The sequence below is a fragment of the Piliocolobus tephrosceles genome, chromosome 13 (assembly GCF_002776525.5).
Source record: "Piliocolobus tephrosceles isolate RC106 chromosome 13, ASM277652v3, whole genome shotgun sequence".
In the NCBI taxonomy this organism is placed as follows: Eukaryota; Metazoa; Chordata; class Mammalia; order Primates; family Cercopithecidae; genus Piliocolobus; species Piliocolobus tephrosceles.
The window spans coordinates 11,416,044-11,539,784 of NC_045446.1; the positions used below are offsets into that span (position 1 = coordinate 11,416,044).

General features: G+C 45.3%; 2 protein-coding genes and 1 pseudogene across 2 annotated transcripts; 1 reads left to right on the top strand and 2 right to left on the bottom strand.

Annotated features, from left to right (window-relative positions):
* Positions 1–23,628: 23,628 nt before the first annotated feature.
* Positions 23,629–57,440, bottom strand: ASRGL1 (asparaginase and isoaspartyl peptidase 1). Its single transcript, XM_026446520.1, has 7 exons — positions 57,296–57,440; positions 56,704–56,904; positions 42,003–42,145; positions 41,328–41,485; positions 28,054–28,172; positions 25,365–25,475; positions 23,629–24,925 (listed from the first exon to the last, which is right to left on the bottom strand). Exons 2-7 carry the CDS (start codon positions 56,891–56,893, stop codon positions 24,720–24,722), a joined length of 927 nt encoding a protein of 308 aa, XP_026302305.1. The 5' UTR covers positions 56,894–56,904; positions 57,296–57,440; the 3' UTR covers positions 23,629–24,719.
* A 6,486-nt stretch (positions 57,441–63,926) lies between these two features.
* On the bottom strand, positions 63,927–64,797 carry LOC111524352 (annotated as a pseudogene).
* Positions 64,798–98,909: 34,112 nt separating this feature from the next.
* LOC111524313 (secretoglobin family 1D member 4) lies at positions 98,910–101,623 on the top strand. Its single transcript, XM_023189470.2, has 3 exons — positions 98,910–99,022; positions 100,249–100,436; positions 101,483–101,623. Exons 1-3 carry the CDS (start codon positions 98,968–98,970, stop codon positions 101,510–101,512), a joined length of 273 nt encoding a protein of 90 aa, XP_023045238.1. The 5' UTR covers positions 98,910–98,967; the 3' UTR covers positions 101,513–101,623.
* The last annotated feature ends 22,118 nt before the right edge of the window (positions 101,624–123,741 follow it).

Sequence of the window (123,741 nt, forward strand, 5' to 3'; positions counted from 1 at the left end):
ATATGCATTTGCTTGTATTTGCATAAAAAAGTATCTCAGAAGTGCCTTCTTTCTTTTAGGTTTTCCTCTGTGTCCTATCATCTGGGCTCTTGAATCTAGCCTATCTTGAGGACTTCAGGGTCTGCATCCCTCCCCTCTTGGGGACTGTTGAACGGTGTAGCCTGCCTGCAATCCCAGCACTTTGGGAGGCCAAGGAGGGCAGATCACCTGAGGTTGGGAGTTCGAGACCAGCCTGGCCAACATGGTGAAAACCCCTCTCTACTAAAAATACAAAAATTAGCCGGGTGTGGTGGCAGAAACTTGTAATCCCAGCTATTCAGGAGGCTGAGGCAGGAGAATTGCTTGAGCCGGGGAGGCGGAGGTTGTAGTGAGCCAAGATTGTGCCATTGCACTCCAGCCTGGACAACAAGAGAGAAAATAAATGATTTCCATCTCGAAAATAAATAAATAAATAAAAGGTGTGGCCGATGGAGCTGAAATGGGCAAGGAAGGTGAGCTGGACCAGTGTGTACACCTAAAGCCCATCCAATGCCGCCACTAGTGGATCGCTCTGTGGGCAGTGGCTGGTCTGGCCGGGGCAGCAGTGATGGCCACAGGGGTCTTAGGCAGGAGTCACATCACCCATAACCTCAGATTCTGTTCTCTACTTTCCACCTTCATGGTGCAAGGTCCTGGGGACAGGATAGCTGGCTCCTGGGTCTTTGAGGAGGTTCACAGCTAGAAGGAGAGACAGAGATGGGTGTAACTGATGGGAATGCTCTGTGGGGAGACAGAGGAAGTCAGAGAAGGAAGCGGTGCTCCGGGAATTGAAAGAGGGCTGCCCCCAGGCCGGGCAGGGGGTCTCACGCCTGTAATCCCAGCACTTTGGGAGGCCGAGGCGGGCGCATCACTTGAGGTTGGGAGTTGGAGACCAGCCTGACCAACATGGAGAAACCCCGTCACTACTAAAAATACAAAATTAGCTGGGCCTGGGGTGGCACATGCCTGTAATCCCAGCTACTCGGGAAGCTGAGGCAGGAGAATCACTTGAACCTGGGAGGTGGAGGTTGCAGTGAGCCGAGATCGTGCCACTGCACTCCAGCCTGGGCAACAAGAGCGAAACTCCATCTCAAAAAACAAACAAACAAACAAACAAAAAGAAAGCGGCTACCCCAAGAAAGGTAGCTGGGCAGAGGAGAGAAGGCACGTGGATGGCTGGCATTTGAGCTGGCCTCTGGTGGATGGGTGATGCTGGTGGTTGGGGTGAAGTGGGGGATGTGCCAGGAGGAGGAAGCCACAGGAAGGGGGGCCCAGGCTCAGGAGGGGACCTGGCCATGGTCCGACTTGCATGGGACAGATGAGTGCACAAGTACAGTGGGAGTCTGGGGGTACTGGGGGAAGTGGCCTTTCAGGTGCGGGGCTGGTGGTTTGCTCTGATTCTGGAAGGTACCTTGACTGCCACCACCAAGTGTCCCAGATAGGCTCTGCCATTTGGCCCTTGGGAGAGCCCTGCTTGGTGGTGGTGGGTGTTTCTCTCCCCTGCCTCAGGAGCCTGCAAAGCTCCTGCTTCTCTGACCCTCTACTTGAGATAGTGAAGTAAAAAGTGTGTTAGTCAAGGCCTGGAACTCAGAGCTTTTTTTTTTTTTTTTTTTTTTCTTTCTGGAGACGGAGTTTCGCTCTTGTTGCCCAGGCTGGAGTGCAACCGCACGATCTCGGCGGCTCACTGCAACCTCTGCCTTCCGGGTTCAGACAATTCTCCTGCCTCAGCCTCCCAAATAGCTGGGATTGCAGGCGTGCGCCATCATGCCCAGTTAATTTTTGTGCTATTAATAGAGATGGGGTTTCACCACGTTGGCCAGGCTGGTCTCAAACTTCTGACCTCAGGTGATCCTCCTGCCTTGGCCTCCCCAAGTGCTGGGATTATAGGCTGAGCCTCTACACCTGGCCAGAACTCAGACCTTCTTAAAGTTCTTGGCCTCCCCGAGTGCTGGGATTATAGGCTGAGCCTCTACACCTGGCCAGAACTCAGAACTTCTTAAACTCTAACACCTGCTCCTCAAATCCTTCAACTCTATACACTGTGAGTTCCAGGCCAGAACCCTCAAGCCTGACTTCGCATGTGGAGACGGCTGGGACCTGCTGTTTCTGGCCACATGTGGTGAGTTACCTACCTGGTCACTGTGCAAAGACAAACTGTTCCGAGGGAAGACAAGTCATGTGGCTATTAGCACCATGAGGATGGCAGTGAATCGGAACAGCTCCTGCCAAATCTTGCCACCCAAACCCTGTGTTGGCTGTGCCTAGCTCTGGGGGAGCCCTGGTCCTTGGGTGGCGGAACCTTCCAGCTGGGGCAGTGACTGGGGAGCCTGCTCCGAGCTCACCCCTTGCCCAGGCTCCTGCTGGAATGGCGTGAGCACCTTGGGCCTGGTTCTGGCCTTTGAGAATGGAGCAGGGGAAAGCGCCTCTCCAGAGCCAGAGGGCGGGAGGGTGCTAAGGGGCCTGGAAGCCTCTCCTGGGTATTTGGACTACAAGGCCCTGGATCTGCTGGCCCCTCCTCCATGTACGGGGTATCTTGGGTGCACGTGTGGGTGCCAGGTTGTTCAGCCACGTTCAGGGCTCCTCGGGGAGCCCTGCCCATGTCCCCATCTAGAGGTCTGGTGGCAATGGCCGCTGGGAGGGGTTGGGCCAGCAGCAGCCCCAGCCCATACTGCCAGAAGGCATTGGCTGAGGCTAGGTGCTCGCCCCTGGGTTCAGTGCTCGGTGTATTGCAATGAGCAGGAAGCTGGGGTGCAGTGTGCTGGCAGCTGGCTGGCTGCAAGTCCCAGCGTGGCCCAGAAGACAGATTGGCAGCCTGGGCAGGCTGTTCTGAGCCTATCCATCCGGCTGGGCTGCTGGGGGAGGACTAGTCGGGCCATGGGCTGGGGTCAGCTCCTGGGGTAAGCTGTGGAGGTCAGCCTCCTCTCTCCACCCTGAGCATCTGGCTCTTCTAGTATTCAGGAAAGAACTCTTGGCCAGAGCAGGTTTTCCCTTAGGCGTTTGGTTCATTCTCTTCGGCCTTGGCAGCTCCTGGGGCTGAGCCCTGCATTGATTGACCCAGGGACCTCCTAGGAGGAGGAGTCTGGCAACCTCTGGATATTCCAGCCTTTCTTTCTTTCTTTTTTTTTTTTTTTGAGACAGAGTCTTGCTCTGTCGTCCAGGCTGGAGTGCAGTGACGCTATCTCGGCTCTCTGCAAGCTCCCCTTCCCGCTCCGCTTCCCGGGTTCGTGCCATTCTCCTGCCTCAGCCTCCTGAGTAGCTGGGACTACAGGCGCCCGCCGCCACGCCTGGCTAATTTTTTGTATTTTTAGTAGAGATGGGGTTTCACCGTGTTAGTCAGGATGGTCTCGATCTCCCTACCTCGTATCCACCCGCCTTGGCCTCCCAAAGTGCTGGGATTACAGGTGTGAGCCACTGCGCCCAGCCAACGTTCCAGCCTTTCTGTCCACCAGTCACAATGCCTAGGGCCTGTGAGCCTTTAGAGGGCCTCCAAAATGGTCATGTATCTGCTGGCTCCAAAATACAAAAAGAAAATCTCAAAATTGTAATTAGTGGATATCGATCACATAATTCCAACGAGTAAATTGCATTTTAGCTCCACTATTATGTAGTTGTATGCAAATGTAATAAAGTTTAAATCGTACGTACCAAATGCATAATTCATTTTTAGGGTCAAAATTATTATTATTATTATTATTATTAGTTTTTTAGACAGTCTTGCTCTGTTGCCCAGGCTGGAGTGCAGTGGCATGATCTCGGCTCACTGCAACCTCTGCCTCCCAGGTTCAAGTGATTGTCCTCCCTCACCCTCCCAAGTAGCTGAGACTACAGGCAGGTGCTGCCATGCTTGGCTAATTTTTTGTATTTTTAGTAGAGATGGAGTTTCACCATGTCGGCCAGGCTGGTCTTGAACTCCTGACCTCAGGTGATCCACTCACCTTAGCCTCCCAAAATGCTGGGATTACAGGCGTGAGCCACCGCACCTGGCCACCTTTGATTTTTTTCATGCTGTGGGATGTCCTTTTTCATGGCTGTAATATCATCTTTGCAGGGATATAATATAATTTAATTTTCTAGTGCCTTATTGATGGACGTTTGCTTTTTTTATTTTTTTCATTTTTCTGCTGTTACAAACCACACAGCAACGCGTGTGCCTCCTCCCGCCCTGGGGACTCTTTCTGTGGGAGAGGTGCCTAGATTTAGAGGAACGACCACTCTCCATTTGTAACGACTCTCCCTAGCCTGGAAGTCCTTCAGCTCCCACTCCAGAGTGGTTGGTGGTGGTAATACGCCAGGCCTGGGGAAGCAGGAGTGGCAAGGTGGGGGAGTGTGGTTGTCAACTGTTCTGATTTTCCACCGGAATCTTGGTCACTTTCCCAGTTGTCACTCGGCCCACAAACTAGGATGTGAGCAGCATATTGAGAATCTGCAGAGATGTTCATGTCTGCCCAGCATATGGATGTCCTTCTGGGCTGCGAAGTGGCATCCTGTGGGCAACTCCCACCCCCCGACAACCAGTTGCAAGCTGTGCCCAGGCACAGAGGGACCTGGCCTTCCCTGTTTCTGCAAATGGAGCCCAGGGTTTCAGGGAGGGAGGGGGCAGGTTGGGACCTGTTGGGGATCTGGGCACTTTCTCATGCTCCTTGAGCTTCAAGTCATAGAAGGAGTGGGGTGGGAGCTGAGAATGTATCTTCCTAAGGCCACCGGCAGAACCAGCAGGCCCTTTGCTCTGGGATGAGCTCCCTCTGAGGGGTGGGGACGGTAAAGCGGACAGGAGTCCCTGCTCTGCAGGATGGAAACTGGCTCCCCTCCATTGTACAGGCCGACTCTGGGGATTTGGGCAGCAGATTTGGGGTTGACAGCAGAATGACATGATCACTGGTTGACCTTGGCCGGGATGCCAGCTCACTTTCTCGCTTACTTCTGCAGGTTCTTTGTTCTGAGGGTGAGTCACCCAGGTCCTGCCCTCCGTGCCTGTCTGCCCTCTCCCACTCTCCCTGCCCTGAGCTTGTTCCCACTTGTAGATTTGGCAGGTCACTGCCAAGGCCCCTCTGCCCCCAACATGGCCAGTGCCCTAAGGGTGGGTTGTACAGAGAGGAGCTGGTGTGGTCAGTAGACTTGAATCAGGGACAGCTCGGCTGTTGAAGGCTGAGGGGACCTTGCAGGGCCTTGTGCACACAGGGAGGGGGTAGAGAAGGCAACCGGGGGCTCCTTCAGGCCTTAATGGTCTGTGGCCCAGTGATGCTGTGCCCAGGGGAGCCTGGCGAGGCCCTGGTCTGCTCCCCCGGCCAATGGCCTGATGCTGTTCCATCTGGGCACCCTGTCACTTTTCATCCATCAGGGAGGTCCAGGTGACTCAGGGTCTCAAATGCAGGTGTTCACACAAGGTGAAATAGAACTTCCCTTTATCCCTGTGCTTTTTATTTTTATAACAAATATACAGTTATATTTTATTTTTATATGTATGTATTTTATATATATGTTACATCTACTACATGATAGAAAATACTTATGGTCGGGCGCGGTGGCTCACGCCTGTAGTGCCAGCACTTTGGGAAGCTGAGGCGGGCAGATCACCTGAGGTCGGGAGTTGGAGACCAGCATGACCAACACGTAGAAACCCCGTCTCTACTAAATACAAAATTAGCTGGGCGTGGTGATGCATGCCTGTAATCCCAGCTACTCAGGAGGCTAAGGCAGGAGAATCGCTTGAACCGGGGAGGCGGAGGTTGTGGTGAGCCGAGATTGCGCCATTGCACTCCAGCCTGGGCAATAAGAGATAAACTCCGTCTCAAAAAAAGAAAAAAGAAAAGAAAAGAAAATATTTATAATGTAACTAATATAACTAAAATAAAATGTAATTTCAATCTCAAGCCATTCTGCTAAGGGGACAGGAGCTTAACCTTGGTCATCTTGGGGTCTCCCTCCCTGGGGCTGTGCCTGACTTCCAGGGGGCTTGGCGTCGGCAGGATTTCTGGTGCTTGCGGTCACCTGTCAGCCTGTCTCTTGTCATTGGCTATCTGCCGTGCAGTCTGCTCCTGTGTGTCCTTGGCACTGTTTGCATGTCTCCAGCTTGCTGGCTTTTTCTGCCACCTTAGAGCCACTCCTGGGTGCACAGGAGTCTTACTGCTCCCACGCTGTGCTGGGGCCTGGGAAGACTGCTGTGGCCCGCCTGCCTCCGTGTAGCACACACACCATTTCTGCTGCTGCTGCTGCTTTTTTTTTTGAGATGGGGACTCACTCTGTCACCTAGGCTGGAGTGCAGTGGTGCCATCTCAGCTCACCGCAACCTCCGCCTCCAGCGTTCAAGCAATTCTCCTGCCTCAGTCTCCCGAGTAGCTGGGATTACAGACGTACACCACCATGCCTGGCTAATTTTCGTATTTTTAGTAGAGATGGGGTTTCACCATGTTGGCCAGGCTGGTCTCGAACTCCTGACCTCAAGTGATCCACCTGCCTCAGCCTCCCAAAGTTCTGGGATTACAGGCGTGACCCACTATGCACAGCCTGTTCTTGGAGGGCTCTTCTCTCTGTTCTCAGACTCTTCAAACCCACTCGGGGACTCTGCCACCTCACTAAGGCTTGGTCTCTCTGGTAGCTTACCTGGAGAATTGGATACCTGGAGAGGATCATTTTTTAACAGTCCCTTACTCTAGAAAACTAGGATTATTCTCAGTAATAATAGTGAAATGAAATGAGTAAGAATAAAGGCCATAAAATAAATGCAGACAGTGCAGTCAGTCATCATTTTTGTTTTTCTTTTCTTTTTCTTTTTTTTTTTTTTTTTGAGACGGAGTTTTGCTGTTGTCACCCAGGCTGGAGTGCAGTGGCGCAATCTTGGCTCACTGCAACCTCTGCCTCCTGGGTTCAAGTGATTCTCCTGCCTCAGCCTCCCAAGAAGCTGGGATTACAGGCGCCTGCCACCACGCCACGCTATCTTTTTGTATTTTTAGTAGAAACGGGGTTTCACCATGTTAGCCAGGGTGGTCTTGAACTCCTGACCTCAGGTGATCCGCCCCCCGCTTGGCCACCCAAAGTGCTGCGATTAGGCGTGAGCCACCGTGCCTGGCCCAGTCATCATTTTCATTTAGTTATTTGTTCACTGAGATCATTTCTTTTATTGAAATATATAATTATATAGTTACATAGTTATAATTCTATGTAGCCTTATAGTACTATATAGTTCTATAGTTTTACCATTCTATAGTGATAGTTCTATAGTTATAGTTCAGACTGAATGTCTGTGTCTCCCTTAAATTCCTGCGTTGAAATCTTCATCCACAATGTGATGGTATTAGGAGGTGGGGCCCTTGGGAGGTGATTAGGCCATGAGGGTGGAGCCCTCAAAAATGGGATTAGTGCCCTTCTAAAAGGGATCCCAGAGAGCTCCCTCACTCCTCTTCTGCCATGTGAGGACACAATAAGAAGACAGACTTCTATGAATATCAGGCCCTCAGCAGATGCAGAATTGGCTGACACCTTGATCTTAGACTCTCTAGCCTCAACTGCAAGTATTAAATGTTCATTGTTTAAGGCAATCAGTCTATGGTATTTTTGTTATGGCAGCCCAAATGAACTAAGACACACACACACATACGCTGTGTATGGATGTATGTTTGTATATGGACAAAACCATGCCAATAAAAAATAAATATTAGAGGGCACACAAACACTCACATATGAAAACACAACGGTTTATCCAACAGTTTCTTTTTTGTGTGTGGAGGAAGGATGGGGTCTCCACTGCCCAGGCTGGAGCGCAGTGGCATGATCATGGCTCACTGCAGCCTTGACCTCCTGGGCTGAAGCAATCCTCCCACCTTCAGCCTCCTGAGTAGCTGGGACCACAGGCAAGTACCACCATGCCCGGCTTTTTAAAAAAATGTTTCAGCCTGAACAACACGGTGAAACTCCATCTCTACTAAAAATACAAAACTTAGCCGGGCGTGGTGTCAGGTGCCTGTGATCCCAGCTACTCAGGAGGCTGAGGCAGGAGAATTGCTTGAACCTGGGAGGTGGAGGTTGCAGTGAGCTGAGATTGCACCACTGCACTCCAGCCTGGGTGACGGAGCGAGACTCCGTCTCAAAAAAAAAAAAAAAAAAAAAAAAAAAAAAAAAAAAAAAAAAAAAAATTACAGGCTTGAACCACTGTGCCCCCCCAGTCTTATTTTCCTTCTCTTAGTGCTTCCCCTGATTCTGGAAACCAAGGCAATTCTCCTGCCTCAGTCTCCCGAGTAGCTGGGATTACAGACGTGCACCACCACGCCTGACTTATTTTTGTGTTTTTAGTAGAGATGGGGTTTCACCATGTTGGCCAGGCTGGTCTTGAACTCCTCCTCCTTGGCCTCCCAAGGTGCTGGGATTACAGTCATGAGCACTGTGCCTGGCTGATTTATCCATTTTATATTTACCTAACTAGATTTTGATATTTTGGTTATCATCTGATATGGTAATATATTATGTAAATAATTGTTCAGTAACGCTGGGTGTGGTGATTCACTCCTGTAATGCCAGCACTTTGGGAAGTTGAGGCGGGCGGATAACCTGAGGTTGGGAGTTCGAGACCAGCCTGACCAATATGGAGAAACCCTGTCTCTACTAAAATACAAAATTAGCCGGACATGGTGGCATGTGCCTGTAATCCCAGCTACTCGGGAAGCTGAGGCAGCAGAATCACTTGAATCCGGGAGGCGGAGGTTGCAGTGAGCCGAGATCATGCCATTGCACTCCAGCCTGGGCAGTAAGAGTGAGACTCTGTCTCAAAAACAAAAACAAAAACAAACAAAAATTATCGAGTAATCAATAAGTAAATTTTTTTCAAACCAAAATATCTATAAAATCTATAAAAGGTAAAATGTAGGCAACTACTATATGGTACCACTGATGTTTTATTTTTTTGAGTTGTTCTTTAGTTCTAAAATAACATTGGGAAGGAATACATTTCAACTCTAAAGATATTAAAATTCAGTAAAATATTTCCTGTATGAACTAAAATGTTCGCTTAACAAATACAAATATTATATCATACACTCTATCATTATTTTGAATGTTAAGCCCAAATGGATACTCTAAGCGTTCTCATAGAAGAACAGAATTGGAGTCCAGGTGCAGTGGCTCACGCCTGTAATCCCAGCACTTTCGGAGGCTGAGGCAGATGGATCACTTGAGGTCAGGAGTTCGAGACCAGCCTGACCAACATGGCGAAACCCCATCTCTACTAAAAATACAAAAATTAGCTGGTTGTGGTGGTGCACGCCTGTAGTCCCAGTTTTTTGGGAGGCTGAGGTAGGAGAATTGCTTGAACCTGGGAGGCAGAGGTTGCAGTGAGCTGAGATCATGTTACTAAACTCCAGCCTGGGTGACAGAGGGAGACTCCGTCTCAAAGAAAAAAAAAAAGGACAGAATTGAAGCAACTCAAGTTCTACTTCTTGGTCTTTGCAGTCACTGTGCTTTTCCTGCTTGTGTTGAATCTGTTTACACACAGGCAGGGGTAGCACCCAGGAGGAGTTGAGATGAGAACCAACTCTGAAGCCACCTCCAAGGATTCTAGACCTTCATGAATTTACTCATGAAATGAGTTAGCGGGGCGAAAAAATGAATAGGCAAAATGATGGCATTGTACCCTACACATATATAGAATTATTACTTGTCAAATAAATAAATACATAAATACGTATTTTTAAAGGACAAATGAACCTGCTGGGGATCACCTGTATAACTGGGAGTTCTGAGAAATAATTTCCACATCGAATATAATGTCTACTTAAGTAATAAACATGTTAACTTCTATCTTGCATATATTATTATTTTGAGACAGGGTCTTCTTGTCGCCTAGGTTGGAGTGTAGTGGTGTGATCACAGCTCACTGCAGCCTCAACCTCCGGGGCTCAAGTGATCCTCCCACCTCAGCCTCCCTAGTTGCTGGGACTATGGACATGTGCCATCATGCCTGCTTTTTTTTTTTTTTTCTTTGGTAGAGACAGAGTTTTACCATGTTGCCCAGGCTGGTCTCAAACTCCAGGCTGGTTTCAGCCTCCCAAAGTGCTGGGATTACAGGTGTGAGCCACCGCTCCTAGCCTTATCATTGTTTTAAAAGTCTTTTACAGAAAGTCACTGGTCTCAGCAGGGACCAACTCCTAGTAACTCTTGCTCTTTACCTCCTGGCCACCCTGAGAATCCTTTTCTTGTCTGGGGGTGTGGTGGGGGTTCTGGAAGCCTGGCTCTTACACAAAAGCAGCACCTGCAGGTCTTGCCATTCCTCCAAAGCACTGGGCTTCTGAACTGTACAGCCGGGGAAGGACTCCCCCTTCCTCTGTCACAGCCTTTCCCTGGGGCTGCCGTGGCTTCCAGAATCAGGGGAAGCCCTAAGAGAAGAAAGGAAAACAATGCCGGGCACGGTGACTCACGCCTGTAATAACAGCACTTTGGGAGGGCAAGGCGGGCGGATCACCTGAGGTCAGGAGTACAAGACCAGCCTGGTCAACATAGTGAAATCCCGTCTCTATCAAAAATACACAAAAAATTAGCCAGGCATGGTGATGGGCGCCTGTAATCCCAGCTACTCGGGAGGCTGAGGCAGGAGAATCACTTGAACCCGGGAGGCAGAGTTTGCAGTGAGCTGAGATTGTGCCCCTGCACTCCAACCTGGGCAACAAGAGTGAGATTCCATCTCAGGAAAAAAAAAAAAAAAAAAAAAAAAAAAAAAAAGAAAATAAGAGGAAAGATAGTGTGGGTTAATGTTTCCAAAATTTCCCAGTGCAAGAGGACGGCTTGGATGGTCTCGGCAGCTGCCTCTGGCTTGCCCCAAATCTGAACTCCTGGGAATTCTATTCTCCGGTCACTGCCCTGGAGGGAAGTAGGGAAGAGCTACTCCACCCTCTGCTCTGGAGAAAAGATCTCAGACCTAGAGAGGAGCTGTAACTGATGGGAGGTTGCATAGAGAGTTAGGGGCAGAGCCAGGACTGGTACCAGGTCGTAGGGTGCTCAGTCTAGGAGTCTTCCTGTTCTGAGCTGCAGAGCATAGCTCTGTCCCTGCCGTTTATTGCTCAGCTGTAAATGCACGCAACATCCTACCAGCAAACACAGTTCAATGCATTTATGCTCTGAATTTGATGCGGCTGTGGGGCTTATAAAAGCTGAATGACAAGCACTGCTGGCTGCTATTTGCTTTCCTCTAAAATCACTTGTGGGTCTTTCCTGGGTGGATTCATAATGCCAGAAAATCTGATAACTGGAGAACATGCATCCCCCAGCCCCAAGGGCTGGAAGTAGAGATGCCCTGGTCAGGCAAGGGAAAAGTGTAAGCAACCTGTTCCCCAGGGGCCCGGGAGAGGCCAGGGCCTGGGTGAGGGGCTACCTCTGGCTCAGCAGGGGGGGGATTCATGTCCAAGGTGGAGGTTGCCATCCACAATGCCCCCATGAAGTCTGTTCTCCCGTAGCAACCACAGTGAGCTTTTTTTTTTTTTTTTGAGTCTTGCTCTGTCACCCAGGCTGGAGTGCAGTGGCGTGATCTCAGCTCACTGCAAGCTCCGCCTCCTGGGTTCACGCCATTCTCCTGCCTTAGCCTCCTGAGTAGCTGAGGGTACAGGCGCCCACCACCACGCCCGGCTAATTTTTTGTATTTTTAGTAGAGATGGGGTTTTACCGTGTTGGCAAGGATGGTCTTGATCTCCTGACCTCGTGATCTGCCCGCCTCGGCCTCCCAAAGTGCTGGGATTACAGGCGTGAGCCACCGAGCCCCGCCAGTGATCTTTTAAAAATGTAAATCAGGTCATGTCCCTTCTCTGTGTAAACTCTTCTTAGCTCCCCATAACATTTAGAATAAAACTCCAGACCTTATGTGATCTGTTCCCACCTGTCTCTCCAGCCTCATCCTGTGTCACTACCGCCGTATCCCTCTAGCACCCTGTGGCCGCACTGGCCTCCTTACCTCCTGGGTACGTGGAACACCCTTGGAGCACCTCTGGTCTTCACTCTGGTTTCCCCTCTGCACGCCCTCCTCCAGGTTATCTCCTGACTGCACCTTCTTCTCATCATAGGTAAACCTCTGATCACTGTGAGGCACCCTCCCCAACCCCTCAGGACCCCAGGGTCTGACTTTCTTCCCTTCATCACCTTTGTCACCGTCCGAAATGACTTCTGTGTTTCCTTGTGTAATTATCTCTCTCTCCCTCTAGAATGTAAGCTGCATGCTCACCTTCGATTCTCCCGGGCCCAGCTACCTAGTAGGTGCTTGTGAAATATTTATTGAATGGAGCCTTTCACCCTACAGCTGCATTTCCAGGTGTTCTGGGAGAGTCAGTGGGGAGGACGTGCCCAGTGCTGAGAGCAGTGTGTGGCACGTACCAAATACTCAGTGTCCCACCGTGACAACAGCGATAACCAGCATCTGTATTCTGCCAGCCCTGTACTAAATGCAGTATCTCATTTAACCTTCACAATGATCCTCTGAGGTAGGCACTGCTCCTGTCCCCATTTTAAAGATGGAGAAACTGAGCCTCAGGAAGCTGCCCAAGGCCCTATAGTCAGCAAGGAGAGGAGCTAGGATTTAAACACCAGGAGGCTGCCCAAACCCACTGTCTATACCTGCCTGCTGAGTCCACTGTCCAAACCCACTGTCTACACCTGCCCTGATGAGTCCACCATCCTCCAGCCCCACCTCACCTCTCCCTTCGCTTGTAGCACCGGTCCCTGCTGGATGCCTTCCATTAAGTGTCCTCATCTTGAGGCTGAGTCCTCCTCGCTGTTCCTAGAACCTCTGTACACCCTGAGTCTCAACAACAGTTGCTGGGTGAAGTGGAATTTAATTCTGGCCCTTCTTCCCCCCAAATGAAGCCTCTTCTGGTTTGGTCCCCTTCTTTTCTTTCTTTCTTGAGACAGGATCTCCCTATGATGCCCAGGCTGGAGTGCAGTGGCACAATCTCAGCTCACTGCAGCCTCTGCCTCCTGGGCTCAAGTGATCCTCCTGCCTCAGCCTCCTGAGTAGCTGGGACTACAGGCATGCACCACTATGCCCAGCTAGTTTTTGTAATTTTTTTGGTAGAGACGGGGTTTTACCATATTGCCCAGGTTGGTCTTGAACATTTGAGCTCAAGCAATCCACCCATCTCGGCCCCCTAAAGTGCTGGGACTAACAGGCATAAGCCATCGTGCCTGGCCTCTTTTTTTTTTTTTTCTTTAAGAGACAGGGTCTGGCTCTGTCGCCCAGGCTGGGGTGCAGTGGCTTGATCATAGCTCACTCACTCCTGAGCTCAAGTGATCCCACCCACTTCAGCCTTCTGAGTAGCTGGCACTGCCGCAGCACCCCACCACTCCCAGCTGATTTTTTACTTTTTATAGAGACAGGGTCTTACTATGTTGCCCATGCTGGTCTTAAGTAATCCTTCTGAGTCCCTCAAAGTGCTGGGGTTACAGGCTTGAGCCACCACCCCAGCCTTGGTCCTCTTTCTGAGGCGGTGATGGAGTTGACGGGGTGGTGACTGATGGGGCGCTAACATCATCCTTTGTTATATTATTCTTGCCAATAAAAATTGACTTCACAGAATCAGATATGAAAGTTTTGAAGGAAAAGATCATACCATGGGAGGGGCTGATAGAACTCTGACCAACAGAAAGCAGTTGCCGTAAATGTTATCTGAGAATTTTCATGAAATCACAGACTTCTCTGCGGTCTAAGCTGCTAAGGAGTAAGTTTTAAAATACAATCCTGATGAAAGTAACGAAGTCCTCTTTGTCTGTCTGTCTTCTGAAGGGTGGGACCCTCATGTGAAACGTTCAGGCCCTAAGGCGGGCTCTTCTGGACTCCATCCCACAAGAGTCTACACAGTGCCAAGTATGTGGACGTTTGAAAGCTGAACTTTCCACTTTTTTTCTCTAAGCCTCGGAGGTCTTATCTGTAAATTGGGGCTGGTGGAGGCCACCAGCCTCTACATCAGAGGGGCTGTCACAGCTTGTTAAGTGATGGGAAGAATCAAAGCTCCCGGAGGGCGTGGGCTGGTGTGGCCGAGGGGCTGGCGTGGAAAGACACTGTTGTGGTTTGGGCCCAGGGACTTGGTACCGCCTCAGGGGTCTCACAGTTGAACGGGGAGACAGAAGGACAAATCTGACCATAGTTCATGGGAAGTCCTCTAAGAATTGCTCAGAGGAAAAAAACACAACTTCTGGGTGGGTGCAGAAGGCTTCCTGGAGGAGGTGTCTTTGGGCCGGGTCTGGTGGGGGCTGGGATAGACCTCATGGGAGGAAGCAAGGTCAGAGCCGTGAGAGGCCAGGAGCCTCTGTTCGCGGCTCTTTCATCCGACACACAAAAGAAGGCCACGCCTGGTGCTAGCACTGGGCCACTGTCTAGTGGGGGAGACAGATGCTCATTGCAATGGCGACAGTTTCCAGGAAGGAGAGATTCAGGGGTGATGGAGGGATCACCGGGTGAGGGGGTCGGAGGAGGTGGCCCTGAGTGAGCTCTGTTGGTGTCTGAAGCGGGGAGGAAGAGCGCTGTGGGCAGAGGGAAGAGGGTGGAGCTCGGTGGTGGGAGGAAGTGGAGCACGAGGCACACAGGCGCTGAGCGCTCACAAGGCTGGGACCCCAGGGCAGGGCCAGACCATAGCTGTGAGTGCCAAAGAGGCGCTGAGGTTCCACTTGGGAGTCCATTGGACACTACAAAAGGCATGAAAGTGGGGTCAAAGGAGGTGGGGCTGGGGTGGTGAGGGCAGCGGTCATGGGAGGAGGAAGTGCCCCCAGGGACTGGAGAATGGGGTTTGTTGGGGGGTCGGAGGGAGGTGGGCACAGCCAGGCACCGGGGCCACAGTTCAGTTCAGGGTCTTTTTGAGATCTGTGTGCAGAGCTCTCCCGGCCAGCAGCGGGCGGGTTGGGATTGGGGTGGAGTTTGGTTTCATTGTTATTTCTGCTTTGTGGCCATGGCTGTTGTTATGTTTGTTAAATGAATGTGAATGATCCCTCTGCCTGGGCTCATGGACTTGGATCCCACCCCACAACCACCCACGCAGGCCTGAGCCCTGCCAGGGCCTCCCCTTGTTCCACACAGCCTGGCTCTGCCCTCAGTCCCACGGGCCTTCCTGTAGGCAACAGTACCTTGTGCACAGGGCCAGTGACTTTGGGGCGCTCAGGTGTGTACTCCTGTATCCCCCTGTTCTGTTCTCAGCTTCTTACCACCCCTACATTTGTTCCCTCCACCCCGACTCTCATTCTCATGGAGCCCTGCCCTCTCTTCCTGCAGGCCCTGACCTGCAGGGGACCCTCCTGTGAGAGCTTCACCGGTGACTGGGAGCTGAGCTCTTGTCCTCAAAGGCAAGGGAGGGAGTGAGGGCAAAGGGACCCCAACCCTGTGAAGTGACTGGTGTGGATAGGGTTGCCCTGTAGGCTGTGGGGTTAGGAGGGGTGGTGGGCACGGCTGGCTGTGTTTCCCAGGCCTCAGGGTGGGCTTGCCTCAACCAGGCACCTTCGCAGCGGGGGCAGAAGCAGCTGTAATCCCGCCTTCTTCAGGATGAGTGAAGGACGCACCTGGGGATTCATTCTTTCTTCATTCATTCATTCTTTTCACAGATATTTATTGCTCACGGTGCCGGAGAATGGCTATGAGCAAGGCAGGGTGGTCTCTGTCCTCAAGGCAGCCACAGAGGGACAGCTGCTCTCCCAACCCCCAACTATGAGCTTCCCAGAACTGGCAGGAAGGTGCAGCTGCAAGGATATGGGCTCACATCCTGGCATCCTCATTTGCTAGCGTGAAAATCGCATTTCTCCAAACCTTGGTTTTCTCCTCTGAAAAACAGGCACAGCACCTGGTTTGCAGGACCGGGAAAGTTACAGAGGGTTAATGGCCATGCGGCTGGCCTTGGGCACTCCTTGTTCTGACCTCTGGAGTTCGGCTGCCCTGCGGTCTGGCCCTGGCTCTGCAGAGAGGCTTTCCCAGGCCGAGGGGCTCACCAGGCCTTCCCTAGTGAGGAGCTCTTTCTGCCAGAGCTGAGCTCATGGGCAGGGCGGGCCGCAGAGGCCACATATCAGCCAGCTGTCCTCCCTTTCCTGGGAGCTGGTCCAGAGACGAGGGGCAGGGCGTCTGGCTTTCACTGTGCAGCCGTCTCTAATTCCTCTGGCATCTGAGCTGCTTTTCAGAAGAAGGGAGATGCACTTAACTGGTTGTGACCCAGTTCGGTGCTGAGGAAGAAGCCCTGGGCTTGGGATCAAGCAGAGCTGGCCTCGAAGCCTGCCTCAGCCACTTAGCTGCCGTGTGACGTGGGTAAGGCACTCCACAGCCCTGAGCGTCAGGGGCCCCGACTGGAAAATGGCAATGATGATTTCTGCCCTGGCTACTCCACAAAGTAGAAATAGGTGCAAACGGGTGTCAGGCTGGGGGACGATCAGGTCTTTTCCTTCCCATGAGGCCTTTCCTTCCACATGAGGAGAAACCTTGGACAATACCTAGCTTTCCTAGGCAGAGGTCTCTGGGTAGTTGAGATTAAGAGAATGGTGATGACTTTTCACAAGCATACTGCCTTTAGGCACTTGTTTAACAAAGCACACCCTGCACAGCCCAAAATCCGTTAAACCTTGAGTCACCACAGCACATGTCTCTTGCAAGGACAAGGTTGGGGGTAGGGTCACAGATGAACAGCATCTCAAATACATAACAAAATGGAGTCTCTTATGTCTGCTTCTTTCTACATAGACACAGTAACAGGCTGATCTTTCTTTTCGCCATAGGATGGCGCTTCTGGGAGTGGCGTGGGTGGAGAGTTCACGGAAGGGGTGGGATTTCCTCACTCTTGGGTCTTCATCCTTGAGCACAGGCCCAGCTGCCACTCTAGTGGCCGCCACGGGCAGCCTTGATGCTGAGATGGGCTCGAAAGCCAGGCTGTGTGGTATGTGGTCTCAGAGCCCAGGCAGGGCCAAGGTGGCAGCCAAATGGCCTGCAACCTGGTCCTGGTGCTGCTTGTGTCCTAGCCCTCACAGTAGCTCTCCAGGGGCCACTGCACCCCATCCTGGCAGCTGACCCCAAGCAGGTCAGGGCAGTGCTGCCCGCTAGGTCCCAGAGGTGACTGGAGCATCTTGCTCACACCAGCAGGACACTCATGCCTTCCCCAACGGAGCCTGCTGCAGGCAGAGCCTGGCCAGGGGCTGGCCGAGTTGGGGAGGAGGCAGGAGGGCCGTAGCCATGGTGGTCAGAGACAGGAGCAGCGTTGGTACCCTTTCTCTCAAATAAAATGAAGCCCCCTGCCAGCGAGGCCACTGCAGAGCTGGCACGATGGAGGCGTCCTGTCTGAGGGAGCTGGTGCAGACACACTGGCGGGGCACTCGGCAGAACAGCAGCAGCGGCTCTGCAACCACACGAACTGGCTGCCTGTTCTCTACAGAGTCCAAGTGCGAACTCTGGGCTGGGAATGCTAAGGAGGCGAGTGTGGGGAGAATTCTCAGTTCTGCAGGGTGCCTTGCCCTGAGTCCTGACCCTTTGTGCTTGAGAGCAGTGGACAAATATGTTGGAAGTTCTTTTACTTTTTATTTATTGGTTTTTTTTGAGATGGAGTTTTGTTCTTGTCGTCCAGGCTGGAGTGCAGTGGCGTGATCCCGGCTCACTTCAACCTCTGCCTTCCGGGTTCAAGCAATTCTCCTGCCTCAGCCTCCTGAGTAGCTGGGACTACAGGCATGTGCCACCACGCCCAGTTAATTTTGGACTTTCAGTAGACATGGGGTTTCACACCACCACATCCAGCTAATTCTGTATTTTTAGTAGACACGGGGTTTCACCATGTTGGCCAGGTTGGTCTTGAACCCCTGACCTCAGGTCATCTGCCTGCCTTGGCCTCCCAAAGTACTGAGATTACAGGTGTGAGTCACTGCGTTCGGCCATATATTGGAATTTCTAGGGAAGACAGGGAAAGGGCTTGGGGAAAGTGACGGACTTTTAGTCATGAGGCATCCAGGGTGTGTGATATTTGTGCCAGAGTCAGAGATAAGACAACAAAGATGGCCCGAAGATTGTGAGGCCTGACAGAGAAAGGCCAGATCCGGGGTGAGGTCACCGGGGAGGCATGCGGGCCTGCAGTGAGCCGCCGCTAGGGTGGAGTGGGCCCAGGGGAGGGGTGGGGAGCAGATGGGAGGAGGAAGGGAACTGGCCTTGGTGTTTCTCACTTTTAAAAAAGATGAAATACTTGGTGTCTCAATAGAAAGTTGGGAGAATTTGGGAGTTCAAGCCCCCGTGATCTTCACTGGGTAGCCAGGGTTCTCAAAGACAGGGGAACCATGGGATCCTGAGCTCAAGGTAAATGTTCCTGGATTTGGTGTGAGTGGCCTCCACCTGAGCTAATTTGTAAACACTCTGGAAAGTGGCCCTTTGGCCAACACGTACGTGCGGTAGCTCCGGCTCCTCTCTGTGTGGGAAAGGCTGAGGTGAGGGGAGCTGGGAAGGGAGCACAGACGCTTTTTGTATGAGGGAAACTGACCTGGGAAGAGGCAGCTGAGGAAGGGTGGGGGCAGATCCTTTCCTGGTGGTGGTGCAGGGTGGACTCGCTCCCCACCTGCTCTTCTCACTCTGTCACCCTTTGCCAAACTTCTGGGTGGGGCCTTGTGCTTTGGCACAACCCCTATCTCCCTTTCCAAACCCTCCCCAGCCCACAGGCCAGCGCTGCATGGCTCCTGCGGCGGCAGGGTGTCCACGTTTCTGTTTGAAATGGTCGGCCTGGCCCCCAAGTGCCTGTGGCCGTGTTCAGCCAGGTGCTTCCCTCACTCAACGAGGGGCAGCTTGACCAAGCGGAAGATGTGACACTGAGGGGCCCGGGGCGCTAACTACCCAGCAAGCAGTGCCAGTAAGAAAGGTGCAGGATTTGAATTCTGCTAAAAAGACAGTTTTTGAGAAAACTGGGGAAATTTGAATATTGACCAAATATTAGGTATGGTGAACATTTCTTGGCAAGGAAAGGTGGAGAGTGTTAACTGAAACATGTATGGTCTCACTTTTGAAAAAATAATTATGCATATACACACCCAGAAAAAGATCTGGAAGAATATACAGTAAGATCTTCATGGTGATATTCACTGGCTGATAGGAAATTTTTTCCCTTTTTTTTTTTTTTTTTAGATGGAGTTTCATTCTTGTTGTCCAGGCTGGAGGAGTGCAATGGTGCAATCTTGGCTCACCACAACCTCCACCTCCCGGGTTCAAGTGATTCTCCTGCCTCAGCCTCCCCAGTAGCTGGGATTACAGGCATGCGCCACCATGCCCGGTTAATTTTATATTTTTAGTAGAGACGGCGTTTCTACATGTTGGTCAGGCTGGTCTCGAACTCCTGACCTCTGGAGATCTGCCCGCTTCAGCCTCCCAAAGTGCTGGGATTACAGGCATGAGCTACCATGCCCAGCATCCCCTGTTTTTTGTTGTTGTTTCCTCACACGTGCTTTAAATTTTTCATTATTCTTATCCGGGCGTGGGGCTCACGCCTGAAATCCCAGCACTCTGGGAGGCTTAGGTGGGTGGATCACAAGGTCAAGAAATCGAGACTAACCTGACCAACATGGTGAAACCCCATCTCTACTAAAAATACAAAAATTAGCAGGGCGTGGTGGCGCGTGCCTGTGATCCCAGCTACTTGGGAGGCTGAGGCAGGAGAATCGCTTGAACCCAGGAGACGGAGGTTGCAGTGAGCCAAGATCTCGCCACTGCACTCCAGCCTGGGCGACAGAGCGAGACTCCGTCTCAGAAAAAACAAAAGTTTAATAACAAACTGCCGCCCTGCAAGGTGACAATCCAGGGCCAAGGGGGGCAGGCATGAGGTGGTGGCCGCTGAGAGGAGCAGGCCAGGGTCTTACAGGGACAGGACAGGGGGGACAGGACAGGGAGACCCAACCTCTTTTCTCCTTGGCTCCCTGCTGTGGATAAGAACTCTAACCCTTATCTGAGTTCTGCACATGATCCAGAAAGTGCTGATAACTGCATAGCAAAAAAGGCAACTCTTGAGATGATCAGTGATTAAAAAAAAAAAAAAAAAAAATCACCCCAGGTTGGTTCCCCTATCAGCAGAGTCCATGGCTGGCCCCTACCTCCTTCACTGAAAATCCAACTTCATTGAGATAGTGGTTTGTAAAAACCCCAGAATTTGAAAGCTAGAGCTGTCCATGTGTGCTGGTCTTTCCTGCTTTCGCCTGGGGCCTTTTTCGGGCTGCCCCTGGATCTAGAAGCAGCAGCTTAGCAGTGAGAGCCAGAGGATTTGGAAATAGGGGAGGCTGAGTGGAACTTCACATTCACCTGAGAGGGAAGGGAGCCCGGGGAGACTGATTTTCTTTCTTTTTTTTTTTTTTTTTTGAGGCAGAGTCTTGCTCTGTCGCCCGGACTGGAGTGCAGTGGCCGATCTGCTCACCGCAAGCTCCGCCTCCCGGGTTTACGCCATTCTCCTGCCTCAGCCTCCCGAGTAGCTGAGACTACAGGCGCCCGCCACCTCGCCCAGCTAGTTTTTGTATTTTTAGTAGAGACGGGGTTTCACCGTGTTAGCCAGGATGGTCTCGATCTCCTGACCTCATGATCCGCCCGTCTCGGCCTCCCAAAGTGCTGGGATTACAGGCTTGAGCCACCGCGCCCGGCCGAGACTCTGATTTTTCTAGGCCTTGTTTTCTCATCTTCCAAAAGGGTAGAATAATCCCTATGCCTCCCCCTGCGTATCTTTAACTTCTCAGAAGAGACGTACTACGGACGGCTGTGGCTCACCGACTTGTGGGGGTGTGGACGTGGGTTGGGGTGAGGTGGAAAGGCTGGTTTTCTGTTTAATGGCATTTACACTCTGGATGCAGTCACTAATGGGCACCCCCACCACCTCCCCCAACCTCCACTGTGTTGCAGGCCCATACTTCCACTCCCATTCCTAGGCCTGGTTCTGCCTCTGTCCTTCTGCCTATCCCCATTCCTCCCTGGGTCACGCCTACACCTATGCAAAAGGGAGAGGACACCTGCATTTTTCTTAGCCAGACAAGGTTGATGGGGCCACTTCCTTGTTCCCATGAAACAGCTACAAAGGCTGGGTGCGGTGGCGCTGTAATCCCAGCACTTTGGGAGGCTGAGGCGGGCAGATCACTTGTGGTCAGGAGTTCCAGACCAGCCTGTCCAACACGATGAAACCCCGTCTCTACTAAAAGTACAAAAAATTAGCCAGACATGGTGGCAGGTGCCTGTAATCCCAGCTACTTGGGAGGCTGAGGCAGGAGAATTGCTTGAATCTGGGAGGTGGAGCTTGCAGTGAGCCGAGATCATGCCACTGCACTCCAGCCTGGGCGACAGAGCAAGACTCCATCTCAAAACAAAACAAAAAAAGCTACAAAATCCAAATGCAGTGATGGTTTTGTGCAAAGATGAAGGCTGATGGGAGGACTTCAGAGGAGCAGGTGGGGGCAGGAAGAATGAGCGTCCCTTCCCAGCCTTCCCCACACACCATCACCTCTGACAACAGGACACTGAAGGGGACTAACATGCGCCCCACTCCTTCCTTTGCTCTCTGAGTTTACAATCCCTCAAGCTAGAGAGGAAGAAGTCTAGGAATATTATTTGAGAAAAATGTGTATTATGCAACAGCTACAAGGTCAAGGCCCTTCGTTACCCAGGATTCTTCTCTGCAGCCCAGCAGTGGGCCCGAGTCCTGACTGCAGCATCTCTTCCTTGGGGACACTTGCCCTTGGCTCGGGGCCCATCTTGTGCTCCTTATTATCCTACCATTTTGGTGGGTGCAGTCACATGACGATGTATCTGTCTTCCCGGCTGGAAGGAGCAAGTGGGGGCAGGGCCTGGCTGCCAGAGCTTGCTCACCGTGGGATCTGGCATCCGGCATCTGGCAGCGCCCAGGGCAGAGCGAGCTTCCACTGTTGATCTGGATGGGTTCTTTGGGCCATTTGCTAGCGTTTGTGTTTTGGACAGTTCTGCTCTAAAATAAATGGTAGTATTTGGACGAAGATGAAGGTCAGGAAGAAGAATGTTCTTTTGGTTCCAAATTTTCTAAGTAGACTGCTCTGATCCGGATAAGGGTTCCTTCCTTTTAGGCGGCTGAAGCCATGGATTGTTTACAGTTTGCTGCCCTCTTGTGGCACAGAAGTGATAACAAGATTGTCTTCCCCTTTCAGATGCTATCAGGCTCATTTCTCTGACAATGAGCAGTCCATGGACAAGCTGTGGGGCAAAAGCAAGAACCGTACGTGGTCTCCACTTACAGAACTCCCAGGCTGCTGGAGGTGGCTTTTGGTACAACTCAGGTCTGAGGGCAAAAATATACACTTTGGCTTTGCACAAAGGGGCTGACGACCCCATACGTACCCCAGTACCTGGGCTGCCCAGCCAAAGAGGCCAAGTGGCCACACGCTGAGCCTATAGTAGTCTTTAGTAACTAGAGTCAATTTCCTTGTGAACTGGAGAATTGATGAGACAAGCTCAAAACCAGATCTTTCAACTGGCCTCCCTATCCCCCAGCTCCCTCCTTCCTTGTTTCTTTCTTCCTTTTTTTTTTTTTTTTTTTTTTTTTTTTTTTTTGAGACGGAGTCTCACCCTGTCACCCAGGCTGGAGTGCAGTGGTGGGATCTCGGCTCACTGCAAACTCTGCCCCCTGGTTCACGCCATTCTCCTGCCTCAGCCTCCTGAGTAGCTGGGACTACGGGCGCCCGCCACCACGCCTGGCTAATTTTTTGTATTTTTAGTAGAGACGGGATTTCACCGTGTTAGCCAGGATGGTCTCGATCTCCTGACCTCATGATCCACCTGCCTCAGCCTCCCAAAGTGCTGGGATTACAGGCGTGAGCCACTACGCCCGGCCCCTCCTTCCTTTTTTCTATCTACTTTGCAATTGTCTTCTCCAAAGGGTCTCCCCTTTCCAAACCCCAACATGATTCTGTTTTGCCTCCTGTTATGGGCTGAATTCTGTCCTCTCCCAAATTCACATGCTGGAAGCCCTGACCCCCAGCACCTCAGCATGTGAGTGTACTTGGAGACAGAGCCTTTAAAGAGGTAATGAAGGTTAAATGAGGTCATTAGGGTGGACCTTAATCTAACATGACGGGTGTCCTCATGGCAAGAGGGGATTAGGACATACAGAGACAGATGGCAGGGCTGTGCATGCCAAGGGAAGACCAGCGAGAAGGGGACACAGCGAGAAGATGGCCAGCTGTCATACAAGCCACAGAGAGAGGCCTCGGGAGAAACCAACGCGGCTGACACCTTGATCTTGGACTTTCAGCCTCCAGAGCTGAGAAAATACATTTCTGTTGGCGAAGCCACTTAGTCTGTGGAATCGTGTTGTGGCAATCCTCAACTAATGCATCTCCTAATGAAATACTTGTTTCTAAAGGGGGAGTTGTTGCATGTGGAGGTTTCTACTGTGCACCTCCCCCTGGGATGATGGATGCTGGTAAACTGCAGGAAAACTGAGCCGTAAACCCTATCATGGTTTGACTTCTTCCTTGACCCACTCAGAAAAAGTTCAGTTCTTCTGGAAAACTCACAAGTACTCCACAAGGTGGCACATGTCACCCCCCACACCATCCTCGTCTCCAGGTCTCTGTGGTACACCTGTTGGAACTGAGACCAAGGGGAGAGCTCGTGTACATTCTGGTCTTTGTCAACAGTGACTCCCAACCACGCTCCTGTTCTTTCAAAATAGATTTTATTAGCGGCCCATGGAATGTCAAGTTAAGCAAATTCTTTCCAGCGAGGTGAGCCCTGACAGACTAAAACATTGAGCACGGATGATACAGCAGAAGTAACATTTCCAGTGTAATGAGAGACAAAGGAGAATATTGTCCACCAAAGAAATGACTTTCTTCACCACGCTGACCACACTGCACAGCGCCCGATCCAGCTGGTGGGGATGGGGAGGTGGGAAGAATCTCAAAGCACAGGACAGGGTGAGGACTCAGGAAGTCACGGGGTCAGCTCTACAGCAGTCAGCTCCTCTCTGTTGTTGGAGAGGCCGTGAGCCCCACTACTCACTATACGAGGACCAGAATGTCTTTGGCAGGTGGAGGCTGGTTCGCGGGAGAACACCAAGTGAGGGGGCTTCTCTGTGAACCCAAGAAACTTCAAGAAATCCCACAGCAGCTCCATTACGACCTCCCATCTCCAGGTTAGGGAGCTATGGGTTCCCACAGGGTCCTTTGGAAGTATCTAGAAATGTCCAGGTAAGTCAGAGAAGAGCTGAACCTTCTCAGAAAAATCCCTTTACTCTCGTACATGAAGAACATTTCCCTTAAAGGATTCTGGTTCTTCCCCCTGATGCTCTTGTGCAACATTCTGAGGGTCACCTGGACTTGGTCCACCAGCGCTTCTGCTGCTGCTGTCTCACTTTCAAACGCCCCCATCCCTTCCCACCTTTCAGCCCAGTGTCTGCATGCTGTGGGTCTCCCACATCTGTGGTGTGAGGATCATGATGCTGCTTTCTTTTTTTCCTTTTTTTTGATACAGGGTCTCGCTCTGTTACCCAGGCTGGAGTGCAGTGGAGTAATCATGGCTCACCTCAGCTTTGACCTCCCAGGCTCAAGCAATCCTCCTAAAATGGGCATTTCTCTCATTGCTTCAGAACCCGCCCCTCAACCAAACATTCAGATGCTTATTAAGGCAACAAAACAAGTGACAGACGGGACAATGTTTCCAATTCTAGATCTAATTGATTAGGCTACGTCTCATGAGGAGACTGTACGTGACCTCTCAGCTAGCATCTGGGATACAACCTTCCAGGGGCTTAGGGCAGGTCCGTGACAGCAGTATCGTCAGGATCGATTCCGAAGTGCAGCTTGCCGTCCTTGGCGGCTGCCCAGGGCATGGAGGTGGAGGTCCACTTTGCCACCCAGTCTCCTGTTTTGCTAACCACAATGAGGCCACCTAAACCTTTAACCCTTGACTTCATATAACCCAACGATAGGTCCGCAGCCTCTTCTACCGTCTTTCCTGAAAACAAGGAAGGGTTGAGAAACAACACACGTTACTGAAAGGAATCTCACGGGAAAATCACTTGCCATTTGAAATGCCCAAGTGAGCTGGCAAGGATTTTTGGTAAATGAACACCTGAACGCTTAAAAGGAGGGTCCTCACCTCCTTGCCCTGAGACAGAGCCCTGGCATTAGCCCAAGCGGAGGCGTCTTCCCTCCCACTCCCAGGCTCAGTGTCTCCCTACTGCCCCCTTCTCCTGAGCTGGGGAAGGTGACAGTACTCGACGCTCTCCCACTCCAGACCTAAGGGAAGGCGGAAAGTCAAAACAAGGTGTTAAGGACCTGAAAGCAACACTGTAGCCAACAGGAAAGGGTTTCCTACACTTCTCCATACTTATCAAATACCTTCTATGCACTTATCTTCACAAATTATGTTACTTGTCCTGTGGTCTGTGTACCTTGTTCTATGTGGAACAGGGTGAGTCTGGCCAGGTTCACCTTCAGGATGCTTTCCCCATGCCCTGTGGTTGAGATGGCTCCGATGTCATTGTCAGCATAACCTCCAGCTCCTGCTCAAAAAGGGTGATTGTTCTGAGCAGTAACAGTCAAGAAATTCAAATCCTTATTAGAAGTCGGACACTACATAAAAGTTAAATCGCGAAGGGTGCTCAAGTACAGACAAAGGTCAGGTTAGTAGCCATGATCCGCGGATGCAAAGGTGGACTAGAAAGCATCATGTAGATGCCCCAGAATTTAGGAGGATAAAGGAAGCCTCAGAGGGGCAGGCCTGACCTTTCACAGAGCAGCTATAGCAGGACAGCGTCTCCTTGGCCCCAAAGCACAGCCATTCCTTTTTGCTCAATGACGCCACCCTCTCCCTGTCTCCTCCTCAGGCCCCACCTACTATGCAGGAAGAAACAGCATGGCTGCATTATATGGATCTCTAGCAAGGCCATCACGTTCCAGAGATTTGGGGAAAACGTGTACCCCCAACCTAACATCCATGCACACTGTCCGATGGGTGGCAGTTGTATTTGTTGAGGGTGGGGAGAACTGGACCTGAAGAACTATTCTGGGCTATCTCCTTAAGTGGCAGTCTGGAGTGAAAGCTACTTTGATTTCTTCCTTACTTTGGTCTTGGATTAAAAAACCTTACAGCCTTCTCTAAGTCATTCTTGTATCTCTTCACACACAGCTACCAGCCTGCGAGTCCTTTAGCCTTGGAAGGGTTTGCCTTTACTCTCCCGCAGTGATACAGAAGCATAGATGACTGACATGTGCCTTGCTTACTGATGCTGGACAGGGGGCAAGGACTCAGGAGTTGAGATGTTGCACTGGACTGTCACAAGGCCCCACAGATTCTCAAAGGCAGAGAATCCCTGGCTCTGGTTCTGGAGGGAGCTGACACTGGGCAGCAACTGAACTGCTGCAGTGGGAGGAGGCGCCTTTACTTTTTCTTATAAGCTTCTGCTGGGGAATTAACTGACCAGGTCCCATGGTGTCAATGTCCCCTAATATTTGGAAGCAGCCAAGTCTTTGCTTGCTTTTCAGTTACTCTAGAACCACAGAAGGCCACGTGTCTCCAAGGGTGATCCTGGCACAGGCATTGGGTAAGTGAAGGTGTCCTCCCTGCCACATGCACTTCTCAGGACAAGTGCATTGCCTGAGGTGACCACTGATGTGCCTAGCCCCATCCTTCCTGACTGTCCAGGCGTGGGCCTGGCCAGTGGCAGTGCTCCTTGGAGCGGCTCCTCAGAAGGCCAGGCAGAGTATACCTGGTGCTCACAGCTGGACAAAGACTTCTGAGAATTTAGCTTATGCCATTTCTTGTCAAGATTTACCACTGTAACTCAATTTGAAATGAACTTCTAGGCCGGGCGCGGTGGCTCAAGCCTGTAATCCCAGCACTTTGGGAGGCTGAGACGGGCGGATCACGAGGTCAGGAGATCGAGACCATCCTGGCTAACACGGTGAAACCCTGTCTCTACTAAAAAATACAAAAAACTAGCCAGGTGACGTGGCGGGCGCCTGTAGTCCCAGTGGCTTGGGAGGCTGAGGCAGGAGAATGGCGTAAACCCAGGAGGCGGAGCTTGCAGTGAGCTGAGATCCGGCCACTGCACTCCAGCCTGGGCGACAGAGCAAGACTCCATCACAAAAAAAAAAAAAAAAAAAAAAAAGAAATTAACTTCTAGGATCTAACCTGCAGTGGCCCCGTGGCCCGGTCTGAACCCAGCTGAAGCAAGCTGCACTACTGACCAGGCATAGTTTGGTGGGATTTTTGCCAAGGAGAAAGAAAGGCAGACTACTTCACGTCTCTTGGGTGATACACCAAGGAGTAGAGGAGTTACCAAGCCCCTACTCTTTAAGGACACTTCCAGTGTCTCTGAGTTCATGATGGAAAAAGGGTGTCAAGAATTGTCAAGAGTGTAGATTATTACTGAAGACTAGAGCAACACATTAAAAAGGGAAGGTAAGGCTAATTTTCCCCTAAAAGAATAAGCTGCTCTTTAGGGCAGATGGAACAACTTAGCTGCTTCTCAAAACTTCAGTCACCTGCAGGGGTTCATGAGGATTCCTGCATGAAGTGTGAAAGTCTGCACGGAGTGAAACATACAGCCCCCCGGCCCTGCCTCTCGCCCACTCCCGGGAATGAGATGACGCGCTTTACCGTTAATGTAAACGACATCTCAATCTGTCACGTATCTGTAGAAGTATGTCACTTTCAGGCTGCTCAAATCTAATAACTGCAGTCTCAGATTTCTCAGATTGCTATTTAAAGCCCACGTCTTGGGAGTAAGTCTTACTCAAGTCAGTCTGCAGATCCTGAAACTGTGGCTACAGAGAAGACAGAATCACTACAGGGTAGACTGGGGGCAACGTTAGCATCCTGTCTCCACTTCTCTCCCCAAGTTGTTCCAAAAAGGCATGCAATCGAGGAAAAACCGTGGCGCCAGACACAAACACCCTCTCAAGGCAGCACCCCGAATAACCCCTTCCAACCCCATTGTCACTCCCAGACATCCTGGAGCCGCACCAAGAGCAGAAAGGCAGCGCATCAAGAAAGGGAGAGGGCCAGGGAAGAGAGAATGAGGAGAGCCTGAGGGTGGCAGAAAAGGAGAAGGGGCAGGAGCCATCCCTCGGTCCTACCTACACACGGTGTGTCCCCAACGCGGCCGACCATTTTATTAACGATACCCCCTGTGGAGGTTGCGTAGGCCACATTCCCTTTGGAGTCCAAGGCAACGGCACCCACGGTTCCCAAGTTTCTGCCGAAAATAAACAGGAAAAAAGCGACAGGTTGAAAATGAGAATGAACCCCTTAACCAACAATGTAGCTTAAAACCACTTAAAGTCTCATGTTGGATGTTAATGGCAGATGGGGCACCCATTCTAACACTTTAGAGAGAACCTGCTTGCTTCTCATTCTACGTGTAAGTTACAGGAGGATTGCTGGGCACTCCTCTACCACTCAGCTTTAAGAGTACATCCAATCCCAACACCACCGTTTTCTAGCTGTGACCTTAAGTTTTAATTTGTGTCTCACTGTCCCCATCATAAAATGGGGATAAAAGTAAGAGTGCATCTCAAACTTTAGTATGTATAAGAATCCCTTGGATCCTTGGGCCCACAGATTCTGAAGCTGCCACCAAGAGGAGAAAGGAAAGGAAAAAGTGAGTTGGTAGATACTGGGTGGACCCAAAATCCTGCAGGTTTTTTTTGTGTGTGAGATGAAGACTCACTCTGTCGTTCAGGCTGTAGTGCAGTGGCACAATCTTGGCTCACTGCAACCTCCGCCTCCCGGGTTTAAGTGATTTTCCTGCCTCAGCCTCCCAAGTAGCTCCGACTACAAGCATGTACCACCACACCTGGCTAATTTTTATATTTTTAGTAGAGACGGGGTTTCCATCTCTACTAAAAATACCAAAAAAAAAAAAAAAAAAAAATTAGCTGAGTGTGGTGGCACATGCCTGTAATCCCAGCTATTCGGGAGGCTGAGGCAGGAGAATCTCTTGAACCCAGGAGGCAGAGATTGCAGTGAACTGAGATTGTGCCATAGAATTCCAGCCTGGGTGACAAGAGTGAGACTCCATCTCAGAAGAAGAAAAAAAAAAAATCATTCTTTCCCCTCTACCTGCCCTCCAGTAGAATGGCTAAAATTAAGAGGCACATCAAACCTGGCAAGGATGTGCAGGAACCGGAACTCTCATTCAGTACTGCTGTTAGTGTCGACTGTACCAACATCTTTGGAAAACCATTGCACAGTGTCTACTGGAACTGATCATATGCACATCCCATGACTCAGCAAATTATACACCTGTGTATCTGTCCATCAAAATGTGGACAGGTGTTCACCAAAAAAGCATACACAAGGTGTTCACAGCAGCAGTAGATGTAATACAGTAGTTCCCTCTTATTTGCAGGGGATACGTTCCAAGACCCTCAGTGGATGCCTGAAAGCTCAGCTAGCACTGACCTCTATAAACACTATGTTTTCCCCTATACTGTATGTACACACCTATGACGAAGTTTAATTAATAAATTAGGCACAGGAAGAGATTAAGAATAATACAATAATACAATTATAACGATATACTGTAGTAAAGGTTATGTGAATGTGGTCTCTTTCTCAAAACATCACACCACGGTTGAGTGTGGGTAACTGCAAGCACGGAAAGTGAAACCACAGATAAGGGGGAGATACTGTAATCCTAAACTGGTTGCAGTCTCAAACTCCTGACTTCAAGTAATCCACCTGCGCCCCCCCCAATTAAAATATTTTATGATTTTATTTTTATTTATTTTTGAGACGGAGTCTCGCTCTGTTGCCCAGGCTGGAGTGCAGTGGCACAATCGCGGCTCACCGCAACCTCTCCCTCCCGGGTTTAAGCGATTATCCTGCCTCAGCCTCCCGAGTAGGTGGGATTACAGGCGTGTGCCACATGCCCAGCTAAGTTTTGTATTTTTAGTAGAGACGGGGTTTCACTATGTTGGCCAGGCTGGCCTCGAACTCCTGACCTTGTGATCAAGGCCTCCCAAAGTGCTGGAATTACAGGCATGAGCCACCACACCCAGCCTATTTTATTTCATTTTTGAGACGGAGTTTTGCTCTTTTTGCCCAGGTTGGAGTGCGATGGCTTGATCTCAGCTCATTGCAATCTCCAACTCCTGGGCGCAAGTGATTCTCCTGCCTCAGCCTCCCGAGTAGCTGGGATTACAAGTGCCCGCTACCACACCTGACTAATTTTATAGTTTTAGTAGAGATGGGGGTTTCACCATGTTGGTCAGGTTGGTCTCAAACTTCTGACCTCAAGTAATCTACCCACCTCAGCCTCCCAAACTGCTGGGATTACAGGAGTGAGCCACCACGCCTGGCCCTAAAATCTTTTATATGGCAAAAATACCATAGCAAAAGCAAAATAAAAACAGCAGATTTGGGATTTATTTTATTTTATTTACAGCAGAGCATAACCTTAAGGCTGATAAGAAAGAGTCAGGTACAGTGGCTTGTGCCTGTAGTTCCTGCTACTCAAGAGGATGAGGTAGGAGGACCACTTGAGCCCAGGAGTTCAAGGCCAGCCTGAGTGACATACAGAAGTCCCATCTATCTATGAAGAATGTTAAAAAAAAAAAATAAAATGAGACTGATAAGAAAGGGAAAAAAGAATTCAAAGGAAAAAAATGAGTGTAGGACAAAAGTAGGCAAATTCGTAAAAAGGAAAAACCCATAAACAAATGTAAAATGCTCAAACTCATTAACTGTCAGGGAAAAGCAAATTAAAGTAACAGTGTTACCCTTTACCTGTTAGATAAGGAAGGAGGGTTCTCCCAGTCCCTGCTGGCGGCAGGCCCACCTCTAACATTTGCAAGGGACCACAGCAAGAATACAAATACAACTGGAGGCCCACACACCATATATTTAATATGTAGAAGTTATAAGTATGTTCTATCCTGTTACTGTGGTTGAAAAAACGGTATTTTTCTTGTATATATGTTTACATACAAGATTTAAGGTGAACTTTTTTTTGAGACAGTCTTGCTCTCTGGCCCAGGTTGGAGTGCAGTGGTGTGATCTCGGCTCACTGCAACTTCCCTCTCCCAGGTTCAAGTGATTCTCCTGCCTCAGGCTCCTGAGTAGCTGGGATTACAGGCATGCACCACCACGCCCGGCTAATTTTTTGTATTTCAGTCGAGATGGGGTTTCACCATGTTGGCCCCAGGGTGGTCTCGAACTCCTGAGCTCAGGCAAACTGCCTGTCTTGGCCTCCCCAAGTTCTAGGATTACAGGCATAAGCCGCTGCACCCAGCCATGAACGTTTTGATATACATAGTGAAATTATGATTACAGTCAACCAAATCAACACACCTATCATCTCACAGTTACATTTTTTTGTGGTAAGAGTACCTAAAATCTACTTTTCTTTTTGAGACAGAGTCTTGCTCTGTCATCCAAGCTGGAGTACAGTGGCATGATCTCAGCTCACAGCAACCTCCGCCTCCTGGGTTTAAGGAATTCTCTACTTCAGCCTCCAAATAGCTGAGATTACAGGCGCGTGCTACCATGCCCAGCTAATTTTTTCTGTATTTTTAGTACAGATGAAGGTTCACCATCTTGGCCAGGCTGGTCTTGAACTCCTGACCTCGTGATCCACCCGCCTCGGCCTCCCAAAGTGCTGGGATTACAGGCATGAGTCACTGCGCCTGGCCTTTTTTTTTCTTTTTTTTTTTTGGGACGGAGTCTCGCTCTTTCGCCCAGGCTGGAGTGCAGTGGCCGGATCTCAGCTCACTGCAAGCTCCGCCTCCCAGGTTTACGCCATTCTCCTGCCTCAGCCTCCCGAGTAGCTGGGACTACAGGTGCCCGCCACCTTGCCCGGCTAGTTTTTTGTATTTTTTGGTAGAGATGGGGTTTCATCGTGTTAGTCAGGATGGTCTCGATCTCCTGACCTCGTGATCCGCCCGTCTCGGCCTCCCAAAGTGCTGGGATTACAGGCTTGAGCCACCGCGCCCGGCCACCTTTTTTTTTTCTTTTTGAGACAGTCTTGCACTGTTGCCCAGGCTGGAGTGCAGAGGTGTGATCTTGGCTCACTGCAGCCTCTGCCTCCTGGGTTCAAGCAATTCCCCTGCCTCAGCCTCCCAAGTAGCTGAGATTACAGGCGCCCATCACCATGCCCAGCTAATTTTTGTATATTTAGTAGAGATGGGGTTTCACCATGTTGGCCAGGCTGGTTTCAAACTCCTGATCTCAGGTGATCTGCCCACCTTGGCCTCCCAAAGTGCTGGGATTACAGGCATCAGCCACTGTGCCCGGCCTCTAAAGTCTACTCTTAGCAAATTTCCAGTACATATTATTAGCTATAGTCCTAATATTATACATCTCCAGACCTACACATGCTAAGTAACAGTAATTTTATACCCTCTGGCTTACACCTTCCCATTTCTCGCACTGCTGGTAACTCCCAACCCATTCTTTGTTTCTATGTATTCAATGTTTCTTTCTTTTTTTTTTGAGATGGAGTTTCGCTTGTCACCGAGGCTGGAGTACAATGGTGTGGTCTCGGCTCACTGCAACCTCTGCCTCCTAGGTTCAAGCGATTCTACTGCCTCTCAGCCTCCCAAATAGCTGATATTACAGGCGCCTGCTACCATACACAGCTCATTTTTTTTTTTTTTTTTTTTTTTTGAGACAGAGTCTCGCTCTGTGACCCAGGTTGGAGTGCAGTGGTGCAATCCTGGCTCACTGCAAGCTCCGCCCCCGGGGTTCACGCCATTCTCCTGCCTCAGCCTCTCGAGTAGCTGGGACTACAGGCACCCGCCACCACACCCGGCTAATTTTTTTTTTTTGTATTTTTAGTAGAGACGGGGTTTCACCATGTTAGCCAGGATGGTCTTGATCTCCTGACCTCGTGATCCGCCTGCCTCAGCCTCCCAAAGTGCTGGGATTACAGGCTTGAGCCACCACGCCCGGCCATACCCAGCTAATTTTTATATTTTTAGTAGATATGGGGTTTCACCATGCTGGCTAGGCTGGTCTCGAACTCCTGACCTCAGGTGATCTGCCTGCCTTGGCCTCCCAAAGTGCTGAGATTACAGGAGTCAGCCACCACCACTCCCCGCCTCAATGTTTCTTTTTTTTTTTGGATTCCATATTTAAGCAAGATCATGTAGTATATTTTTGTGCTAGCTTATTTCACTTAGTATCATGTTGTAAATGGCAGGATCTCCTCCTTTTCTTACCGTGGAATTATATTCCGCTGTATATATACATTATACTTTATCCATTCTTTATTGATGGACAGACAATGTAGTTGTTTCAACATCCTGGCTATTTTGAATAAGGCTGCAATGAACATGGTGATGTCATTTCCTCTGGGTATATGCCCGGAAGTGGGACTGCTGGGTTATAAGGTAGTTCTATTTTTAATTTCTTTAGGAACCTCCATACTATTTTATCTGGAAAAATATTGAAAAGCTGTGGTTTTCACATGACCGAAAGTTGACAAAATACCAATGATGACTTAACTTAGTTATTATTGTGCATACCAGGGTCATTTGTTAGTTGGCTGGTGATGGCAGATGAATGACAAACACACACACGCATACATGCACACACACACACACGCACACAGACACATTTAATAAATTATGCATTTATTCCATAAAAATATTTTTTCTTGGCTTCATTCCAGGGAGTACTGATGATGTTTTTTTTTTTTTTTTTGAGATGGAGTCTTGCCCTGTCACCCAGGCTGGAGTACAGTAGTGTGATTTCGGCTCACTGCAACCTCCGCCTCCTGGGTTCTAGCAACTCTTCTGCCTCAGCCTCCCGAGAAGCTGGGACTACAGGCGCATGTTGCCAGGCCTGGCTAATTTTTTGTATTTTTTAGTACAGATGGGGTTTCACCGTGTTGCTCAGGCTGGTTGCGAACTCCCGAGCTCAGGCAATCCACCTGCCTCGGCCTCCCAAAGTGCTGGGATTACAGGCGTGAGTCAGCAAGCCCGGCCTGATGATGTTCTTATACTTAACATGAATTCTACTGACAAAATGGCAAAAAAAAAGATCACTTTTTTTGAGTCAACATAGTTTTTAGCAAGTTTTTAATTAATTTTAATTTGGAGAAGCTTCCTTCTGCTGAAGCAGCATCAACTGGAATTGCCAACAAAATTCTCAAAGCAGTACTTAGATTTAGAAATGAATCCTGATTTTCACATTATCACACTCAAATATTGTATGGATTTATATATAAATTGTGATTGCAGAGAGTATTAAAATTTTTAACTTGATCACATAAATCACAATCACAGTTGTTTTTATAATCTTTCAAACAGTATCTAGGTCTATGCAGATAAATTCTTTTAAGTTTTGATGCTGGTATATTCATATTGAAGAAAATCAAAAACGGGAATGTTATTCAATTTTGTTCAAATCTCTCTTCAGATACTATGCTCTGATTTATAATGAATTGAAAAAAAGTCTCTATAGAAACTGGTTTAGGGATTATCTATGAATTTTCTTCAAGCTCGATAAATACTTTTGTTCCCTTGTTTCAATTTCCTTGGATTTTGTTGTATATCTCACATGCAGTTTTGGTTTTGTTTCTATAAACTTAAAAAAAACTTAAATCCTAGCCAGGCGCGGTGGCTCACGCCTGTAATCCCAGCACTTTGGGAGGCTGAGGTGGGCAGATCACGAGGTCAGGAGATGGAGACCATCCTGGCTAACACGGTGAAACCCCGTCTCTACTAAAAATACAAAAAATTAGCCGGGCGCAGTGGCGGGCGCCTGTAGTCCCAGCTACTTGGAGGCTGAGGCAGGAGAATGGCGTGAACCCAAGAGGCGGAGCTTGCAGTGAGCCGAGATGGTGCCACTGCACTCCAGCCTGGGCGACAAAGCGAGACTCTGCGTCTCACAAAAAAAAAAAAAAAAAAAACACAAAAAACTAAATCCTTTAAAGGGGAAGTAGCCATATATGTATATGTGCGTGTGTGTGTGTGTGTGTGTATGTCAGATAAGGAAGGAGGTACTCCCCAAAAAATATATACATATATATATATAGAGAGAGAAGTTATGGTTTTGTTAAATTTATTAATAGAAATCAGATTTATACTAAATACTACAAGTTCAAAATTAATTTTGCTTTTTGCTAAAGTCCATGATTTGCTCTTTGAAGACTTTTTATGGTTTTGCTGAATTCTTCTTATCTAAATTCAATTTAATTACTTCAAAAGCATTTCGCTGGTATTCTCATGGTGCTCCTGAGACTTGTTATAGGGTGCAATGTAAGTTTAATCAAGATATTCCACCTTTGGGCACATCTAGAAAACCTTGCACATATTCCCTCTATTGTCCCAAAGCATCACCACTAGTGGCACAGTGGAGGTCATGCATCCTAGAAACAAATTTCAAACGATGGGCTGTATGTGTCACATAGTTTGCTTCTGGATTCTTAGCCAAGCTTCTTGCTTGTACATCTCTCATTTACCAACCACATTTGCTCCATTATCACAGGCTTGCCTTCAACAGTCCTTGAAATTAATGTCTAAAATGGAACGTTTTCTTTCAATTATTCACGTAATTCAAAAATCACACTTTAAGGAAGAGATATAAAGCCAATGAAACATGGAATGATTTAGACTTTTCTTCAAGCAGTAATGGTACACTCATGGTACTATGAGTACCATGGTACACTCTAGTTGAACTGAGTAACTATTTTATTAAAAAATTTTAGGCTGGGCATGGTGCCTCACGCCTGTAATCCCAGCACTTTAGGGGGCCGAGGCGGGTGGATCACGAAGTCAGGAGTTCAAGACCAGAATGGCCAATATGGTGAAACCCCGTCTCTACTAAAAATACAAAAATTAGCTGGGGGTGGTGGCATGTGCCTGTAATCCCAGCTATTCGGGAGGCTGAGGCAGAAGAATCTCTTGAACTCGGGAGGCGGAGGTTGCAGTGAGCCGGGATCGCGTCACTGCACTCCAGCCTGGGTGACAGAGCAAGATTCTCTCTCAAAAAAAAATTTGGCCAGGTTTGGTGGCTCACCAAAGCACTTTGGAAGGCCAAGCAGGAAGGAGGATCCTTTGAGCTCAGGAGCTTAAGACGAGTGTGGGCAACATGGCACCACCCTGTCTCTACTAAAAATAAAATTAGCTAGGCATGGTGCATGCCTGCAGTCCCACCTACTTGGGAGGCTGAGATGGGAGGATCACTTGAGCCTGGGAGACTGAGGCTGCAGTGAGCTATGACTGTAAGACGGCACTCGAGCCTGGGTGACAAAGTAAGACCTTGTCTCAAAAAACAAACAAAAAAACCCCACAAAACCAAAAAATTTATTGACAAAAAAATTTTTATATATGACTTCCCGTCTCACTTTATTCTCTATTAAACTCATTATCTGTTGGAATTCTCCATCCTAGGTAATGATCATTACTTTCATTATTTTTGTCTTAATTACATGTTTGGCATTTTACCAAATTTTGAAATCTCTTTTACTAAACCTAGAAAATTTCCATTGTTTTTCGCACACACTGTACTAATGGTGTCATGAAAAGAATGATTAGGCTTGGCTAAATATTAGACACACTGTATTATTCTTTCGAGAACATTACATCAGTATTTTACATTGTTTTCTGTTTCCGGTAAAATCTATTGTCTGTTTATTTGGCCTCTTTCCCTCAATTCCTGTAACTGGATGTGTGGTTTTTTGTGTGTGATTCTTTGAGATTAGCAATTAAATCTTCCTTTAGTAAAGCAGATAAAGTTGCAAGGATTTCATCTGACTTGTTCAAACTGGGATTTGGTGAGAATAATTTTCTTACTGATTTTCATTGTTTTGATTAATAAGTAAATCTTCATTTAACAAAACCTTTGTAAGGTCTTGTTAGTGAATTTTATGTGGGTCATCCTGGAAGAAGACGGCTTACTTTTATTGCTTCCGGTGTTGGAAAATGCAAGCAGCCTGCTTCTTTGAAGATTTTTACTTCCTTTTTCATTTTTCTTTTGTGAGCTCCACTTTAGCATTCTTATTCTACCTAAATCTTGATTTATACTCATTTTCAATAATCTAAGGGATTAAAAGTAAAATGTAATTATATCCAAAGTATAAAAAATGAGAATGTATTTTCATCAAAAAAATAGAGAGCTAATCTAAAAAAAAGAAAAAAAAAGTTGGCCAGGCATGGTGGCTCATACCTGTAATCCTAGCACCTTGGGAGGCCAAGGTGGGCAGATCATGAGGTCAGGAGATTGAGACCATCCTAGTTAACACGGTGAAACCCCGTCTCTACTAAATATACAAAAAATTAGCCAGGCATGGTGGTGGGAGGTCAAGACCAGCCTGGCCAACATGGTGAAACCCTGTGTCTACTAAAAATACAAAAATTACCCAGGCGTGGTGGTGCACACTTGTAATCCCAGCTACTCAGGAAGCTGAGGCAGGAGAATTGCTAGAACCTGGGAGGCAGAGGTTGCAGTGAGCCGAGATCGTGCCACTGCACTCCAGCCTGGGCAACAGAGTGTGACTCTGTCTCAAAGAAAAAAAAAAAAAGAAAAAAAAACAGTAATTTGCAGATATAATTTCCAAAAAGTTATAAAAGTAATTATAAAATATACAAAATTTCTATTAACATTAAAACATGAATTATAATTAGTAAATACAATACATAAAAGCTAAACATTTTAACACTATATTTTTTAAATTAACTACATCTTTTAAATATTTCATCAAAATAAAACCATTCATAATTCTAATAGTTAATGTCCATGTAGTTGCTAACATGGAGAATTAGCAAACAGGTGCTTTTTGTTTTTCTCTGTTATCAGTTTTTCTCACACAGGTTCTGTCTAGACCTGTGCTGTGCACTTACAGAAGCTACATCTACATGTGGCTACTGAGTGGCTGCTAGTTAAATGTGGCTGTTGTCAGTGAGACGTACTGTAAGTGTAAAACACATCAAATTTTGAAGATTTAGTATAAAAAAAGAGCAAGACATTTCATAATTTCTTATATTCATTACATGTTGAAATGATATGTTGGATACATTTGGTTAAATAAAATATATTATTAATTTCACTTTTCTTCTTTGTGAGACAAAGTTTTGCTCTTGTTGCCCAGGCTGAAGTGCAATAGCGCGATCTCGGCTCACTGCAACCTCTGCCTCCTGGGTTCAAGTGATTCTCCTGCCTCAGTCTTCTGAGTAGCTGGGATTACAGGTACCCGCCACCACACCCAGCTAATTTTTGTATTTTAAGTAGAGACAGGGTTCACCCTGTTGGTCAGGCTGGTCTTGAACTCCTGACTTCAGATGTGATCCACCCTCCTTGGCCTCCCAAAGTGCTGGGATTACAGGTGTGAACCACTGTGGATGTGGCCACGAGAAAATGTTAAACTACATTTGTGGCTCTCACAGTATTTCTATTGGACAGTGCTGTTCTAGACCTACCCATACACGAACTGAAGAGTAACAGTCCCCATGTGCAACTTCTGTAGACACTATACGAACTCATGAAAATCTTCAGAGTCTAGAGTGCTAACCATTACACCACAGAACCCTTCCTGTGAAAATCTTCAGAACCACACATTCCAACACGTAGAGAGGCAAGAAAATGGATACCTGGCACTACAGGGAAATAATACTTTGTGATGCAAGAATCTATTTCACCAGTTAATTAGTTTGTCTTTTTCTCTTACCTAAGTCCTTCTGCTGTTTAATCTTTCCCACACTCCAAAGCAATGTCCATTTCTGAGGTCAACAGTGGCACTACCCACAAACTTTGAACTCAGGTGCCTTTTGCTTCCAAGACACAGAGCAAGGGATGTGGAGATTTCCTCGGTGGCTGAATGGTGTTAGTCACAAGAGCAATGATGAGGGTTATGGGTCAAGCTGTGCCAATGTTGAGTGACAAAGGGGTCCTATGTGTTCTGGAATAAGTCAATTGTTTTGTGTGTTTATGATATGAAGGTCCTTAAAGTGCGGGGCCCACGGCAGGAGCCCCTCTTGCTTACGTGGAAAAGCAGCAGGGGCTGCTGGAGAGGTGTTACTGAATTTCTGGAAAGCAATGTGGTGACATCTTTCAAAATGAATGTAAATCATGAATAAGGCAACCCCACTCCTATGACTCTATGACTCTAGCCCACAGACACAAAAGCACACTCAGTCAGGTCGTCAACAGCTGCCAACATAAAGTCGATCTTTTTTTTTTTTTTTTTTCTGAGACAGAGTCTCGCCTTGTCGCCCCGGCTGGAGTGCAATGGTGGGATCTCGGCTCACTGCAACCTCCGCCTCCCGGGTTCAAGCGATTCTCCTGCCTCAGCCTCCTGAGTAGCTGGGATTACAGGCATGTGCCACCATGCCTGGCTACTTTTTTGTATCTTTAGTAGAGACGGGGTCTCACCGTGTTGCCTAGGCTGGTCTTGAAGTCCTGAGCTCAGGCAATCTGCCCGCCTCGGCCTCCCAAAGTGCTGGGATTACAGGTGTGCGCCACCGCACCCGGCCTAGGCCAATCTTTTAAAACAGAGTCTGAACCTGAGGAACACATCAGAATTACCTGGGAACACTTTTTATAACATACCTGTCTGGCCTCTCCACCTCAGATCTATTTACACCTGATTCTTCTGGCGGGGTGGCCTAAACATGTATATTTTGAAAAAGCTCCTAGGTGATTCAAGGTATACCTCTGGTTAAATATTATTACTCTAAAAAGTATGCAGAGTCAATAGATTAAATTCCATTATAAACTCCCAGGCCATATTCACATTTTACTTTCAAATTTTGCTTTAAATAAGTGGTCTTTTGTTTGGGATTTCGAAATCTGTAACAGCAAACCGTAATTCAGAACATGACTAATTTGAATTTCTAAGAGTTGTGCTGATTTCTCTAAACTATGAAAGAGTACTTAAGTTTATAAGGTACACTAGATCACAGATAATCTGTTTAGTCTATTTAAGATAAACTGATCAAGAAGAATCCAGATAACTGATACATCAATACACAAAATTCTTCTACTAAATCATGTCAGAGGCTGGGGGCGGTGGCTCACGCCTGTAATCCCAGCACTTTAGGAGGCCAAGGCAGGCAGATCACCTGAGGTCAGGAGTTTGAGACCAGCCTGGCCAACGTGGCGAAACCCCATCTCTACCAAAAATACCAAAAAAAAAAAAAAGAAATAAAAATTAGCCGGGTGCAGTGGTGTGCGCCTGTAGTCCCAGCTACTCAGGAAGCTGAGGTAGGAGAATCGCTTGAGCCTGGGAGGCAGAGGTTGCAGTGAGCCGAGATCAGGTCACTGTACTCCAGTCTGGGCAACAGATGGAGACTCAGTCTCAAACAAACAAAAAAACATAACATAACAAAAGAATTGTAGATAACCAGGTATTTGCCAAACTTTCATATTTTACTAACTCCCAAATAATGTGAGCCACAGGTAAGACTGACTGTTGTGGGCAGTCAGGGACCCTGAATGGAGGGACCGGCTGAAGCCATGGCAGAATAACATCAATTGTGAAGATTTCACGGACATTTATCACTTCCTCAATCAGTACTCTTATAATTTCCTATGCCTGTCTTTAATCTCTTAATCCCATCGTCTTCGTAAACTGAGGATGTATGTTGCCTCAGGACCTGTGATGATTGCGTTAACTGCACAAATTGTTCGTAAAGCATGTGTGTTTGAACAATATGAGATCTGGGCACCTTAAGAACAGGATAACAGTGATTTTCAGGGGACAAGGGAGATAACCTTAAAGTCTGGCTGCCTGTGGGCCGGCCGGTCAGGACAGAGCCATATTTCTCTTATTACTGAAAATGGGTAAGATAAATATCGCTGAATTCTTTCCCCAGTAAGGAATATTAATAATTAACAGCCCTGGGAAAAGAATGCATTCCCGGGGCGGGGGCCTCTAAAATGGCCACTCTGGGGGTGTCTGCCTTATGCAGTTACAGATAAGAGATGAAACATGCCCTGGCCTCCTGCAGCACCCCCAGGCTTGCTAGGATTAGGAAATTCCAGCCTGGCGAATTCTAGTCAGACCGGTTCTCTGCTCTTGAACCCTGTTAAGATGTTTATCGATGACAACGTGTGCACAGCAGGACACGGAAGTTCATGAGTAATTCTAGTTTTGCCCTGACCTTGTGATCTCGCCCTGACCTTCTGCCTTGTGATCTTTTGTTGCCCTTGAAGCATGTGATCTCTGTGACCCACACCCTATTTGTACACTCCCTCCCCTTTGAAAATTGCTAATAAAAACTTGCTGGTTTTATGGCTCAGCGGGCATCACGGAACCTGCTGACATGTGATGTCTCTCCCAGACACCCAGCTTTAAAATTTCTCTCTTTTGTACTCTTTCCCTTTATTTATCAGACCGGCCGACACTTAGGGAAATAGAAAAGAAACTATGTTGAATTATTGGGGGTGGGTTCCCCTGATAACTTACTTTTGACAATCTGTTTTCTGAGCATCTTTTTCGTGCTTCTCTTTTTCCAGGCGCTTTTTGTTTTTCTCTGTTACCAGTTTTTCTCCAGGAATCTCTGGAACCCCCATAGCTGCTGCAAACTGTGCTGCACCTTGGTCAGTGAGAAAGCAATGAGGTGTCTGAGGCCAGAAAGAAAAGAGAAAATGATTCTTTTTTGAAAATTTTAAATCTTTTTAACTGTTCCAATTGTGTTGAAATAATTACTTCTCTCTGGGTGCAAAGGATCAAAAATACAAATTCCAGTGGTTTGCTTTTCTGTATGCTGAAAAAAGCCTGAGTTTTTGCATTAAAAAAGAAAAGACCCCGACTGATGGAACATTACTAGAGATGCGATTTACATATTACGTTAAATTTAGATAATTCAATCCATCTTTAACACATGCTATTAAATAGCTGGTCTGGTCAGTTTGTATGTGGTATGAAGACAATACAGGAAGATAAAGTAATCACTCACTGGTCAAGTGATTCTTAGTCAACAATCTTGGCTGATGTGAGAAACTCAAATACACTGCTTCTCTTTTGTATATATATTTTAGGAGAACAGTGATCTCAAGTATTTCCACACAGTTGGAGCCCTTATTACTGAAGTATAGTGATAACAATTCATTAGGAAAAGGCTGCTTTAGTCACATATACCTTTTCCATGACAAGCCGAGCGAGTTTAATGGGATTTGCTATACACCGGACCGCGGACACTGCTCCTACTGACAGGTCTTTTCCATCCATGATACTAGCATCCATTTCAACCTCACCGTTTGTGTTCAAGACAGACCCACAACCTAAAACCAAAAAGAAGTTGAAAAGCAGGAATTAAGAATTTAGAAATGGCTCCAGATTTTCCTCTACTTTGCTCCCTTTAATCCATCCTCTATTCCATCGCCAGAGGAACTTTTTTTTTTTAAGAGAGAAATCTTGGCTGGGCACCGTGGCTGATGCCTGCAATCTCAGCACTCTGGGAGGCCGAGGTGGGCAGATCACGAGGTCAGGAGATCGAGACCATCCTGGCTAACACGTGAAACCCCGTCTCTACTGAAAATCCAAAAAAATTAGCTGGGCATGGTGGCCCGCACCTGTAGTCACAGCTATTCGGGAGGCTGAGGCAGGAGAATGGCTTGAACTTGGGAGGTGGAGGTTGCAGTGAGCCAAGATCACGGCACTGCACTCCAGCCTGGGCGACAGAGCAAGACTTTGTCTCAAAAAAAAAAAAAAAGAAATCTTGACTTGGAGGCTGGATGTGGTGACTCACGCCTGTAATCCCAGCACTTTGGGAGAAGGAAGTAGGCGGATTACTTGAGGTCAGGAGTTTGAAACCAGCTTGGCCAACATGGTGAAACCCTGTCTCTACTAAAAATATAAAAACTAGCCAGGCGTGGTGGTGCGTGCCTGTAATCCTAGCTACTTGGGAGGCTGAGGCAGGAGAATGACTTGAACCTGGGAGGCGGAGGTTGCCATGAGCCAAGGGTGACGAGTGAGACTCCGTTTCAAAAAAAAAGAGAAATCTGACTTGGCACTCCATGACCTACAAAATAAAAAGTACAAAGCCCTTCCTAACCGGCCTTTGAACTGCTTTTCCAGCTTCATTTTCTCTCTTTGGCTATATTTTACTGAAATATTAGCTTTCCCTGAATACAGTAGTCCCCTTATCTATAGCCTTGCTTCTGGGGTTTTAGCTATCCTCAGTCAACCATGGCCCCAAATTATTAAATGGAAAATTCCAGAAATAAACACTTCTCGCACCATCCTACTCTGTCCTTCAGAGGGATGTGATTCCTCCCCTTGTCCAGCATATCCACACTGTATAGGTTACCTGCCTGTTAGTCACTTAGCAGTTGTCTTGAATATTAAGCAGATCAACTGCAGTAGCACCTGTCAGTGCTTGTGTTCAAGAAACCCTTATTTTACTTAATAATGATCTCAAAGCACAAGAGTAGTGATGCTGGTATACTGTTATAATTGTTCTATTTTATTATCAGTTGTTATTAATCTCTTACTGTGGCTAATTAATGCATATATGAAAAAAAAAACCAAACCAGTTGATAAAAGGGTGAGTATCACTGGTGGTTTCAGGCACCCACTGGGGGTTTGAAACACATCCCCCATAGATAAGGGAGGGCTACTACATACCAGGAGCCTGTGTGTCTCTGTGCCTTTGCACATGCTGTTGTTTTTTACCACTAGCACCCTTTCTTCATATTTCTCTGCCCAGATAATGCCTACAAATCCAGCCATGCTTCTCAATCTCTTTGTGCTTGTTTCCTCATGAGTAAAATGAGTAAGAACATCAACTCGTTTAATCCTTACAACCATCAATGAGGTAGGTATTGCATATTAAACACTTAGGATAATGTCTAGCATGTGTAGGTAAACAGTAAGTGTTTGCTGCCCTGATTACATGCCAATTTAACAGGTGGGGAAACCAAAAAGGCAACTTTCCCAATATCAAATGTCTTCTGGGTAAAGAGCAAGGAATCAAATCCAGGTGTGTGACTTAGACATCTACTTTCTTCTGCCAAAGAAACTCACATCTTTTCCATCTGGCAATAATAAGGCAGCATCCCCTTACACTGATCCGCACAGGTTAGAGAAGACCTGATAAAAGATTTAAATAAATAAGATCCAAAGTCTTAAAACATAATATGCAAAATGTCTAGAATCCAAGAGAAGATCACTCATCATACGAAGAACCAAGAACAGCTCAACCTAAGGAAAAACAATTAACAGATGACAATACCAAGATGACACAGATGTTGGAATTACCTGACAGGAATTTTAAAGCAGCCATTGGCCAGGCATGGTGGCTCATACCTGTGCTTTGTAATCCCAGCACTTTGGGAGGCTGAGGCAAAAGCATCTCTTGAGGCCAGGAATTCAAGACCAACCTGGCCAACATAGCAAGACCCCATCTTTAAAAAAAAAAAAAATTAGTTGGGCATCGTAGCACACACTCAAAGCCCTAGCTACTTGGGAGGCTGAGGCAAGAGAATCACTTGACCCAGGGGTTCGAGGTTGCAGTGAGCTGTGATTATACCACCATACTCCAGCCTGGGTGACACACTGAGAACCTGTCCCTTAAAAAAAAAAAAAGCAGCATCATAAAAATGCTTCAATGAACTTGAAATAACTAAAAACATTATTAAGTTTCAGCAAAGAAATGTAAGATGTAAAGAAAAACCAAATGGAAGTTAGAGCTGAAAAAATGTAATACTGGACTAAGAAATCACTCAGCTTGAACAGCAGAACAGGGCCTGGAAAACACAAAATGAACAAAGCCCAGCAGACGAGTGGGACCGTAACAAAACAACTAACATTCAAGTCATTAGACTGCCAGAGGGGAGGAGAAAATGGGTGGGAATGAGAAGTATTCAAAAAAATAATGGTTGAAAATCCCTTGTATTTGGCAAAAAGCATAAATCTACCAATTTAAGAAGGTGAGCAAGCCCGAAATAGGACTAAACACAAAGACATTCACACTAAGACACATCATAACCAAACCACCAGTGAACTAAAGACAAAAAAATTTCAAAGTAGCAAGAGAGAAATGACACCTTACCTATAGGGGAGAAACCAATTTTAATGCCAAAACAATTTGCCAACAGAAACCATGGAGGCCAGAAGGAAGAACAGCATTTTTAAGTGCTGAAGAAAATAACTGTCAATCCAGAATTCTATATCCAGCAAAAACATTCTTCAGGAACGAAGGAGAAATCAAGACACTCTCAGACTATATTAGGAAGGTGCCAAAAAGGGGTAGGTTTCATTCTGAGGCTGCTGCTGCTTTCTTTTTTTTTTTTTTTTGGAGACGGAGTCTCGCTCTGTCACCCAGGCTGGAGTGCAGTGGCGCAATCTCAGCTCACTGCAAGCTCCGCCTCCCAGGTTCATGCCATTCTCCTGCCTCAGTCTCCCCAGTAGCTGGGACTACAGGTGCCCACCACCACACCTGGCTAATTTTTTGTATTTTTTAGTAGAGATGGGGTTTCACCGTGTTAGCCAGGATGGTCTCGATCTCCTGACCTCGTGATCTGCCTGCCTCAGCCTCCCAAAGTGCCGGGATTACAGGCGTGAGCCACAGCACCCAGTCTTTTTTTTTTTTTTTAGACACAGTTTCACTCTGTTGCCCAGGCTGGAGTGCAGTGGTGTGATCTCGGCAAAATGTCCATACAAAAATGTCATACAAAATGCCCATACAAAATGTCATACAAAAAGGGGCAACCAGCAGCCCTCGGGGTTGCTCTACGGAGTAGCCATGCTTTATTCCTTTACTTTCCTAATGAACTTGCTTTCACTTTACAGACTCGTCCTGAAGTCTTTCTTGCGTGAGATCCAAGAACCTTCTCTTGGGGTTTGGTAACAATTCCATTTACAGAACATTCTCAAAATAATAGTGATAAGAAACAGATTAAGCGATTGCCAGTTGTTAGGGAGGATGTCATACTGTGATCTATATGGAGAAACACATACAGCTGTCCCTTGGTATCCATAGGGAATTGGATGTAGGACCCCTGGAAATACTGAAATTGCCTTTGCAAAAATTATTTCAGTGAGAAAATTATGGCAGTGAAAGAGATTTGAGCTAACACATCACCCTATCTTGCCGTTCCCGTAATTATTCCTGGGCTGCTGGGTGGAGCTAACTTTGAGACATTTAGGCTATAGTTAAAAGGATAACAGGCCTTGCCCCAAAGGCAACTGCTTTTGTAAAGTGAATGAAAGTTCATCTAGGCTAGGCGCAGTGGCTCATGCTTGTAATCCGGGCACTTTGGGAGGCTGAGGTGAGAGGATTATGAGGTCACGAGTTCGAGACCAGCCTGGCCAACATGGTGAAACTCCGTCTCTACTAAAAATACAAAAATTAGTTGGGCGTGGCGGTGCATGCCTGTAATCCCAGTTGCTCAGGAGGCTGAGACAGGAGAATCGCTTGAACCTCGGAGGTGGAGGTTGCAGTGAGCCGAGATCATGCCATTGCACTCCAGCCTGGGCAACAGAGCAAGACTCCATCTCAAAAAAATAAAAAGTTCATCAAGCTGGGGGAGGAGGGGAACCTGATTCTAATAAGGTGTAGACACAGACTGCCAGCCATTCCTTCAGATACCACCACTACTGCAGACTGGCCTTTTGCAATATCTTTTTAGGTTTTTATGCATGTCTGACATGCACGGCTCCACCTGGACCTGCCAACCCCCTCCCCTGTGGCCTCGCCCAGAAACAATTCAGCGCACAAGAGGACAGTTTTAACCCCCTTTCATTTCTCTTTTTTTTCTTTGAGAAGGAGTCTTGCTCTGCTGCCCAGGCTGGAGTGCAGTGGCGTGATCTTGGCTCACTGCAACCTCCATCTCCCGGGTTCAGGTGATTCTCCTGCCTCAGCCTCCCGAGTAGCTGGGATTACAGGTGTGAGCCACCACGCCCGGCTAATTTTTGTATTTATAGTAGAGATGGGGTTTCGCATGTTGGCCAGGCTGGCCTTGACCTCCTGACCTCAGGTGATCCACCCGCCTCAGCCTCCCAAAGTGCTGGGATTAGTCATGAGCCACCACAACTGGCCTGCAAAGGCAGGCTTACATGGATTTTTTTTCCCCAAATATTTTCAACCTGAGATTAGGTAAATCCACAGATGTGGAAGGCCTGGACACAAAGTTTGGTCTTCCTGTTTCCTGACACACAGCTCCTAAAACACTTGGAAGCTCCAAAGTGGTAAAGTATCTTTTTGTATGCCAATGAGACGACCGATGGTTAGGGGCTGGATAGCCTCAAAATGGGGAGCTGGTTGCCAGGGAACCAACCATGTGATTAGAGGGCCAGAACTTTCAGTCTCACCTCTCTACCTCCGGGGAGGGGGAGAGAGGCTAAAGGCTGATAACCAATGGCCAACAGTTTAATCAACTGTGCCTATGCCATGAAATGCCAACTAGAGAAAAAAATAATTGAGCTTTTAAAGAATTTGTTTTATTTAGAAATCTTACTGAGGACTACAGACTGATGACTACAGTATGGAGGGGTCCTTCAGAGAGGTGCTTCAAACTGCTCCCAAACCATGTCTCCGCTCACAGCTGATACACAGGTTGTGCAGAGTTAGTACAGGCTCAGAGGTTACATGAGACTTGCTCAGAAGTTACATTAAAGCAGAATCACATCAAAGTTTGGGTGCAAGAGTACATCTGGCTATAGATGACAGAGCTATGTATAATCACTAATCCTCTCAGATGTTATCCTTTTTTTTTTGAGATGGAGTCTCGCTCTGTTGCCCAGGCTGGAGTACTTGGTGTGAGACAAATTCAGCTCCATCCCGGCTCACCACAATCTCTGTCTCTTGGGTTCAAGTGATTCTCCTGCCTCAGCCTCCTGAGTAGCTGGGATTACAGGCACTCACCACTACGCCCGGCTAATTTTTGTAGTTTTAGTAGAGATGGGGTTTCACCATGTTGGTCAGGCAGGTCTCGAACTCCTGACCTCAGGCGACCTGCCTGCCTCGGCCTCCCAAAGTGCTGGGATTACAGGTGTGAGCCATCGCTCTCGGCGCAGATGTTATCTTAAGCGTAGGTAAAGGCAAGGACTAGGATCATATATCATTTTTTTGAGACCGAGTCTCATGCCCAGGCTGGAGTGCAGTGGTGTGATCTCAGCTCACTGCAACCTGTGCCACCTGGGTTCAAGCAATTCTTCTGCCTCAGCCTCCCAAGTAGCTGGGATTACAGGAGCCTGCCACCGCTTCTGGCTAATTTTTATAGTTTTAGTAGAGACGGGGGTTTCACCATCTTGGCCAGGCTGGTCTTGAACTCCTGACCTTGTGATCTACCCACCTCGGCCTCCCAAAGTGCTGGGATTACAGGCGTGAGACACTGTGCCCGGCCCATTTATCTTTTAAGACATACAGTGACTCAGGCAAGCGACATGGAGGCCGTGTGCTCTATCCAGTTTTCTTCAAATCATTCTTCCAGAGAGCGGCACATCTGCACATCATGACAGAGTCAGGGGCTTTGTGAAATGACGTTGGCATGCACAAATGAGCAAACGTGACTTTTTACATTTGTTACTCAGTCGCACAGAAGCCCTCATTAAGAACCCGTAAGGGCTGATGACGGGCGCTTTTGGATTGCTGGACATGTGAAGGTGCCAGGAGGGCGGTGTGCTGAAGACGGCAGGGCAGTTCCACACCCCTTCCCCCACACCTGGCCCTCTGCATCTCTTCATCTCTGTCTGTATCCTCCATTATATCCACTATTCATACAATAAACTGGTCAATACATTTCTCTGAGTTCTGCGAGCTGCTCTAGCAAATTAACTGAACTCGAGGAGGTAGTCATGGGAACCCTGATTTATAGCTGGTTGGTCAGAAGTAGAAGTGACAGCTACTACTCAAGATTGGCATCCGAAGTAGGACACAGTCTTACGGGACCGAGTCCTGAACCTGTGGGATTGGACTGTGACCCCAGACAGACAGCGTCAGAACTGAACTGACCTCCTCGCCCTGTGCAACTCTTCATCTGTATCCTTCATCACAGGGGTCCCCACCCCCCGGTACTGGTCCTGGTCTGTGGTCTGTCAGGAACTGGGCCCCACAGCAGGAGGCGAGTGAGCATGACTGCCCAAGCCCCGCCTCCTGTCAGATCAGCAGCAGCATCAGATTCTCATAGGAGTGTGCACCCTGTTATGAACTGTGCCTGCGAGTCTCTGTGGAAAAACTGTCTTCCACGAAACTGGTCCCTGGTGCCAAACAGGTTGGGGACCACTGCTCTATCATATTCTTTATAATAAATTGGTAAACATAAATGTTTTCCTGAGTTCTATGAGCCATCCTAGCAAATTATCAAGCCTGAGGAGGGGGTCATGGTAACCCTTGATTTGTGGCCACGTTGGACAGAAGTGTGCATAACCAGGGGACTTCCAATATGCCTTTTCAACAATCGGTGCTGCGCCAGGGGTGGTGGCTCACGTCTGTTATCCCAATACTTTGGGAGGCTGAGGCAGGTGGATCACTTGAGGTCAGGAGTTCAAGGCCAATCTGGTCAACATGGTGAAACCTTGTCTCCCCTAAAAAAACAAAAATGAGCCAGGCGTGGTGGTGGGTGCCTGTAATTCCAGCTACTTGGGAGGCTGAGGCAGGAGAACTGCTTGAACTCAGGAGGAGGAGGTTGCAGTGAGCCGAGGTCACGCCACTGCACTCCAGGAAAAAACAAAAACAAAAAACAACCCCGAGTTCCTTAAAAAACTAAAAATAGAGCTACTATATGATACAGCAATCCCAATGCTGGCTATACACCCAAGAGAAAGGAAATCAGTATATGGAGGAGTTATTTGCACTCCTTGCTTGCTGCAGCATTGTTCACAGTAGCCAAGATTTGGAAGCTAACTAGGTGTCCATCAACAGATGAATAAAGAAATGATACATATACACAATGGAGTACTACTCAGCCATAAAAAGGAATGAGATTCTGTCATTTGCAACAACATGGATGGAACTGGAGGTCATTATGATAAGTGAAATAAGTCAGGCACAAAAAGACAACCTTCCCATGTTCTCACTTATTTGTGGAAGCTAAAATTCAAAGCAATTTAACTTATGAAGACAGAGAGTAAAAAGATGGTTAGCAGAGGCTGGGAAGACAGTGGCTTTGGGGCAGAAGGGGGGATAGGCAATGGGTACAAAAAATAGGATAAGAGTTAGTATTTGATAGAACAACAGTGACTACAGTTGATAATTTAATTATACATTTTAAAATAACTAAAAGAACAGAATTGTTTATAACACAAAGGATAAATGCTTGAAGGAATGAATATCCCATTTACTCTGATTATCAAGCATTGCATGTCTGTATCACAGTATCTCATGTACTCCCACAAATAAATACACCTACTATGTAGCCACAGCAAAAAACCAACAAAAATAAAAAATGGAACCTTGATATATACCTTGCATCTTATACAAAAATTTATTCAAAGTGAATCACAGACCTAAAACTTCTAGAAGACAACATAAGAAAAATGTTTGCAGTGCTGGGTTAGGCAAATATTAAGATATAACACAAAAAGCATGACTGATTTAAAAAAAAACTGATAAACTGGACTTCTGCAAAACTGAGAACTTCTGCTTTTTGCAATAAAATATTGAGAAAGAAAAGACAAACCACAGCCTGGAAGAAAATATCTGCAGACCACACTGGCGCAACTGATAAAAGGTACATCTAGAATATATAAACAATTCTTAAAACTCAATAGTGAGCAACAACACCAACAAAAAAATCAGCAAGACTTTGATACTTCACTGAAGAAATATGAACAACAGGCCAGGCGCAGTGGCTCATGCCTGTAATCCCAGCACTTTAGGAGGCTGAGATGTGTGATCACGAGGTCAGGAGTTCAAGATCAGTTTGGCCAACATGATGAAATCCCATCTCTACTAAAAATACAAAAATTAGCTGGGTGTGGGGTCACACACCCTGTAATCCTAGCTACTCAGGAGGCAGAAGTTGCAGTGAGCTGAGATCGTAACACTGCTCTCCAGCCTCGGCAATAAGAGCGAGACTCCATCTCAAAAAGAAAAAAAAAAAAAAAGAAATGAATGACAAAAAAGCACATGACAAGATGTTAAATATCACTTCCCATTTAAGGAAACGCAAATCAACACCATAATAAGATTTCACTATATGCTTACTGGAATGGCTAAAATAAAAAATGCTGACACTAGTTAGTGCTGGTGAAGATGTGGATTAAATGGAACTTTTTTTTTTTTTGGAGACAGAGTCTCACTCTGTTGCCCAGACTGGAGTGCAGTGGTGCAATCTTGGCTCACTCCAACCTCCGCCTCCCAGGTTCAAGTGATTTTCCTGCCTCAGCCTCCCGCGTGGCTGGGACTACAGGCGTGTGCCACCATGACTGGCTAATTTTTGTATTTTTAGTAGAGACAGGGTTTCACTATGTTGTCCAGGCTGGTCTCAAACCCCTGACCTCGTGATCCGCCCATGTTGGCCTCCCAAAGTGATGCGATTACAGGCATGAGCCACCGCGCCCGGCCTCTAAGTGGAACTTTCATACATTGATATAGTGGGAATGTAAAAGTTTGGCAGTTTCTTTTCTTTTCTTTTTTTTTTGAGACAGGGTCTCACTCTGTCACCCAGGCTGGAGCGCAGTGGCGCCATCTCAGCTCACTGCAACCTCCACCTCCCAGGTTCAAGCGATTCTCCTGCCTCAGCTTCCCGAGCAGCTGGGACCACAGGCGCCCACGACTGCACTCGACTAATTTTTGTATTTTTAGCAGAGACAGGGTTTCGCCAGGCTGGTCTTGAACTTCTGACCTCAGGCGATCTGCCTGCCTCGGCCTCCCAAAGTGCTGGGATTACAGGATTGAGCCAGGGCACCTGGCTGGTAGTTTCTACTTAAGTTAAATTCTTGCCATAAGCCAGTAGTCCCACTTCCAGGTATTCACTTAAGGGAGATAAAAACTTATGTTCACATAAACACCTGTATGCACATGTGTACAGTGATTTTATTTATAATGGCCCCAAATGGAACACGTCCTTCAGCTGTTACACAGTTAAACCAACTGTGGCATATTCATACAATGGAATACTACTCAATACAAAGGGAAAAACTACTGATACCCATGTCCACACAGGTAACACTCCAATGCATTATGTTAACTGAAGAATCCAGACTAAGGCTACACATTGCATGATTCCATTTATGATTTTTTTTTTTTTTGAGTCTCCCTTTGCTGCTCAGGCAGGAGTGCAGCGGCATAATCTTGAGTCACTGCAACCTCCCCCTTCCAGGTTCAAGTGATTCTCGTGCCTCAGCCTCCTGAGTAGCTGGGATTGCAGGTGTGTCACATCATGCCTGGCTAATTTTTGTATATTTAGTAGAGACAGCATTTTGCCATATTGGACAGGCTCCTCTTGAACTCCTAGCCTCAAATGATCCATCTGCCTCGGCCTCCGAAAGTGCTGCCATTTATGTGTAAAAAGTAAAGTGGAGGTTCCTCTTCAAAGACTTTCATCCCTGTCTAATTAGGAATAAACAGCAACTTCTCTTAGAAGCAAAATTGATTCAAAGACCTGTGCTAACATTCTTAAGCATCTGCTAGCCGAAATAAACAAATCACTGTACTTTACGTTCTTAGCTCCCACAATTTAGCCTAAATATTTGCCCTGGCATGCTTATACTGGTCCAAGCAAGCACTAGGTCATAGCCTGTTCCTCTTCCTTATTTAAGGTGTTTTTACCTTTCTCAGCATTCCACAGGTCACTTCGTCCTTCCTTTGTTCTCCTCTGCCTTTGCCTCTTTTAAGAAATTCTAAGTTGCCAGCCAATCGAAACAAATACAAAACATACGGTCCCGTTCCAGCCAATAGAAACTGGACAAAGCAGTAGGGTAAACGCATCAGATTATAAATAACCCTGTCTCCTGTGTTCAGGATACTCTCGTGACGAAACTGGTGACAAGTGTACCCTTTCTACAAAAAAAAAAAAAAAAGGCCTTACTAAATAAACTTATGTTCAAGTACTATTTCTTTACGGCACCAAAAAACAAACATTTCAAACATGAGACATCCTGGAAATGACAAAACTACAGGGATAGAAAACAGATTAGTTGCTGCCAGGGGATGGGAGTGAATGGAGGCGTGGACTCAAAGGGATGTGGGAGAGTAACATAACTGTTTTATATCTTGATTGTGGTGGTAATTACATGACTATATGTATCTGTCACCACCATGGAACTGTATACTAAAAAGAGGATCTTACTGTATGCAAATTATACCAACAAACCAACACCAAACCCATTAAAATTGTATGGTATTAGGCTAGTAGATTCTAAACCTGGTTGTATCTCAGAATTGCCTGGGAATCTTCAAAACAAAGAAATGAAGAACAATTCCTAGACTCCACCACAGATTTTTACCTTATTGATTCTACATTGTAAGTCCAGAAAGAGAGTGGATAAATGAAAAAAATCCCTGTTTTCAGCCGGGCGCAGTGGCTCACCCCTGTAATCCCAGCACTTTGGGAGGCCGAGGTGGGTGGATCACGAGGTCAGGAGATCGAGACCATCCTGGCTAATACGGTGAAACGCCATCTCTACTAAAAATACAAAAAATTAGCTGGTTGTGGTGGTGGGCGCCTATAGTCCCAGCTACTCGAGAGGTTGAGGCAGGAGAATCGCTTGAACCTGAGAGGCAGAGTTTGCAGTGAGCTGAGATCGCACCGCTGTACTCCAGCCTGGGAGACAGAGTGAGACTGTCTCAAAAAAAAAACAAAAAAAACAAAAAAAACAAAAAAAACAACAAAAAAGAAAAAATCCTGTTATCTCAAAGATTCTCTAACAGCTTATAAAATTGAATTGTTGAGAGAATATCTCAAGTGCTATGTAAATATCGTTGAACTCTAGTGAAAGCAAGTGGTCATTTGGTTGCCAATCTAAGTAAGTTTTTAAAGACTATTTCTAGCATTCAAATTTAAAAGTTCAATCTTTACAGTGCTGGTATCTAAAAATCAACCACTTTTTAATAAACTATTATGAAATAAGCTTTAAACATAAAGTAAAATCCATACTGAAACAGGAGTGTAAATAAACAATGTTTTTACAAATATTCAGAGAAGTTGTGTCATGAATGCTAATTACTGCCACTGAACTCAATACCTACTGAGAGTCAGCTTTTTGTATGAAGTTCCCAAACAGTTATTTATTCTAGAGAATTACAGCAGAGGCTGCTGGGAATGTTGCCTGCCTGTACTGACCTTGGCTGGGAAAAGCCAAGGCACACAGTATGCTGTTAAAAGTCCCACCTTTCCCCCCATAATCTTTGCTTTCCTTCTTTTCAGCTCTACTCTTTTCTTCCTCAATGTGCTGAAGAGACGACATTTGAAAGATGAGAGGGCAGACATTGAGAAGGAAGGCCTCTGGATACAGAGCAAAAATAATGAGAACTAGCTGCTCCAATTCCCTAATCTGTGCTTCCCAATTCATGCAGATGACAAATGGTTAGAATTGGTCGGAAACCAGAATGATCCATTTCAAATGAAGGTCCTGTGTAAATAAGTGAGGGTTTCTCAGCCCAGGGGGCTCTGAGTGCTAAGAGGCATATGGTTTAACCACTCACCCACAGAAAGAGCTGGCTGCTCCCTCTGCTGGCAAAGTCAGTCCCTATCTGGTAAATTCTGGCTCTACAAACGGAGCCATGAAAGCACACTATTAGGTCTCATTTTAAATTCAGATGGACTTAGTTTTATTTTCAGAGACAGGGTCTCGCTCTGTCACCCAGGCAGGAGTGCAGTGGCGCAGTCTTGTCTCATTGCAGCCTTGACCTCCCGGGCTCAAGGAATCTTCCCTTCTCAACCTTCTGAGCAGCTGGGGCTATAGGCTTATACCACCATGCTCAGCTGATTTTTGTATTTTTTTTTTTTGTAGAGATGGGGTTTCGCCATGTTGCCTAGGCTGGCATTGAACTCCTGAGCTCAAGTGATCCGCCCACCTCAGCTTTCCAAATTGCTGGGATTACAGGCGTGAGCCACTGCGCCAGTCTCAGGTAGACTTACACAATTTTTCACAAGCGTTAAAGAGTGCTGTGTAAAGGGGACAGAACAAACGGTAAATATTTGATGATTAAGATTTCCTGAAATTCTCTTCCCTGACAGATGTTGGGTGGGTGGTATAATTCCAAGAAGTATTTCAATCCCTAGCCTAGATGTTAGGTTTTCCATTTTAAAACAAAGAGATGAATTCTTCCAGCAAGTTAATCTTTTTGTGACTTAGTCTGATCTGAGAAATGAGGATAATAATTATTCCTAACTTATACCTAACTCATTTAACTCAAGTGAGTTTAAGTGATTAACTCATAAGTTAATCATTTAATGTTCATTATGAGTTAACATGAGTTAGTTTAACACAAGTTAACCAACTTGAGTTCAATGATCAACTCATTTAATGTTCAGATTAAATAAATCAAGTAAATTTCTTAGACTACTTCCTGATACATGGTAGATACTCATATTAGCTATAATGTTTAGTATTCTAAAAAAGGGTGAACTGAGTGAAAGAAGCGAAACACAAAGGAATACACTCTGCATTCCAAGGTCAACCTGAAAACTTTGGAACCTTCTCGGGGGAGGTAGGACATGCCTCATTATTCCCTCCTCCCTTTTGGAATTCAAGCCCAGTTGACCAGCATTTACATTAAAACAGATCTTAAGACTGACAAAGCAGACTTTGTAGCAATAAGATACCAAATTGCAGCGGGACTCTAGTATGACATCACATGACAGTAAGCCCTGAAAGTGAAGTATTTTACCCCAAATTATGTTTCTTTGCAATATCTTGAAATAGTCCTGCAAAGTTATCTCTTGTGGGGAAAATCTACATTCTGAAGAGAATCCCCTTCCTTCTCCTGATCCTGAAAATCCCCTAGGCCTTTTTCCTGATTCAGAAGAGATCAACTCTGATAAGAAACATTTACAATCTATTCTCTCAATAGCCTGCTACCTGGAGACTTCCTTTGCGTAAGGGAAATCTTGGTCTCCCCAACCCCTTATCTTAACGCAGACCTTCTTTTCTCAGCTTTTTTTTTTTTTTTTTTTTGAGACAGAGTCTCGCTCTGTCGCCCAGGCTGCAGTGTAGTGGCATGATCTCGGCTCACTGCAACCTCTCCCTCTCAGGTTCGAGCGATTCTCCTGCCTCGGCCTCTGAGTAGCTGGGGTTACAGGCTCCTGCCACCATGCCTGGCTTTTTTTTTTTTTTTTTTTTTTGTATTTTTAGTAGAGATGGGTTTTCGCCTGTTAGCCAGGCTGGTCTCAAACTCCTGACCTCAGGTGATCCACCCGCCTTGGCCTCCCAAAGTGCTGGGATTACAGGCGCGAGCCACCGTGCTAAACCGCCTTCTATTACTTCCATCTGCAGCCTCAAGTCTTTATATAATCCAGACATTCCCTTCTGTGAATTCCAGGTCTTCAGACAAAACTTTAAACCACTGTTAATCAGAAAATCTTTGAATCTCACCTATGACCTGGAAGCCACTCCCCCTCCCCCACTAATCTCGCCTCTCCAGATGGAACCAATGTACCTCTACTATGTATTGATTGACATCTTATGTCTCTAAAAGCACATGCTCTCAGGGTTTCCCAAGAGCTGTATCACAGGCCAATGGTCACTCATATTTGGCTCAGTATACATCTCTCCAAATATTTTAGCGTTTGACTATTTTCATCACAGGTAGAAAAATTAAATATTGTTTCTTTTTTACAGAGTTTCACCCCAAGGCTCATTAGATTCCCTAACGCTTTACGTAGGTTATATTTATTCTGAAGAAGGAGCTTGACCTGACTCACATTATTTACCAGCTGAAAGGCACATTTACCTGCGTTGAACTCGGGATCGTCTTCCAGGGCGACGACAGCTCCCTCCACAGCATCCACGGCGCTCCCGCCCTCCCGGAGGATGCCGTAGCCCACGGTGGCGGCTCTGACGATGCCCTGGTGCACTCGCTCCTTCCGATCCTTGGAGATGGGACCGGCTCCGCCGCCGTGGACCACTACGATGGGATTCATGTCGGCGGATCCTAGGCAGCAGGAAGGCGAAAGTGTCGTCCAAAGCCAGCCCAAGGAAGCCGCGCGGGCACAAGGTCCTCGGGAGACCCCGTTGGGATAATGCCCAGTCTCTATTATGCGAGGCCGGGTTCGCAGCTGGGGGTGCGTACGGGCGGCTAGGTCGAGCTTGGTACGAAGAGCCCAGGGGCCCAGCGCCCTCCTGCGTTCATCTCCGCCCCCGGCCCGGACCTGCTGGGGTCTCAGTTTCCCCGGGGACGTTACCCCGCGCCCACCGCCGCCCGCCTCCAAGCCCCGGCGCCGAGGGAGGATGTCTATTTCGCCTTCGGGAAAATGTCTATGTTCGTTTATTTCGTTCGCCCTCCCGCGTCTCGGGCGGCTGCTCCGGGAGGGCCGCCGACTTACCCAGGGCACCGCGGGAGGCAGACGCCGAGGCCTCAGGCTGGGTCGAGCCGCCCCCGCAGTCGCCCAACACCGCCGCTCGCGGACGCCAGCTTGAAACCGCTCAGTCCGCAACCGCTCCGGCCACAACGGTTCTGCGCCTGCGCACGAGGGCGGGGCCGCCGCACCGCCCAATTCCCGTAAAGCCCCGAAGCCCGGGCGGCACGCACGGGTCTCACTGTTATTCTGAGTCTCGGCTCTTGGCCCACGCGAGCTTACTAGTGGCATACGGGGACCCTCCTCCTCCTGACCAGGCCAGGGGCTGGGTGGTTGGGTTGGTGGCGAGAAGCGTGAAGTGGCGTGCCACAGTTTTGTAATTGCAGATTGAAAATCTACGCTAGACTGTGCACAGTGGCTCAAGCCTTGTAATCCCAGCACTTTGAGAGGCCGAGGCGGATGGATCACCTGAGGTCGGGAGTTTGAGACCAGCCTGACCAACATGGAGAAACCCTGTCTCTACTAAAAACACAAAATTAACCGGGCGTGGTGGCGCATGCCTGTAATCCCAGTTGCTCGGGAGGTTAAGGCACGAGGATCGTTTGAACTCGGGAGGCGGAGGTTGCGGTGAGCCGAGGTCGCGCCATTGCACTCCAGCCTGGGCAACAAGAGTGAAACTCCGAATCAAAAGAAAAAAAAAATTATACTGGGACAATGGGCAGAAACAGGGACAGATCCAGGCAAACTGTGATTGATCTCCTGTGGATGGGAGAATCCCTTCCCTTCTTGTTTACCCACAACTAATAACATATTTTACCACTCTTGGGAATTCTCTTTACTCCTTTTTACCTTCGTTTCCTGCCTTAAGGCCCAGTTTAAACGAACCCCTCCTGCAAAGCCTCCCTGGCATCCCACTAAGGATCGGTCATTCCCCTTCTAGTGACCTATTGTGAGAGATGACCACAGATTTATTGGCTTCAAACAACACATATTATCTTACAGTTCTGGTGATCAGAAATTCAAACTGAGTCTGCAGGGTTGAGTCCCTTGGGGAAGCTCCAGAAGAGAATCCGTCTTTTCCTGATTCTATTTTCCTGATTCTGATTTTCCTGTATCCTTGGCTCATGGCCTCATCCTCCATTGCCAAAGCCAGCAGCCTAGCATCTTTAACTCTTTCTCCCTCTGGCCTCTGTTTCTGCTGCTACATCACTTCTCTCTCTGTCACCATAATCACGATTTTTTTCTAAGACCCTGACTGTCCTGCCTCCTTCTTCTTCTTCTTTTTTTTTTTTTGAGACGGAGTCTCGCTCTGTCGCCCAGTCTGGAGTGCAGGGGCTGGATCTCAGCTCACTGCAAGCTCTGCCTCCCGGGTTTAGGCCATTCTCCTGCCTCAGCCTCCTGAGTAGCTGGGACTACAGGCGCCCGCCACCTCGCCCGGCTAATTTTTTGTATTTTATTTTTAGTAGAGACGGGGTTTCACCGTGTTAGCCAGGATGTTCTCGATCTCCTGACCTCGTGATCCGCCCGTTTCAGCTTCCCAAAGTGCTGGGATTACAAGCTTGAGCCACCGCGCCGGGCCTCAGCCTCCTTCTTAAAGGAAGTCCCTTGGGATGACATTGGGCCCACTCAGGTAGTCCAGGATAATCCCCCTTTCTTACAATTTGTACTCTCATCTGCAAAGTCCCTTTTGCCACGTGAAGAACATTCACAGGTGGAGATGTGGATGTGACACCTTTGAGGGCCATTATTCTGTCTACCACACTCACCTCTTGGAAGAGGATTATTTTAGCACATGTCTCGTTCATGAGCCTGCTTGTGTCATCGTAACAGAGCTGACCATCATTTGGGTTCAGCTATTTATAGGAACCTGAACCCTACCCTATGCCCAGCCCTAACTCAAACCCCGTCTCTACTGTTTTTCCTGATGGATCTGGAATGTAGGAATCTGTCCGAGGCTGGGGAAAGTGGCTGGTGGCCCAAGCGGGTAGAGTGTTGGTTTCCATTTGATCCTCCCATCTCAGCCTCATGCCTATATCTACTTCTCTGATGGGCTTCATATTCCCTGTCCCAATGCAAAGTCTCTTAGATAAATTCTCTAGAAAATAAACTTCTGGTCTTTGAGGAGGAAGGAGGAAGCATCTTTTTGTCTGACTCTGTGGGATAGGAGAAGGAACCTGGCTAACTCCTCTGCAGACAATGTTCCAGCAATGACCATTTTATGGATTAAGGATTGTATTCAACTGTCCCTGACAAAATGTGACCACAGTGGTTTAACCAGATAACTGTTGATTTGAAAATAACAACAACAAAAAGAAATCTAGTGGTTGCTGCCCAGGCTGGTGCAGCAGCTCCAAGGTGACACAGATGTCCCATCTCCTTCTCTTTCCCTTCGGCAGGTGGCTTTCACACTTGTGGCACTGCTAGGTACTTTGATCACTATTGGGGCAGGAGGAATGGGGAAGGGCAGAGGGAAGAAGGCTTTTGCTTGCTCCCCTTTGCTCCTTTAATTCAGGAAAGCTCTTTAGCTTTCCTGGAAGTCCTCCAAGTGGACTTTCATTGGCCACAACTGGATTGAGGGGCTGCCTCTAGTGGCGAGAGAGTCTGGGGAGTGAGTTTTTATTTCGGCAGAGTACATCATGGCCCTGGATAAAATCAAGGTCTCTTGGCAAGAAGGAAGGGTGACAGGTTATTGGATAGACAGCTGGGAACACCTGCCACGCCTGCCTCCCCATCTTTGAAATTCCTGTGTGTCTAGGCACTGAGTCTCTCAAGCATTCTCCAGAACAAATGGATTCACCTCTGAGTAGATTATAACTTCCTTTAATCTGCCATTTGTTATTCATCTTCCAAAGTGATCTCTTTTACCTGCCATTGTCATCTCTCCCATTCTTCCTGTCTTTGTGGGTAGTATTCTTTTTAAGATTGTTTACTATCATTTTAGAGGGATTTTAAAGGGAGGGGTAACCCATTTGTGTGAGGTTGACTAGGGAGGTTGACTAGAGCCCCAAGGAGGTGCTTCTAACCACAGTGGCTCTGGATGTTCTAGGAGGAGGAGGAGGAGGCTTGCGTTAGGGAATGCCAGAGTTGGGGAGAGGAGGTGGGACCAGAAAAGGAGAACTGGGCAGGGAGGGTCTGGGTCAGCAATGAAGGAGGCATGTTAGAGAGACTGATGAAGAAGGAATGGGGGTGGGAGGGAGGGAGGAAGAGAAGACAGAAAGAAAGAAGCAAGTAACATTTCCTTCCTTTCCTTTCCTTCCTTTCCTTCCCTTTCGTTCTCTCTCTCTCTCCTTTCTTTCTTCTTTGAGACGGAGTCTCGCTCTGTTGCCCAGGCTGGAGTATAGTGGTGTGATCTTGGCTGACTATAATCTCCATCTCCCGAGGCTCAGACATGATTCTTCTGCCTCAGCCACGCGAATATCTGGGATTACAGGCATGCACCACCACATCCAGCTAATTTTTGTATTTTTAGTAGAGACAGGATTTAAGCATCTTGGCTAGGCTGGTCTCGAACTCCTGAGACCTCAAGTGATTTGCCCACCTTGGCCTCCCAAAGTGCTGGGATTACTTTGGGTGTGAGCCACTGTGGGGAAAAGAGAGGTCAGCCTGTTACTGTGTTATTAGAGATAGAAGTAAGTTTAAGAGACTCCATTTGGCTCTGTATTTGAGATGCTGTTAATGTGTGACTCTACCCCCAATCTTGTCCTTGCTAGAGACATTGCTGTGGTAATTAAGGTTTAAAGGATTTTGGGCTGTAAGGAATGTGCTTTGTTAGGCAAATGCTTAAAGCCTGCTTGTGGTTGAAGGTCAGTACCATTCTCTTAAATCTCAGTAAAAGAAAAACATCTGTCTCCTGCCCGTCCCTGGGCAAATGGAACATCTCCATGTATCTGTATGTCTTACTGCTGATTTACTCCCTTATCTTTTGAGCAATAAATACTGAGGGAACTCAGAGACCGGTGCCAGTGTGGGTCCTCTGTAAGCACAGCACTGGTCCCCTGGGCCCCGCTTTTCTTTCTCTGTACTTTGTCTCTGTGTCTTATTTCTTTTCTCAAGTCTCTCGTTCCACCTAGCGAGAAGCACCCACAGGTGTGGAGGGGCAGGCCACCCCTTCAAGCCACTACACCTGGCCACAACTAACATTTTCTGAAGGTCCACTGGGAAACTGGCAGGCTGCCTTTACTACATTCTTACTGCCTAGCAACTTCCCATCCCCGCCAGTCTCAGCTACATGAGGAAAAGGCTTTTGGCTGACCCCACTGGGGGCAGGGTGGGAATCTGTGAGGCTCCCTCCAAATTCTAGAATGTGTAAAAGTGTCTCGAGCTTGCCGCCTTCCAGGGCTTTCAAACAAGAAGTGGGACACATACCTTTCAAGTCTGAGATCCCTGAATGTATTTAGGAGATCTAGCACCCATGAATTTGTTCAGGAACGGGGCATGAGGCTGTTTTTAGGAGGCCCACATCAGCATTTTGTGCAATAGCACTTCCTTCTAACTTTCTTCTCCTCCCCTCTGACCAGAGAGTTGTAATTCAGTTAGTGATATTGGATGGGGGCAGGGAAGTGCTGGGTAGAGAAGGGCATGGTCTCTGGCGAGGGCTCCACCCCCAGCCTGTGCCCATGGACCTAGGTGAGGACAGGCACTCCTGCCTTCGGGCTCGAATGCTGCATTATCCAAGACCACTCTGGCCCACCACACCCCCATCCTGTGCGTATAAAAACCCCGAGACCCAGCCAGGTGTGGTGGCTGGTTCACGTCTGAAATCCAAGCACTTTGGGAGGCCGAGGCGGGCGGATCATGAGGTCAGGAGATCGAGACCATCCTGGCTAACACAGTGAAACCCTGTCTCTACTAAAAATACAAAAAATTAGCCAGGGGTGGTGGTGCGTGCCTGTAATCCCAGCTATTCAGGAGGCTGAGGCAGGAGGACGCTTGAACCCGGGAGGTGGAGGTTGCAGTGAGCCGAGATCATGCCAGTGCACTCCAGCCTGGGTGACAGAGTGAGACTCTGTCTCAAAAACAAAACAAAACAAACAAAACAAAACCAAAAAATACACCTCGAGACCCTAGGGGGCAGGAACACAAGTGGCTGGACGTCGAGAGGAGCACATCGGTGGACGAGCACACTGACAGTCACCAACAGATGCCAGCAGGACATGGAGCAGTGTGACAACGGTGGAGTTTGCCCAGGGCAGTTAGAGGAGAGCCTGGCCACTGGGCAGCCAAGGGGGGAACAATCACCTTTCCACCCCATCCCCCTTCTGGCCTCGCCATCTACCTCGCTGAGAGCTACTCCTCAATAAAAAACCTTGCACTCATTCTCCAAGCCCACGTGTGATCCAATTCTTCTGGTACACCAAGGCAAGAACCCCGGGATACAGAAAGCCCTCTGTCCTTGTGACAAGGCAGAAGGTCTAATAGAGCTGATTAACACAAGCTGCCTGTGGATGGCAAAACTAAAAGAGCACCCTGTAACACACGCCCACTGGGGCTTCAGGAGCTGTCAGCATTCACCCGTAGGTGCTGCCGAGGGGTTGGAGCCCCACAACCTGCCCATCTGCCCTAGAGGTTTGAGCAGTGGGGCGCTGAAGAAGCGAGCCCCTCCCCCTGTTGCATGCCCTGCGAGGGGGATAAGGAACTTTTCCCGTTTCATTAGGATGGGACATGTATGGGTGCTTGAATTTGGATTCCTATAAATATTTTGATTTATATCTGGGCTGTCTCTTTTAAACTCAAAATCCATGGCTGGGCATAGTGGTTCACACCTGTAATCCCAGCACTTTGGGAAGCAGAGGCAGGTGGATTTCCTGACCTCAGGAATTCAAGACCAGCCTGGGCAACATGGTAAAACCCCGTCTATACCAAAAATTCAAAAAAAATTAGCCGGACCTGGTGGCCTATGCCTGTAATTCCAGCTATTCAGGAGGCTGAGGTGGGAGGATTGCTTGAGACTGGGAGGTAGAGGTTGCGTGAGCTGAGATCACACCACTGGACTCCAACCTGGGTGACAGAGTTGGACCCTGTCTCAAAAACAAAACAAAACAAAAAAACCACACACGCACACAAAACTGAAGTCTGGAAGTCTCATTGGGAAGAGAGTCATGATATGAAGAGAAATACAGGAAAGAGGAAAAGCACATAATTTTATTCCATTGCATATAGTTAAAAAATGAAATGGCACAAAATAATTTAAAATGAAAGGTATAGTCTTCTTCTCTTCCCCCTCACCACTCCCCTCTCCCCCACCTCCCAACGCTGGCATTTCTACCCAGGGACAGCCACTTTACAACTTTTGGTTATATCTTTTGGGAGACTGTACCACATCTCTCTCGCTCTCTTTTTTAACTTTATTAAAATACTGAATTTTATTTCACATGTATGTTTTTGTCTCTCCACCATTTCCATGTCTGACCACAGCTACTACTATGTCCTATCATAATATTCCATACCTACTTAAAACTAAACAAAAGGTGGAGTTCCATTTTTAAAAACTAGACAGACATTTTCGACAACACATTCTTGGCGATGGAACCTGGACGACATTTATCAAACACAGTACGGAAAGTTCTCACTCTGCATTGTAAAAAGGACAGCCAGATATCTACTGTTACCAAACAGAAATAAGATGGAAAATTTTTAACAAACTGTTTAGACTATTTTCTTAAAGAGACTTCCTCCACTGCCAGAGATCTTGAATAGCCTCCTGGTCAGTCATCCAGAAGCAGTTCTTCAACATAATTGATGAACTTGGCTTCCACTTTGGGAAGAGAACCACCTTTTTCTATACTTGTTTACATGTTTGCTTTAACGTCTTCTACAGAACTAGGTCCTTTTGGTGTTTTAGGAGTTTTTTTCCTGTTTTTTGAAGGATTCTTGTCCTTTTGATCTTGGTGTTGATGATGGTTTTGAGTCTTTTCCATTTCGATTTGAATTTTGTGCATTTTTGGCTGGAGTATCTCATATAGATTCCTTCACTGGCACTTTTTCTTTAGTTTCCACACCATCAAAATCATCATCATCATCATCATCATCATCTTCATCATCATCATCTTCATCAGCAGCAAGTTTTACTTTTTTCTGTGGAACCTTGCTACCACCTCCAGGGGCCGATCGCTTTCCAGATATACTTAAGAGTTTCACATCCCCCTCCTCTTCATCTTCTCTTGCATCTTCCTCCACAGCTACTAAGTGCTGTCCACTAATATGCACTGGTCCTGAGCCACACTTCAACCAGAAGACACTGGTGGTGTTATTTCAAAGCCCCCAAGGGGAACCGTTGGCTGTAAAGACGTTTTCAAAGTTGCCAGTGTTACTTTAGTTGGACTGCCTTCGTAATTCATTGCCTGTGCTTCAACAATGTGCAATTCATCCTTCGCACCAGCCCCTAAACTGACTGTTCTTAAAGATAACTGGTGCTTATTTTCATCATTATCCACCTTAAAGTGATCATCTTTGTCAGCCTTTAGTTCACAACCAAAAAGATAATTCCGGGGTCTCAGGGGGCTCATGTCCATGTCCATGGCATCTTCCATTGGGTGGCTGCACGCACTTAGGTGGGAGAAAAGGTGGATGGCGATAAACGACCACTGCTCTAGAGAACAGCTGCGCAGGATGGAATCACACCAGGGAAAAGCTGCACCACATCTTTTACAGATAAGTGTATACACCCATAACTCCCTAATTTAACATTACTTACTGACTTCTTGCTTGGCTAGATGCAGATTTAGATCACTTGCTGCTTCTTCTTTTCTGTTTTATTATTATTTTTTGAGACGGAATCTTGCTCTGTCACCCAGGCTGGAGTGCAGTGGCACACGATCTTGGCTCACTGCAACCTCCGCCTCCTGGGTTCAAGTGATTCTTCTGCCTCAGCTTCCCTGTAGCTGCTTTGGGAGGCCTCTGCACCTCAGTGCCTATAGCTGGGATTACAGGTGCCCGTCACCATGCCCAGCTAATTTTTGTATTTTTAGTAGAGACAGGTTTCGCCATGTTGGTCAGGCTGGTCTCAAACTCCTGACCTCAGGTGATCCGCCCATCTCAGCCTCCCAAAGTACTGGGATTACAGGTGTGAGCCACTGCACCCAGCCCTCTGCTTTATTATTTTAAACTGAGTTTTGTCATTGTAAAATTATTTATTTATTTATTTATTTATTTATTTATTTATTTATTTATTTATTTTGAAACGGAGTCTCGCTCTGTCACCCGGGCTGGAGTGCAGTGGCCGGATCTCAGCTCACTGCAAGCTCTGCCTCCCGGGTTTACGCCATTCTCCTGCCTCAGCCTCCCAAGTAGCTGGGACTACAGGTGCCCACCACCTCGCCCGGCTAGATTTTTGTATTTTTTAGTAGAGACGGGGTTTCACCGTGTTAGCCAGGATGGTCTCGATCTCCTGACCTCGTGATCCGCCTGTCTCGGCCTCCCAAAGTGCTGGGATTACAGGCTTGAGCCACTGCGCCCGGCTATTTTTTTATTTTTTAAGACGGAGTTTCGCTCTGTCGCCCAGGCTCGAATGCAGTGGCACAATCTCGGCTCACTGCAACCTTTGCTTCCCGGGTTCAAGTGATTCTCCTGCCTCAGCCTCCCGAGTAGCTGGGATTACAGGCGCCCTCCCCCAAGCCCAGATAATTTTTGTATTTTTAGTAGAAATGGGGTTTCACCACGTTGGCCAGGCTGGTCTCAAACCCCTGACCTCAGGCAATCTGCCCGCCTTGGCCTCCCAAAGTAAGTGCTGGGATTACAGGCGTGAGTCACTGTGCCCGGCCCTTCTGAATGTTTTTAAGGTCACTGGGGCAGGCCTGGAGATGGAGCCACAGCGGTTCGCAAAGTTCATTTTGGCCTAGAATCTAACTTGATGTGGAGATCTTGTGATGGCTATTAGGTTGGTGCAAAAGTAATTGCGGTTTTTGCCATTACAAGTAATATTTTACTCCCAGGCATGTTTTTCACTTGATTCAAAACTCAGAAGAGATGTGATGCCTTCATACCTTCAAAGCAACAGTGTGGGCTCCGGAGGCAGAGGACCCAGGTTCAAATCCTGATCCTCACGAGGTCAGGAGATCGAGACCATCCTGGCTAACACGGTGAAACCCCGTCTCTACTAAAAAATACAAAAACTAGCTGGGCGAGGTGGCGGGCGCCTGTAGTCCCAGCTACTCGGGAGGCTGAGGCAGGAGAATGGCGTGAACCTGGGAGGCGGAGCTTGCAGTGAGCTAAGATCCGGCCACTGCCCCCCAGCCCGGGGGACAGAGGGAGGCTCTGTCTAAAAAAAAAAAAAAAAAAAAAATCCTGATCCTTTCATTCATTTACTAGCTTTTTGACCTTTGGCAAATCACCCTTTCAGAGTCTCAGTTTAGTATTCTGGAACATGGACTATTTAAATAGTAGGTAGAATGAACATAACACGTTGCCTGACACACACTAAAGACACAGTAAATGTTAGCTATTGTTGTTTGACCTGTGCTCTGAAACAGTCAAAATGGCATAGAAATGATCTGATCCTTGAAGGTTTGTGAAAATTAGTAAATCTTATCTGGGCTGGCAATCTTTAGTGAGTTAGATCAGAGGTTCACAAACCATGGCTTGTGGGCCAACTCCAGCCCTACACTTTTTTGTTTGTTTGTTTGTTTGATACATTCTGAAAGCTAAGAATGGATTTCATATTTTTAAATGGTTAAAAAAATCAAAAGAAGAACAGTACTTGGTGACACATGGAAATTATGTGAAATCAAATTTCAGGGTTCAGAAATAAAGTCTTATTGGGAAACAAACACATTCATATGAAAGGAAATCCAGGATGGAAATGGCTATGTCAGAGGCATCTAAAAAGTTGCTGGGTGGGCAGGAAGAGTTGGATCCAGGCCTATATATACCCAGACAGAATGTCACCTGTGGAACTGGGCCAAACTGTAAACATCCTGAAGAAGCAGGTACTTTTAGTTTAACCTCTTTATATTGGGCCTGATCACAAATCTCCTGGGGAGAGAGCTGTGCCAACATAAGCTGGTCATCTGCTAGAGACATTCGAAGCTGTCAATCAATCACCATTAATCATAGACCATGCTAAATTATCCCACTTGTGTAAATTTACAGTAAACCTCTATAATCTCGTGCTCAACCTCACTTGGAGGGAACGTGATTTAGCTGCTTGCTAGATTTGTGTCTCCTGCATTGCAATTCCTCTCTTGTTTGCTGCTCTGCAGGGGTTTTCTTTCTTTTTTTTGTGGGGAGGGGTGGGGGAGACGGAGTCTCGGAGTCTCGCTTTGTCGCCAGGCTGGAGTGCAGTGGTACGATCTCTGCTCACTGCAATCTCCGCCTCCTGGATTCAAGTGATTCCCCTGCCTTAGCCTCCTGAGTAGCTGGGACTACAGGCGTGCACCACCATGCCTAGCTAATTTTTTGTATTTTAGTAGAGACAGGGTTTCACCATGTTGGCCAGGATGGTCTCGATTTCCTGACCTCATGATCTACCACCTCAGCCTCCCAAAGTGCTGGGATTACAGGTGTGAGCCACCGTGTCCGGCCCTTATTTCTTATTAGTTGACACTCATTTGTTTGTTACATAATGCCTCTGGCTGCTTTCACCCTAGAGTGGCAGGGTTGAGTAGCTGGAACAGACTATGGAGGCCTACAAAACCTCACATATTTACTTCCTGGCCCATTGCAGAAAGTTTGCTGATCCTGAGTTAGGCGATTGACGCTTTTCTTTCTTCTACATTTATTAGCCTTTCCAGAAGTATATGTAATGAGAGGAGGATTCTCTCCTTTGCATGTTGGTCTAGCTAGTTGATTAGCTATTTGATCTAGCTAATGGGGTAGCTAATTAGAGATGGCAAGTAGTTAGCAAACATTTTACTAAGATTATCATTTAGACCTTTATTACTGTAGAGCTGTGCAAAGCAGTGTATTAGTTAGGGTTCTCTAGAAAGACAGAACCAATAGGAGATTATATATAACTATATATCTGTATAAGTATATGGGGGGATTTGTTAGGGGAATTGACTTATGTGAGGATGGAGGCTGAGAAGTCCCATGGCAGGCCAGCTGCAAGCTGGAGAACCAGGGAAGCCTGAAGCGTGGCTCAGAACCAGAGGAGTTGATACTGTGAAATGGAAGTCTGAGGCCGAAGGCCTGAGAAACTGGGAGGCAGCTGATGTATGTTCCGGAGTCCAAAGGCCAGAGAACCTGAAGTTCCTACAGCCTAGGGGAGGAGAAGAAGGGTGTCCCAGCTCCAGCAGAGAGACGGCAAGAGCAAATTCACCCTTCTTCTGCCTTTCTGTTCTATGTGGGCCCTCAGCTGATTGGGCCCACGCTGGGTGAGGGTGGATCTTCCCAGTGATTCAAATGCCAATCTCTTCTGAATACACCCTCACAGACACACCCAGAAACAGTGGTTTACCAGCTATCTGGGTACCCCTTAATCCAGTCAAGCTGACACCTGAAATTAACCTTACAAACAGGGAAGTCTTTTTTTTTTTTTTTTCTTTTTATTTTTTTTTTTATTATACTTTAAGTTCTAGGGTACATGTGCATAACGTGCAGGTTACATATGTATACATGTGCCATGTTGGTGTGCTGCACCCATCAACTCGTCAGCACCCATCAATTCATCATTTATATCAGGTATAACTCCCCAATGCAATCCCTCCCCCCTCCCCCCTCCCCATGATAGGCCCCAGTGTGTGATGTTCCCCTTCCCGAGTCCAAGTGAGCTCATTGTTCAGTTCCCACCTATGAGTGAGAACATGCGGTGTTTGGTTTTCTCTTCTTGTGATAATTTGCTAAGAATGATGGTTTCCAGCTGCATCCATGTCCCTACAAAGGACGCAAACTCATCCTTTTTTATGGCTGCATAGTATTCCATGGTGTATATGTGCCACATTTTCTTAATCCAGTCTGTCACTGATGGACATTTGGGTTGATTCCAAGTCTTTGCTATTGTGAATAGTGCCGCAATAAACATACGTGTGCATGTGTCTTTGTAGTAGCATAATTTATAATCCTTTGGGTATATACCCAGTAGTGGGATGGCTGGGTCATATGGTACATCTAGTTCTAGATCCTTGAGGAATCGCCATACTGTTTTCCATAATGGTTGAACTAGTTTACAATCCCACCAACAGTGTAAAAGTGTTCCTATTTCTCCGCATCCTCTCCAACACCTGTTGTTTCCTGATTTTTTAATGATTGCCATTCTAACTGGTGTGAGATGGTATCTCATTGTGGTTTTGATTTGCATTTCTCTGATGGCCAGTGATGATGAGCATTTTTTCATGTGTCTGTTGGCTGTATGAATGTCTTCTTTTGAGAAATGTCTGTTCATATCCTTTCCCCACTTTTGGATGGGGTTGTTTGTTTTTTTCTTGTATATTTGCTTGAGTTCTTTGTAGATTCTGGAAATGAGCCCTTTGTCAGATGAGTAGATTGCAAAAATTTTCTCCCATTCTGTAGGTTGCCTGTTCACTCTGATGGTAGTTTCTTTTGCTGTGCAGAAGCTCTTTAGTTTAATGAGATCCCATTTGTCAATTTTGGCTTTTGCTGCCGTTGCTTTTGGTGTTTTAGACATGAAGTCCTTGCCCATGCCTATGTCCTGAATGGTACTACCTAGATTTTCTTCTAGGGTTTTTATGGTATTAGGTCTAACATTTAAGTCTCTAATCCATCTTGAATTAATCTTCGTATAAGGAGTAAGGAAAGGATCCAGTTTCAGCTTTCTACTTATGGCTAGCCAATTTTCCCAGCACCATTTATTAAATAGGGAATCCTTTCCCCATTTCTTGTTTTTCTCAGGTTTGTCAAATATCAGATGGTTGTAGATGTGTGGCATTATTTCTGAAGGCTCCGTTCTGTTCCATTGGTCTATATCTCTGTTTTGGTACCAGTACCATGCTGTTTTGGTTACTGTAGCCTTGTAGTATAGTTTGAAGTCAGGTAGCGTGACGCCTCCGGCTTTGTCCTTTTGACTTAGGATTGTCTTGGCAATACGGGCTCTTTTTTGGTTCCATATGAACTTTAAAGCAGTTTTTTCCAATTCGGTGAAGAAACTCATTGGTAGCTTGATGGGGATGGCATTGAATCTATAAATTACCTTGGGCAGTATGGCCATTTTCACAATATTGATTCTGCCTATCCATGAGCATGGTATGTTCTTCCATTTGTTTGTGTCCTCTTTGATTTCACTGAGCAGTGGTTTGTAGTTCTCCTTGAAGAGGTCCTTTACATCCCTTGTAAGTTGGATTCCTAGGTATTTTATTCTCTTTGAAGCAATTGTGAATGGAAGTTCATTCCTGATTTGGCTCTCTGCTTGTCTGTTACTGGTGTATAAGAATGCTTGTGATTTTTGCACATTAATTTTGTATCCTGAGACTTTGCTGAAGTTGCTTATCAGCTTAAGAAGATTTTGGGCTGAGACGATGGGGTTTTCTAAATACACAATCATGTCATCTGCAAACAGGGACAATTTGACTTCCTCTTTTCCTAACTGAATACCCTTGATTTCTTTCTCTTGCCTGATTGCCCTAGCCAGAACTTCCAACACTATGTTGAATAGGAGTGGTGAGAGAGGGCATCCCTGTCTTGTGCCAGTTTTCAAAGGGAACTTTTCCAGTTTTTGCCCATTCAGTATGATATTAGCTGTGGGTTTGTCATAAATAGCTCTTATTATTTTGAGGTACGTTCCATCAATACCGAATTTGTTGAGCATTTTAGCATGAAGGGCTGTTGAATTTTGTCAAAAGCCTTTTCTGCATCTATTGAGATAATCATGTGGTTCTTGTCTTTGGTTCTGTTGATATGCTGGATTACGTTGATTGATTTGCGAATGTTGAACCAGCCTTGCATCCCAGGGATGAAGCCCACTTGATCATGGTGGATAAGCTTTTTGATGTGCTGCTGAATCCGGTTTGCCAGGATTTTATTGAGGATTTTTGCATCGATGTTCATCAGGGAGATTGGTCTAAAATTCTCTTTTTTTGTTGTGTCTCTGCCAGGCTTTGGTATCAGGATGATGCTGGCCTCATAAAATGAGTTAGGGAGGATTCCCTCTTTTTCTATTGATTGGAATAGTTTCAGAAGGAATGGTACCAGCTCCTCCTTGTACCTCTGGTAGAATTCAGCTGTGAATCCATCTGGTCCTGGGCTTTTTTTGGTGGGCAGGCTATTAATTGTTGCCTCAATTTCAGATGCTGCTATTGGTCTATTCAGGGATTCAACTTCTTCCTGGTTTAGTCTTGGAAGAGTGTACGTGTCCAGGAAATTATCCATTTCTTCTAGATTTTCTAGTTGATTTGCATAGAGGTGTTTATAGTATTCTCTGATGGTAGTTTGTATTTCTGTGGGGTCGGTGGTGATATCCCCTTTATCATTTTTTATTGCGTCTATTTGATTCCTCTCTCTTTTCTTCTTTATTAATCTTGCTAGCGGTCTGTCAATTTTGTTGATCTTTTCAAAAAACCAACTCCTGGATTCATTGATTTTTTGGAGGGTTTTTTGTGTCTCTATCTCCTTCAGTTCTGCTCTGATCTTAGTTATTTCTTGCTTTCTGCTAGCTTTTGAATGTGTTTGCTCTTGCCTCTCTAGTTCTTTTAATTGTGATGTTAGAGTGTCAATTTTAGATCTTTCCTGCTTTCTCTTGTGGGCACTTAGTGCTATAAATTTCCCTCTACATACTGCTTTAAATGTGTCCCAGAGATTCTGGTATGTTGTATCTTTGTTCTCATTGGATTCAAAGAACATCTTTATTTCTGCTTTCATTTCGTTATGTACCCAGTAGTCATTCAGGAGCAGGTTGTTCAGTTTCCATGTAGTTGAGCGGTTTTGATTGAATTTCTGAGTCCTGAGTTCTAGTTTGATTGCACTGTGGTCAGAGAGACAGTTTGTTATAATTTCTGTTCTTTTACATTTGCTGAGGAGTGCTTTACTTCCAATTATGTGGTCAATTTTGGAATAAGTGTGATGTGGTGCTGAGAAGAATGTATATTCTGTTGACTTGGGGTGGAGAGTTCTATAGATGTCTATTAGGTCCGCTTGGTGCAGAGATGAGTTCAATTCCTGGATATCCTTGTTAACTTTCTGTCTCGTTGATCTGTCTAATGTTGACAGTGGAGTGTTGAAGTCTCCCATTATTATTGTATGGGAGTCTAAGTCTCTTTGTAAGTCTCTAAGGACTTGCTTTATGAATCTGGGTGCTCCTGTATTAGGTGCATATATATTTAGGATAGTTAGCTCTTCCTGTTGGATTGATCCCTTTACCATTATGTAATGGCCTTCTTTGTCTCTTTTGATCTTTGATGGTTTAAAGTCTGTTTTATCAGAGACTAGGATTGCAACCCCTGCTTTTTTTTGTTCTCCATTTGCTTGGTAGATCTTCCTCCATCCTTTTATTTTGAGCCTATGTATGTCTCTGCATGTGAGATGGGTCTCCTGAAGACAGCAGACTGATGGGTCTTGACTCTTTATCCAGTTTGCCAGTCTGTGTCTTTTAATTGGAGCATTTAGTCCATTTACATTTAAGGTTAATATTGTTATGTGTGATCTTGATCCTGCCATTATGATATTAACTGGTTATTTTGCTCATTAGTTGATGCAGTTTCTTCCTAGGCTCGATGGTCTTTACATTTTGGCATGTTTTTGCAGTGGCTGGTACCAGTTGTTCCTTTCCATGTTTAGGGCTTCCTTCAGGGTCTCTTGTAAGGCAGGCCTGGTGGTGACAAAATCTCTAAGCATTTGCTTATCTGTAAAGAATTTTATTTCTCCTTCACTTATGAAACTTAGTTTGGCTGGATATGAAATTCTGGGTTTAAAATTCTTTTCTTTAAGAACGTTGAATATTGGCCCCCACTCTCTTCTGGCTTGTAGAGTTTCTGCCGAGAGATCTGCTGTCAGTCTGATGGGCTTCCCTTTGTGGGTAACCCGACCTTTCTCTCTGGCTGCCCTTAAGATTTTTTCCTTCATTTCAACTTTGGTGAATCTGGCAATTATGTGTCTTGGAGTTGCTCTTCTGGAGGAGTATCTTTGTGGCGTTCTCTGTATTTCCTGAATTTGAATGTTGGCCTGGCCTGCTAGGTTGGGGAAGTTCTCCTGGATGATATCCTGTAGAGTGTTTTCCAATTTGGTTCCATTTTCCCCCTCACTTTCAGGCACCCCAATCAGACGTAGATTTGGTCTTTTGACATAATCCCATACTTCTTGCAGGTTTTGTTCATTTCTTTTTCTTCTTTTTTCTTTTGGTTTCTCTTCTCGCTTCATTTCATTCATTTGATCCTCAATCGCTGATACTCTTTCTTCCAGTTGATCGAGTCGGTTACTGAAGCTTGTGCATTTGTCACGTATTTCTCGTGACATGGTTTTCATCTCTGTCATTTCGTTTATGACCTTCTCTGCATTAATTAGTCTAGCTGTCAATTCTTCCACTTTTTTTTCAAGATTTTTAGTTTCTTTGCGCTGGGTACGTAATTCCTCCTTTAGCTCTGAGAGGTTTGATGGACTGATGCCTTCTTCTCTCATCTCATCAAAATCATTCTCTGACCAGCTTTGATCCGTTGCTGGCGATGGGCTGTGCTCCTTTGCAGGAGGAGATGCGCTCTTATTTTTTGAATTTCCAGCTTTTCTGCCCTGCTTTTTCCCCATCTTTGTGGTTTTATCTGTCACTGGTCTTTGATGATGGTGACGTACTGATGGGGTTTTGATATAGGTGTCCTTCCTGTTTGATAGGTTTCCTTCTGACTGTCAGGACCCTCAGCTATAGGTCTGTTGGAGATTGCTTGAGGTCCACTCCAGACGCTGTTTGCCTGGGTATCAGCAGCAGAGGTTGCAGAAGATAGAATATTGCTGAACAGCGAGTGCACCTGTCTGATTCTTGCTTTGGAAGCTTCCTCTCAGGGGTGTACTCCACCCTGTGAGGTGTGGGGTGTCAGACTGCCCCTAGTGGGGGATGTCTCCCAGTTAGGCTACTCAGGGGTCAGTGACCCACTTGAGCAGGCAGACTGCCCCTTCTCAGATCTCAACCTCCGTGTTGGGAGATCCACTGCTCTCTTCAAAGCTGTCAGACAGAGTCGTTCGCGTTTCACAGGCTTCTACTCCTTTAGCTGAGCCCTGTCCCCAGAGGCGCAGTCTACAGAGACAGGCAGGTTTCCTTGAGCTGCTGTGAGCTCCACCCAGTTCCAGCTTCCCAGCGGCTTTAGTTACCTACTTAAGCCTCAGCGATGGCGGGCGCCCCTCCCCCAGCCTCGCTGCTGCCTTGCGGTTAGATTGCCGCAGACTGCTGTGTTAGCAAGGAGAGAGGCTCCGTGGGCGTGGGACCCTCCCGGCCAGGTGTGGGATACAATCTCCGGTGTGTCGGTGTTACAGCGCAGTATTGGGGTGGGAGTTACCCGATTTTCCAGGTGTTGTGTGTCTCAGTTCCCCTGGCTAGGAAAAGGGACTCCCTTCCCCCTCGCGCTTCCCAGGTGAGGCGATGCCTCGCCCTGCTTCAGCTCTCGCTGGTCGGGCTGCAGCAGCTGACCAGCACCGATTGTCCGGCACTCCCGAGTGAGATGACCCCAGTACCTCAGTTGAAAATGCAGAAATCGCCGGTCTTGTGTGTCGCTCGCGCTGGGAGATGGAGACTGACGCTGTTCCTATTCGGCCATCTTGCTCCGCCCCCACAGGGAAGTCTTAAGATGAAGCCTGAGTATTCTATTCCTGTGCATCTTAGGGTCAAGGGCCCACGCTAAAATTCCCATGCTGTGTGTGTGCCTTGGGTGACCCTGGCAGCCTCACTTGCTTCTTCTGAGCTGGACCAACACTGTTATCCTCCCGATGCTCAAATAAATCTAGACCATTCTCTTCCAGGAGCCACTCTAGAATATGTTCCTTCCAATGGATTAATGAGAAGAAATAATGTATGTGAAAGTACTTTATGAGATGTAGACTAGAATCATATATTGGACATGATTGTTATTTTATAAAATAGGCTTGGCTGAGTTCATTTAGTTTGCCTGACCAGCCCTGGAGCAGCCTTTCTGACTGCCAGCTGATGTCTTCCTTATCTGGGCTCCTTCTCTGCTACTGGTGTTGGGTTCTGCCCTTTGGACAAAGAAGGGTGTGCTTGCTGACCCAGAGCTGCCCTTTCTCGTTGGCATTCCTGTTGTTTTAGTTTTGTTTTTGTTTGTGTTTCTTGCTGAGACAGGGTTTCGCTCTCGTTGCCCAGGCTGGAGAGCAATGGTGCGATCTCGGCTTACTGCAACCTCCACCTCCTGAGTTCAAGTGATTATCCTGCCTCAGCCTCCCAAGGAGGTGGGATTACTGGCATGTGCCACCATGTCCAGCTAATTTTGTATTTTTAGTAGTGATGGGGTTTCACCATGTTGGTCAGGCTGGTCTCGAACTCCTGACTTCAGGTGATCCACCCGCCTTGGCCTCCCAAATGCTTTACTTTTATTAACCGAGGTCATCCTCTTTGTCTGATGGCAAACCCAGCTTTCTCCTGCCAATGTATGATGACCCAAGGAGTTGCTGTGCCTTTGGGAAAAGAGGGGAGGGGATGCAACAGAAGCTGGAGTGTCAGCGACAGAATCCCAGGCTCCTCCCTTCCTATATGCAGGTTAACTGCAGAGCCTCCAGGTGCATGTCTCAGTATCCTGGAGGAGTCATCCTGTATATCTTTTTTGGTTTTGGATTCTCTCATTACTGCTGCAGGCAATTCTGCCTGTCACTCCTTCTGCTAAATTTATCCAGGACTGATAACCACAGGTCTCTGACTTGAAAGCCAGAACCATCAGCTTTCGATGGGAGCAAAAACGGTCAGTGTTGCCTTAGCCTAAGATGAGCAGACACTCTCCTCAGAAGCACGGGTAAGTGGGAGTTTCACACTGGCCTGTTTTATATGTGGGCAGCTGAGGCTTTGTGCATAAATTCACGATTTTGCGTGATCCCTATGCCCATTGTTTTTTTGAGATCCCAAATTTATAATGACTTCATCTCACAAGGCAATGCCTTAATAGGCTCCAGAGAATCTGCCAACTGCGTTATCTTCTCTCCAAAATCCTCTTCTCTCCCTGTGTCCCCATCCCACCACCCCCACTCACTCCTCACTCCACTCCATTCCTGCCACCAGCACACTTGTCATCCAAACTCTTCCCTCCAAGGTCAACCTGTCTGCTCAAACATTACATTTAAACATTTTTTTTTTTTTTTTTTTTGAGACAGAGTCTCACTCTGTTGCCCAGGCTGGAGTGCAGTGGGGCAATCTCGGCTCACTGCAACCTTCGCCTCCCGGGTTCAAGTGATTCTCCTGCCTTAGCCTCCCAAGTAGCTGGAACTATAGGCACCCACCACTATACCTGGCTCGTTTTTGTATTTTTAGTAGAGATGGGGTTTTGCCATGTTGGCCAGGCTGATCTCGAACTCCTGACCTCAAGTGATCCATCTGCTTTGGCCTCCCAAAGTGCTGGGATTATAGGCGTGAGCCAGCGTGCCTCGCCACGTTTAAACAATTTTATAGGAAAAAAATAATAATCTGATTAAAAGTGGGCTAAAGATCTGAACAGACATTTCTTAAAAGAAGACATACAAGTGGCAAACAGGCAAATGAAAAGGTGCCCAACATCATTGCTCATCCAAGAAATACAAATCCAAACTACAACGAGATATCACCTCACCCTAGTTAAGGTGGCTTATATCGAAAAGTCGGGCAATAACAAATGCTGGTGAGGATGTGGAGAAAAGAGAACCCTTGTACACTGTTGGTGGGAATGTAAATTAGCACAACCACTATGGAGAACAGTTTGGAGCTTCCTCAAAAAACTAAAAATAGAGCTACCATATGATCCAGCAATCCCATTGGTAGGCGTATACCCAAGAGAAAGGAAATCAGGATTTTGAAGAGATATCTACACTCCAAGGTTTACTGCAGCACCATTCACAATAGCCAACACTTGTTAGCAACCTAAGTGTCTATCAAAGATGAACGGATAAAGAAAGTGAGGTGCATATAGGCAAGGAAGTACTATCCAGTCATAAAAAGAATGAGATCCTGCCATTTGCAACAATATAGATGGAACTAGAGGTCATTATGTTAAGTGAAACAAGCCAGGCACCGAAAGACAAACTTTGCATGTTCTCACTTAATTATGGAAGCTAAAAATTACAACGATTGAACTCATAAAGATAGAGAGTAGGTCGGGGTCGGCGGCTCAGGCCTGTAATCCCAGCACTTGGGAGGCCGAGGCGGGTGGATCACGAGGTCAGGAGATTGATATCATTCTGGCTAACATAGTGAAACTCTGTCTCTACTAAAAATACAAAAAATTAGCCGGGCGTGGTGGCGGACGTGTGTAGTCCCTGCTACTCGGGAGGCCGAGGTGGGAGAATGGCGAGAACCCGGGAGGCGAAGCTTCAGTGGGTTGAGATTGCCCACTGCACTCCAGCCTGGGTGACAGTGTGAGACTCTGTCTTAAAAAAAATAAAATAAAATAAATAAATAAATAAATAAATAAATAAATAAAATAAATTAGCTGGGTGGTGCGTACCTGTAATTCCAGCTACTCTGGAGGCTGAGGCAGGGGAATCACTTGACCTTGGGAGGCGGAGATTGCAGTGAGCTGAGATTGCGCCACTGCACTCTAGCCTGGCGACAGAGCGAGACTCCATCTCAAAAGCAAAAAAAAAAAAAAAAAAAAAAAACAACATAAAAAGAAAAGATAGAGAGTAGAAAGATGGTTGCAAGAGGCGAGGAAGGGTAGTGGGGGATGGTGGTGGGAGGAAGTGGGGATGGTTAATGTGTACGAAAAATAGAAAGACTGAATAAGACCTAGTATTTGCTAGCACAACAGGGTCAGTATAGTCAATAATAATTCAGTTGTACATTTAAAAATAACTAAAAGAGTATAATTGGATTGTTTATAACACAAAGGGTAAATGCTTGAGGTGATGGATACCCCATTTACCCTGATGTGATTATTATACCTTGTATGCCTGTATTAAAATATCTCATGTAACTCAAAAATAATATATATATGCCTACTGTGTACCCACAAAATTAAAAATAAAAAACTTTTAAAAGGCACTACATTTAAAATACACTTAGTAATTCTTGTCTTGCTTGGTCTCATAGTAGCATTTGCGTCTTTTTACCGCTCTGTCCTCCAAATTTCCTCTTCGTTTCTCTGTGGCCTCTGGCTCTCTTACGCCTCTCCCTCCCTCCTTCTCTGGATCTTCCTTCTCAGTTTCCATTATGAGCCCCACCTGACCTATTGGGTGTTTTTCAGGGCTCCAGCCTAGACTGGCTTTAACACAATTTTTTTTTCTTTTAACTGTAATCTTTCTCCTTAGACCCACTACTTCCCTGGCTTCAGTTGTTATCTGTACACTGACAACTCCAAGGCATTTACCTGCAGTCCGACTTTTTATCTCACTTGCAAATCCACACATATTACGCGTTCCTTAATATCTTATCCATTCATTCCATGGCTATTGAGCTTCCATTATGTTCCAGGCCATGTGTTTTGTTTTTTTTTTTTTTTTGAGACGGAGTCTTGCTCTGTCGTCCGGGCTGGAGTGCAGTGGCCGGCTCTCAGCTCACTGCAAGCTCCGCTTCCCGGGTTCCCGCCATTCTCCTGCCTCAGCCTCCCGAGTAGCTGGGACTACAGACGCCCGCTACCTCGCCCGGCTAGTTTTTTGTATTTTTTAGTAGAGACGGGGTTTCACCGTGTTAGCCAGGATGGTCTCGATCTCCTGACCTCGTGATCCGCCCGTCTCGGCCTCCCAAAGTGCTGGGATTACAGGCTTCAGCCACCGCGCCCGGCCTTCCAGGCCATGTTTTAAGTACTCACAGTACATCCTTGAACAAGACAGGGTTGTCTTGTTCAAGAATGTCCCGACCCACATGGAGCAGCTTACATTCTGGGTAAAATTAGGGTGTCGAAAGACAGACACACACGAGTGTATGGGATAATTTCAGAAAGCAAAAGGCATTTGAAGAAAATAAAATAGGGTGATAGGATATGAATACCTCTTTTAGTTAGGAAAGCTTTCTCTGATGAGAGGATATTTAGGTTTAAATGTGAATAGTAAGAAAGAATCAACTGTGCAAAATCCAGGGGTAGATGTGTCCAGGCAAGGAGGAGCAGGCTTGGCGTGCTCAAGAAAGAGAGAGAAGGTTGCTGTGGGTGGAGCATAGTAAGAGAGAGAAATATGAGATGAGGCTGTGCCAATCAGCAAGGTCCACACCCCAAAAACCTTGGTAAGAAGTGTGGCTTCATGGCTGGGCACGGTGGCTCACGCCTGTAATCCCAGCACTTTGGGAGGCTGAGATGGGTGGATTATAAGGTCAGGAGTTCGAGACCATCCTGACCAACATGGTGAAACCCTGTCTCTACTAAAAATACAAAAATTAGCCGGGCATGGTGGTATGCGCCTGTAATCCCAGCTACTCGGGAGGCTGAGGCGGGAGAATCCCTTGAACTCGGGAGGCGGTGGTTGCATTGAGACGAGACTGTACCACTGTACTCCAGCCTGGACAACAGAGCCAGACTGCCTCAAAAAAAGAAAAGAAAAAAAAGGAAAAAGTGTGGCTTCTATCCTAAGTGTGGCTTCCACTGGCAAGGCACTGGAAGGTTCCATGAAACAATTTTTTTTTTTTTTTTCTCAGATGGAGTCTTGCTCTGTCACCCAGGTTGGAGTTCAGTGATATGATCTCAGCTCACTGCAACCTCTGTCTTCCGGGTTCAAGTGATTCTCCTGCCTCAGCCTCTGAGTAGCTGGGATTACAGGCATGTGCCACCACACCTGGCTTATTTTTGTATTTTTAGTGGAGATGAGGTTTCACCATGTTGGCCAGGCTGGTTTCGAACTCCTGATCTCAGGAGATCCACCTGCCTCGGCCTCCCAAAGTGCTGGGATTATAGGCATGAGCCACCGTGCCCAGCCTCTATGGAACAATTGAAATGATCACTTTGGCTACTCTGATGTCCTCTAGGCATCTCAAACTCAGCACATCCCAAGCCGAACTTAATATCCTTCCTCCAAACCTTGTCTGTCTCCAGAATTCCCCACCTCGTGAACAGCACCATCAGTTTCCAGTTGCTAAGTCGGAATTTCTGGTTTTTCCTTACCCACCCGTGTGTCCAGTTCTTCTATCATGTTTATTTTACTTCATCTTTTATGTCTAGGTTTCTTGGAAAGGATATAGCAGTCCCTTCAGGCCAGGATAGGTCCCTGTACGATGCGTTCGTAGAACACCTATTTCTCCCTTGGAGAGTCTTTCCTAGCTGAAATTAGTAACCGTGCAGCTGGAGTCTATGATTGCTCTCCCCTTCTGCACTGTCAGCTCTGTGGCTCTCCGGCTCCCTTGTGTATCCATGGGGCCTGGCACAGGCAGGGATGGATATTGATCACCTCCCGAAGGCGCATCTATTTTGATTTTTTTTTTTTTGAGATGGAGTCTCTGTCACCCAGGCTGGAGGGCAGTGGCATGATCGCGGCTCACTGCAACCTCTGCCTCCTGGGTTCAAGCGATTCTCTTGACTCAGCCTCCCCAGTAGCTGGGATTATAGGCATGCGCTGGCACATTCAGCTAGTTTTTCATTTTTAGTAGAGATGGGGTTTCCCCATGTTGGTCAAGCTGGTCTTGAAGTCTTGACCTCAAGTGCCTGCCTCAGCCTCCCAAAGTGCTGGGATTCCAGGCATGAGCCACCGTGCCCAGCCTCATTTTGACTTTTGTTTCTGTCACTCAATATTCACTTTCTCCTGCATGTCTCCTGTGGACACTGACTTTTGTTTATATCCCATCTTCCTTTCAGTTTGGCATCTCCTCTATTCCCAGGCTGGAGGCTGCAGGGGGCGACCCCCCATGTGGCACATTATAGGCATCATGCCATGGACCTCACATGGGCCCTGTCTTTTGGGAGCTGCCTCTCTAAAAGTGACACACAGAATGTTACAAAGTGCTAATCCCTAGGTTAATGGACCACATCTTTGAAGGACACAAGTACCACCCCCTGCGCCGCCAAACACAAAAGCCATGACTGTGAACTCCAGGAGGACAGGGGCCTTATCCGTCTCCTTCACTTTTATAGCCTCAGAGTTCGGTATAGAACCTGGTCCATAGTGGACACTGTTCATTGATCGGAAAAAGGCAGTAATACTTTACATGAAAACTAAGGCAGCCATGGCTTTGACATCGTGGCAGTTCCAAGCTGTTCATTGGAAAGAATACTGAAAACGAAGGTCACACCTGTGACTTTACCTCTGTCTTGTTTTTCTTTCTGATTTATGATCTAGAGTTTTTATGATGCTCTCCAGGCTTTTCAAAAACAATTTGAGTAATTGTTTTAAATAATGTGAACACCTCCTTAACAGTAAGCAAAATCAAATTGTCTGAGGCTGCAAAAGAGGCATCCATCAAGACAATTAGGGTTTCTAATTTATAAGCAGGGAGCTATTTCTACTAAATGGATGAATGGTAGGCAGTAAACACTTTTCCATGATGCCAGATGCTTTCCGTTGATGATAGGCCACTGTTCATCCTAATTACTTTCCAGTGTGCTCCCAGCAAAAATTCATCAACAAGCATTTATCAAATATTAATAGCATGCCCAACCCTGGGATTTGTAGACATCGTGGAGGATACAAAAGGAATACGACATTTCACAAGGCACTTTCAGTCTAGTGTGGGTAGCAACTGTATGTACCCAAATGTATGAGGTTGGGCAGAATTGGCGAATACAGTGGTTCTAGATCTTTGTTCTGACTCCACAGGGTTCACATGGGCTACAGGTCCCCGTCAGGAAGATTCTGTTATGCACAGTGGTCCTCACTAAGCATCTGGAAAGAATGGGGAGAAGAGGGCTCCCTGCAGTCATAATTATAACGATAATTTACTGTTTACTAAGGGCCAGCAACTGTGATGAGGAGTTTCCAGGCACATCTCAGCTGATCCTTACAACAACTGTATGAAGTACGTATTATTTCCTCTATTTTACAAGTGAGGAGATCAAGATTAGATAGGTTGAGTAACTTGTTCATGGTGACACAGCAAAGGACTGGGATCAAGAGTCGATGGATGTCTGAGCCTGTGCTTTTCACCGCAGCCCAATAGTGCCCCCATCAACTTCTTAGCATCTCCTTAGGGGAGCAAGCTGCCTCTCCCAAAACCTTCCAGTAAAGTCTCTAGACCGGAAAATTATGGGCACTCGGCATGGAAAGATCATGTTGAAGTGTGAGTGTTTTTTGATAAGGAGGCTCCATAGATTATTCTTGAAGGGATCTGCATTTTTTTCTGGCAGAGGGAGAGGGAGATTCAAGGAGAGGGTGTGAAGAAAAGACCAAAGATCAATATGACCGAAGTCCAGCTCCTCACCCTTGGGAGCTCCATGTGCTGCCCTTACTGTGCCAAGAAGCCATCAGTGACCCCGTTAGTCGGACGTAAGCTGCAGAACCTTGCCCTCCAGGTGCATGTGAGGCCCCTGCCTCTGCAGCTTTCCAACTGCAGCGCTCGTGGTGGGGCCAGATACCAGCAACCAAGAGAATGTCAAGGGGCTCTCAACACCCTGCTGCTGGGCCAGAGTCTCCATGCGGATCTGCGAAGGTTTCTGCGGGAGGGAAAGGGCTGGGGTTGGAGAAACTTATAGTGTGTTCTCGCCTTACTTTGCAAGCCAGCCACAAAGGGCTCTGCCCTTTGCTTGGGTCAGAAACATCAAGGAAGTGGCTAAGATCTGTGGAAAAAATTCACCTGAAATATCAAATGCAGGTGTAACCAGAATATTCAAATTCTATTAAAAGAAAAATATCCATAGGTGGCCTGAGCACAGTGTCCTGTGTCTCCTTTGGTCACTGCCTTTTCCATCTGAAGCTGGTTACTCTTGATCTTTCAAGATTGAATATTCCCACCTAAAGTATTAATATATGGAGATAGCACCAGAAACACTTTGATGTATACATTTGTGTATGTGCATGTGCGTGTGTGTGTGTAGTCTGTATCTATATACTATTGAGTATACAGATATAAAACTGTAATAATATATTATCGTTTATACATAATAATTATGTATTAATTATGTAATAATTTAATTATATTTGTATGATTGATTATTATATACTTAACTAGCTATGTATATATAGTTATGTAATAACAATAATTATATATAATAAATATAATATACAACTATATGTGATTATACATAACATATTATTATACTAATAGTTATACTAATATAACTAATAATGTATATAATCTATCATACAAATATATTATTACATAATATATAATTATTTTTATGTATAAACGGTAATATATTATTACTCACATATACTCAGTATGTATACTATAGTATACATACTATTATAATATAAATAGTAGAGTGTATATGATATATAGTATAGCATATATATATAGGATATGTATAGTATCTATAGTTACATTGGCACCAGCACCCAGTTGGTCTCCCACTTCCTTACTCTTGCCGGAAGACTCTTTTCCAAGTCATGTTTCCCTTTGATTTCCTTGACAGAAATGCTCCTTAGTAAGCGTAACAAGTTGCAAAAATTTAACCTATATCACAACTTAGAAATACAGAAAAAGTATAATTAAATTTTTTTTTTCTTGTAACTTATCTGGCCTTCCTCCTAAGTCCCCTACCTACTAGTTAGAAAAAAAAAAAACAAAAACATTTCACTAAACGTCCAATCACACTGCTATAAAGAAATACCTGAGACTGGGTAATTTATAAAGAATAGAGGTTTAATTGACTCACAGTTCTGCCGGCTAATTTTTGTATTTTTAGTAGAGTGTTCACTACTTTAGTTTAGTAGAGGTGTTCACTATTTTGGCCAGGTTGGTCTCGAACTCCTGACCTCAGGTGATCTGCCCGCCTTGGCCTCCTAAAGTGCTGGGATTACAGGCGTGGGGCCTCTTGTAGTGTCCTCTCATCGTGCATTATCTGCAGGAGAGGTTCCACTTGTTCTTGACCTGAGGTGGCAGTGGAGTTCCAGCCACGGCGGGGTTGCCGAGCAGTCTCCTGACCAGCAGGTGGTGCTGTGGCGCAGCGGCAGAGAGCACCGCGGGCAGGTCCTGATGAACGTCTGCTGCTGCCTCACGTTTGTGGGTGACAGAGGCAGAGGAGCTTCAACCTGAAAGCCCTGGACTTCATTGCCACATACGGAGTGGGATGCCCATTTCCTGGAGATTAACTTTCACAGGGAAAAGGTACTGCAGCCGTATCAGGACTCGGCCAGAGACTCAGATGAGCTTCTGTGTGGTGGATGTGTAAGTCTCCAGATCAACTTCTGCTCTGCGGGCAGCCCTCACCCGCCCGGCCCAGGCAGCGCATCTGGATGGGAAATGTGCCGCTTGCTCTCCCTCCCTTTCTCCTTGTCCTTTCCCAGAACATGGACATGATGATTGGTGCTCTGGCATTCTTAGAATATGAGGCCACCTTGAGTATTGAAACCATGAACTGAGTGGGGTGAAATTCAGACAGACAAAAAGAGCCTGGAGCCTGGGAAATTGATTATTATGGAGTCAATGTACCAACTTTACACCAACTACTTCCAGATTTCTTTTATATAAAAGAAGAGAAACCGGCCGGGCACGGTGGCTCACGCCTGAAATCCCAGCACTTTGGGAGGCCGAGGCTGGTGGATCAGCTGAGGTTGGCAGTTTGAGACCAGCCTGGCCAACATGGTGAACCCCATCTCTACTAAAAATACAAAATTAGCCAGGCATGGGGGCGTGTGCCTGTAATCCCAGCTACTCTGGAGGCTGAGGCAGGAGAATGGCTTGAACCCTGGAGGTGGAGGACCATTGCACTCCAGACTGGCTAACAAGGGTGAAACTCCATCTTAAAACAAAACAAAACAAAACACCACCATCTTGTTTATGTCAGTCATTTGGGTGTTATTTGTAGCCAAATATATTTCTAACTGATACATATAGCCTGATACGGTTTGGATCTGTGTCCCAACCCAAATCTCATATTGAAATGTAATCCCCAGTGCTGAAGGTGGGGCCTGGTAGGAGGTGATTGCATCATGGGGGTGGTTTCTCATGATTTAACGTCATTTTCCCTTGGTGCTGTTGTCACAATAGTGAGTTCTTGTGAGATCTGGTTGTTTAAAATTGTGTGGCCGTTTTCATCGTGTGCAAAGTTGCTGAAGGATGACTGTTATTCCAGCCTAGATCCTTTCTTCATTTCTTTTCATATCCTATCCCCCACAAACCCTCCCCTGAGTGCCCCTCTGGTTTAGGTAATCATTTTCCATGTTCTCGTAATTTTTGGATCACAGCTCCATTCAAGCACTGAGCTCACCTAAATAGAATACTTTTGTGGGTGTTCAATTGCATTCAGTACAATAGTGACTAAGGGATACCTTTATGGGTCTGCCTCTCCCAGGAGATTGGTATCTTTGGGTGCATAAATGTGTTTTTTAAATCTTCAAATCACCAAGTCTAGCACTAGGATTGGAATAATGAGGTCTCCTTGAACTGACCATGAGTGTGAACCTCAAGGTGGTGCCATTTGTTTAAAATCTGGAATCTCCTTGAACATTTGCAAGATGCCATCAGTCACTAGGGGGAGACCTTACTCCCATACCCAGATGCAAAGCTCAAAGTGATTAAAATGAAATGACAGTTTTGCTGGGTTCTATGTGATCAAAACAACTGACCAGCTTTTCTCTTTTGGTCAAAAGAGGGTTTTTGCATTCTCCTGGCAGGTGTATCTAAGGGCTGTCTCCTTGGATTTCGCACTTATGGAGAAAGGAATAAGAAAATATGGGCAAAAGGGCACAGAAACATGAATATCCCATGTTCTCTTTTTTTTTTTTTTCCAGGTTCATAATTTATTGTACAAATTGAATTATCATATGATGAGTTGGGATTAGCTTCTCCAGGCATGGGAACTTAACAGATGAGGTTAAGAACTGTAGACAGTTTAAAATCCATTTATGTTGCTTTCACAGCTGGAGTTTTTTTGGATCTTAACTTGAAATACAAGACAATCAAAGCAATGCTTCCATATGTGGCCAGTACACACTGCCAAAGCCAAAAATTCCGCAGCTGGTGTCCTTCACCAAACGTAACCACCTCTCGCCCCGGCCGGAATATCCCATGTTCTCACTCATACATGGGAGATGGAAAAGTTGATCTTATAGAGTTAGAAAGTTGAATGAGGTGGAAAGTGTGAGGATTGAAGAGAGGTTGGTTAATGGGTGCAAGACATAGTTTGAAACAAGGAATACATTCTAATATTCAGTAGCACAGTAGGGTGACTCTAGTTAACAATAATTAATTTATATTTCAAAATAGCTAAAAGATTGAAATATTCCCAACATTAAAAATGCTAAATCTTTGAGATGTGAATGTTTTAATTATCCCAATTTGATCGTTAAACATTGTATGCATGTATCAAAATACTATTATATAGTCTGTATGACTTTTATCTAAAAAAAAAGTGTAGTCTTAATTTACCAAGGATAGAAAGATTCTACGTCCCCACCCCAAATTGACATAATCCATACTACATAGTCTACGTAGTCCGGAGTTGGAAAATTAGTTCCAGATCTCACAGCCTTGTTTTCACTGATTTGCCTCTTTTTCTCTTTCCTGTTTATCATGGGAGTATATTATGATGCTCAATTTTTGCTTTCTTACAAATAGACATATTCTAACCTGTATTTTAAGAGCCAAGCTTACTTAATGCTGGAGAACGTTTCTTTCCTGTTTCTACAACTTCTTTTCCTGAAATTATCTTCCTCTTTGTCACTACTACAAATCCACAGAGATGAGTATTTCTAAGTACAGGAGCAAATTTCAAAAGGAGATTTCGAGGGAGTTACTTTTGCTTTTAAAAATAGGTGGCTCTGACTGGGCACAGTGGCTGATGCCTGTAATCCCAGCACTTTGGGAGGCCGAGGAGGGTGGATCACCTGAGGTCAGGAGTTCGAGATCAGCCTGGTCAACACGGTGAAACCCCGTCTCTACTAAAAATACAAAATTAGCCGGGTGTGGTGGCACATGCCTGTAATCCCAGCTACTCGGGAGGCTGAGGCAGGAGAATCGCTTGAACCTGGGAGACGGAGGATGTGGTGAGCCGAGATCACACTATTGCACTCTAGCCTGGACAACAAGAGTAAATCTCCATCTCACCAAAAAAAAAAAAAAAAAAAAAAAAAAAAGGTGGCTCTTGGCCAGGTGTGGTGGCTCACTCCTGTAATCCCAGAGCTTTGGGAGGCCGTAGGCAGGCAGATCATAAGGTCAGGAGATCCAGACCATCTTGGCCAGCCTGGTAAAACCCCGTCTCTACTAAAATACACACACACACACACACACACACACACACACACACACACACACACAGATTAGCTGGGCGTGGTGGCATGTGCCTATAGTCTCAGTTACTTGGGAGGGTGAGACAGGGGAATTGCCTGAACCCAGGAGGTGGAGGTTGCAGTGAGTCGAGATAGTGCCATTGCACTCCAGCCTGGCAACAGAGCAAGACTCCGTTTCAAAAATAAATAAATAAATAAATAAATAAATAAATAAAGGTGGCTCTTGTGAGCTGGGCACATTGGCTCATGCCTATAATACAACCACTTTAGGGGGCCAAGGCTAGCAGATCACTTTGAGTTCAGGAGTTTGAGACCAACCTGGGCAACATGGCAAAACCCTATCTCTACAAAAATTACAAAAAAAAAAAAAAAAAATCAGCTGGGCATTGGCTGATCGTGCCTGTAGTCCCAGCTACTTGGGATGCTGAGGCTGGAGAATTGCTTGATCCTCGCATGTGGAGGTTGCAGTGAGCTGCAATCACACCACTGCATTCCAGCCTGGGCAACAGAGTAAGACCCTGTTTCAAAAAAAAAAATAGTAGCACTTGCCTGTAATCCCAGCTACCTGGGAAGCTCGGCCCAGGGAATGCTTGAAGCCAGGAGTTTGAGAAAAGCCTGGGCAACATAGGAAGACTCTGTCACTTAAAAAAAAATCGGATAACAAAAACAAGAACAAAGAGAAACAACATCTCTTTGCCATAGGAGTCCCACGATTGTCACAGTTATCTGTCAGTCAAAGCACATGACCACAATGGAACTCAACAAATAAAACATATCTCCTTAGAATGGACGAAGACTGCAGCCTGAGCATGTGTTCAGTCTCTGACCATTGCCCTACGAAATCTCAAAAATTAACAAATTAAAACAATAGCAGAGAACGAAGTGGTAAACTGTACAGTGTGGTAGAAGGAAAACAGTGACAACATTTGATGAGAATGTTTAAAATTTTCTGATAGAGAGCAGATAGCATGTGCTCTACAGGGAAGTAAGACTGGAGAAAACTGAAGTACAAATATATGCTGCAGAAAAAACCAACCTTTAGATAGAGGAGCTTTTTGTGGAAAAGAGGAAACAATGTTTAGGGCACAACTTGGATAATTATTGAAGCTGAACACAGGAAAGGATGAGAGTAGAAACATACAGTCAGATACAAGCAGCTATTTCATTCCAGTTCGCTCTGTCCTTCCTCAATAAGTGGTTTTTCTCAATACAAGACAGGAGAACAAAGTGGACAATTCATTTTCCATAGCTACATTAACTCCCAAGATCAGGTGATCAAGCTGAAATAATGCAGGATCGCTAAATAGTATGTAGTGCTAACTATCAAGGAAACATATATTAGCAAAAATACCATTGGTCAAGGGTGATGATCACATGTTTTTAAAGATGTGAAACCTCAGGATCATCGAGTTTGGTGACTCATTAATTCTGTTTGTAACTGGCAGGCAGTGTGACAGATAGCCTTACCCATGACAGGACTTCTCTCTTCCCTTTGTCATTCTACAAACCACACATCTCCAAGTCTATACTCATTTAAGATATTATTTTCCAGTATTTATCAGTTAGTGTCCAGTCAAGAAGTAGAAAACCTTACAGGTAAACTTAACAGAGAAAATTTCATGCAGGAGTTGGTATTAGTGGTTTTGAAGGTTGCAGAAGGAAAAAGGGGTTGTAAATGATGCCCAGTATTTAATAATGGCAGAAAGACTCTATCACCCCAGGGCTGGGAGAGAAAAAGAAAAACGGTGTTGCCCAGATCCTAAGACTGCAGGTGAAGAGGAGGCTGCTCTAGCTGAAATTGAACCACCTCAGCAGGAAAGGAAGACATCACCGTGTACCCTTCCCTGCCGGGCTGCTGGGTGCTGCAGGCTCTGCTGCCATAATCACTGCAAGAGGCAATGTCAGAAGCAGAGAAACATGACTTCTGCCTCCTCCAGGCTTCCAGTCTCCCAGCAGTGCCTTCCACTGGAGAGCCCACAGGAGCCAGCTGCCACAAGGTTCTGGGATGGGAAACACACAGACCTTGTGTTTTAGCAATGAGGAGACGCACTAGAAAAAACAAATCTGGAGCTACAAAATATGAGCCCTATCTGGCATCCCATGATCATAATCTAGAGTCTTGGTCTTAATTTTTCAGCCAGTTGGAGGCCATTTGTCTGACCTATTGAAGAGTTAATAGCTGGAAAGTTTGTTGCCTCTAAGTATCAGAGCCAATAACATTAAGAAGGCCAATAACAGATGGCACAAAAGGTTTTTAGTGTTTCTTTCAATGCAACAGACTGTTGGGGAAGAAAGGCCTTTCTAGTGAGTGAACTGTCAAGTTCACCAAAGTAAACTGTCTCTAGGAAAACAGTGAGGATCAGTCCATGACTTTCCTGGTTTATCTCACATATCCTGAGGTTATTTGCTCTGCTTCCCCACGCAGTTCTTCCAAAATTTATGAAACACGTCATTAGACCTATTGTGGGTGCCACAGGGCAACTGCTTTCCTCTCCAGAACAAGATGGAGAAAATCTACATAATTTCATCATCCTAAGTGGCACCTGTTATTGCAGGGGACTAAAACATCTCTTTTTGGTGTGGTAGCTCCAATGTGACTGTGGCTTGCTGTCCCTATGTATATTGTTCACATGTGGGGCCAACTTACTAAGACATTTAGGTACTTCAGGTATGAGCTAGCACACCTTATGGACTGTAGGGATGATCAAGAAGAGGTGTGAGGACCTGGTCCAGTTCTCTGTGAGGCAGTTCAGAGAACTTTATGTGGAAGAGGAGGTGGAAATGAGAACCACGGTGACCACCTGATAAGTGTATGTTCAAAGTCCTTGGACATTAGGATCTTAATTGATCCTCTAAATTTTTCCATCTTTTAGAAAGATGTTCACCAGTTTGAAGACCAATCCCTAGAGAATCCCTGGGTAGTAACATCAGGCAGAAGGACCCCAGACCCAAAACATCCTGATGAGGACACAAGTCCAAGGACTCTGTGTACCTTGGGGATCAATAATATTTACTCCACACCCCTCCCTTAGACATAGGTCCAGGATTTATTATTAAGGACATTAACAACAACATAATAATAGTGACTTTGATCTTACCATAAAACAATAAATTATGTTATGAAAAAGTAATAATCCTACCTGTGGGAAATCTCAATAGAACCAGAACCAGATTCTGAAGCACTCTTTGGTAGCCCTCAGGGTACATGAACATTCCTTATAGGCAGAATTGGTTAGATTCAGTTTGATATTTTAGTTGAGGAAGACTGATTGGTTAATTCATTTTCTCTGACTTATTATTTATATTTTTCTTTGGTTACAAAACTATAGGAATTGACATTTAGTTCTCAGATGCTGTGATGTGTCTTTTTCCTTATTAATTCTTTTATTTCTTATGCAAATCCTGTGATGTGGAAATTGCTTTTATCACCTGGTTTTTAAATGAAAAAAGTTATGACTGCAAGGTTAAGCCACTTGCTGGAGAACTCACAAGTGGAAAATGCCAGAGCTGAGATTGAGCAGGTAGTCTAGTCTCAAAATCAGCTTCTTACCCCTCAATTGATGGATACGTGCTAATTTTGAAAAATCCGAGCAGCACTTCAGAATTAAACAAAACGTCAGACTGCCCTAGGAAGATTCTGTTAGACAGATGCTGGCGAGGTTGCTGAGAGAGGAGAATGCTAATTCACTGTTGGTGGGAATGTAAATTAGTTTAGCCATTGTGGAAATCAGTGTGGTAATCCCTCAAAGAGCTAACAAACAGAACTACCATTTGACCTAGCAATCCCATTACTGGTATGCACCCAAAAGAAAATAAATCTTTCTATCATAAAGACACATGCACATATATGTTCACTGTGGCACTATTCACAATAGCAAAGACATGGAACCAATCTAAATGTCCATCAGTGCCAGATTGGATAAAGAAAATGTGGTACATATACACCATGGTATATTATGAAGCCATAAAAAAGAATGAGATCATGTCCTTTCCAGGAACATGGATGGAGGAGCTGGAGGCTATTATCTTTAGCAAACTAATGCAGGGGGGAAAAAACAAATACTGCCTGTTCTCACTTATAAGTGGGAGCCAAATGATGAGAACACATGGACAAATAGAGGGGAACAGACAGTGGGCCCAGCTGGGAGGATGGGTGGAGGGAGAGGACCAGAAAAAATAACACTAGGTACTAAGCTTAATACCAGAGTGAAAAAATGAACTGAACACCAAATCCCCATGATACCAGTTGACCTATGTAACAAATCTGCAAATGTACCCTGAACCTAAAATAAAAAGTAAAAAAAAAAAAAAAAAAAAAAAAATCTGTTAGAGGTGACATTGAGTTTGTAGAAGAACAGAGCATGGTTGACCTGTTTAAATTTTCTACCTTTCCTGCAGGGACCAGGTGTCCATTTCTTTAGATTTCCTTTTTGTATCGTGACTAAATTTCCATGATTTTGTTCTTAGAGGTTTGCATATCTCCACTCAGGTAGATTTCAATATATTTTTGTTGCTGCTATGTATGATCTTGTCAATTGTATCATTTTTTCCATTATGGAATGTAAGGGTGCAGCTAGCTTACAGGAAGGCTTGATGTTTATATTTTGATCTTGTATTCAGCTGACTGCATGTACTCTTCTTTTAATATGTTTTTTCAGTAGATTGTCTTAGATTTTCATCAAAGTTGATCCACAATCCATAATACTGTACAGTTCACTGATTCAGATTTTTTCAATAAGAATTTTTCTTCTTGTGTGACAGGAACACTTTTTACAAATTGTATCGTTCTTTTTTTTTTTCTGAAAGACTATGTTTTAGAGCACTTTCAAGTTTACCAAAAATTGAGTAGAAAATAGAGTCCACATCTAACCTCTGCCCCTCCACAGGCATAGCCTCCCTTGTTATTCACAGCCTAATCCAGAGTGACATACATAATTGATGAACTCACCTTGACTCATTATTTTCGTCCAAAGGGCATAGTTTATATTAAGGTTCACTCTCACTGTCCTACATTCTATAAATTCTGAGAAATGTGTAATGACTTGTATATACCGTCATAGGACACTCTATTCAACAAATGGTGCTGGGATAATTGCAGGCCACATGTAGGGAAAAGAAACTGGGTCCTCATCTCTCACCTTATACAAAAATCAACTCAAGATTAATCAAGGATTTAAACCTAAGGCCTGAAACTGTAAAAATTCTAGATGATAATGTCAGAAAAACCCTTCTAGAGATTGGCTTAGGTGAAGATTTTATGACCAAGAACCCAAAAGCAAATGCAATAAAACAAAGATAAATAGCTGGGACCTAATTAAACTGAAGAGTTTTGCATGGCAAAAGGCGCAGTCAGCAGAGTAAACAGACAACCCACAGAATGGAGAAAATCTTCACAATCTATACACCTGACAAAAGACTAACATCCAGAATTTACAAGGAACCCAAACAAATTAGCAAGAAAAAAAACCAAACAATCCCATCAAAAAGTAGGCTCAGGACATGAATCAACAATTCTCAAAAGAAGGTATACACATGGCCAACAAACATATGAAAAAATGTTCAAAATCACTACTGATCAGGGAAATGCAAATCAAAACCACAATGCGATACCACATTACTCCCGCGATAATGGCCAGAATCAAGAAATAAAAAAATAATAGATGTTGGCATAGATGCAATACAAAGGGAATGCTTCTACAGTGCTGGTGGGAATGTAAACTAGTACAACCACTATGGAAAACAGTATGGAGATTCTTTAAAGAATTAAAAGTAGAACTAACATTTAATCCCACAATCTTATTACTGGCTGTATTTACCCAGAGTAAAAGAAGTCATTATAAGAAAATATATTTGCATATGTATGTTTATAGCAGTACAATTTGTGTTGCGAAAATATGGAACCAGCCCAAATTCCTACCAATCAGTGAGTGGATAAAGAAATTGTGATATATGTATATAAAATATATATACACATACCATGGAATACTACTCAGCCATAAAAAGGAACAAATTAACGGCATTTGCAGCAACCTGGATGGAACTGGAGATTATTCTGCTGAGTAAAGTCACTTAGGAATGGAAAACCAAGCATTGTATACTCTCATTCATGAGTGGGAGCTAAGCAATGAGGATGCAAAGGCATAAGAATGATACAAAAGACTTTGAGGACTCGGGGGAAAGGATGGGAGGTGGTGAAGGATAAAATACTTCAAATTGGGTTCCGTGTATACTACTCTGTTGATGGGTGCTTTAAAATCTCGCGAATTACCACTAAAGAACTTACTCATGTAACCAAAGACCACCTGTTCCCCAAAAACCTATGGAAATAAAAAATTTTAGAAAAAGGAATTCAGAATTATTTCCCTGCCCTAAAAATCTTTTGTACTCTCTCTTTTCATGTTTCCCTCCCCAATAACCTATGCTGATCTTTGATCTTTGCTTCCATATTTGCTTTTCGGAATGTCATATGGTTGGAATCTATAGTAGGTCACCTTTTCAGATTGTCTCTTTTCATTTAGCCACATCCATTTGAGATTCCTCTTTACCTTTTCATGGCATAATAACTCATTTCTTCTTGATGATGAATCATGTTCCACCATCTGTATGTGCCAAAGTGTAATAATCCCTGCACCTATTAAAGGGCTTCTCAGTTGCTTCCCAGTTTTGACAACTTTCACTCAAGCTGCTATGAATATCCGTGTCCACATTTTTTTAACGGAAAAAATTTTAAACTAATTTAGTTCAATGTCAAGGAGCACACTTACTGGAATTGATAGTGACAATATGCTCACTTTAGTAATAACCTGCCATACTGTCTTCCAATTGTCGTACCATTGACATTCCCACGAGTCAATGAATGAGAGTTCCTGTTACTCCTCATCCTGCCAGCATTTGGAGTTGTCAGTATGGGATCTTTTTTTTTTAAAAAGGAATAGAAGAAAAAAGGAAATGAACTACATGAAGGAGCTAGTATGAGACATCATTGATTAGAAGAATTCATTAGAGTCAAAAAGTGAAATGCAAGGAGCAGCAAATATAGAAATTAATCTTCATCCACATCTAGCCTACCTCACATGTGACCACTGCCAAATGTATGGACTGAGAGGATCACTTTGTTACTTCACAGCTCACACATCATCAGTGCCTGAGCCAGACCTTCTTGCTTTCAAACTGTGCAACTGTAGACAACTTTCTTATTTTCTGTAAGTCAGTTGTCTCAACTATAATATTGGAAATATAACAGCTTATATCTTATACATTGGTAACAAGGATGTGAATATAATAAATTGTGTTTTGCAGGTATGGACATAGAAACTAAAAACTATTGTTAGTCTTCATTATCACTATTCTCATTAGCTACAAAAGGTTTTGCAACCCGCAGGACCTGCATGTTTCCAAACAGAATGAGCTCACTGTAAGTTTGGTGACCGGATTGTCATGGAACATTCTATTCTATGAAACCAAGCCAATGTTTGTGTGCTCAAGGATAAATAATGGTTTGTTTGCAGAATGGATGAGCCAATAGAAAGAACAGGTTTAGGAAAGAGAATGTGCTCAAGGCCCTCTTGGTTTTGAATTTACAGAAGCAGGGAGCTTAGAATTCAGGTGCTTGGAAGGTATAATTTTGACTTCAAACCCAGGTGATTTAAAATTATTTCATTGTGATACCCAAATGTAAAGTGTATCATCTTAAGCATTCCTTGGTGTGCATCTAAGTAGTAGTATGTATATTCACTTTGTTGTACAATTAATCTCCAGAAACTTGTTTTTTGTGAACCTGAAACTCTGTATCATTAAACACCAACTCCCAATATCTTTTTTCCTCTTGCCTCTGGAAACCACTATTCTAATTTCTGTTTGTATGAATTTGGCTACCGTAGATACCACACATAAGTGGAATCATACAATATTTGTTTTTGTGACTGGATTATTTCATATAGCACAATGTACTCTAGTTCATCTATATTGAAATCTACAGTCTGTGTCTGAATTTTCTTTTCTTTTAAGTCTGAATAAGATTCCACTCCAAGAGGCCGGACGTGGTGGCTCACGCCTGTAATCTCAGCACTTTGGGAGGCCGAGGCGGGAGGATCATGAGGTCAGGAGATCGAGACCATCTGGCTAACATGGTGAAATCCCATCTCTACTAAAAATACAAAAAATTAGCCAGGTGTGGTGGCGGGTGCCTGTGGTCCCAGCTACATGGGAGGCTGAGGCAGGAGAATGGCGTGAACCCAGGAGGTGGAGCTTGCAGCGAGCCAAGATCGTGCCACTGCACTCCAGCCTGGGTGAGAGGGAGATTCCATCCCCCCCCCAAAAAAAAAAAAAAAAAAGATTCCACTCCATGAATACCTAGATTTGCTTCATCCATTCATCTGGGTTGGTTCGCCCTCCTGACTGATGTGTATAGCATCCTTAAAGACATGCGTATACAAGATCTTTACAAGATCCTGATTTCAGTTCTCCTGGCTATATCATGAGAGGAGAAATTCCTTGATCCTATGATATTTTCTACTTTCTATTTTCATGACCATTACCCATTTAGCAATTTGTTGATTCATAGATTTATCATTCATTTGTTAAAAGATGCCTTGCTGATCTTCTCCATGCCAGCCACCGTGCTAAGCCAGGATGAACAAAACCAGATACTGACCCTCTGATTATGGAGCTAATAGTCAAGAAAAATTTGCATCAATGAAATGATTACACATTTGTAATACAACAGCCTTGAGATTGCTGCAAATGAGAGGTGCATGGTTCCAGCAGAGTCTATAAATGGGAGCACTGACCAAGTCATCAGGGTCAGACAACAATGGCCATAGATGGAAAGAATAAACTAAAATCTTGAGTCAATTATATAAAAAGGAGGGAGCCATAAAAAGCATTAATGATGAAAACAAAAAAAACCCTGCATAGGTGTTAACTGTGGTAGGACTAATAAAAGTACATGCAAGGCCGGGCATGGTGGCTCACGCCTGTAATCCCAGCAATTTGGGAGGCCAAGGCGGGTGGATCACAAGGTCAGGAGATCGAAACTATCCTGGCTAACATGGTGAAACTCCATCTCTATTAAAAATACACAACACACACACACACACACACACACACACACATACACAAATTAGCCGGGCGTGGTGGTGGGTGCCTGTAGTCCCAGCTACTTGGGAGTCTGAGGCAAGAGAATGGTGTGAACCTGGGAGGCGGAGTTTGCAGTGAGCCGAGATCATGTCACTGCACTCCAGCCTGGGCAACAGAGCGAGACTCCGCCTCAAAATAAATAAATAAATAAATAAAAATAAATAAATAAATAAAAGTACATGCAGACAATCCTCTCTCAGAGATACACATCCTCTCCAATGTACTGTACAGATAAGAAGGTGAATGCCAAGCCTGAGCGAGGATAAGCTCTCATCCACAAATAGGGTAGATGCCTCACAGACCTGTCTGCTGCAAAAGAGGCCTCAGTCCTGAAGCCCATATTCATGGGTCTGTAGACTCCGAGACCATGAGCTGGGTTTCTTTTTCCATTTATGTCAGAGAGAAATGGTGTATCTAGGTGTCCATGTAGTTCTGCAAGTAGGTGATTTTGTGGATTTTGGCTGTGCTCTAAACTAGGAATGACTGGTAAACCATGACATATATGACAAATGGGACAAGATAATGGTAGTTTACATTGATTGAGAACTACTATGTACCAGAACTTGGTATATTTTAAACACACACACACACACACATCCATGAACACACCCAGTGATCATCTATCAACCCAGTGATGTAGGCACCATTAGTAGCCTACTTTGACAAATAAGAAAACTGGGGTTACATAAACTCAATAATTTTCCTAAGGTCCAGGAGCCCATAAATGAGGATCTGAACCCTCATAGCCATGAGCCTCACCACCAACCCTCCCCCTCCTTTGTGTTAGCAGGGCTGATTCAGGGACTCCCTCGTCATCCTGTGTGATGAAAGTGAGATCCACTGCTGCCCTCAGGTTGGACTCAACCAAACCTGACAATGTGTCTTTCATGACACAACCCGTAAGGTCCCCTCCCTTCTTAAAGGTTTTCCTGGCTGGTTCTCAGCCCTGCTGTCTGTGAGAAACATCAGAGCAGTTTAAACAGTACAGAAATGAGGGATTCACCCCTATGCTACTGAATCATAATCACCAGAGAGAGAAGCCTGTGGGGTCGGTATATCTTAAAAGCTCCAAGTGATTTGATTGCATAGCTGAGAATGGAAAGTTATGGCCTGGGCTGTGACTCCTCTCACATGTAAGTTTATTTAAGAGAGAAATTTCTGGTGATTACGTACTGACACCACATGAAGGCATCACAGTGGGAGGGAAGGGGGGTGTGTAATGCTTTGTCTGGGAGCTTCCTTCACTTTCCATTAAAAATGGGATTGGCCCAGGCAGCACAGCTAGGTTTGAAATGGAAAACTTGAGCCTAGGGGTTAGGGGGAAGTGACCACCCACCCTGTTCATCTGTCTCTTCCCTTCCATTATCTGCCCAGCCTAGAGCCCCAGAGCAAAGAATTCTCAATACCTCTCTGATGCATGATTAGCTCCGGACACTCCAAAAGCTCTTGAGAAAGAGTTGGGTTACTTAATCATCAGATCAGCCCTAAGATAAGATGTGGGTGAGTACACATCACAGAAAGCTTGCTTTTTATAGATAGAAAATGTGAATCTTGGCCACATATATAACTGCACCTATAAACAAGACTCAGGTTTGGGAGTGAGGCAGGCTACAGAACAGGTGCAGCAGATGTTTTTCCTCAGGAAATCTTCTACAGGTGGGATGTATTCAATTATGCTTTAGGTACCTATGCAGTGAACATGGTGGTGATGGAATGGGCTGAGGGGAAGGATAAGCCTTGCCCAAGGTGCAACTGAAACAAGCCTGGCTGGTTGTCAGACATGCAGGGGGATCAAAGCAGGGTCTCCTTATGTCCCTGCTCTCCCATAACCAGAACACAGCCTTCCAGCTTCCTGTGCCTTCCAAAGCCAGAACTCACCTGTGTCCTTGCACTGCTACAAAGATAAAAAGAACTAATCGGCAAAAGCTCATAAGGAAATTGAGAATCCCAGGAATATTTACAGATGTGCCTGAACACTCACTTTGAGTACAGAGCAGAGTTCCCACAGGGCTGCTGTCTTGTGCTCTGCCTCACTCGGATGCAGAGATTCCTAAGGAGGTCACATTGATGGATGGCAGCAGCCCTGGCTTGGAAGGGCGGGCTGGGAGCCAGGCCTCGTGACTTACCAGGTGCCCCAGTGGGCAGGACCAGCCAGGCTCCCTAGGTACAAATAGCCCTGGCCTCCACGACTACACAGGCTCCTGGAGTCGAATCCAAATCACTCATTGTTTGTGAAAGCTGAGCTCACAGCAGAATAAGCCACCATGAGGCTGTCGGTGTGTCTCCTGCTGGTCTCACTGGCCCTTTGCTGCTACCAGGGTGAGTACATCAGTCATGAGTCCAGCACCAGCTCCTGGGACGTACCCTCCTCTGAGCACAAGAGCACCCTCACAAAACCAAATAAAATTCCAGACCCTTTTCTGTGCTTGTTGAATAAGATTCATAAAGCTTAAAGCGATTTCTTCTTCTTTTTTGTTTTTTTGAGACCGAGTTTCATTCTTGTTGCCCAGGCTGGAGTACAGTGGCATGATCTGGGCTCACCGCAAACTCCGCCTCCCGGGTTCAAGTGATTCTCCTGCCTCAGCCTTCCTGAGTAACTGGGATTACAGGTATGCACCACCATGCCTGGCTGATTTTGTATTTTTGGCAGAGACGGGGTTTCTCCATGTTGGTCAGGCAGGTCTCGAACTCCTGACCTCAGATGATCTGCCCGCCTCGGCCTCCTAAAGTGTTGGGATTACAGGCGTGAGCCACTGAGTCTGGCTGCTTAGAGCTATTTCTTGTAATCCCCAGTATCTAGGGAGTTTTATAGAAAAATCAATGCAGGCAAATGTTAGGAATTCTTCTGCCTGAGCTTCACTTCTGAATGGGATCTGTGTCAGATGATGTAATGTGAGGTCTGGGGTGAATCTGGGCTTCGACACTTCCCACCCCTTGATCTTGGGCACAATGCTCACCCTCTCTGAGCCTCCTCCTATCACTGGTGATTAAAGCTTCTTCCAGGAGTGGCTATGAGAATGGAGTAAAGTTATGGTTGTCAAGAGTCAAGTTGTGGGCCAGGCATGGTGTCTCATTCGTGTAATCTTAGCACTTTGGGAGGTCATGGTGGGCAGATCACTTGAGCTCAGGAATTTGACAACAGCCTGGGCAACATGGTGAACGTCATCTCTAAAAAAAGAAACAAATCCACAAAAATTAGCTGGGCATGGTGGCATGCACCTGTGGTCTCAGTTACTTTGGGGGCTGAGGGAGGATCGCTTGAGCCTAAGACATTGAGGCTGCAGTGAGTCTAGATTGTGCCACTACATTCCAGTCTGGGTGACCCTGTCTCAAAAAAAGAAAAAGAAGTCTAGCTGAGGATATGAAGCTCTTACCTTTGTTGTGTGACCTTGGGAAATTCACACCTGGAATTTCTGGTATTGTCATCAGCACAGTAATGATATAGAAACATAGAACCCAGGGGATACTGTCATGTAACATCAGGGAGCCATGAGAGAAAAACCGACTTTCCTAACATCAACAATATATTTATGTTTGTGCTGCAGCCAATGCTCTTGTCTGCCCAGCTCTTGCTTCTGAGTTGACAGGCTTCTTCTTCTTAAGTGACGATCTGTTAAAGTTACAAGTTGCCAAATTTAATCCACCTCCGGAAGCTCTTGAAGCCAAGTTGCAAGTGAAGCACTGCACGGATAAGATACCTCTTGAAGATCGAATTCTCATTGAAAAAGCCTTGGTAATTTCTTTCTCCTTTATGCAGAGGTAGAATTAAACTCAGCTGCACACAGCCTCCTGCATGTTTCTCCTCAGGTCGCCTGCCTGGATACTGTGTCTCCAGAGTGTGCTGAGGACATGGGGAGTGAGCTAGGGCCCAGGCAGGGATGGTGAAGGGCCAAGCACGGCCACCTCCCTGCTGGGAGCTTTCCTGGGCCAACCTACCCTCACGCAGTGGACATGGTCACTGTGGAATGTCCCGGGGAGTGTGGGAGACTTGAACAGGGAGCGAAGGCTTGGGGGGACCTAGAGCCAGGCCTCCCAGACAGGGTGCTGGTGAATTAGGCTCCTCTGCAGCTTCTGCAGAGCCAGGAGCTCCTCACAGCTCCGCAGGGCCCACTATCCACCCCTCATCCGTGACACTGTCTTGACCACAGCCAGTGGGCCAAGACTTTTTCACTGCTCTACCTCCTGCACTGCCATGGAAGGGGGTTGTTCTCATTACGTCTTTCTCAAGAAATCAGAGATTCCAGGGCCCTCTCAGCCTGGCTGCTTCTGGATTGCTGTCCTGAGGTTTGGCTGCAAATACCCATAGAAGCGGCAGGGTCAGGCCTGATAAGACCCTTGGCCGCCAGGCAGAATTCTCCTGTGGGAAGGCTGGAGTCTCCTGGAAGGCGTGTTTCTCAGAGGCCCTCCCTGCTCTGCCTGGCTTCAGAGCCCTGGGTTCCCCATTACAGGGATCAGGAGACTCCACAATCCTGGGACAGCCCGGACAACAACCTCTGGCTGCACTGTCAATCCCTCCCCTCCCCCTCCATGAAAACCCTGGACCTAACTCCTGGGTCTTGCCAGGTCTATTGGTCTGGTGGGGAAAGGCTGCTTTCTCACCAGAATGGGTATTGCAAGGCCACCAGGTCTAGGCCTCAGTTTCCCAAACTGAGTTCTTGCCTCTGCCTTTCCACTTGCCATTAGGAGCAAAATCCCACTGGCCTCTTTGATGTTAGCCTATCATCACCAGCAGCAGCATGACTGACCTCACCTTTCTTCCTTTTTTTTTTTCGATTTCAGCTGAAAATAGTGGTAAAATGTGGTGTGTGACATGTAAAAACGCTCAACTCGGTTTCCAGTCTTTCAACGATACCCTGATCTTCACTAACAATTGTAAAGGTTTCAACATGTTGCTTTAATAAATCGCTTGCCCTGCACATCTCCACTGGTCTTGTTATGATCCTGCAGTCTCGGGCCTTAAGTCGAGGGTGGTTTCCATAGGGGAGTGGCCTTTTGCTGTGGCTGATAATTAACTCTAGAGGAACCAGCATTCTGGGGCCTGAATGCAAGCATCCCAGAAGGAAATAGTTGCAGAAATCATCCTGCATTCCTTACAGATTTCCCATCCTGCGTTCATGAATGAAAACCATGGCAAGAGAAAAACAGGAATTACAACGGTCCTGCTGGTCCTGGACTGAGGGATCTCCCAGCCTGCCTTGGTGTCCAGGCACATGGTTTCCACTAGCAGCAGCCCTAGCCCTCGTTTGATGTCCCCTCAGACGCACAGCCAGCCTGCTTGGTGCTCTCTCTGCACTATGCTTTCTCTCCCGTCATGTCCAGTATACTTTATTTTCCATTTATCACAATTGGGGGGCATCTCCAGGTTTCAACCTGGAGTTCACATTGTTTTACTCCCCACACTCAAGAGCACTCCTCACTCTCTGCATCACTCACCAGCACCTGAGGCAAATGCTTCCTTCCTCAAGCTCTCCCAAGAGCTCCAGAGACCAGCACCCCTGCCAACTGGACAGCTCCCAGGGCGCACTCCACAGTCATTTCAGGAGCAGGATGTAAAACTGAGCACAGGGTCTGCCCCCAGCCTGCTCTCCTTTCCATGAGCCCATCCAGGCTAATGCACCCACCCAGCAAGTCCCCTGACCAGGACACAGGGAGACGCCACAGGTTCCTGGCTTGGTGTCCTGTGGCTGCTGCAAGAAACCTCCGAAAACTTGGTGACTTAAAACAACTGATTCTCTTGTACCTCTGGAGGTCAGAAGCCCAACACTGATATCACTGTGGGGAGGTCAGGGGGCAGCAGGGCTCTGTTCCTTCTGGGGGCTCTCAGGGTGAGTTCACCAAGGGCTGCTTCTGGCTTCTGGGCTGCTGACCATCCTGGTCCTGTGGCCACATCACTCCAAACTCTGCCTCCATGATACATTCCCATCTCCTTTCCTTTTCATGTCAAATCCCCTTCTGACTTTTAATTACAAAATATAGGAGTTGGGGTTAGGAAGCACCAGATTATTCAGAATAATGTCCCCATCTCAAGATCCTTAACTGAATCACGTCTACACCATGGTTTTTCTTCTTGCAATGGGCCATTCACAGATTCTAGGGATTAGAATGTGGATATCTTTTGGGAGATGGAGGCATAAATCAGCCAACTACAGCTTCCCTCCCTCCTGACTCCTCACCGTACACTAAGTTCTGTTCACTCCGTGGCCACAGCATCACCTCCACGAGTCCCTTCTTTCCCATCACACAGCCACCTAACAGTCTTGTCCGAGTCCTTCCAAACTCAACTCAGATTAAGGTCTCCTCAACTGTTTCCCAGCCGCTGTGAGCCCTTCCTGTGATAAATCCTCCTTATTCATGCCAATGTGAGCCTCCCAAAACTGAAACATGGTCCTATCCTCTTTCAACAACCCTAAACAACCAGAGCGCACGTATTCTCAAGGGTTTCAAGTAAGGGAAGTCATTTTTTACCCTAAACTCATGTTTATATGATAATAGCTATTGTTATACAACTGAGAAGAGAGTAGATAAGAGTAGCTATTATTAAACATTGCTTTTAAAAGAAATTTGTATTTTAATAACACCAGAAAATATTTACACTTAAACAAATAGAACCTAAGTGTGTGAAACTCAAGACCAGTTTAGCCTACACACTGTGAATGGACAGGCACAAGGATTCACAGACAGACACAAGGATTCACAGAGCTCAGGCTATATTCTGAGAACCCCAGAGAGGAACCACTGCTGGAGGAACACATCCATAGCCTTGTGTTCCACATGAGGACTTCCAAGACCCTGCTCCTGGGAGCCCTGTCTCCTCATCTTCTGTCTTCCTGGGTGCTCTGTCTTCAGCCATAGTTGTTTATGTCTCATTTCTTATGCATCACATGAGTCACATCCTTGCACCAAGACATATGAATTTTCCTTTGCCTTTATAGACTTACCTGCCTCAGATGTTTGACCACCCCATCCATAGAATGCACTTCACATGTCTCCTTCTCTGTGAGGCCCCCTTGGATGCCCACACCTTACATTACATCTTTATACACACATGTACCCACATGCATAGACATCCTTTTTTATCATCCATTTATTTTCCTGTGAAATAGAATGCATGTCATAGCATGTTGTGAGAACACATTATATAAATTAATACTATAAAGCACTCAACATACCTTAGAAATTATTACTCTAATGCTTACAATTAATAAAAATTTCTATTTATTGAACACCCCAGCATGCATCTTGCTGGAACATTTTTCATTTGTTTTTTAGTCCTCACTAGTACCCAGGAAGGTCCAAGATTGTTTCCACTAATGAATATGAGAATGAGAAATGCCTACCCAGGGCCCCTTAATCCTGGCTCTATTTTGGAATCCACTGGGAAGCTATCAAAAGCAGGTGATGCCCAGACTCTGTCTGGAACACATGAATCTGTGTATAAGTAGAGCCCATGCAGTCCTCATTCTCTCACCTCTCTCTTCTATAGGGGCAGTCATCCAGTGACCTGGGAAGGCAGTAGCTGGTACAGGAGTCCCCCATGATACTCGCAGGACTCCTGACATCCCCAGGGCTGTTGCTTAGGGCCGCTGCCTTAGCTACTTCTGTAGCCTTTGAAGCCTGGGGGTCACAAGGTGCTCACTCTTCTCATCATTCGAAGCTAATCACATTCATGTCACATATGGTAACATTTTCCTTTCAGAGATTCTGTTAAAACAGTGTGAAGTGGGATCCAGCAAGACCGCTCAGGCTGGGACAGGGAGAAGAGAGTATCAAAGTCATTGTTAAGGAGTACAGAGTTTCTGTTTGGAATGAGAATTTCCTAGAAATGTGTAGTGTGACAATACCAAGAATACACTGAAGGCCACATAATTGTACACTTAAAAATGATTGAAATGACAAGTTTCATGAAATGACAACACAATAAAAGAATGCGAGGACTGTTGCTCTCTGAGGGGGAGGAGGAACGTAACTGCAGGGGAGCTGGGCTTGTATTTTACCCCTAGAAATGCCTTCCTAGACCTGCCAGCATCTCATAGTCAGCTTTCTCGGTGTCTATGTGCTCATTGATTGACATCCTGGATTTCTTCTTTGCTAATGATAGTGCTAATTTTGAAGAACATCTAGTTCAAAAACCTGAGAATGAGGTTTACCAGGGATGTAGGATTGACTCATACAGGGTCTCTTTATTTCTTCAGGTGTCTCTCATGACCACTGAGCTAAGTAGAGTCTCCTAATTTGCCCTCTGGACAAATATTATCAATCTCTGCCTAGGCACTTTTTCTCCAGTGTCTTCTCCCCATGATCCATCCTACACTTTATGACAAGCTCAATATTCTGAATATGAAGTTTTGATTTAGTCATTGCTTATTTATTTATTTATTTATTTATTATACTGTAAGTTCTAGGGTACATGTGCACAACATGCAGGTTTGTTACATATGTATACATGTGCCATGTTGGTGTGCTGCACCCATTAACTCGTCATTTACATTAGGTATATCTCCTAATGCTATCTCTACCCCCTCCCCACACCCCACGGCAGGCTCCAGTGTGTGATGTTCCCTATCCTGTGTCCAAGTGTTCTCATTGTTCAATTCCCACCTATGAGTGAGAATATGCGGTGTTTGGTTTTCTGTCCTTGTCACAGTTTGCTCAGAATGATGGTTTCCAGCTTCATCCATGTGCCTACAAAGGGCATGAACTCATGCTTTTATATGGCTGCATAGTATTCCATGGTGTATATGTGCCACATTTTCTTTTTTTTTAAATTTTTTAAATTTATTTTATTTTTATTTTTATTTTTATTATACTTTAAGTTCTAGGGTACATGTGCATAACGTGCAGGTTTGTTACATATGTATACTTGTGCCATGTTGGTGTGCTGCACCCATCAACTCGTCAGCACCCATCAATTCATCATTTATATCAGGTATAACTCCCATTGCAATCCCTCCCTCCTCCCCGCTCCCCATGATAGGCCCCGGTGTGTGATGTTCCCCTTCCCGAGTCCAAGTGATCTCATTGTTCAGTTCCCACCTATGAGTGAGAACATAATGTGCCACATTTTCTTAATCCAATCTATCGGTGATGGACATTTGGGTTGGTTCCAAGTCTTTGCTATTGTGAATAGTGCCACAATAAACATATATGTGCATGTGTCTTTATAGCAGCATGATTTATGATTTATAATCCTTTGGGTATATACCCAGTAATGGGATGGCTGGGTCAGATGGTATTTCTAGTTCTAGATCCTTGAGGAATCGCCACACTGTCTTCCACGATGGTTGAACTAGTTTACACTCCCACCAACAGTGTAAAAGTGTTCTTATTTCTCCACATCCTCTCCAGCACCTGTTGTTTCCTGATTTTTTTAATGATTGCCATTCTAACTGGTGTGAGATGGTATCTCATTGTGGTTTCTATTTGCATTTCTCTGATGGCCATAAATGGTGAGCATTTTTAATGTGTCTGTTGGCTGCATAAATGTCTTCTTTTTTTTTTTTTTTTGAGACGGAGTATCGCTCTGCCGCCCAGGCTGGAGTGCAGTGGCCGGATCCCAGCTCACTGCAAGCTCCGCCTCCCGGGTTTATGCCATTCTCCTGCCTCAGCCTCCCGAGTAGCTGGGACTACAGGCGCCCGCCAAATCGCCCGGCTAGTTTTTTGTATTTTTTAGTAGAGACGGGGTTTCACCGTGTTAGCCAGGATGGTCTCGATCTCCTGACCTCGTGATCCGCCCGTCTCGGCCTCCCAAAGTGCTGGGATTACAGGCTTGAGCCACCGCGCCCGGCCTAAATGTCTTCTTTTGAGAAGTGTCTGTTCATATGCTTTGCCCACATTTTATGGGGTTGTTTGATTTTTTTTCTTGTAAATTTGTTTGAGTTCTTTGTAGGTTGTGGATATTAGCCCTTTATCAGATGGGTAGATTGCAAAAATCTTCTCCCATTCTGTAGGTTGTTCACTCTGTTCACTCTGATGGTAGTTTCTTTTGCTGTGCAGAAGCTCTTTAGTTTAATTAGATCCCATTTCTCAATTTTGGCTTTCGTTGCCATTGCTTTTGGTGTCTTAGTCATGAAATCCTTGCCCATGCCTATGTACTGAGTGGTATTGCCTAGGTTTTCTTCTAGGGTTTTTATGGTTTTAGGTCTAACATTTAAGTCTTTAATCTATCTTGAATTAATTTTTGTATAAGCTGTAAGGAGGGATCCAGTTTCAGCTTTCTACATGTGGCTAGCCAGTTTCCCCAGCACCATTTATTAAATAGGGAATCCTTTCCCCATTTCTCGTTTTTTTTTTTTTCAGATTTGTCAAAGATCAGATGGTTGTAGATGTGTAGTAGTATTTCTGAGGGCCCTGTTTTGTTCCATTTGTCTATATCTCTGTTTTGGTACCAGTACCATGCTGTTTTGGTTACTGTAGACTTGTAGTATAGTTTGAAGTCAGGTAGTGTGATGCTTCCAGCTTTGTACTTTTGGCTTAGGATTGTCTTGGCAATGTGGGCCCTTTTTTTGTTCCATATGAACTTTAAAGTAGTTTTTTCCAGTTCTGCGAAGGAAGTCATTGGTAGCTTGATGGGGATGGCATTGAATCTATAAATTACCTTGGGCAGTATGGCCATTTTCACGATATTGATTCTTCCTATCCATGAGCATGGAATGTTCTTCCATTTGCTTGTGTCCTCTTTTATTTTGTTGAGCAGTGGTTTGTAGTTCTCCTTGAAGAGGTCCTTCACATCCTTGTAAGTTGGATTCCTAGGTATTTTATTCTCTTTGAAGCAATTGTGAATGGGAGTTCACTCATGACTTGGCTCTCTGTTTGTCTGTTATTGGTGTATAGGAATGCTTGTGATTTTTGCACATTGATTTTGTATCCTGAGACTTTGCTGAAGTTGCTTATCAACTTAAGGAGATTTTGGGCTGAGATGATGGGGTTTTCTAAATATACAATCATATCATCTTCAAATAGGGACAAGTTTGCTTCTTCTTTTCCTAATTGAATACCCTTTATTTCTTTCTCCTGCCTGATTGCCCTGGCCAGAACTTCCGACACTATGTTGAATAGGAGTGGTGAGAGAGGGTATCCTTGTGTTCTGCTAGTGTTCAAAAGGAATGCTTCCAGTTTTTTCCCATTCAGTATGATATTGGCTGCAGGTTTGCCATAAATAGCTCTTATTATTTTGAGATATTTCCCATCAATACCTAGTTTATTGAGAGTTTTTTAGCATGAAAGGGTGTTGAATTTTGTCAAAGGTCATTTCTGCATCTATTGAGAAAATTACGTGGTTTTTGTCTTTGGTTCTGTTTATATGATGGATTACGTTTCTTGATTTGCATGTGTTGAACCAGCCTTGCATCCCAGGAATGAAGCCCACTTGGTCATGGTGGATAAGCTTTTTGATGTGCTGCTGGATTCGGTTTGCCAGTATTTTATTGAGGATTTTTGCATCGATGTTCTTCAGGGACATTGGTCTAAAATTATCTTTTTTTGTTGTGTCTCTGCCAGGTTTTGGTATCAGGATGATGCTGGCCTCATAAAATGAGTTAGGGAGGATTCCCTCTTTTTCTATTGATTGGAATAGTTTCAAAAGGAGTGGTACCAGCTCCTGTTTGTACCTCTGGTAGAATTCGGCTGTGAATCCTTCTGGTCCTGGACTTTTTTTGGTTGGTAGGCTATTAATTATTGCCTCAACTTCAGAGCCTGTTATTGGTCTATTCAGGGATTCAACTTCTTCCTGGTTTAGTCTTGGGAGGGTGTAGAGGGTGTATGTGTCCAGGAATTTATCCATTTCTTGTAGATTTTCTAGTTTATTTACATAGAGGTGTTTATAGTATTCCCTGATGGTGGTTTGTGTTTCTTTGGGGTTGGTGGGGATATCCCCTTTATCATTTTTTATTGCATCTGTTTGATTCTTCTCTCTTTTCTGCTTTATTAGTCTTGCTAGCGGTCTATCAATTTTGTTGATCTTTTCAAAAAAACCAGCTCCTGGATTCATTGATTTTTTGAAGGTTTTTTTGTGTCTCTATCTCCTTCAGTTCTGCTCTGATCTTAGTTATTTCTTGCCTTCTGCTAGCTTTTGAATGTGTTTGTTCTTGCTTCTCTAGTTCTTTTAATTGTGATGTTAGGGTGTCAATTTCAGATCTTTCCTGCCTTCTCATGTGGACATTTAGTGCTATAAATTTCCCTCTACACACTGCTTTAAATGTGTCCCAGAGATTCTGGTATGTTGTATCTTTGTTCTCATTGGTTTCAAAGAACATCTTTATTACTGCCTTCATTTCATTATGTACCCAGTAGTCATTCAGGAGCAGGTTGTTCAGTTTCCATGTAGTTGAGCAGTTTTGATTGAGTTTCTTAATCCTGAGTTCTAGTTTGATTGCACTGTGGTCTGAGAGACAGTTTGTTATAATTTCTGTTCTTTTACATCTGTTGAGGAGGGCTTTACTTCCAACTATGTGGTCAGTTTTGGAATAAGTGCAATGTGGTGTGGGAAGAAAGTATATTCTGTTGCTTTGGGGTGGAGAGCTCTGTAGATGTCTATTAGTTCTGCTTGGTGCAGAATGGAGTTCAATTCCTGGGTATCCTTGTTAACGTTCTGTCTCGTTGATCTGTCTAACAATGACAGTGGGGTGTTAAAGTCCCCCATTATTATTGTATGGGAGTCTAAGTCTCTTTGTAAGTCTCTAAGGACTTTCTTTATGAATCTGGGGTGCTCCTGTATTGGGTGCATATATATTTAGGATAGTTAGCTCTTCCTGTTGAATTGATCCCTTTACCATTATGTAATGGCCTTCTTTGTCACTTCTGATCTTTGTTGGTTTAAAGTCTGTTTTATCAGAGACTAGGATTGCAACCTCTCCTTTTTTTTTTTTTTTTTTTCCATTTTCTTGGTAGATTTTCCTCCATCTCTTTATTTTGAGCCTATGTGTGTCTCTGCATGTGAGATGGGTCTCCTGAATACAGCACACTGATGGGTCTTGACTTTTTATCCAATTTACCAGTCTGTGTCTTTTAATTGGAGCACTTAGCCCATTTACATTTAAGGTTAATATTGTTATGTGTGAAGTTGATCCCATCATTATGATGTTAGCTGGTTATTTTGCTCGTTAGTTGATGCAGTTTCTTCCTAGCATCAATGGTCTTTACAATTTGGCATGTTTTTGCAGTGGTTGGTACCAGTTGTTCCTTTCCATGTTTAGTGCTTCCTTCAGAAGCTCTGGTTAGGCAGGCCTGGTGGTGACAAAATCTCTCAGCATTTGCTTCTCTGTAAAGGACTTTATTTCTCCTTCACTTATGAAGCTTAGTTTGGCTGGATATGAAATTCTGGGTTGAAAATTCTTTTCTTTAAGAATGTTGAATATTGGCCCCCACTCTCTTCTGGCTTGTAGAGTTTCTGCTGAGAGATCCACTGTTAGTCTGATGGGCTTCCCTTTGTGGGTAACCTGACCTTTCTCTCTGGCTGCCCTTAACATTTTTTCCTTCATTTCAACTTTGGTGAATCTGATAATTATGTGTCTTTGATTTGCTCTTCTCAAGGAGTATCTTTGTGGTATTCTCTATATTTCGTGAATTTGAATGTTGGTCTGCCTTGCTAGGTTGGGGAAGTTCTCCTGGATAATATCCTGAAGAGTGTTTTCCAACTTGGTTCTATTCTTACTGTCACTTTCAGGTATACCAATCAGATGTAGATTTGGTTTTTTCACATAATCCCATATTTCTTGGAGGTTTTGTTCATTTCTTTTTCCTCTACACTTCTCTTCTTGCTTCATTTCATTCATTTGATCTTCAATCACTGCTACCCTTTCTTCCAGTTGATCGAATCGGCTACTGACGCTTGTGCATGTGTCACATAGTTCTCATGCCATGGTTTTTCAGCTCCATCAGGTCATTTAAGGTCTTCTGTGTATGTTGTTTATTCTAGTTAGCCATTCGTCCACTATTTTTTCAAGGTTTTTAGCTTCTTTCTAATGGGTTCGAACATCCTCCTTTAACTCAAAGAAGTTTATTGTTACAGATCTTCTGAAGTCTTCTTCTCTCAGCTTGTCAAAGTCATTCTCAATCCAGCTTTGTTCTGTTGCTGGTGAGGAGCTGCATTCCTTTGGAGAAGAAGAGGTGCTCTGATTTTTAGAATTTTCAGCTTTTCTTCTCTGGTTTCTCCCCATCTTTGTGGTTTTATCTACCTTTGAATGTAAATGATATTTACATTCAATATTAGTATTGTGATGTGAAGTACTATTCCATTCATCATGGTATTTGTTGCCTGTATATCTTGTTTTTTTAAATTGTATTTTTGTTTTATAGGTCCTGTGAAATTTATGCTTTAAAGAGGTTCTGTTTTGATGTGTTTCCAAGATTTGTTTCAAGATTTAAAGCTGTCTTTATCCATTCTCATATTGCTGATCTGGTAGTGGCAAATTCTCTCAGCATTTGTTATGAAGTTTAGTTTTGCTGGATACAAAATTTTTGGCTGATAATTGTTTTGTTTAACGAGGCTGAAGATAGGCCCCAATCCCATCTAGCTTGTATAGTTTCTGCTGAGAAACTGCTGTTAATCAGATAGGTTTTCCATTATAGGTTATCTAGTGCTTTTGCCTCACAGCTCTTAAGATTCTTTTCTTTGTCTTGGCTTTAGATTACCAGGTGGCAACGTACCTAGGAAATGATCTTTTTGCAAAGAAGTTCCCAGGTGTTTTTTGAACTTCTTGTATTTGGATGTCTAGGTCTATAGCAAGGCTGGGGAAGTTTTCCTCGATTATTCCCCCAAATATGTTTCCCAAACCTTTAGATTTCTCTTCTTTGCCAGTAATGCCAATTATTCTTAGGTTTGGTCATTTAACATATCCCAAACTCCTTGGAGGCTTTGTTTATTAAAAAAAATTTTTTCTTTGTCTTTGTTGGATTGGGTTAATTTGAAAACCTTGCCTTTGAGCTCTGAAGTTCTTTATTCTGCTTGTTCAATTCTATTACTGAGACTTTCCAGTACATTTTGCATTTCTCTAAGTGTGTCCTTTATTTCCTGAAGTTGTGGTTGTTTTTTATTTATGCTATCTATTTCACTGAAGTTTTCTTCCCTTATATCTTATATATTTTTAAATTTCCTTAAATTGGACTGCACTTTTTTTCTGGTGCCTCCTTGATTAGCTTAATGATTGAACCTCTGTATTCTTTTCCAGAGAAATCAGAAAATTCTTCTTGATGTGGATCCATTTCTGGTGAGCTACTGTGACATTTTGGGGGGTGTTAAAGAGCCTTGTTTTGTCATATTACCAGAATTGTTTATCTTGTTCCTTCTCATTTTGGTAGGCTGTGTCAGAGGGAAGATCTGGTTATTAAACACAGATCACAGGATGGTTGGGGGTCCCCTGGTGCACCCCTTTGTCTCTTGGTCCCATGCCAGGTTGACTCATTGCCTCATTACTAGGTATAATTAAAGTGCCTACCTGGAGAATGAATAGAGCAGTGCTGGGTGCACACCTCAACAGCAAATTCCTTGATCCCTGCCACACACGACTGAACACCATCAGCAGCTGCCTCACCATGAAGCTGCTGATGGTCTTCAGGCTGGCTGCCCTCCCCCTGCATCACTATGCAGGTGAGTTCTGTGCAAAGAAGATTTTCCCTGGGATAGGGGTTATTGCCTGGGCCCCTGTGGAAGAGCACCTGGTTCTCAACACCCAGCACAGGTCAGCCCCAGTACAAAGGGTCTGGGTGTAATGGGCCTTAGGATCCTCATAATTTCAGACAATCATGCAGGCAGCTCTGTCCTGGGCTGTCCCCTGTATTGGAGCTGCATGCAGTGTCTCATGGTACTCAGTGTTCCACCATACACAGTGACCACGGAAACCAGGATAAGTCTCAGGATTGAATATTGGAATTAGCTATTTCAGTGGGGCAAGAGAGAGAGAAATATGAAGGCCTGATCACATCTGCATCCACAAACCACAAAATCATCACTGTTGACCTTGAATGTAGAAGAAAGTTGGATACCTGCCAGGACAGAGGACCAGGCTGCAGAGTGTGACCCAGCGTCTCTCACCCTGTGGGGCTCACTCTGTGTTCTCATCCCAGCCCTCCTGGGATGCCCTCTCACTCCCAGTTTTTTTAGTCTCAAGGCAGACTGTAGGGGAGAACTCACACCCCATGGAGTCTCCTTCCAGCACTGAAGATCCAGTGAGAGGAAAAAGACCTGGCAGCCACAATCAGGGCTAATAGGTCCCGTATGTTGCCTGGCTTATGCAAGTCACAAAGCTCATTCACACACCCTGCCTCATTTGTTCCCAAAGTATGTGCAGATGGGTGAAAATCTGACAAGCTCACAGTCAACTAAATAGAAAACAGCAGAGTCCAGAGCACAGACAGCTCATGAGAATCCAAGTCCTGCACTCTTTCCACCCCCATGGGGGCCACCACCTCAGATACCTGCATGAGCAAAAGTTCTATTCCACATTCTTTGTTGATGCCGTTAAGAGTTAACAGAGCTAATGAGCAATATCCTAGAACCATTCATCTGAAATCCTTGGGACCCCTACTTGATGCTGGAAATGATAACAGGGAAGCATTGCATGACTTTGAACCAGGAAAGGCCAAGCAGTTTTGCTGTGGCTCTCCAGTGACAGCACCTTATTTTGCAAAGATCCTCTTCATCAAGAATACAAGACGTTGGGCTTCTCTGGGCTTGGGATCTTGGGAGAATTTGCAAAGCCTGAGTTTATGCTCCAAGAATTGAGAACCTGACGCCTTGCACCATAATCTTTCTGAAGCTCAGTCTCTCCTGGGAGGTAAGAAGATGACCAGCCTCACAGCTCATACCCAACATGGGTTCACGCCTCTGGTGATGGCTCATGTTCTTGTGCCTTTTTCCTAGGTTCTGGTTGCCAGCTGCTGGAGGATGTGGTTGCAAAGACCCTCAATCCTGAAGTGTCTATACCAGAATACACATAATTTCTACAGGAGTTCATAGACAGTGATGTACTGCAGAGGTTGTAGGGGAACTTAAGTAGTGCTTCCTCAACCAGTCAAGTAAAACTCTGAACAGTTTTGGAGTGATGATGGTAATTTAGTGTTTCTTTAACGTGCCTTTGAAAAGTGGGCTCTAAATGTCTCACCAAGAATATTAAGCAACTATTAAGAAGCTTTCTTTCTTTCTTTCTTTTTTCTTTTCTTTTTGAGATGGAGTCTCGCTCTGTCACCCAAGCTGGAATGCAGTGGTGTGATCTCGGCTCACTGTAAGCTCCACCTCCCGGGTTCACACCATTTTCCTGCCTCAGCCTCCCGAGTAGCTGGGACTACAGGCGCATGCCAACTCGCCTGGTTAATCTTTTGCATTTTTAGTAGAGATGAGGTTTCACCGTGTTAGCCAGGATGGTCTTGTTCTCCTGACCTCGTGATCTACCTGCCTCAGCCTCCCAAAGTGCTGGGATTACAGGCGTGAGCCACTGTGCCTGGCCAAAAAGCTTTCTTTATATATCAGTTAATTAAAGTTTTTCCTTAGGGTGCTTTGCCACTACACTTTAAGAATCCTTTGTAAGTGATAAATGGAAATGGCAAAAGAGAGAAAAGAAAGATCCAGAAATGGCAAATCTAACCCTCACCTCCCCAGTCCATTCTCACACAGACAGAAACACACAAATACACTCACATAGACACACACACACAGGGACAGACACACACAGATTTTCTATCAAAAGAAAATATATGATTTTTAAGGAGCCAGTCATTTGCAAGAACAACTAACACAAAAATTTTCCTCTTTCACAAAAACAAGCAGTAAAATCTTCCTTATACTTCTTTTATGGAGTGCAGAAAATATATTTGTGCAACTTTTACATATCCTAATGTAAAGAATTTAAATTTGATGTCTAGGCAACCAAGATTTCTTAGTACACATGATTGGAAATCAGGTACCATTTAATTAACCACCTCATGGAAAAGGAAGTGCAGATCATAGGTGCTAAACAGTATGAGTGCTAGAATTGTTCAAAACAAAATTCGGTGGTTATAACAATGAGTATTTCTGTGTATTTATAAGTACACATTGTTTATAGAATTTTTTTACCATTTAGTTAATATGTCAAAAATTCCAATTAAAATATTCCATGATAGAAAATCTAGAGATATGCCAAAAATATGGTAAGATCATTTTTTAATTAAAATATCCATATAAGACTCATCATTCCTAGTGTAGAACTCCAGTATTTTGCAGCTCATTAAGGTAATGATGGAGTGTGTCAGACTGTTACAGTATTTCTCACTTTTATGGCCATACAGCAACTCAAAACCAACACATCCTGTATTTGAGATCAGATTTTAACAATCCTGTGTTGAAAATATGACATAGAAAACAGTTCAAATTGGAGGACCTTCAACAAATAGTACTTGTGGCATATTTATTGGAGAAATAATTTCAAAGAACAGGATTATTGGAACAAAAATTATTAACAGGATTACTGGAAAAAATATTATTTAGGAACATTTCCTTGCCAATCAGTGGCAGGCAAATATTCCTCAAACATTGGTCCCTGTTTGGCTAAGTGTCTCCTGAATGACAGAATAAATAGAGAGAAAATTCTGGTTTTGCTTTCAGTGTGAATTTTCCTGGGTATTAGATGTTTGTGAACAAATGCAAGAAAACAAGAAGAAGACAAGTTTCTGGATTTCAATATTTGACTTGACAAGAGAGACTTGCAAATGCAAGTGACCTACCTGTTTTTGTTTTCCAACAAACCATGTACAGCAGCATTTGGTGTAGGGACTTCTAACTTTTCTCAAGACTTTTGGCTCAGAGGGTGGTCTGTACCTGACTGCTGATTGCTAGATACCACAAATTTTCTTTTGTATTTTGTCAGCTAGAGAAACAGAGTCTTCACAATCCCTGGGAAAGGGAGAGATAAGGCTCACTAGCCACAGAAAAACAGGCAGTTGATTTTTAAAGAACTCCAGCTCTTTTTCTCTTTCTCTGTCAGGGTTGTGGGGGAAAACCGGCAGTCACAGGCCTCACCCATCTCCCACACAATCCAAAGGGCTGGTCTCACTCCCACAGTGCCCATCCAACAGCACCAAATGTGTTTCCAGGCAGTGGGTGAGCAAGGCTGAGAACTTGCCCCAGGCTGCCCTCAACTGGAAAATCAAATATGGCTTTCTTTCTTCTCCATTCGTGAAGTCTGCACACCAGATTCAGGTCCTCCCCTGAGTCCTGGCCAGGAGGCTTCTTGTTCAGTTCAAATTGTTACAAAGTTCAGCTGGACATTTCCTTCCTTCTGTGGTCTTTCCCTGCACTTCTGGCCAACTCCTGAAGGACCTCTGTGAGGCCAGGCAAAAACAGTTTGCTAGGGGACCCAGCAAGCTCCCAGGGCTTTTCCCACTGCTTCCTGTACCCCTGTATTTTGCTTGGCTCTCTAAATTGACTCAGGTTCAGGTGAGGTCAAAATCTACATAATCTAGGACTTCAGATTCCCCAGTAGGGGTGTATGCTTGGGGGTGGATGATTTCTCTTTCACACTTCCACGGTTTGGGCGCTCACAGTATTTGAAGTGTCTCCTAGGTTCTGCAGGAGCAATCTGCTCCCTTCAGGGGGCTGTGGATACTCTCAGGTTTCCTGTTGTATTCCTGCAGTCATTCTGGAGCAAAAATTCACTATTTGAGCCTCCACATGCTGCTCTGTTTGTCTGAGTTGGAGTTGCCATCTACTTCTGCCTCTTGTCTGCCATGATCCCCAGGTCCATGTTGCTGAACTCTGTGTACCTTTGTTCCTTGATTTCACTGTTTACCTATCTTACTCAGAATCTCAGTAGTGACCCTTTTGTTGAATTGATTCACAGTGTCTGAGGTCCACCCCCTGCAAATAATTTGTAAACCAGTGTTCCAACTTCTAATTACAGGGAGAAACGGGAGGGCCAAGAAGCTTGAAAATTAACGTCCTTGGAACAGCTCTATTTAGGCAAACTAACATAGAAACCCAAATTAAGTTTAGAAAGCAGACTGTAGACTCCAGCAAAACAGACTGAAATGAACACCAATGATATTAATATGTTTATCTCATGTTTAGTGCACACCTGCTATGTACAAGCATAACGTTGGGTTCTTTGTTGGCTGCAGAGTTGAGTCACTGATGAAGTCCACCTCTCTGAATGAGAATTTGGTTCATAGGAATTGTGGACCAGCAGATATGATGCTGCCAGTCCCTGTCTCAGAATCCATTATTCTCCGGGTATTGACTATCTTTACCATTGTCACTGTTATCCCTGAAATTGGGTGATGGCTGCCATTTCCCACAGTAATTAGAAAAGTCTTTTCTGTGGGTGTTTTGAGGTGTTTTAAGTTGTTTCCCACTTTATGTTTTTTATAAGCATAAAGTTGCTGCAAATTGTGGAGAAGAATTGTCAGTTTCTTTATATCTTTTCCTATTTCCTGTATATTTTTATCATCCTTTCTCCTTTGCTCCCAATCGTCAGAGAAAAGTCTATCTTTGTCTTGGGTGAAGTATTTTTGTTCCCTGGTCCATTGGAGTCCCTGGCACCATCCACAGCCCCCAGCATGGGAGGCGCTCTGGATGTGAGGGCATTAAAACTGGTCTCAGCCTGTTTTTACTGCAATGTAGGATAGACACTAATACTTATGTTTGCATGTGGGTAGAAGGTGGATATGCTAAAAATGATCAGGAGACATCAGGGCTTTTACAAACACAGTACTAGTGTCCTAAACTCTTGATCTCTCAGTAGAGATGGGGAAAGCAGATTTTATACCCTTCCATGGTGAATCTCTGGCAGCTGAAAAATCACCAATCATTGATCCCTGATTCACAAAACCCTCCTTTACCACTGGTGAGCAAATCACAGATGCCGGACTTCCAGGAATTTCTGATGACTTCTTATGGACCAAATGTGAAACCACTCAAGATTTCTAGTCCACAATGAGCTTGTCATACACCCTACAAACTTCTCAAATCACTGCTATGTTGCCCCAACTGACAAGATAGGTCCTGTCTGCCTCTAAATAGAGCTAGAGATTTCACAGGAACTTCATTTCTCCCTGGCACTTAGGATTCACAGAACATTTACTTTGTGCCTGGTTATTATCAACTCTCTCACCACACCTACACTTACACATACACACACACACACACACACAGAGGCTGGATCCTACTCCCTAGACAAAAGGAATGGCGGTTTCACTAACCTTCATTTCAATCACTTATAGTTTCTACCCCGCCCCCAGAAGCCTATGTTGCTCAGTTCTGAGAATGCACTGTGATCAGGTCTGTCTGTTTTCATCATATGCAAAGTTGTTAACAGTTGACTGTTATTCCAGCCTAGACCTTTTCTTCATTTCATACCCTCCAAAAACCCTACTCTGAGTGCCACCCTGGTTTAGATAATCATTTTCCATGTTCTCATAATTTTTGGATCACAGCTCCATCCAACCAATGAACTCATCTAAATAGAAGACCTTTGTAGGTGTTCAACTGCATTCAGTACAATGGAGATATCTTTATGGGTCTGCCTTTCCCAAGAGACTGAAGTATTTGGGTGCATAAATGTGTCTTTTAAATGTGTCTTTTAACTCTTTGAATCACCAAGTCTAGCACCAGGACTGGAATAATGAGATTTCCTTAAACTGACCGTGAGTGTGAACCTCAAGGTGACACCATTTGTGTAAAATCTGGAATCTTCTTGAACATTTGCAAGATGCCACCAGTCACTAGGGGAAGGCATTAACTCCCATACCCAGATGCAAAGCTCAAAGTGACTAAAATGAAATGATAGTTTTGCCAGGTTCTTTGTGATCAAAACAACTGACCAGCTTTTCTCTTCTTGTGAAAAGACGGTTTTGCATCTTCCTAGCAGGTATGAAAGACAACAAATAGGGTGCAGTATATACTGCTCCAGTGACGGGTGCACCAAAATCTCACAAATCACCATTAAAGAGCTTATTCATATAACCTAATACCACCTGTACCTCAATAACCTATGGAAAAAAAAATAGGTGGCTCTTGTGGGCCAGGCACAGTGGCTCATGCCTGCAATCCCAGCTCTTTGGGAGGCCAAGGCGGGTGGATCACTTTGAGTTCAGGAGTTTGAGATCAGTCTGGGCAAAATGATAAAACCCTGTCTCTACAAAGAATACAAAAAAATTAGCTGGGCTTGGTGGCTTGTGCCTGTAGTCCCAGTTACTTATGACACTGAGGCTGGAGAATTGCTTGATCCTGGCATGCAAAGGTTGTGAGAGGGGAAGCCAGCTGGGCTTCTGGGTCTGGTGGGGACTTGGAGAACTTTTCTGTCCGGCTAAAGGATTGTAAATGCACCAATCAGCACTCTGTAAAAGTGCACCAATCAGTGCTCTGTGTCTAAAGGTTTGTAAATACACCAATCAGCACTCTGTAAAATGAATCAATCAGCGCTCTGTAAAATGGACCAATCAGCAGGATGTGGGTGGGGCCAAATAAGGGTATAAAAGCTGGCCGCCTGGAGGGCAACCCACCTGGGTCCCCTTCCACATCATGGTTGCTTTGTTCTTCTGCTCTTCACAATAAATCTTGCTGCTGCTCACTCTTTGGATCCACACTATCTATATGAGCTGTAACACTCACCGCAAAGGTCTGTGGCTTCACTCCTGAAGCCAGCAAGACCATGAACCCACCAGGAGGATCAAACAACTCTGGATGCGCCCCCTTTAAGAGCTCTAACACTCACTGCGAAGGTCTGTGGCTTTACTCCTGAAGTCAGCAAGACCGCAAACCCACCTGAAGGAAGAAACTCTGGACACATCTGAACATCTGAAGGAAGAAACTCTGGACACACCATCTTTAAGAACTGTAACACTCACCGCGAGGGTCTGTGGCTTCATTCTTGAAGTCAGCGAGCCCAAGAACCCACCAGAAGGAACCAATTCCAGACACAGTTGCAGTAAGCTGTGATCTCACCACTGCACTCCAGCCTGGATGGCTGGCAGAGTAAGACCCTGTTTAAAAAAAAAAAAAAAAAAAGGTGGCTCTTGCCTGTAATTCCAGCTACCTGGGAGCCTCAACTCAGGGAATGCTTGAAGCGAGGAGTTTGAGAAAAGCCTTGGCAACATAGAAAGACTCTGTTACTTAAAAAACTGAAAACAAAATAAAAAACAAGAACAAAGAGAAACAACATCTCTTTGCCATCGGAGGCCTATGATTGTCATAGTTATCTGTCCGTCAAAGCACGTGGCCACAATGGAAATCAACAACAGCGACAACAACAAAGAACATTTCCTTAGAATGGACCAAGACCACAGCCTGAACATGTGTTGAATTTCTGACCATCCTCCTATGAAATCTCAAGAATTGATAAACTACAACAACAAAAGAACAAAGTGGTAAACTCCACAGTGTGATGGAAACAAAACAGTGACAACATTTGATGAGAATGTTTAAGATTTCCTGACAGAGAGCAGATAGTACGCACTCTACAGGGAAATAAGACTGGAGAAAACTGAAGTACAAATATATGCTGCAGAAAAAAAAAAAACCTTTAGATAGAGGAGCTTTTGGTGGAAAAGAGGAAACAATGTTTAGGGCACAACTTGGATAATTATTGAAGCTGAACACAGGAAAGGATGAGAGTAGAAACATACAATCAGATACAAACAGCTATTTCATTCCAGTTCCCTCTGTCCTTCCTCAATAAGCAGTTTTTCTCAACACAAGACAGGAGTAAACATTGGACAACTGATTATCCATAGGTTCATTAAGTCCCAAGATCAGGTGATCAAGCTGAAATAATGCAGGATCACTAAATAGTATGTAGTGCTAACTATCAAGGAAACATATTAGCAAAAATTCCATTGGTCAAGGGTGATGATCACATGTTTTTGAAGATGTGAGGATATTTGTCCAGAAAACGTGGAACCTCACATCATAAAGATTGGTGACTCATTAATTCTGTCTCTAAGTGGCAGTCAATGTGACATATAGCCCTGCACATGTCAGGGCTTTTTCTCTTCTCTTTGTCATTCTGCAAGCCACACATCTCAAAGTCTGTATTTATTTAAGATATTATTTTTCAGTGCTTGTCAGTTAGTGTCCAGTCAAGAAATAGGAAACATTACGGGTAAATTGAACAGAGAAAATTTCACAGAGGAGTTGGTATTAGTGGTTTTGAAGGTTACAGAAGGAAAAAGGGGTTGTAAAGGATGCCCTGTATTTAATAATGGCAGAAAGACCCTATCACCCCAGGGCTGGGAGAGAAAAAGAAAAACGGTGTTGCCCAGATCCTAACACTGTAGGTGAAGAGGAGGCTGCTCTAGCTGAAATTGAACCACCTCAGCAGGAAACGAAGACATCGCCGTGTACCCTTCCCTGTCGGGCTGCTGGGTGCTGCAGGCTCTGCTGCCATAATCACCACAAGAGGCAATGTCAGAAGCAGAGAAACATGACTTCTGTCTCCTCTAGTCTTCCAGTCTCCCAGCAGTGCCTTCCACTGGAGAGCCCACAGGAGCCAGCTGCCACAAGGTTCTGGGATGGGAAACACACAGACCTTGTGTTTTAGCAATGAGGAGACGCACTAGAAAAAACAAATCTGGAGCTACAAAATATGAGCCCTATCTGACATCCCATGATCATAATCTAGAGTCTTGGTCTTAATTTTTCAGCCAGTTGGAGGCCATTTGTCTGACCTATTGAAGAGTTAATAGCTGGAAAGTTTGTTGCCTCTAAGTATCAGAGCCAATAACATTAAGAAGGCCAATAACAGATGGCACAAAAGGTTTTTAGTGTTTCTTTCAATGCAACAGACTGTTGGGGAGGAAAGGCCTTTCTAGTGAGCAAACTGTCAAGTTCACCAAAGTAAACTGTCTCTAGGAAAACAGTGAGGATCAGTCCATGACTTTCCTGGTTTATCTCACATATCCTGAGGTTATTTGCTCTGCTTCCCCACGCAGTTCTTCCAAAATTTATGAAACACGTCATTAGACCTATTGTGGGTGCCACAGGGCAACTGCTTTCCTCTCCAGAACAAGATGGAGAAAATCTACATAATTTCATCATCCTAAGTGGCACCTGTTATTGCAGGGGACTAAAACATCTCCTTTTGGTGTGGTAGCTCCAATGTGACTGTGGCTTGCTGTCCCTATGTATATTGTTCACATGTGGAGCCAACTTACTAAGACATGCAGGTACCTCAAGTGTGGGCCAGCACACCTTATGAACTGTGGGGATGGTCAAGAAGAGGTGTGAGGACCTGGCCCAGTTCTCCGTGAGGCAGTTCTCCCTCAGGGATTCCTTTGTATGGAAGAGGAGGTGGAAATGAGGACCACGGTGACCACCTGATAAGTGTATGTTCAAAAAGTCCTTGGTCATTAGGATCTTGATTGATCCTCTAAATCTTTCCATCTTTTAGAAACATGTTCACTACTTTGAAGGTCAATCCCTACAGAATCCCTGGGTAGTATGGTCAGGCAGAAGGACCCCAGACCCAAATTATCCTGGTGAGGACACAAGTCCAAGGACTCTGTGTTTCTTGGGGATCAGTAATATTTACCCCATATCCCTCCCTTAGACATAGGTCCAGGATTTATTATTAAGGACATTAACAACAACATAATAATAGTCACTTTGATCTTACCATAAATTAGGTTATGGAAAAGTAATAATCTTAACTGGGAGAAATCCGAACAGAACCAGAATCAGATTCTGAAGCACTCTTTGTTAGCACTTAGGGCACATGAACATTCCTTGTAGGCAGAATCCGTTAGATTCAGTATAATATTTTATGTTGAGAAAGATTGGTTAATTGATTTTCTTTGACTTATTATTTATATTGTCTCTTTGGTTACATAACTATAGGAATTGATGTTTAGTGCTCAGACGCTGTGATACTTATTTTCCTCCAGAAATGTTTATTCCTTATGTAAATCCTGTAATGTAGACACTGATGTATCACCTGATTTTAAAATGAAAAAAAACAAAACAAAACAAAACAAAAACTATACCTGCAAGGCTAAGCCACTTGCAGAAGAGCTCAGAAATAGAAAATGCCAGAGCTGAGCTTGAGCCCAGGTAGTCTGGTCCCAAAATCGGGCTTCTTCTCACTCCTCAAATGAGGGATACATGCTAATTTTGAAAGATCCAAACAGCACTGAACAAAACATCAAACTACCCTAGTAAAATTCTGTTAAACAGATACTAGAGGGGTTTCAGAGAAAAGGAAATGCTTATACACTGTTGGTGGGAGTGTAAATTAGTTTAGCCATTGTGGAAATCATTGTGGTAATTCCTCAAAGAGCTAAAAGCAGAACTACCATTTGACCTAGCAATCTCATTATTGGGTATATGCTCAAAAGAAAATAAATCATTCTAACATAAAGACACACACATGCATATGTTCGTTGCAGCGCTATTCACAGTAGCAAAGACATAGAACCAACCTAAATATCAATCAATGAAAGATTTAATAAAGAAAATGTGGTACATATACATCATAAAATATTATGAAGTCATAAAAAAGAATGAGATCATATTTTTTCCAGGAACATGGGTGGAGCTGGAGGGCATTATCTTTAGCAAACAAATGCAGGAACAGAAAACCAAATACCACATGTTCTCACTTATAAGTGGGAGCTAAATGATGAGAACACATGGACACATGGAGGGGAATAACAGACAACGGATCCAGCTTGAGCATGGAGGGTGGGAGGACGGAGAGAATCAGAAAAAATAGTATTGTGTACTAGGCTTAATCCCTGAGTGATGAAATGATCCATACAGTAAACCCCCAGGATATCAGTTGAGCTACGTAACAAACCTGCACATGTACCCTGAACCTAAAATAAAAGTTAAAAAAAATCTGTTAGGCCGGGCGCGGTGGCTCAAGCCTGTAATCCCAGCACTTTGGGAGGCCGAAACGGGCGGATCACGAGGTCAGGAGTTCGAGACCATCCTGGCTAACACGGTGAAACCCCGTCTCTACTAAAAAATACAAAAAAAAAGCTAGCCGGGCGAGGTGGCTGGCGCCTGTAGTCCCAGCTACTCGGGAGGCTGAGGCAGGAGAATGGCCTAAACCCGGGAGGCGGAGCTTGCAGTGAGC

What these genes read in the sequence shown, in the direction of transcription:
- LOC111524313 (XM_023189470.2), top strand. Translation starts at nt 98,968, where the DNA reads ATGAGGCTGTCGGTGTGTCTCCTGCTGGTCTCACTGGCCCTTTGCTGC. An exon ending in GGCCCTTTGCTGCTACCAGG is followed by an intron (nt 99,023 to 100,248) that starts GTGAGTACATCA and finishes TTTGTGCTGCAG; the next exon opens with CCAATGCTCTTGTCTGCCCA. An exon ending in TTCTCATTGAAAAAGCCTTG is followed by an intron (nt 100,437 to 101,482) that starts GTAATTTCTTTC and finishes TTTCGATTTCAG; the next exon opens with CTGAAAATAGTGGTAAAATG.
- ASRGL1 (XM_026446520.1), bottom strand. Translation starts at nt 56,893, where the DNA reads ATGAATCCCATCGTAGTGGTCCACGGCGGCGGAGCCGGTCCCATCTCC. An exon ending in CGATCCCGAGTTCAACGCAG is followed by an intron (nt 42,146 to 56,703) that starts GTAAATGTGCCT and finishes TTTTGGTTTTAG; the next exon opens with GTTGTGGGTCTGTCTTGAAC. An exon ending in CTCGGCTTGTCATGGAAAAG is followed by an intron (nt 41,486 to 42,002) that starts GTATATGTGACT and finishes TTCTGGCCTCAG; the next exon opens with ACACCTCATTGCTTTCTCAC.